The 144,179-nt window shown below is 49.5% G+C and overlaps 1 protein-coding gene across 1 annotated transcript; it reads left to right on the forward strand.

Moving 5' to 3' along the window:
- The first annotated feature begins 9,466 nt into the window (after positions 1-9,466).
- LOC144139989 (uncharacterized) lies at positions 9,467-103,912 on the forward strand. Its single transcript, XM_077672205.1, has 6 exons — positions 9,467-9,625; positions 57,867-57,889; positions 61,216-61,325; positions 83,122-83,219; positions 90,393-90,587; positions 103,722-103,912. Exons 1-6 carry the CDS (start codon positions 9,613-9,615, stop codon positions 103,910-103,912), a joined length of 630 nt encoding a protein of 209 aa, XP_077528331.1. The 5' UTR covers positions 9,467-9,612.
- Positions 103,913-144,179: the final 40,267 nt, after the last annotated feature.

Raw genomic sequence — 144,179 nt, forward strand, 5'->3', positions numbered from 1 at the left:
GCGGCGCCGTTCGGAAACAAACCATTCTGCGTAAGCATTCATGAGGATGAAGGGAGCATATGCGCCAAAGCCGGCGCAACTGTCACATAAGGCCGCAAACGAGTCATCGTGATGAAGGAAATGCTACAAAAGCGTTCCCCTTCAGTGCTTAAGTGAACATCGCAGTATCTCTGAAGGAAGCGAAAAAATCAGCGTGCCTGCGAGTAAAAAAGGGCGCGCATGCGCGGTGCGCCGGTCTCAACAGACGCCAGGCCTCCAGAGTGCGCGTCGGTGGCTTTTGCCACGCGCTCGCATGGTCCGGTATATTAAGTCCCCGCCTGTAGAACACGCATGAAGTTGCTTTACAAGTGGTGCTGCTCTAATTGAAGGTTACCGAATATTATCCGTAAACAGAAGACTTTTAGCATAAAGACAGACTTTGAAGTCAAATGTCGTGAACGGGCAAGCGTGGTAAAAAGTACTCATTGCAGTCATCGTACGTGAAGATGCGGGAATTGATTGTATACGGTTTAACGCGCCGACGCTACGCAGGCGATGAATCGCGCCGTAGTAGAGGGCTCCGGATTAATTTTGACCACCTGGGGATCTTTAACGTACGGCGAAATCTCGCACGCACGGGCTATTTTGCTTTTCGCCTCCTTCAGAAAAGCGGCCGCCGCGGCCGGGAATTAAACACGAAGATGCGGGAACCGCATCGCGTCGTAAGGCGTCGAAGACAAAAGTTCATGCGAAGGCGGGCAAATTACAGAACTTTTGTGCTGTTATTAAACCAAGGCGGTGTATACCAGTGTACCACATACCCCAGTAGGCACTAGCAAGTAACAGCCCGTGCTTACTGCTCAAGGCGAATAAAGCGTCACATACCGACGCATTATACGACATAGCCTTTGCGGGGTATCAGGCAAGCTTTATCAGCAGGATGCCTCTAATGCGCTTCAACGAATTTATTTAGATCTGTTAGAAAATGAAAACAGTGTGTAAAAATGACAAAAAGGAATAGAGAAATAAAGCAGGGGTAACTGTATTTGTCCACGTAATTGCGCTTTACACTACATTCGCATTTTACTGTGTTTTCATAACAGGCGTAAACGGAAGAGCGCAGCAACTGTGCTCTCATCGCTCAGAAGGCGAATGTTAGGGCAATACCGTCCGCAAATCACGCATAACAAGTCATAAAAAGCCGCATCCTTTTACTCCGGTTGGTCGTAAAACCATTTCCACGCATTCAAAAACGGGCTGTTTTACGTTTCAACAACCACTCGTGGAACTTTCCACCACCCCCCTGAAGTGCCACTCAGTACGCAAATTTGCGGCTCCTCGATGCTGCTGCTGGCGGTCTCATTGGCTGTAAAAAAATCCCCAAATATGCAGCCATAAATGTCGACAAAGAACTCGGCGCAACGGTGTTCATGCGTTTTATAGCACTCAGTTCGTTACATACAAAGAACAATTAACGCGCCTTGTGACGCTCAGAACTTTGACTTTTTGCTGAAAAAGATAAGTGCGTTAGAGAGATTGCCGAAGCCTCCTTATTTCCTATGAAAAACAATACTGAAGTCTGCGCTATTCGCTCCTCGGCATCGTTGCTTGATTGCGAAGTGGCACTTACGGACAATTTTGGAGACTGCATCTTTAACGTGGGTACTTGGTGATACATATACGTAACGTCTTGCTAAGGGTGCAGGCACTCTTGTGTATGTACTGCCTTCGAAATAAAATATATTAGTAATCGCTGGTAAAGTTCTCTTCTCTCCCTTACGTCGTTTCGCGCTGTTGAAGCAATGCGAATATGGCCCAAACCTCGACTTCTACAGACGCCTTGTAGGTAGCGCCTTTTCGTGAATATGGTGCTGGGGGAACATCACGCAGGAGTAAAGGCAGGTTTTCAGAGCTGGCCGGTGACCTCCTCCACTCCTCCTGCTCATTATCATCACCATTGTCGTCGTCCTCGTCATCCCCACCAGCCTATCTACGCCCCCTGCTAGGCAAAGGCCTCTCCCACAGATCTCCAATTATCCCGGTCCTGTGCTAACTGCGACCAGTTGATCCCCGCAAACTTCTTGATCTCATCTGCCCATCTAACTTTCTGCTGCCCCCTTCCCCGCTTGCCTTCTCCACAGATCCACTCTGTTGTCCTAAATGACCAACTGTTATGTTGCCTTCGCATTACATTCCGTGCCCACGCCCATTTAGGGTGCGTTCCAATTTACCGTTTAGACAGCTTCGTTGCCGTCTTCGCGGACAGTACGCCATGTTAAGCCCCGTTCCAATTCGAACGAAGCAGTCAAAGAAGACTGCTTCGAGGAGACAGCATCGAAGTCAGCAACGATGCAGGCTACCTTCCTGTCTAAACTAATAGGTGACGCCAGCGCCACCTTTTTGCGTATTAATGTTAAAACAAAAGCACTTGTTACTTTATTTAAATATTTAGTAAAAGTTACTAGTGATGAAGATGGCTTTGTTTAATTTTTTAATTACGTAACATTTGTAATAACAACGGTAATAATAGTGACGAAACTTGCGGCTTGCGCAACTCAACATGTCTGCTATGACGCTGTCGTCTGCGCTGGTGTTGCGCTTGCGACCAGAGTTACTCAATATAGACAGTTGCGAAACTCCGCTTCAGAATCCGGGCGGCGCAAGCCCCCCCACTCCGTGGAAGCTGAGGGGCAAGTCGACGCGCGCGGCACCTAGGAGATAAAAACGGAACTTCGCTAAACTATTATTATTCAAAATTCTTCTGTAAAATAAAGGTTGCTTTTTAAATTAAAACACAATAGTTACGTAAAATTTACTTGTGTTTTTGCGGCTTTTCTTTTTGTGACTTACGGCAGCAGCCGCAAGCACTTGAGTACTGCTTCAACGTTCTGCCGACAGACGACAGGCTAGTCAACTTGCCCCGTGCTTGCCCCGGCGCAGGGGGGCAACCGAAGACCGGCTTTCGATACATGGGGCCTATGGGGAGTTTCGCAACTGTCTATATCCAGTAACTCTGCTTGCGACCGCGGCGCCGTTCCAATTTTATTCCTTTAGACGTCTAGTTAGACTGCTTCGTAGGCTGTCTACGAAGCTGTCCGCGAATCGGAACGCAGCCTTAGTCTTTATTTCTACTAATATGCCCGATTATGTTCTGCCGGTGGCTTCGCAGAAGTCTGTTTCTAGACCCGCGGACAGAGGGCGCGGCGCTCTCGCACGCCCGGGTTCCTCTTTCTCCGGCTAGGGGAGGATTCAGGAGGGCGCCGCCAACCACTCACGTTTAGCTAGCAGTTTCTCTTCGCTAATCCTGGCATTCGCGCAGCGACGACGCTGCGTTGGCGAGCGAGCGCCCGTTGACTTTCCATCAGACGCAAGACCGGCACAGCTGCGCCGTTTCAGCAGATTTTACAGTGGGTGGAACTGCGTTTAACTTTTGTGTTCTCTCTGTATCTGAGGCGCCGCAGCGTATTGTTAGGCAGCCGGTATGTTTCTCGAACAGTGTGTCAGGAGCCAAGCTGGCGGTGCGGTGCTACGTGGTGAACCGAATCGCATTCCCATTCAGGGGCCTTCCAATACACGGACTTCCGAAGAGCTGTGCCGGGCAAATTCATAAGGTTCTAATTATTTAAGACAATAGCCCTCCTTGGGCTACTTGAACGGGAAACTTTTGCGCTGTCTGTATGTCTGTTTATCTGTCTGTAACTTGATTCAGCCACTCAGAGCTGCACAATGAGTTTGCACATCCACGTCTGGTGGTATGTTCATACTTGTCCACATTGTTGAACAAGAGAAAAACATTACGCAAATATGAGGCAGAAAATCAGTAGGGAAGTGCTATTTGCAGGGTTTCTTTGACAAATTCATGGATGCTTGAATTGGCAAAGAAAATAGTGCATCCACTGCAGAAATAAACATTCGCTCCGTCGCCTGCTGTCGCCCGCACCACTGCAGCTTCTGGGGGCATTTTAAGAAATCAAAAGTGAAACAGTTACGAAAGGTTCCACTAGATAGGCTCCACGTTCAGCTTCCAACGCGCGTGGAGGAGGAGCAACGTGGTTCTCTAAACGTGTAAGTAGCGCGCCTCGATGCGACGCGAGTGTCATTTGTACGGCTGCGCTGGCATCGAGGCACCCGGCCTGGAGCAGTGGAGCGCGGTAAATTTAAATTTATTTGAGCAAACCTATCGGGCAGTGGTTCTTAAATGAGGGTCCGCGAGAGCATTTGGATGGTCCGCGAAGCCTCCCTACTCCCCCATCCTTTCCTGCACGTTACGACAACTTGCTGGCAAAGGAAAAAGGTGGCGTCGCCGCATGAAATGTGCGTTTAGTATCTTCGCGGAGCCCATAATTTAACATCGGCTTTTTGCACAACACGCCAGCTAGGAGAAGAAACAACAGACACAGAGAAGGGAACATAGGAGTAAGGCTTTGAGATGTGAGTGCATTGTTCAACATTACGACCTGCATCGTCATAGTAGTCAAGCACAACAGGTAGGCTTTGAGTAAGGAAGGGGGGGTAGAGGGGGCGTAAGTTGCAAGTGCACATTGTGTGGCAGTATGACACCGATTGACATATATGTGATGCTGGGGTCGGAAGCCAAAAAGGGGTCCTCGGCTGAGAAATGGCTGAAAACCGCGACTCTAGCGTGTTTACCTTGGTAGGAGGGCGGCGGGAGAGGAACAGATTAGAGGGGAGCGGGAAAGCGAAGGGAGGCATCTACGTGGCAAATGTTGACGAAAGACTATCGTCGTTCAATTTTTGTACTTTCGAGTTATTTAGGTTCGATATAACGAGCTTTGAATATACCGTACTTACCCGATTCTAACGCGCCCCGATTCTAACGCGCACCTGCTTTTCCTGGCAAAAAAACCAAAAAAACTTGCACCTCCGATTGTAACGCGCACGGATCTTTGTGACCCAGACAAACGAATGCGAGTGAAATGGGCGGTTTATTTCCCGAAGTAATCTCACTCATCTCACTCCTCGTCGCTTTCCGCTGACCACAACATCTCGTCCTCGGTGCCGTCAGGAGCATTCGCGATGCCACACTTCTGAACGAACGAACTTCTGAACGATCGTGGCCCACGCCTCGCACGCCCATCCCGCGAGCTTTTCCAGAGGCGCACTCTTCAGCCGACCGCTCCGTTTGAACGCGTGAGAGCCGCTGCTGCTATTGCTGTTATCAAGTGCGCAAGTGGAACGATTTGACGATTTGTGTGAACGCCGATAGAAAAGCGTAGGCGCCCATGCTTCCTGCGTTCGAAAAATTGTTGCTAAGGGCTTTGGCGCCATCTTGAGATGGCGATGGGTGGGACGAAATTTCCGCTGTTCCGGCAGTTTCGGTTTCGTATCCGATTCTAACGCGCATGCGATTTTTCGGCCTATTTTTCCGGAAAAAAGGTGCGCGTTAGAATCGGGTAATTACGGTATTACAAAATGTCCGCAAATAGGGTGTCTTTAGTTACCGAATAAACGCCCCTGGTGTAAGAGGAAGGTGGTACTTTGAGAGTTTACTCGCAAGTTGTCCTGTTGTCTTCCTTGTGCGTACGAGGGATTTGTGTTACCACGCCTATCAAGGCTGGGTTGATGAGTGGAGCTTTATTTTTTAAGTGCGAATGCACTTTATAGCGACCCCAAACCTTCCACCGCCGGCGGCGGCGTCCGCAGTCCTCCTCTCCCTAGCAACGGCGTGGAGCGGAGAGGAGCGTCGGTAGCAACGGCGCGGTGACGTCACTTCACCACGTGACCGCGCTCGCTCCGCCTCCTCGCCGTGGCTGCGCGGGTGCGCGCCGCTCCCCGCACCGCTCCTCGCGCCGTGACGTCATGGTATGACGTCACAGTGCGCCTCCTCTCCCCAGCAGCTGCCGCGCGCCTCTCTCTCCACCGTGACGTCACACTCTCTCCTCTCCCCCTCGCTCGGCTGCAGCTGCCGTGCGCCGCTGTCCCTCTCCCCTTGCGCTCGCCTCCTCTCTCAGCCACCTGGCTCGGCGCGCTCGGCGCGGCGTACCCCCCTATATATGCAGCGATAAACTGCCAGACCTCCGTGGGTCGGCTCGCGCGCGCTCACGGGCGAATGCCAACGGATTTTAACTTTACTCCCCCTCATAGCATCACCCCGTGCATTCGACTTAACCATGTTCACCCTCGGGGAAATGCTTGGGAGTTTTATTTTGGCGCGCTTAGGAAGTAAAGTGGCTGCATTAATTGTGACAGTTCTTGAATATTTTGCAGGCCTTTTACGATATTGCACTGGTTGTTGCTGATAACTGCAATCCTGAAAATTGCGTAACATGTAGTTTCAGAGCTCAGTGTAAACCAGCCCCTACGGGGCGAATGCAGATTTCGGAGGAACCTGAAGTGCTCTAGCTTTCTCTTAGACATTCGCGCCGTTATTATATTCAGCTGGCTTTTGCCAAAAGAATAATTAGCTTTAAAAATAAGGCGAGCAAACTGCGGGAAGAAGCATCTGAAACTGCAAGCGAGAAATTTTGCCGCACCCCGTAACGGAGTACGGAATCCTGCGCGAGTTGGTGTTGCAATGCAGAAAAATCCCTAACGCATGCTGACGAGGACAAGGAAAAAGAACAGACACCACGGAGCGCTAGTTTTTATTGGAAAGACATACCAATATATATTTTCTTCTCGTCCCCTCACCGCCATTGCCCACATGTTGCAGAAGCGCGAAGAAAAGCCGACTCCTTATCTGCTAAACTTAACGACGGCACGCTCACACACTTCGAATCCTCTCTCACAATTTCTGCCTCCATAAGCTCTCGTAGCGACTGCTTTCTGTTTCGCTCGGCAGTGGCACGCAGTGGCACGCAGCCGCAGCCGCAGCCGCGGCAGTGGACAGACAAATGACCATCCCGGTGGTTGCTAACGGTTCATCTGTGCTCTTCCAAGCGGTCATTAGGACATCGGCTGGTATGCCCGATATATAACGTTCCGCATGACAGCGGAACTTCATATACCACTCCTACCGCGCATTCTACAAAGGACGTCTGATGCTGTTTTTCACATACTATAGGCTTTTTGCGGTAGGTTTTAGTGATTTTGATGTGCTGGTTCGTTTTGTCAGGGGCAGACAGAACTAGTTTTACATTTTTTCGACTGGAAATCTGTTTTAGACGGTGGGACGTATTATGCAAGTATGGAATCACTGCTACTTTTTTGTTATCAGCTTTCTCTTACTGGCACATTTCAGCCTTCGGCTACAGAAACAAGGACACCCGCAGGGTACCCAGCTGCAAGAAGGCGTTCTAAAGCTAGATTGTATAGTATGATGTCACGATTTTTGAAGGGAATTTCTAAAACACATACCAGAGATGCCTCTCTTGGTTAGTTTTGAATGAGCCGAACGGTAGGGTAACGAAGGCTTGTTCGCCCGCGGGTGGTACGCCCCAACACACATGATGTCCAGAAAGGGTCAGTGTGAGGTCAAGGAATTTCAGCACAATGCTCTCCGGAACTTCATATGTTAATTCCAGCGGTTTAAAACGGTTTCGAAACAGGGCTAATAGCTTATCCACAGCCAATAGCTTATCCAAAAGTCCCTCCGTAGATGGCTATTTATTGACAGCAGACAGCAATCCTTTATCGTTTGTAACTTCACTGTTAACTCAACAACACCAAATTGGAAGCCGTTTTCGGTAATCATACTCCCCCAAAGGCGCCCTATAACGATGCTCGGTCGGCCCGCGATCGACTGCTCCAATGCTAAGAAGTCACGGAGCATCACTGTCTCACCCGCCACCGCTATCCCCCTTAACCAACACTCAGGAGCGCCCCTCCAGACCAACTTCCGTGTAAGTCGTTCCCTCCCCCACAAGATCTGTTCCTCTCAGTTCACTTTCCCCCAAAGTCGCTTCTGTGACTTCCTTGGCACTCACTCACACCATATGGCCTGTCCTCCCAACCCATCCGCCCAATCTGCACCACCGAGCCGCGGGAGGACGCGCTGGGCAGCTCGCAACCGGCGTTGCGGATACGTAAGGTTGACCGAGCCGCCAGCAGCGCCGCCAGCCTTCGGCCGTCGGCTACCTCGTGTTCCTGAGCCAACGTGCTCGGAAAATAAAGTTATTTCTTTCTGGTCCTGCTTCACGGGTCAAAAGGCAATCTACAAAACCAAGCTTACACCTATCTTTTCAAAGTCGGTTCACCTCTAAGCAAAAATGCATTATTAGAAGACATTTTCTTTTGTGAGAAATATATGTAGTCTTCTATTATATATGGAGGTCGTAGGACCGCTTTTATGCTGAATGAATTTTCTTCACCCTGGGTTGATTGATTGATTGGTTGTAGGGTTTAACACGCCGACGCAACGCAGGGGATGAGGCGCACCGTAGTAGAGGGCTCGGGTTAATTTTGACCACCTGGGGATCTTTATATGCCCCGAAATCTCGCACACACGGCCGAGTTTCGCTTTTCTCCTCCATCCCAAAAGCGGCCGCCGCGGCCGGGAATCGAACCCGCGATCTCGCACTGAGCAGCGCAACGCCATAGCCACTGAGCCACCGCGGCGGGTTCCACACACTCGGTTTCGCTTTTTTCGTGGAGGAAAAACCTACTCCGAAAGGAGCGTGACGCGATACCACACCCGAAATGTTTAATATAGCGGGAGCGACGACCGGTCGGCATGTCAGCGCCTTATCACGGTGTTCACCGACAAAACAGGCGAGAGTACGCGCATGCGCATAAAACTACCTGTTGTGGGAGGGCCATCTGCTCCGCTGTTCTCCTCAGGGCAACGCGCCCCCTACTTTTCTTACCTTGCAAGGTCGCTTCGCTGCCTCCAAAGGTACCTAAGCACCGCGGGAACAAGTTTTTATTTTATCGGATTTATTATTCATCACATTATATCGCGTTGCGGCCTAAGGTCGTTTCGGCCATGAAAGCGGTCACGTTATACTTTTATTTACCTTTTCTGTGACATTCCTCACGCTGGGCGGGGAAAGTGAGCCCAACGAAAAATGAAACGCGCATATGATATGCGTACGCGGATCAAATAACCATGGTTTCTCGTGAACAAAGTTTTTCAGATACAGTGGCGGGGGTGTACCACTCTCAAAGAAACAGCGTAGCAGACGACACTCATACATCCGATAGCCCTATGCGCGTGCGCGTACTCTCGCCTTTTACGCGGCTGAGCACCGTGATAACGCGCTGACATGCCGATCGCTCATCGCTCCCACTATATTATTAAAAATTTGGGAGGCTGCACATTCCATTCCCAGCGTAGGAGCTCAGTATGGCAGGCTAATGCAGCGCATTTTACCTGTAGACCAATCAGGGGGGGTGGGGGGGAGAGAGTGGGGCTCTACGCGAACGTGGAAACGTCCGCGAACAGAAACCGAGTGGTGGGAGAGGGCGTAGCCGTGGTGCGGGAGATGGTGGAGGAAGTGGTCTGTTTGCTCCGCGCTGATTACACTAGTGGGGGGGGAGAGATCCCACGCCGATCACATGGACGCTGCCAGGAGATAAGACGGGCCGGTCAGGTGTAGCACGAACAGACAAGCAGCGAAATCAACCACCATTGTCAACTCTCCCAATGCGCGACTGCAAGAATGGGCAGCGGCACAACGCGTCGGAGACATATCGGATCCATTCGGAAGTTTGTTCCGTGAATGTGTGATACCCATGGAGTTTCTTGGTAAGTATACTAGAGAGGTAACTGCACCTGGTGAGCAATGTCGTCATGGGGATTTATGGGAAGACCCCCGCTTTTGGCTCGGGCTTGGCATGTTTTTTTAACCGTTTTTTGGTATTTGCTTTCTCCACTATGCAATAACACGTCTACGAGCTACGAGGAAGCCGAAATCCTTCCAGTCTCGCGGTAGCCGTGTTCGGTGAAAGAGCAGGCGGAGCGTGATCGCACCTGGCGTTGGCCATGCCGCAGTCGAAGGACGTATTACTGAGCGGGAAATATGCCGACGCGAAGTTTCCAGCTGACGAAAAAAACAAAAAAAACGTACTTCGACGAAGACAAGATACGACAGATACGGGCGCCTTTATCCGTCCTATCTAGTCATCGTCCACAACCGTTTAGCGCCACTTTTTCTGTTTTCTTCAAGTACAAGCCAACTCGCTCAGCAGCAAGTTTTGCTAAACGGTAGCAGACGGTCTATGCACTGGTTAACCACGAAAGCGACGATTTCAGAGGAACTTTAGAAAAAACTCTTCCAAACTCTTCAAACTCGTCCAAGCTCATCAAGGAACTTTCTATTTGAAATAACCGTAAAATTGACAAAATGAGAGTCTCTAATTAGTTCCCCCCCGAAATATTGACAGTGTTCGTAACTAGCAACTTGGCCGCAGAATAGCAGGCACAACCGGTTCGGCAAAAATCCGCTTACTTCCTTTTTCCTTAGTATTTAAAGAGCCTGTTTTATTTTCCAGTTACATAATTGCACAGCATTGTTCGTGGTTTTGTGGATATTTTTTTTCGCGGTCACTAAAAGGTTTCAATCCAAGCCAATGATGAAACTAAGGCTAGCGCAGACGAAAAAGACAGCCTTGATGTGAGCCGCATACACGCTAGCGACAGATTCCTTTCTAGTGCATATTGTAAGGAAACTCTATGGTGATACCCAGTTAAGCCGACTGCTTCACTGGGTAATGCACCACCATTAGAATGGTTCGCCTCTTGAATGCTGAAAATATTTCAAGCCTATGGTTTGGAAAAAATTCTGCAGAAATTCAGAGAATTATCCACTAATTCGTAGAATTCTTGGGCCGCTTGTCATGAGTGTGAGTGTTTGAAGCCAAAGTTTTTCGTTTTTCTAAATCCCATCGGACGAATTATCTTCGTTTACTCTATTATAACAATTCGAAGTAGAACATTCGCGAAATCTGCATAATTGTGGAAATGCAGGACGTTCTACGGATTTTCCAGTTACATAATTGCACAGCATTGTTCGTGGTTTTGTGGATATTTTTTTTCGCGGTCACTAAAAGGTTTCAATCCAAGCCAATGATGAAACTAAGGCTAGCGCAGACGAAAAAGACAGCCTTGATGTGAGCCGCATACACGCTAGCGACAGATTCCTTTCTAGTGCATATTGTAAGGAAACTCTATGGTGATACCCAGTTAAGCCGACTGCTTCACTGGGTAATGCACCACCATTAGAATGGTTCGCCTCTTGAATGCTTTGAATTCTTTCTTAATATTCAATTTTTTCGAAATTTCGCTCCACCAATTATCTCCATCAGAGTCCGTCAATGCTTTGTCTCCATCTACACTTGTATAACTACTGCATTTGGAACTTTCGGGAAATCTGCATTTTTTTGCACGGGCTTTGCACGGTTGGCCATTTTCCGTAATGTTTCCATTTTTCTTGTTTTTCTAGTGTTTCAAAATTTTGTTCCACCAATTATCTAATTTACGCTAACACAAAGATTATACGTGGAACTTCGGCAAAATCTGCATTATTGTTGAAATGCAGGTCGTTAAACGTTTCGACATTTCCCGTAATTTTTAATCGTTTTGTTATTTTTAATTTTTCAAAAATTTGTTCGACCAATTATCTCCATTTAAGGTATTATAACTATTACAGGTGGAATTTTCGCGATATCTACATTATTGTGAAAATGCCATACGGCATGCATTTTTACTATTTTCGTAATATTTTACATTTTTTTTATTTTTTACTTTTTCAAGATTTCGTTCAACCAATTGTCTTCATTTACGTTATTATAGCCATTACATTTGGAACTTTCCCAAAATCTGCATTTCTGTGGAAATGCAGGGCGTTACACGGTTCGGCAGTTCTCGTAATTTTATATTTTTATATTTTTTATGTTTTTAAAAATTTTGTTCGACCAATTACCTCCATTTACGCTATTATATAACGATTACAGGTGGAACTTTTCTGATACCGCCATTATTGCGGAAATGTAATGCGTTATAAGTTTTGACGTTTTCAGAAATTATTTTATATTTTTCCTATTTTTTAGATTTTCAAGATTTCTTTCTACTAATTATGTGCATTTACGCTATTTTACCGATTAGATTCGGAACTTTCCCGAAATCTTCATTATTGTCGAAATGCAGGGCGTTACACGGTTCGCCAGTTTTCGTAATTATATATCTTTATTTTTTGCTTTTTCAAAATTTGGTCGACCAGTTATCTCCATTTACGCTATTATAAAGATTCCAGGTGGAACTTTTCGCGAAATGTACCTTATAGTTGAAATGCGTTTCGCCATTTTCCATGTTTTCTGTATCTGCGTTATTTGTTAGCTTTGCAAAACTTCGTTCGACCAGTTATCTCTATTTCCGCCATTATAGCGATTACAGGTGGAACTTGCGCGATATCTGCATTTTTCTGAAAATGCAGGACGGTCCTGGCTGTTGGAGTACTCGGCAAAGAACGCCACAAATTAAAAGGCGAAACATTTCTTTTCCAGAAATTCACCAATATCTCTTACGCTGTCGGTAACCGAGAATTTTCGATTATATGAGTAGGCCGTACCAGAGTCCTCAATGTTCTGCCCATACGAATGCTTTCAATGTGTTTTAGAGGGTTTTCATAATCAACCTGTAACAGGGTGAATTTTCATTGGGGCGAAATTGCTTCGTAATGTACTCACTGCGTCTCCTGCCGGTTCATATGTTTTAAGCGAAGCTTGTACTCGGTGACTCGCGCCGCCGGTTTTGGCGTACAGTAAAAAGCCTTGCGGCAAATCCAACTTTATCCACGTGCTTTCATGATAATGATGATGATGATGGTGATGATGGGGAGGATAACACACGTACCTGCTCGGGGGGATTGGCAAGGCATGAAGGGATTTCATATATTTCATTTCATTTATTTGCTCCTTAAAGGCCCGAAGGCATTACATAAGGGGGGGGGGCTTGCGCCAAGGTATAAGAATACATACACCGAAAATAACAGCAACAAAAACAAGACTACAATAAAAGCAACATCAGTTAGGAAAAGCGAAACTATAACTTCACTTGTTATGCGCGTGCTCTACAATGATAATAATGCCCTTGAAGTGCTTGGCACGTACCCACTCAGGGTATTGGCCAGATATGGTGATGATGATAATGGTTGGACTCTTTTGCCGCAAGTTCAGTTCAGTAAAACTTTATTGAGGTAGGGGAAGGGATTAAAGGGAGAAACTTGGGTGGAGTCCTCTTTCCAGGGACCAGGAAGCTTGTGCCCCGGCCCAGGCCCTGTAGATCAGCTGGCGCTGGTCTTCCAAGGCCTCGCTGGCCAGAGTCGCCTCCCACGTTTCTAGTGAATGAGGTGTATGGTTCTCTGTTTGCCATATAACTGGGCAATTCCATATGGTGTGGAAAAGGGTGGCTTTTTTATTGCATTTACAAGACCTCACTAAATCTGTCTGGGAACATAAGCGCCAGCCTTAATTTGTGTGGGAATGTGTTGGTTTGTATTCTTCTCAGTGTTTGTGCATCGTGGGCGTTTAGGGCCATGTGAGTAGCGGGTAGCGTTCTCCTTTCAAGTCTTATTCTTTTAAGACGTTCTCCGTAGGATTCGTATGGTGGAAGGGCGTAGGAGTGGTCCTCGTCGCTGCGGTTCGTAAGACTTCTCGCAAGCGAGTCAGCGCTCTCGTTTCCTTCCAAGCCTTCGTGCGCAGGGCACCATGTAATGTTGTGCACATGGTTCAGCTCCCCTGGGATCATATGTTTAGAGCCAATGGGCATTACTCCGGCAGTGATGTTTTTGATGGCTCTTGTCGAGTCGGTGATGATGTTTAAGCTCCTGTCATTTGCTTCTCCCCATCTGATAGCCATCAGAACAGCACTGGTTTCAGCTTCATCAGTGTCTTGTTTTCTAAGGGTGGCGTAGTCTATGGGGGAGCCTTTGAAGTCGACAACTGCTACAATGAAAGACCCGTGTGGTCCCTTACTTGCGTCAGTGTAGACAGTGTTTACATGATTTCCGAACTTTCTTCTTAGAAAATTAGTCGTTGCTATTCTCCTTTCCTTGTTGAAGGTTCTGTCCATGTGTTTGGGTATAGGTAGGGTTTTTATTCCCTTCTTTGGTCTGGTGATAGTTGTATCATTCTATTCAAGAATTCTTTTTCTGCCGGATAGCCAATGTTGGATAGGATTGCTCGGCCTGTGCGAGTTTTGAGTAGTCGTTCTTTTTTGTTAGCGAGCACTGCATCCCTTATTTCTTCGAATGTGTTGCACACTACGAGATCGCACAGCTTTTGATTAGCTGTGTAGATGGGGAGGCCGAGTGCTGTTTTATAGGCTGTTCTAATCGTCGCATTGATCTTATTGAGGTGGTTACCCTTTAGAATGTGGAAGGGTAGGCTGTAAGCTACTTTGCTAATTATTAGGGTGTAGTGGCGGCAGCTTCACCCGCTAACAGCGCCACTATCATCATCACCCCAGCATCCCACAATCATCATCAGCAGCGGTGCTTGCCCGGCTGCGTCAGCAGTGCCATGCGCCACGAGACAGAAGATGGAACACGACCGAGCACCTGGGCGGTCGCTTGCCATCGCCGCTCCCACTCCAGTTCCGGCCGGGCCTTGCGCACCCCAATAAAATGTAGGAGAGCCACAGCGCACCTCACCGAGTCCACGGCTCCGCTTTCCTACAAGTGGTGACCCGGACGTGATCCCCGGCCAGCGGCGCACCGACATGGCGACGTGGGGGGACCCGCCGATACCAGCGGTCGAGCCACGGCACCTCAGAGGATGGTTCTTCAAGTTCGAGGCAACCCTCTTGCTCAACCACGTCACTGTACTGCCTCTGAAGAACTCCATCCTCTGGGAAACGCTTCCGTTAGAGCTCAGCTGTGTCCTCGTCCTCCCACCGCCCAGCGCCACCCCATACGATGAACTTCGCGCTGCCGTGCTCGCGCACTACGGCCTCACGGACGACCTGTTTCGGCCCGCACCAGAGGAGGTACACGCACGCTCTCCGCACACACCGCAGCAGCCCATTGTACCTTCTGCGCCATCGCCTTCGTCTGCGGCCACTAGTATCGGTCACCTAGACGCCACCTCCAGCGCGGCAGCCGCACCTACACCGACGCCACCGACGACACTTGTAGCAGACGACGTCACGGAAAAGTCACAGCCCGCCTCGGCCCCTTCTACCGCCTCATGCGAGGGCTCTGGGGAGCTATTTTTCGGTGTTACCACGAAATGCGTTCCAACCTCATCGCCCGCTACGCCACCATCAGTCGTCATATGCCCCGCTAAGTTGACAGACTGCCCTGCTACACTGCAGTCGCAGCATGACTCACGCGAGACGTACGTCGTGGCATCCAAAGACAACCCAGACGAACTGACGCCTCTCATAGTGCCGCCGTCAATACCTAAACCGAAATCTCAAGGGAGTGAAGCCGCTAACCATGCCGACAACGTTCCGGCTTCCCAACCTTTAGAACAACACACCCAAATCCTTGCTGAAGAGCCCGTTGACAAGCCATCTACGACTACAGCGCCGCTGCATGCGTTGCAAGAGCTTTCTCGCATTCACGACCAGCAAGCAGTCACAAAGTCCGACGCTCCGGCAGCACGCGCCCAGGTGCGTAACGGCTCGATGTCGCCACCAGTTCAGCGTGCTTCCGCCAAGCGGCACCGACATCGCCCTAAGCACCTGTCGCCAAAACAAGCTGCATCACGAGCACTCCTGAGGCACACTCCAACGAGCCATCAGCGCGGTCCTGCCCGGCACCTTTCATACACACGCTGTCAACGGCGACTGCTGTTTTGGGCCCATCATCGCCATTCCGGGTCTCCGGCGCCTCGAACTCACGCCACGAGGTTGCACCCGAACCAGTGCTCAAAACGTCGCCGTCAAGGCTATAAACCTGCTCATACTAGCAGCCGAACGCAAGCGGACATTCGTCACAAAGGGCTGCGCGTAGAGCGCCGGTTCTGCAAACATCGCCTTGTCGTCCGCGCAGCGGCCGCAGCTCGCGTTACTTTTACTTCGGGACTGTTTCACCCTCCGCCAACTCGTCCTACTCTCCACTCTCAGCCAGGGCCACCGGTGGTCCACGCAATCACCGGACGCTCTTTTGGGACCGACAACTACAGCCTAAGGACCTGGAACGCGGTCAAACCTGCATAACTGCCTGGGTTGTTTATCCATGTACATAGTCTTTTGTAGATAACTGTAAACCTGCAATTTTCATACCGCGCTTTGCGCTAGGGGGAGCCCTGTAGTGGCGGCAGCTTCACCCGCTAACAGCGCCCCTAGCATCATCACCCGTGCATCCCACAATCATCATCAGCAGCGGTGCTTGCCCAGCTGCGTCAGCAGTGCCACGCGCCACGAGACAGAAGATGGAACACGACCTAGCGCCTGGGCGGTTGCTTGCCATCGCCGCTCCCACTCCAGTTCCGGCCGGGCCTTGCGCACCCCAATAAAATGTAGGAGGGCCACATCCCCTCACCGAGTCCACGGCTCCGCTTCCTACAAGGGCTTGGGTCATCCTCAGCGTGTCCTCTTCTCTCATTCCGTTTCGGGTTCTGGTTATTCTTCTTATAATCTTGGCTAATTGTTGAGTGATTTTGGCGAATCTTAACGTTTCGTCGGCTCCTTTGTTACGTTGGCTTACCATGCCCAAGATTCTTATTTGGCTTTTCTCAGGGATTGGTTTCGAGTCGATGTAGAGTAACGTTTGCTTTTCATGGCCCAAGGAGAATACTCTGACTAGCTCTGATTTTTCAGGGGCGCATTGCAACCAGTTGTTGGCCGCAAGTTCCGTGATTTCATTGATTGCGTTTTTGCAGCGTTTGGATTTTTTTATTTCTGTTGCTTTTTTTGTCCATAGGGTGATATCGTCCGCGTAAATTGCAGCCCCGGGTTGGTCGTATTCTGTGATTCTTTTTGCTATCTCTATCATAGTGATGTTAAAGAGAAGCGGTGAGATGATAGATCCCTGTGGTGTGCCTTTGTTGGGCATGTCAAAGAGATCTGACTTCGTGTCTCCAATGCAAATGGTAGCCGTTCTGTCGGACAGGAATTCTTTCACGTAGCGGAATGTTCTATCCCCGCATTCTAGCCTCTCTAGAGCTGTCAATATGGCGTCGTGTGTTACATTATCGAAAGCTCCTTTGAGGTCTAGTGCCAGGATAAATTGTTCCCCTTCTTCCTTCTTTTTGAAGATATCGCGCTGGAGTTGGATAAAAGCGTCCTGTGTAGCAAGGCCTTTCCGGAAGCCAATCATGCAGTGGGGGAATGAGTTTTTCATTTTAAGATGTTTGGAAAGCCTGTTGGTTATGATTTTTTCCAAGAGTTTTCCCAGACATGAGGTTAGTGAGATTGGCCTCAAGTTGCCAATGTCAGGGGGTTTGCCTGGCTTCGGTATGGTTCATATTTCGGAGTGTTTCCAGGATGGTGGTATTGTAAGGGTATCCAGATTTTTTCATTGAAGTATTTGGTGAGCTGTTCTATTTGTCGGTCACCTAAGTTTCTTATTATAGAGTTGATTATTCCGTCCTTGTCTGCTGCTCCTTTTCTTTTTGTTCCCATTATGGCTGCGACGACTTCTTCTTTAGTAATGGGGCGATCTAGAGTCTCCTTCACCGGACCTTCGTATCTTTTGTTTGTTGCCTCAATCGGACTATTAAATCGAATTTTTTTCTTCACGGCATGGATGAGTTGCTCGTTTGTACCCTTGAACAGGTGGGCAACGCTTTTCAGGTTGTGTTTACTCTCCCGTTTTGTGCCCTCTGGGTTGAGCAGACTTTTGATGATGTTCCATGTTTTGGATGTGCTAAGAGTGTTCTTCAGGGTGTCACAGAAATCGTTCCAGTTTTGTCTCGAGAGTCTCTCTGCGTATTCTCTAGCTGCCTTTATATTCTTGGTCCGTCTTTTCATTACCTTGTTGCCTTTCTGCGTTTTCCATCTTTTAACTAGTTTGGCTCTTTTATCCCATATATTTGCTAGGTATCTGTCAATGCAGGCGAAGGTTTGATCTTCCGAGACGGCTTTGGTTGCTTTGTTGTGTTCATCTAAGACTTTAAGGCCAGCTGGGGCAAACAGCGCCTAACAAAAGTTATGGTGATGATGACAATGGTTGGACCTTTTTGCTGCACGGCCAGCTGGGGAAACAGCGCCTAACAAAAGTTTTTTTTTTCAGAAAATAATGGCTACTAAAGCCAGAATAAAAATAAAATTAAGGCAATGATGATGGCTGTTCTATAGGGCCAGTTTTGATTACGCATGATAGGAAATGAGGTTAAAAAGTTAGCATGAGATAGATATTTAAAAACGCGTTGTACTGAAACCGGAAACTTTAACCACCGCTAAAGTATTCACTTTGTTCCTGTTGGAGGTTGCGAATTTATGCGCTTTCCAGGCGCAGCTCTCGCTCGCTGTTCGCAGCTGGTGCGGGCGCCCTCGCACAAGTGTCACACTATATACCACGTTACAATGGCCGCCCATCTCCGCGATCGCTCGAATCCCCCCACATCACCGGTGGGGTCGCTCGCTGTCGTCGGGCAGTTCACCTTATACGGCGGACGGGTAGGCTACAATAACGTGTACCGAACATTTGCTTAGGGTAAACTTCAGCAAACTGAAAGAGCATCGTTTTGGTCTAGCGGTTGTTTTGCGTTTTCATTTCGGTCATTGCGTTTTGATTTTGGCCGTCACCGCGCGGTCGTTCTTGTGGCTTCCCTTTCCGCTGACGTCAAGCTTTGCGCGCCCCTGTTTACGGAGTGGAAGTCTTTGTTATTGTTTTTTTGACAGTGCAGCTTTCTAGGCCGTGCATTGTGCGTCCGTCGCACCGGAAGTGTGTGAAAAAGTGGCGAGCAGGCAACTAGCGGTTTTTGGGGGCGCACGCATCGAGAAAAAAACATTAGGATTGAAAAGCCGCGGGTACCGAACCCGGGCTTTTACGCCGTGGAACCGGCGACCCAAGCACTGGGCCACTGCAGAGGCCTGAGGAGCACGGGGTTAGCGGCGGCGGGCAACAGCAACATATGCAGCCTACCGGAAAGAATCGGACCATGGACATTGCGTCTAGAGAGAGAGAGAGAAAACATTTTTATTGAGCTTTATGTGGCTTAGGGGGCGCTTGTGGCCGCTGGCTTGTGCCGGGCGGCGACATCGGCAACTCTGGTGACCAAGGAGGTTTGTACCTCTAGATCTGAACTCCCTAGCGCCTCCTCCCACTGCTCATCACAGGAAATTAGGGGAAAGGGATCTTTCGGGCACCCCCAGAAGATGTGGGGAAGGGTAGTGAGAGCGCCACATGCAAGACACTCTTGGGAAGGGTATAATGAAGGGTGTATTCGGTGGAGTGTAGCGGGATTAGGGACCGTGTTCGTCTGAAGGAGACGACACGTGTGTTCTTCCGAATTAGTAACGTTGACGTGAGCCGGGGGGGGTACCTACGGTGGTCGAGGCAGTGATGAGCGGTTATGTCTTTTACGTAAGGAGTCTATCTCTGGCGGATCTGGCCCCGTGATAGAGTTCGAGGCTTGCCCCGGCTCGGATTGTGAGCCCTCGAGCCGTATTGTGGGCAGCCCCATTACCAGCGAGGCCAGCGTGCGCCGGAGTCCAGACAATTTCTACCAGGGAGTTGGGTGGGTGGCGTCGGAGAATTTTGGAGGCCTGTGGCGAAACATGGCCGTTGGCAAAATTTTGAATGGCAGCTTTGGAATCGGAAATTATTATCGCAGGGGTCGGCCTTTGGGAGAGGGCTAAAGCTATTGCCGCCTCTTCTGCCGTGGATGGGAAGTATTTAAGGTTACGGAGTCGAGAGGGGGATTATCAAGGTCGTTAATGACTGCAATGGCGAATGCGGCGCGGTGCCTGTATTCTGCAGCATCCACATATACCACGTCGGCTCGAGCGGGAAATCGTTTTTGGAGAGTACGTGCTCTCTATTCCCTGCGGCTCGCGTGGTACATGGGATGCATGTTGCGTTGTAGTGGTTTAATGGTAAGCTTTGCATGGGTTTCAGAAGGAAGGGGAATTTCAGCCTCAGGGCAGTCAATATGACCCATACCTAGCCGCTTGAGAATATGGGTTCCAGTGGGAGGTTTAGGCATACAGACGACCTGATTTGAACGGTGGGCTTTGATAAGCTCCTCTGCAGTATTGTGCACACCAAGGCCTTCGAATCTGGCAGTGGGCGTGTTAAAAGGGAGGTGAAGTGAAGTATGAAGTGAAGTGAAGTTTATTTTCCTTTTCATAGAAAAGAGGGGACCCAGGCAAAAGGCGGTTAAGCCTGACGAGGCCTCGGTACCCTAAGCCTGTCAGTAGTACAGATGCAAACGCAAAAACACTTAATACATAGAATGGGCAGCAATCAAAATACAAAAGTAATATATAAGCAGTAACACTTACTAGAATACAAAACATGTGCACAATCATGGGCAAATACAAATTCATACTTGTACGAGTTCAATTTCGTACATACGGATGAAATAAAGTAAATCATTCGACTTAAGTACTTGTGTGAAAAAGATAGAACAATAGATATATACACTTACATCCATGTACACACATACATACACATACGCATATATATCAAAGATGGTAAGCTGCATTTTTACATTAGAATTTCACCTTCAATCAGATGCTGTTTGGTCTTTTTTTTGAACATGTTTCCAGATAGAAAAAAATGATCAGGAAAGGGGAATTTGTTTAGCGCATTGGGTACCTGACAACTCAGTTTTTGTTCACCGTAATTTGTTCGCGTTCGCGGAACTCTTAGTTTTACTGCGCGAAGATTGTAACCTATGTTGCTATCAGGAACAGAGTACAAGCGATTCTGGTGAATGTATTGAAGAAGCCGCAGATAATACACTTGGTCGGCTTTTAATATGGAGTGTTTTACAAATAATGGTTGCGTGCGTAAGTTTCGTGGTGCACCATAATATCCCTCAATAGCCCGCAAGGCTCTTTTTTGCAGGGCAAGTAATTTTTGGTAATTGGAAGACGTGGTCTTACCCCAAACAAGATTACAATAAGAAAGTCTTGAAAAAAACAGGGCATTATACATAGACACTTTTAACCAAACAGGCAGTAGATTAGAAATCCTATAAAATAGGCCAGCAATTTTAGTTAGTTCAGAAGTAAGTTTGGAAATATGAACAGATCACGAAAGATTTTCATTAAACCACACACCAAGAAATTTTTGGGAAGAAACTTGATTGATTATTATACTGTCGTATTGAATATGTATACAATTAGTTTCCACGGTGTTGATGGGCTTGAAAATAATAGATTTCGTTTTGCTTATATTTAAACTAAGCTTATTCCTCTGTAACCAATCACGAAGGTTGATTAAATAAGCATTGACCATATTTTGAAGCGCCGGTAATGAACAGGAAGAGAAGAAAAGATTAGTGTCATCAGCGTACATCACCAGATCGGGAGAGTTATGTATGCCGGCTAGGTCATTGATATATGTAATGAATAATAACGGCCTTAGTAGTGATCCCTGTGGGACACCATGCTTAACCACCTGAGATCAGAGGATATGTTATTTGTTCGAACATATTGGGACCTATTGCTCAAATAACTCCGCAATAGGTTCAACGCAATACCTCTAACCCCATAGTTAAAAAGTTTCTTAAGAAGGGTCTCATGGTGTACGCAATCAAATGCCTTGCGAAAATCTAAAAATAGGCCAAGGGTACATTTTTTGTTTTCAATATTATCTATTATTTTGTCTTTAACAACTAACAGTGCTTGCTCTGTGGTCTTATTTTTCGTGAACCCATATTGTGAATCAACAATCACATTATATTTGTGCAGAAAATCGGCTATCCTAGAATTGATAATACCTTCAAAAATTTTTGACAACACAGGCAGAACAGAAATTGGTTGGTAATTCGACAGTTCATTTATATTGCCTCCTTTATGTACTGGAACGACTCGGGCCAATTTGAGATCTTCAGGAAAAACACCAGTTGACAGCATTAGATTTGCAATGTGTGACAAGACATCGCATATAACGGCGCAAACGTGCTTTAACGGGATCGCCTTTATATCATCGTACCCTGCAGATACGTCATTTTTTAAAGAAAGGATCAATGTAGCTACTTCTTAAGGAGTTGTGGGCGCGAGTACTATAGAATTGAGTAAGGGAGTGGTGAGGCTCAGTGAGCTATTTACAGGAGTTTGCGTGACAGAATTTGGAGAAGCGACATTAATAAAGTAGTCATTCAGGGCATTTGATAGCTCGACCAGTTAATTTACCATTTTCTGTGATTATTTCAGCAAGTTGCATAGATTTGGTTTTATTGGTCAAGTTGTTGACCTCTCGCCAAACTTTACAACTATCATTTTGAATGCGGGAGAAATTTCTTACATAGTAGTCCGATTTCGCGTTTTTTATATCTTTGTTGAGTTTATTTCGATATTTTTTATACTCAACAAGTAGAGTGAGATTTCTGCTGCTGAGAAAATTGTGATACGTGCTATTTTTCTTCCTGATCCTTGAGTAAAGTGATTGGTTCATCCAAGGCTTCTTAAACTTATTAGGAATAATTTTTCTTTCTATTTGTGGGAAGGCGGTGTTATATTGGGTTATGAACATATCTATGAAAGCAGAATATGCTGCATTGACTTCCGTGATCTTGTATACGGGCTCCCAATTAGTATCTTTGATTCGTTTGTGAAAGTCGTTGAGCGCAATATCATTGAAATCTCTGATCATGTGGGTAACAGTGTTTGTTATGGCATTGATTTTGAGGGGTATGAAGCAAAATATCGGCAAATGGTCACTAATATCGGAAGATATTACGCCAGATTCAGTGTGCGGAAGCTGTACATTGGAGATACAAACGTCTAATAATGTGGCTGTGTTGCAAGTTATTCTAGTCGGTAAACTGATATAATTAATACATGCATACGAGGAAAGGAGACTCTGCAATTCCCTTGCATGAGCGGCGTCCGATAATAAGTCAATGTTTAGGTCACCCATTAAAATGAAGGGTAGCTAAGTGGAGTCGAGGAAAAGGAAGGGGCTTTCCAAAAAATCGAAGAATTGTGATTTGTTACCCTGAGGGGGTCTGTACATAACAACACCGATTATATTCTTGAGAGATATAGCTAAACATTCAACATTGGAATTTGTGATTGTAACATCGCCAATCACAGAATGTGAGTGACATTTTTACATATACAGCAAGCCCACCCCCTCTTCCATGGGGCCTGGATAAACCATTGTAAACATAGTTATCGAAGGAGCACACATCGCTGTCAGTGCCAAACCATGTTTCTGAGAAAAGCATAACGTCGAACTCAACCGACAGTGACCCAAGTAATAAATCAACCTCGTCTCGCTTGTTTTTCATGCTACGAATGTTAACATGGAAGGCTGAAAACAATTTTTTGTTTTCAGCCTTCCAGATTTGAAGGGCAGATTTGTATGCCCTTCGGATGAGCCGATTAACCTTATCTAATTCAGTGGCAGTCGGGTTCAGGTGGGGCAGGGAGTACGTGATCCTGCTGATAATAATAGCTGGATCAGCCGGATCCTCTCCTCTTCCTTGAGACCCGTGCGGCGGTTGGAGATTCGTCTGATGAGTCCTATAGTTTGAATAACATGTTGTTCTAATTTTCTGAGGAATTATGTGTTAGACCGATTCTTTTGGATAAGCATCCCCAAGATTTCAAGGGTAGAGACCTTTGGAATGGGGTTGTTTTCTGTATGAACTCTAATGTCGGGTGGTACCTTTGATCTCCTCTTTGGCGGTAGCAGTAGGAGTTCCGACTTACTAGGGGAGCAAGTGAGTCCCGAGTTGGCGGCTTCGTTTACTATTATCTGAACGCCCTCCTGTAGGGTCTCCTCTATATAGGAGTCGCTCCCGCCATTGACCCACAGTGTGCTGTCGTCGGCGTAGAGGCTGATTTTAAGACTAGGAATTTTCTCAAGGCGGCGGGGGATGTTAAGTATGGCCAAATTAAACAACAATGGGGATAGTACCGCTCCTTGAGGTGTGCCTTTGGAGGGGTGATCGACCGTGTCGGAGGTAATGCCACCGATCTGGAGGACGGCACTTCAGTTAGACAAGAAATTACATATGTAGTTGTACGTACAAAGCCCCGGATTTGTGGATTCCAGTCCAGCCATTATGGCATGGTGGGACACGTTATGGAAGGCCTTGGTCAAATCTAAGGCAAGAATAGCCGCCGTGTCCGAATTGTTTTTGGGGACTATGACTTCGCGGGAGATTTGGAGGAGGATGTCCTGCGTGGACAGGCCTGAACGGAAACCGATCATGGAGTGGGGGAGGGGGTAGAAATTTTGAATGTGGTAAACCAAGCGTGCATGAATGATATGCTCAAATAGCTTTCTCTGGCCCGAGGTGCATTGCGTCTATACGAATGAGCTATGATCGAATTCCAGACACACAACATTTCCTTTGGGCTCGTAGCGCACGCGTTTGCTTTTGACTTGAGGGCGGGTGCTTGCGTGTGATAACGTGGTCTACTTTGTGAGAGATGTGAAAATACGATCCGGGCATGCCAGTCGTGCAGCGGCAAGTTGGGAAATCGATGTGAAGTGGAACAGCCTTGCTCTCGGCCGCCAGCCCTGCTGTTTCGGCAGCCTTGCACCACAAGCGAGCTGCGCCAATTTTTTACAAATGTGTCCCTCACAAAACACCGAGTAATCAAGTTGATGCAATAAACACGCAAAAAGGCGAAAGGGATTTCTCAAAAGACATTTCCAGAAAGTAAACAGAACGTAAGAGCAGAAATTAACGCCTAGCTCGACAAAGATACTTCCTTATGAGACTTTTTTTTTAATTCCGACAGTGCATTCAAGTTCTATTTTTAAATTTACATCGTTAAAAACGGATGTTTCGGTTTATTGAGCACCAACACCCACTGGGGAGGCTGTCGAAGTGGGGAAACATTTCGTGTCTTCGCGGTACAATTTCGTTTCTTTGGGTTCGGGTAAAGCTCACGAAACTGAAAGGGGTTCGGTTTGGTCGAGCGATTGTTGTGCGTTTGATTTCGGTCATAAGGTTTTGACTTTGGCAGAAGTGCAGTCGTTTGACGGTCATTGCGGTGTCCTCTTTGTCGTTTCCGTTTTCGCTGAGGTCAAGCTTTGCGGGTAGCCCTGTTTGCGAAGTAGAAGTCTTCGTTAATTGTTTTTTTAACAGCGTGGTGGTCTAAAAACCGAGCAATGCCCGTCCGTCAGACCCCTGATATATTGACACATACCGGCTGTGCCGGTCAGTACCGCTGATGAGTTCCACATACGAGTTCTACTCTTGCGGCCATCCTTCCAAAAAAAAAAACCCAATTAATATTCATCCGATCAGGAGCGCTGCATTTAGCTGCACTAAAAACAGCGGGAAGCATTGAAATAATTGCGGCTTTTAAGAAGGTCAGCAAACGATTGGCGGTGTGCATAGTTTCCTGAAAGGATATGATTGCCGCCATTTCACGGTGTAAAAGTGGTCGCACGGCGAAACTATACGTACGCACTACATTGCAGTATTGTTCATAATCTAAAACTAAGCATACTTCAGTCAATCAGGCTAGTAAAAATTGAAAGAACTACATTTGACGTATTTTAGATTGCAAGCATGGGACCATCCGGCTTACGGCTGTTTTAGCTGTAGGGTTGTACCAGAAACGGCGAGATTATATGCTTTGTGTTAAAGCTGCGACTGATAGTTATCCACATTCTCTGCTGAGGTGAACTTCCCTTAGTTTTGTAGACGTTAGCAGTCCACCGTTATGCAAATGGTCGCGTAGTACTTGTGATACCTTTTTCTCTTTGAACCATGCAAGCAGACAATGCCGGTTTTGAAAAAATCCGGGCTATCTCCCTAACCTGAAATCTGGGGAGGGGCGAAGCCTGCAGTGTATAAGTGTATCCTTGGCTCCTTGGCGTTTTTGACAATGGAGATAAAACCGTTGGGCGGTAGCGGTATACAGCTTTGTCTTGGTAGCACGACGCTCTCTATCGCGAGAAGTCAACGAGTGTCGCGGTGTTTTTTTAGTAAGCGTCACGTTCAAGCGCGAGGCGTAAACGAATTTGCCGGTGTTTTATTACCTGACTACATGGGACAACGATTAGGAGGACGACGATTACGACCAGAAGGCGGCAACAGCTCTAGCTCCTAAGGGGCTTCGTCCCTAAATGTCACAGTGACAAATAGAGTTCTCGATACACATGCCTCTGGGTTGCCCCCAAAACCGGCGCGGTGCACAGTGCCGCATGACGGTGCGCATCGGCGCGGAGAGTTAAAGGAGCCATGAAGAGAAAACACAAGTTTGGTTCATTGAAAAGATTGTCTCGTTAGAATCATACTGACACCACTTTTAACGTAAACTTCGCTCAAATAAGCTACATAATTAGGAAAAACGGAAATGGTCATGCGACCCACCAGCTCATTTCCCGCAACAGAACCTATGATGTCAAATGAGCTAAGCTCTGCGATTGGCGGAGGCTGGCAGAAGGAGACGCAAATTAGGTAGAGCTTACAAACTAGACGAACGAGCGATTTGCGCCTAAATTTAGGGCACATTCTTTACAAAGCAATAAGAATGATGGGACAAACATTGGAAGTTACGAGAGCACATGTAAACATAGAAGTACTGATGCGTTCTGCTGTTCGTACGGCGCACAGCATGCTTGGTTTAGCTGCACAGCACTACGGGGCTTGGGGTTGTCTCAGACGACACTGGCCGATTGACGCAAGCAACGGTGTTTTACGTGACCCCATTTGTCGAGCGAGCACTGTTTCAGGGAACGAATATTTTCTCCCAGAACAAAAACAAGCCAGGTTTAAATGCGGGCAAAAACAAACCAAACGCTTGCCACGGTATGGTGGCGCCATCTAGGTTACGGAACGTAAAGAAACGCGGGAACAAACCAACACCGCTGTACAGGGTGGAGACAACCTTTGAACGGCCCCGTGCCGCCGCAATTGGGCCAACGGGCTCAACGCGTTATTCTTTTCGTTTCCCACGAGACCTAGCAACGCAAAACAGACAATATGATTCAAACTTCTTCAGTAAACCGCGTTGCGGCGATAATGTTAGCGCGGTTTTGACACAATGACTTGCTTCGGCGGCGAGCGAGCAACCGAAAATGGCGGCGCCAGCGTATACGTGTCTCTACCCTGTACGGCGGATGCGTGAATGAAGGTAATCTAGGCTGCAGAGCGGTCGGTTCCTGTGATGTCATTTGGGACCACGAAAACGCACGATTGAGCGGGAAAATCAAAATTTTAACCTAAATTGTTTAATTTCTCAGTGAATAAAGCACCGTTTGTATCCGGACAAGCGTTGGGGGCACTATAAAACACGAAATCTTACGAATAAAACCAACTTGCATTTTCTCTTCATGGCTCCTTTAATGCAGGACAAACTGAGGGGTTAAACCCAAGCGCCACCTCTTAAGCTGAGAAAGCAACTCACAAAAACGTTCACAAATAGCAATACAGCAGCCTAACGTGACACGCCGCAACTAGAAATTATTGAAGTCGAATGATTATATATACACGCAACGTATATCCGTCACACATACATGCGCGACAACGTACTTCCCCGCTTCCACTAAACAGCTACACAAAAGCTGCCTCTCATCTTCGTTAGAGTCATATTATGCGAGTGCCTGTTTTGTTCCGCCCTTCCGCTCCAGCAAAGCATGTAGGTCTTCATGGTCCAGGCACTCCAGTGACTGTTCGTGATAAATCGAATGAAATGAATGCAAATCTCAAACTGGCTGGCATTGCACGCAGCCTTCTTTGCAGCACACGGAGTTCGCGTCGTCATTTACATTCTCAGGCCGTTGCTACTGCCCCGCCACGTTATGTACCTTCCTCTTCGCCGCTCATGCCTCTGGCGCGTTTATGTGCCTCTCCGCAGATTATCATTCCTCGGTCTTCCTCGCCCGTACTTCACTACCACGGACTGCATCGTACCTTTCGCGCCCACGTATTTTCTCCTCCTCTCCCCTCCAATCTGTTCGTGTATTTGCCGCCTTTGACCACTACCCTTCCGCCCCAATCCCAGTCACACTTCTCCCTTACTTACCGAACCGCCTACGTGGGTCTGCGTGCCCCATTCGGCAGGCTAAAACCTTTTCTCTCTCCCCCCATCACATTCTCTACCGCATCCTTCCTGCCCCCCTGTTCTTCCTTCTTGTACATTTCTTACTTTTGTTGGGAATGCGCAACACCATTTCTCCCCCCACCCCTCGCTCCCGTCACTTCTTGAGGGATCTGCTTGTCTCCCCCGCCGGCAGTGAGTATCCAGGCTACCCAGGAAGCTCTCTGTGAACATGTTCACTGCATCCGCATGACTGCAGTTAGGACAAGGTTCCAAGTCATGTGGACATAAAGTTCCTTCTCCCGCTACTAGACCTATTTTCTAAGACCGGTACACCGCATATCTCCCGAGCCATTCGGACACCGTGCCAAGACAGTCGGTGTTGGCCAAGCACGCTTTTCGTTCTGTTATCAGCGTCTTGGTGTCGCTGTCGCTTTTTAAATGCGGAGCATTTCTTAGGCTCGCGATGTCACTCGTCGATGTTGTCGGCGCCGTCCACACGCTCACTGCGCATGCGCGTCGCGTCGAGGCGCAGGTGCGCGTCTCTCCCCCGTACCCTCCTCGCTCTCAATAACAGGTGCGGCGGTGCGGGAGGAGCGCGTCTACCCCGTGCGCTCCGCCGCTCTCAACTACAGCTGAGGCGGTGCGGGGGGAGCGCGTCTGTGCGCGCATGCGTCGTAGCTACCCGTGCGCTGCGTCGCGCTCAACAGTAACGGCGGCAGGGCGCGTACACGTGATAACGGCGTGGTGGGTGCGTGGAAAGTTCGCGCGCCTGTGTACGGAAGTGTGCGCATGCGCGTCTCTCCCCCGTACTCCTCTACCTCGAACGCGGGTGGTGTGTATATAGGCGGCAGAGCGCGCGTTTGGAATTCAGTCACGGGCGTCTTTGCTTGGCTTTCGCTTGACTTGACGCTTTGCTTGACGGCACCAAGCAATAAAGACAGACTTTAACTTTACACTCGTTGCCTTCGCTTCTCCTTCATTCAATAAATAGGAATAATAAAGACGAAATAACAAATAAGCATTCCCAAACCATACCCAATCACGCAACATTCACGCGATACCCCCACCACTCTGCGACGCATTTACTCGAGTTCCCCCCGTGGGAAGATGCGGGCGGGTTTTTTTGCAGTCCACCAGTGTCGGCGCCTCCAACTAATAGTTTCCATTGAATCCCCTTTCGCCCCCTTCTTAGCTTTACACTCACTACGCACTCCATTTTTTTTTACCCGCGCAAGCGTGAGCGGACGTGACGAGACGGCGCGCGACGTCAGCGTCGAGTGAAGACGGGGGTGAGCCAGGCTTCGTCTTGACCTCTGTTGCAAGTGGGTCGGCGGCCGCGGGGCGAACGCAGCCCCACCGCACTTGGTAGAGCTTTCGGCTTGGCTAACGCCCTTCAGCCAGCGCTCTGTCTTGTTTTAAACCTAAGCTTAACTAATATCGGCTGGCGGTTCCGCCGTCGCGATAGGTTCGGCCGCAGCTGCGCATCACGTGAGTCGCCGAGCCGAGCTCCGCAGAGGACCGCCGCTGCCGCTGCTGGCGCATGCGCTCTCCGCAGCCGGTTCAGGCCTGACCACGTGACTTTCCACATGCGTGCGATCTTGGCTATGTGTGTCAGCGAGGCCCGGCCGTCTTCCTCGGGCATTGCGCGGTAGCTGGAGGCTTTGTGCCGTCGGCGGTAGGCCGCGTCTGACTACCCTGCGGATATCGCCCGGCGAGCCGTTCGGCTGGGAAAACACCGGAAGCGGGAAAACAGCAGACAGAGGCTGGCTTTTGACGACTGGCGCAGTTATTATAGCTAAATCAAAGGTTAACCAAGTGAAACCAAGACTTTCATCGGGCGCAGCGAAGCTTTGCGTATCCACGGTTGGCTAAGCTACGCTGCAGCCATTTTGATTGTTCTGTCGCCCTTTGCCCGCCCAGCGATGGAGAAAATGTTGAAAAAAATTGCGCCCACCTCCCCGCGAGGGGAACCCTCTCTAGATGCGACGCATCGTGGGGTTCACTTGGTGTTTCCGTTGAATTGATTCTGAAATGGCGTGAAACGTGTCGGGAACGCGTATGACTATTATGTTTTATGATTATTATTAGGTTTTATTGGCCAATCCTGGTCAATCCCTCTAAATAGTATGCTTGGGGCTTCCCTGTCGCAACGACCTTTACTCCATCATTGTTGCTGCAAGTGGAAGCTTCTTTTCCTTTATTGCAAGTGTTAATCATTGCCCCATCATGCGATGTATCAGTAGCTTCTTGACGTAGATTGAATGAGCCAAGGATATAAGGCGCGTTCGTAGCAATTGATTCAGTCTCGGTTTTGTGGCGCAGTGGGAAGAGCACCATGTATCTCGCGTTCCGCCCATAGGGTACTGGGATCGAAACCGGGCGCCGCTAACTATTATTTTTTTATAGTGTAGGGGGAGGGGTGTGGACGGACAACGCCGTATGGAGGGACAAGGCGAGTGAATGAGATGCAGTCGCATCTAAAATGCCCAATCTCCTGCTGTCTGTAGTGCCATTGGGGGCAGGCGCGCATCTGCAGGTTTTTCAATGGGCAGGCGGCCCTATCCCGCTGCTTTCGAGTGAATTGGCGTTCCCTGAGACCTCCGCTCATGAACGTGTTCCTTTATCTCGTGCATGTGTTGTGTGGTAGGATAGAGCTATTTTGACACCCACATTTGTCTCATAAGACCGAAATTTCCCGATGTGCCTATTTGAGCATCTGCTGCACTGGCGATCCCGGCTTGGATGCTAGGCTGTCTTTTTGCCCCCGCGGAAAGGCGCCGCACTTAGAGCCATAAAATATTGGTGAGATAACGTGCGCACGTTCAGGACTACCTCTTCTTCACGGCAAGACTCCTAACCAGTCTGCTAGGTTCGGCAGGATTTGTGAATTCTGAGATGCTCTCGCAAGCCACCCAACAAAGCGTCCTGTAGACCGCTGCCTCATCCTAGATACCTGCTCCGAAATCTTCTGTGGGTGAGGCGTGAGAAACTTGCGTAGACGGGAATGAATACATGAACGCCGCTAGGCTACTCCCTCTCATTTCAGTATGTCCTGAGACAATGCAAAACAGACTCATGTTCGACATGGGGCGTCGCACCAAGGAAATGTGACCGGGCGAGATAAAGTTCAAGTGTGCACTGCATAAAAGGTATATATTCTAATGCAACGCTGTGCTCCTTCAAATATATTGGAAATATTGAAGCGACATTACTATTACCCAGCTACAGGCTCCTGGAGGTTTAGACCAAGGCTGCGACCAACGCTTCAAAGCGTCCCTCATCGTTGAGGCTGCGCGTGCACATATTTATAACTTGATTTTTTGCAGGCCTTTGTTCTTCACCGTCAATACGGAGCAAAGGTGAAACCAGAGCAGTTCCAGAAATCTACCCAGTAATACTTCGGTTCTCCTCTTGACGCTTAACATCACATTATCCGTGACAATGGAATCCTTCATGTCCTCGGCCTGCCGTCACCTCAAGGCCCATTTTCAGAGGCTGACTGCTTTTCTCCCGTCGCGAGATCGCTGCTTGCGTACGCGAGTAAACAGCCCAAGTCAATTTCGTTTTGGACAAGGAAGACATACGTCACTTGCTCTCTTGTGGTTGTTCGCCTCGGCGTCTTTGTCGAAACACGCAATCGAAACAATAGAAAGCTTAGAAAGAATAGAAGGCTCCTAGAATGCTGCGCTTCTGCAGAAAATCAGAGAAGAATCTAACGCGTAGTATTCTTATGCCGCCTGTCTTGAGTATGAGCTTCCTCAATGTTTATTTTTTCCAAATCCTGTCCGACCAGTTATCTATAATTACGCTGTTAGAACGATTGTGGGTGAAACTTTTCCAAGATCCGCATTATTGTTGAAATGCAGGCGTCACACGATTCGCGATTTTCTGTAATTATTTTTTCCCCAATTTCCCAAATTTCGTTTGAACAATGATGCCCATTAACGCAATTATTACGACTACAGGAGGAACGTTTCCGAAATATGCATTATTGTGGAAATGGCATGCAATATACGTTTTGACATTCTCCGTATTGTTTAAAATATTTTTTTTTTATTTTTCAGTTTAAAAGTTTTGTTTGGCAAATTTTATTTATTTTATTTACTTATTTATTTATTTGTGGAATACTGCAGGCCAAAAAGGCCCACGCAGGAGGGGCGCAAACACAGTGCATGAGTGACACAGCTTGACTAAAATACATCTGCATAAGAGGATAGCGAGTACAAGAGAAACATCACAACAAAGAAAGCAAGCAATAATCGGAGGGGGGGTAGGGTGTCAGCATTTATAGAATTAAATATTTGGTTCATCAAGATCTAAGGTTTGGAGGGAATCAGAAGGCAAGTTGTTGCATTTTGTGACAGTTCTCGGAAAAAAGGAAAACTTAAATAAATCTGTCCGCGCGAAATACGGAGTTAAGGATAGGACATGAGAATGACGCGTTTGCCTGGTCGAAATTGGGGTAACGTAATGTGATGGGTCTAGCCCAAGTTTGCTGTTAATTACAAGAATTTTAGACGTAGAAGCTGGCGTCGCGATTGTAGTGCCGGGAATTCATTATCTCGTATTAGTTTAGTAAATGATGTACCACGACCATACTTCGACAAAATAAAACGGACTGCTCGACTTTTGAATCTTTTCGAGGGAATATATGTTAGACTTAGTATCTTCATTTAAGTCGTTACAATGATTACATTGGGAACTTTCAGGATATCTGCGTTATTGTGGAAATGCAGGGAAACTGTTCGCCATTTTTCGCAATGATTTTATTTTTTCTGATTTTTTAGTCATTAAAAATTTTGTTAGACGAATTATGTCCATTTACGCTATTCTAACGCCTACAGGTGGAACTTTCGAGAAATCAGCATTATTGTGGAAACATCATTTCTCCTTATTTTCTAAATATTGTTTTGTATTTTTCAGTTATTTAAAATTTTATGATACCAATTGTCCATTTACGCTTTTATATGACTACAGCTGTAACTTTCGCGAAATCTGCATTATTGTGCAAATGGCATTATCCGTGTTTTTTAGTTTTCTTATTGTTTAGATTTTCAAAATTTTGTTCGACCAATTATCTCAATTTACGTTATTACAACTGTTATATTTAAAACGTTTGGCAAATCTGCATTGTGGAAATGCCATGCGGTAGAAGTTGCGGCAGTTTCCGTATTTTTCTGTATTTTCGTTATTTTCTAGTATTTCAGAATTTTGTGCGACTAGTTATCTCCATTCACGCCATTATAACAATTACAGCTGTAACTCCCTCGATATCTGCATTTTTGTGGGAATGGAGGGCGTTGCACGGTCGTGGCTGGGGGGGGGGGGGTACTCGGCAAAGAGTACTACGCATAACGCTGTCTTTCGTCACCCCCGTGAGGGATTCAGCAATACTTGCAACGTTTTCGACGTGGCGGTGGTTGCGCGTGGAAGGCAAGAAGACTATCCGTACGCCAGCTCATTGTTAGGCAAGGAGCTGCGCCTCAGGACTGCGGCTGGCGACTGATCGGCGTCGGCAACGACTCCTGTGTCGTGGCTTGGCGCAACTGACGCATGCGGGGGAGGCTCTCACGATAAGCTCGGGCTCACCAAGAGGGTTCAACTTAAATTGAGGACGACAGAGCGAGCAACGGAACGGAAAATATGTGTAGCGTTACGGAACAAGAAGAGAGCGGAGTGGGTCAGGGAAAAAACGCGTGTTGAAGGGACACTGAAGTGATTTGTAAACATTGCGGAATTGCTAGCGCCAATTGTAGTCCGGAGTCCATAGCCCATGTTTCGACCACTCTGAGCGCGTTTGCCCGAATTTATTTAGTAGAAAAATCAATTCGAAAATGCTGTCCTCCTCTCTGCACCATCGCCCATTTTCGGTGGCGTTTTCGTGTGACGTCAGGTGGAGATGAGCTGGCAGTTGGCTGCGCTACTGCACGGCTCCGACCGAGCCAGTCGGCCCAGCCTGTAATCCGCCGGCCCAGCTTTTAATCCGCCGTCCACCGACGGGTCGTCGCAATTCGCTCGGCCAGTTGAAACTAAGCCACAACACGTTTGTGAATGAAAGAATGTGCCTTTCTTTACTTTGTTAGTCCTTACACTGCATCAAGCTCCGAGTCCGCGTCGCTACACAAGAGCGATGCACAAGTGCGATGCTTCGCTGACTTTACGCTAGTAGGAAAATCTAAGGCCACTTGAAGGCGCGAGAAGAGTCAGCGAAGTCAATATAGGTACTAAGGAAATAAAAGCAACTGAAAATGTTACCGTACAGCGTAAAACTAGGGTGCAGGAAGTACTTTATTGCTCTGGGGGAACAAGCACAACGGTCAGCAACACGACCACACATCTGCGAACACTTTCCCGTTTAAGAAATGCAATTGCTTGAACTGAGATATTGTGTACATTTGGGGGATGCTTACTGCACGGGCGCTATGCAACAAATAGTCACATAAAGTACGTGAAATGCTAGAACTAAATAAGTGTAAACTGGTGATACATTGTATAACTTATATATCCAACCTCGGCAGCGCTGGCTAAGCTCGCGCAGTGCGAGAGTACTTCATCGAAAGCTTTGCTTATTTAAGAGACGTTTATCGAGTCATGCCGGAAGAACCTCAGTGGTTACCCATTCTGGAGGTTCTAGCGCAATTTCAGATGTTTTAAGCAGAACGATTGGTCGCTGGAGCTGCTAATTTGTGCACTGAGCAGTGCGTGTTGTGTTGTCGCCAAGCAAGCATCAAAAAAAAGAAAGAGCTTGTGGCCGAGTGGTCTTAGGCGCTAGGATTATTGTTTTGCAAGTCGAAAGTTCGAATCCTGGAGGGTGCATGCTTTTTTTTGTAAGTTGATTTTTTCGTTTGCGGCCGATGTTTTCTAAACTGAATTCACCATTTTTGGGCCATAACGTTCACTGCTCCACGAGCGAGTTCGCAGAGTGCGCCCAGACTGACAATGTCACGCTAGCGAGTTCTCGTTGGCGTGAGCCTGTTGCCACAAGCCCCGACTGCTTGCGTGCAGTGAGCACTGGCCTGAATCAGCACACCCTTGGCCTGGTGCGAACACGCTGTTTACGATACAGGCATGAGTGAGGCAAGCTGAGAATATGCGGGAAAAGCGCATGACATTTGAGCGTCTGCGGTGATGCGGGGGGCGTTCATGCACTGCGTAGGCCTCGGCTAGTGATTGCTACGATTCCAAGCCGTCCTGGGAGGTTTATCTTAGGCATTTGATAGCCGACTACATGGCAGAAGCGCGGTACGGCGAGTACTGAGATATCGAGAATGCCCATCCAATTATGCCGTCCGATGTCTCAAGTATGTTTTACAGAACCGAAACCGAAACTTGTTTGAATACTAACCTTAGACATCGTCTAATCACGGTGCCACCTCCTCTCGACGTTACAGCTTTTAGTTGGTATGGCCGCCACAGACCGCGCATGGTAGTTTTTCTTCTTTCCTCGTTTATAAAACAATTAACGACTTATAAACCGGATAAACGATAAACTGTGTTAATTTGAGCCAGTCTACGCAGTGCAAGCAAAACCGGGAGCTTGACAAATTCACTTCAGTGTCCCTTTAAGGACATATAGAAATTAAGAAGAATTGGGTGTGGGCGGGGCATGTGATGGGAAGGCACGATAACCGCTCTTCATTAAGGGTAAAGGAGTGGGTTCCTTGAGAAGGCAAGCATGTCTGGGGGCGGCAGAAAGTTAGAGGGGCAACCGAGATCATGAAGTTTGCAAAGGGGGGGGGGCAGGGTCGCAGTCGGCACAGGACCGGGAAAATTGGACAGGACTTTACCACGAAGAGGGCGTAGACAGGCCGATGATGATGATACGACGACGATAAGCTCGACGTTGGAATTCTTTGATGCCGTACTGCAGTAAGCTCCATGCTAAAGTACAGCGTCGCATCGGAAGACAAGGCTTGCCGCGTAAGACCACGTCGCCCTGTGTTCCTGAAGAATGTTGCTGTTGGAGCTATCCTAACGAGTGTTCTTTTAACTGTGTTTAAGTAGACTGAGAGAAAGCACTTCGCGTAAATTTGGGTAGGGACGAGAGAGTCGTCGATTTATAAAACATTTAACCACCTTCGCAATTCAGATGCGAATCCCGCGGGGAAAATTCTTCAACTTGGTTTTTAAGCCTGCCCATCTCGTCAGTAGATCGGACACAAATGCGGCCTTGCGCGCGCTGTCTCTCAACTATGAGAGCACCTGCACGTCAGAGCCTGTGTCATCACTAGGCGCAGCCAATCTCCCATGCTCGTCTCCCCACCCGAACGTCTGCCCCGCGCCGCGCACTACCCACGCCTGCTCCTAAACTCCATGCCTCCTCGCCCGTTTTAAGTGCGAATGCACTTCTTAAGCGAGCCCGAATCGTCCGCCGCCGTAGTCCGCATAGCAACAGCTGCGGGTGCGCGCGCTCCTCGTCTTCCCTAGCAACGGGGGGAGATGGGCGCGCGCTGCCTGGCCAGGAGAGGGGGATTGGCCAGGAATCGGGCGTGAGAAGGGCTAATGCACCCGCTTAAAGGAGTACTGACACGAAATTTCAAAGCTGAGATCCGCTCTAGCAATCAAGTACAACGACAACACAAATAGGTGTCTGTGAATAAATGCATCTTTCTTTCTTTGTAGTTGTGTGTGTGTGTGTGTGTGTGTGTGTGTGTGTGTGTGTGTGTGTGTGTGTGTGTGTGTGTGTGAGATCTCTCTTTCGCGAACATTACCGAGCCGCGCAAGTTCAACTCGTGCATTCGCACTTTCACATTCTTCCCCTCGGGGAAATGCTTGGAATTTTTTCTCACTTCTTGCCCTAGCACATTTCAGCCACACTCCACCGACTGGACGGAAAGCTGGGCGTGTTGGTCCATTGACATGGTGAAAAAAACAGCGCGGTGCGATGAAATACGCAGGGAAAGAAGCGAGACAGGACGAGCGCTGTCCTGTATGGTTTCTTTGCGTACTTTGTCGTAGCGCGCTGTTCTCATCCACCCTACTGAATTCCAAACTTGAAACTGTACAAGTCCGAAGCCCAAGTCCATTTCAAGGCAACCAAAGTTCACAGCCAACGCGCGAGCTTCCAAACCCGCCCCCTCCACCTCTCCCCTACCAAAAAAAGAAATGCCTGAGCGCACCGAATGCTGGCTTGTTTGTGAGACAGCTCGTAAGCAGATTTTTTTTTCCAGTGATCAACGTAAACCTTATCTCCGTAGTGGGCTTCAGCTCCGGCTAGCGCAGGTGTTGCCTGAACTGGTGGTGCCGTCTAGTAACATGCCAAGTATCCTTTACGGACACTTTTAAGGACTACGTTACGTCCACAGTTTTTAACGGCGAGATTTTCTATGGGATAGACTACTCTAAGGAGGAAGAATCTAAATATTAAAATATCCGTCTCGTTATTTTTGCAATACCTTTGTAGACATCTTATAGTTGATTGGTCCAGGCCCACATGTCTCCAAGCGAGTGAAGCGTATGGAAGCGCCCCCTGAAACGAAATCTTTTAGTTGTTACACGCAGGAACACTGTCTGTTAGTACAATGGTGCCTAAAAGGGAGCTGTCTCTGTTGTGGGATTAGAATGCTCTATTTGTAACGGCCTGAGAACACCGAGCAAACATTTCCTCATTGCTGGGCGGCGAGCCTTGTTTTGGACGTCCTCTGGAGGAGGACCCATAAATAGCTGCCCGTCGGTAGAAAATGAGGAAAATGTACTCTTTCATGTGTTCATGTCGATTGGCCGCCATATTATTGGGTAGTTCGCGCATGGCCTGGCTCCACAATGATGCGGATGCGACGCCGACGCGACAGTGCTCAGAGAAGAACGTTTCTAGGTTTGTTGGAGTGCATAGAGCAAAAGACCTTGTTGCTCACTGGCTCCAAGGGCCTAACGCTGACCACACTTAAAGAATTTTAACGACCATGCCGGCCCCATAACGGGCTGGTGGTCTATTAACCTGTTTCATCCCTATACATATTTTAGTTATTGGCATACTGGCATGTTTAACGTCTAAATATTCTTTGGTTGTGTAGTGTCGAGTACAATGTCAGAAAAAGGTACTCAAAACAAAAAGTGACAGCGCAATCGATTAGACCCCGGTTTCACAACGCAAAGAACCTACTAAAGTCCTTTCCCAGAACAGGAGAGGTCTTCGCCAACGCAGTTTACGCCAACTCGCCCGCCCCCCCCCCCCTCCCCCTCCCGGTGTGATTTCCAAGTGGACGAACCCAACGCGGCCCTCCTCACGCAGGTGCCCCCCCTGTGGCAGCAGCGAGACACCCAACTTGTTCCACCTTATTCGTTCATGTGCAGCCTTCTCAGACGGCCGGCGACGTTGCTCGCAAGCGCCACGGTTCCGACGTCGGCGTTGGAACTTAACGAGTATCTTAGAGACAATTTCAAAATGTTAGAAGAAATCGCAGAACTTGCCCTAGAAAATGGTCTCTATAAAATAGTTTAATTGCTGACCGACTACCTTTTCAAGATAACCAGTCACAAATGAACACCAGTGCGCTTGACGCACTGCGTTTGACGATGCGTTCGACGCAATGCCACCAGGATTCATTTCTACTCTCCATTGCCAGAATAGGCAAGGAGAAATCATTTGCTAATAAGGTCTACGTGAACTCTGCCTATATGCCGGATATCATCCTTAAATAGACTCATCGACATAGTGACTCTCCCTCAAAATGTCCATTTTGTCAATCACACACTGACCCTAACCTTTTTTCATTCAATATGGATATGCCCTCACTTCGTTCGGAATCGAGAACAACTCCTCGCCTCCCATACCCTCCCAAATGATGCGCAAGAACACTAGGAGTTCGGAGTGACACCACCCTACTTGAAGGAATTGTGCGGTTTCACAACACAGTGGTCTGTATAAGGTTGCCTGATGCTTGAACGACGATCCCTTCTTCAGTGTGCCCATTGGAAGAACTTTTGTCCAGTTTATGCACATTCGCAGTAGTGCCCTTCAGTGTGTTTTTTTCTTACAAACTCAATCGTCTACGTGAACGCCGGTCCCTTCTTCAGTGCATCCTCTGGAAAATCTGCAACTGTTGCCCTGTTTGTGCAGATTCACTGCACTGCCTTTCATGTGTTTTTTTTTTACTCAAGAGCACTGCACAAGAACTGAATACTATCACCTTTCAATAATATGTGAGCCCTCTCGCCACCCCCACCCCTTATTCCCTTTTTGCAGCCAGGGGTTCTTGCCTCTTTCTCATTAAAGCCTATCAATGAATCAATCATCTTGCCACATCAGCCGCAATGTGCCATCAAGAACTATGCCGGAAACCCGGTCCCCTCAAGGGAAGGTCAAGTGTGTGTGTTGCTCTTACGGGACCTCGAGAGACATTGATTGTGAAACTAGAACACTACTTAGATGGGAAGCAATTAGTGACAACTTTCCAAATCCTCTTTTCCATTCTCTACCCACAGGGTTTTTAGCCTCCTGTCTGCAATAAGGTTACTCATTCGTTCATTCTTTAGGCGCGGACTACCCACACGTGCTCGTCGGCTCCTTGCCTTCTCGTTATTCTTACTCGCTCTTCACGGCCTGGCATTTCCCTCCTTTCCACGTTTTATCGCGGATTCTGAGTGACGCCAGGCGAGGATGGAACCCCGGCTTAAACACTCCACTTTTAAAATGGCAGGGGTGTCGTTTTTGCGGTTTTGTTCACCTCTCAGTAAGCAACAAGGCAGCTTAGCGTGGCATCCTATTTCTCCAGGAGGACGGCTGCATGATGTCAAAGCTGAAGGGTGTTTTCAAATTATTCCGGATATCTCCACTTTCATAAGAAGACTTTTGATATTGTATTTCGGGAAAATGTGATTTTTGATGTGATCTCTGGGGTCTTCCCAGTGGTCGGTAGGCAAGCGTGGTCTACCCATACGGTTGTGACCGGATGAGGTCGACAACAAATTCAAACGGACTGCAACATCATTATGTGAGGAGACGTTCAAGTCAGGTCGCAGGCTGTAACCTGGTGGTGGAGTCCCTGGGGTCAGTGGGGTTTGCGTAATGAGTCAGGGCGTCAACCCGTCAACGAGTTCGAGGTGGAGTTTAGCTATGGCTTGAAGAAAGGTTGACGTTAGGTAAAAAATTACTGACCAATATCCTCTGTGAGAGTGGTTGACCAGCGAAGTTGTACTGCAGTCACGACGGTACGACAGTACTTAATTAAATCACAATTTAGATTACTGCCCGCAGCGTGGTCACCGTCTCGACGCCGTCTATTACGCTCGGCGTCGCGGGCCCACTCTCCCACCTCACCACCGTATCATGGCGACATTAGCTAGTTTTAGTGTAGCCTTTTTTTTTTCTTCATTGCCAATCCCGGACAGCAACACCAGGTACCAGGTACAATGACAACAAATAACAGTAATGCCACCATGCCCGCCAGGGCCGGTGTTGTCGTTTAAAATTCTCTAAGCGTAGTTAGGGGTACAATTTTTGACAACCACTCTGGTGGAGAGTTCTTCGCTCTCTGAACTTCAAGAAACTGTGACACACTTTCCCTAAAATACTGTATCGTTGGTCGCACATCTACATCACAACGCAGCCAAGCCATGCGAGAACATTAAATGCTGTGCAGACACAACAACAGGACACTGTCAAATGGCACACCATCCTCTCTATCAACGCCCAAAAAACGTATGCCGTGTGGGGTAAGTGGAAAATCTTTCTGGAGGACATCCCAAAGGAACACGGCGTCCCACCAGTGAAGAAAAACATGCTCCACAGTTTCAGGTTGTTTGTAAATAGGACAGTCGGTTCCCCATGGCACTGAGAGCCCCCTTTCTTTCATCCAAGTTGCGACTGAAAGTGTACCCGTGTGCAATTTAAAAAAGAACGTTTTTGCCCCAGGTGACACTTCCATTCGCTTCACTCGTTTTAACACACCTTGTCCTGGACCGTTGCTGTACAGAGCTGTATACAGTGGCACCGGGAAGACTACGTCACATACATCTTTATATAATTGTTTCCTTGTTACATTGACCAGATATTCCATTGAAAAAAGCGTTGATAAAAATCGGAATGACAAAATAATTTCTTTAAAATATCCATGGACACCACCTGGCATGCAATTTGATGAAACCACAAATTTTGGCACAGCACGTGTCGGGCGCTTCGACGCACCAACTGGCGCGGGCCGTGGGACGAGCAGTGCACAAATGAAACGCACGTGTCGCGCGCCGCCTTGAAACACCGCGCATTCCGAGGAAGGTCGCGCCTGCTCACAGCGGATGCCCTAATGGCCACCACATGGGGTTGGACCCCCCCGAAGGACTCGCTTTTCCCTCTTCCCTGGCCCCCATCGGCAGGGCGGAGGGAGGTTGAAGAGAGAGACGCGGTCCGGGCGCAGGATAGCTCGGCCCGTCGTCTTCGGACTCCGCGCGAGTACTGTTTTTTAGTTGCCCGCCGGGCTGTAAATAAATGTACAGTTTTGTCTCGGAGGCTGAGTTTGTCGGTTGAAGATACCCGGGGTCAGATCCTCAGCGCTACTGCGGCTTGGAGGAGAAGCCCCGGGGAAAAGAACAATCACATATATACTGCACGCATTAAATGAACTTGCATTACAGTACGTAGAAAAGGGTCCTGTACATCGCGTAGAAACAAAAATCGGTTTACGAGTTCTCGTACAAACAGATGAGTCAGTCCTAATTTGTTGCTTTTGCGTGCACTGAACGCTGAATTTTGTAGTCACGCTTCGGGAGGACCACGAGGAGAATTTAAGTCGAACTTGTCATCAGTTTTTTGGTAGCGACGCACTAACGATTACGGCGCCATCTCTTTATAGGATTGCAAAGCGACTCTCCCATCGGCCGAAATACAAGTGGACTGCGGAGCGCCCAGACGTTTTACGAGTATACAACGCAGTGCAAAAAAAAAAAAAACAAAAAAGCTTTTGCGTCAGTATTCAAAGCAAAACGTCCATATCGTGATTTAAATCTGCTCTTACTGAGCACGCCCCATAAATGAAGCGCTGAAGCCCCGTGGCACTTTTGTGCAAACGCACACAACGCCCTGAAACAAAAGTCATGGTATGGCACACACATTTTATTCAACTTTAGGACAACCAAGTGGAGTGGAATAAACTTTATTGAGCTTGCAAAACTCGCGTACGCGTGTGCGTACATTAGCCTACCGGGCCTTGGTCACCGTGGAAGGGATATCTTCGCGCGGTTTCTTCATGCAGGGTGTCGGAAGGCTGCCTCGTTGTCGCTTCTGGGGCTTGCTGGGCGGCCCAGAGTCATCATTGGTCGTAGGATGCCAGTGCCGCTGCCAGTCGCGGCGGAAGGCTTCCTGACCTTGCTTCTTCGGGGAGTTCGTTGCAATTCCACAGAATGTGCTTCAGTGTAGCTGTCTGCCTTCGGCAGACCCGGCACTTGTTGTCTGGGCAGGCATCGGGGTATATTTTGTGTAGAAGTAGTGGCTTTAGGAGGGTTCCGGTCTGAGGTTGTCAGAGCTTTCCGGCCTGGACTCTGTCCAGCTTGTCGCTGGGTGGAGGGAGAGTTCTGAGAGACAGGTTGTTGATTGATTGAGTGTAGGGTGTAACGCGCCGTCGCAACGCAGGCGATGAGGCGAGCCGTAGTTGAGGGCTCCGGATTAATTTTGATTACCTGGGGATCTTTAACGTGCGCCGAAATCTCGTACACAGGGGCGTTTTTGATTTTCGCTTACATGAGAAAAGCGGCCGCAGCGGCCGGGAATCTAACCTGCGACCTCGCGCTCGAAGCGCAACGCCTTAGCCAAAGAGCCACCGCGGCGGGTGGGAGACAGGTTTCACGTTTTGGTGATGTCGTGGTAGTTGATGACTCATTCGTTATTGATGAGCCAGACTTGTGTGGCCTCTTAATTGCCAGCGTGCAGGGATAGAGCGCGCGCTGCGACGTCGGTCAACTCGTTTCTGCTTTCTTTTGTCTCTGAGAACGAAGTGATGTGTGTGTGGTAATGAAGAAATGACTCGCGCCAGGATGCGGGCCCCTGTGGGTGAGATTCCGCCTTTGACATAGTTCCGTACTGCTTCGCACGAGTCGCTGAGGCCTGTGGGGCAGCCTTTGTTGGCAAGGCAACGGCTATGGCCACCTCCTCGGCTTCCTTGAAGTTGACACAATTTATGCTACCAGCGAATCCTGTAGTGCCTGCGGCATCAACTATCGCCATGGGGTTGCGGCTGCCACCCGCATATTCTGCAGCGTCGACGAAGCGCGCGCTGGGCCCTCGCTGTGTTTCTGCGTGAGTGCCTTGGCGCCCACATTTGTCGTGTCCTGTGTGAACGTTCCTATAGGTATTTGGTCAATGGGTAGGGCTTGGCGAACTTCGTTGGTTAGCGTGGTCTTGTTTCGTGGCTGTCGGTGGTATCTGATTTGCAGTTTTTCTAGCTGAGACACTTTTTGTGCTTTCTGATATGTCTTCGAGCTTGCTGTGGATCCCTAGTTGTACCAGCAGATCGGTGTTCGTGGTGTCCGGTAGTCCGGGGGCGATCTTGTGAGCCTTGCGTATCAGCATATTGGTCTTTTTACTTTCACTTTGTTACCAGCGGTGATATGCAGCCACATAGGTTACGTGACGAATCACGAACGCTTAAGTTAGGCGGACGAAATTGTTGTCTTTCATGCCGCCCCGTCGGCGATGGCGGCCTTGCACATGAGACGGCTGGTCATGTGCCCATTGCTCCCATGAGATTCTATGACCATTCCAAAGACTCTGATCTTAGCTATCGTGGGTAAGATGGTACCATCTGTGGTGCGTATAGTGATCTTATCTCGTTCTCTTTGCGGCTTACTTTTGTGTCTTCTTGCCGGTTGGTACACTTTGGTGAACATTTGAGGCCAGCGTCTTGGAGCTAATCTTCGATCTCGTTGAGCGCTGTCTGGACTACAGTCTCCATGCCTCCGTCGCTGCGTTTGCATACCCATAGGATAATGGGATCGGTGTGCTCCGTATGTTTGACTTGTGACATCATCGTCAGTAACAGACACAGAAACGTTGCACGCCAGAAGATCTTCGTTGGTGTCTCCACACTCAGCCTCCTCGCGAGCAAATATCAAGTTTTTGAAGACGAAGCTTCTTCTCACACTCATAACCTTGGCGCGCCGAAATGTTGCACTGCGCTCCCGCTAATTGACGGTAACGACCGAAGCGGTCCTCTACGCACCCGTCAGAGATTTGCCGAGCAAGACGTACTTGAAGTGAAGCTATTCTACCAGAGAATAGCACGTCAATCGCAAAGCACTGTGTGTGTCTTTCATCAGCGAGCCACTACTGGTGTAATGCTCGTCCAAGCGTCAAGCCAGTCGACAATGGAAACCAGCAACCTCAACTGTGCATCGTGAACAGACCTTACAGGGTCTTGCAAGCTGTCTCTTAGCCTCTCGCCTTTGCAAGGTGTCTTAACATTGCCTATTGGCCACCACGTGAGGATAATGTCAATGAAAAGAGCGGTAGCCTCAGCTTGAGCAATCTTGAACGTGGATCAGTGCGTCCTTAGTGCGTTTGACACAAATGGATTTACAACATCTAAAATTAGCTTTACATTCTGCCGCTGCAAAGAGGTTGGATTCACGGCTTTTGGATTCCGTCGGTAGCCGGCGTTTACAAGAGACTTTTTTTCTCTGAAGAATAAAGCTGCCGCACAGATGCAAAAGAAGCAGCTTTCGTACGAGGAAGCCCTTCGGGTATTTTCCCACTCAACTCGATTTCAGGGAAATAAAGACGTTCCAGGATTTTTCTCGTTAATCCAATTGTTTCTGACTCACTTCAACAGATGCACAGGATCAACAGCATAGAAAAGAGGGTGAGTGTACTGCTGGATGAGGATAAATAGTGCTCAATTGAGGGCTTGCAGGAAAGGACCTAATCTTGCGCTTAAGTTGTCAGTTATTACAGCGACAACTTTAAGTCCTATTTTGTCAACACTTACAATTATTTGTTTTGCACGCTCGAGCAAAACGTCTGCTCTGAGTTTGCTCAAAAGTAGTATGTGGATGACGCCCTTGTTTGAAGAAAGCAGCTGCTGTGGTGGCTGGTTCCGTGGAATGGGCTGGTGATCCCATAATTGTTCCTGCTTTGTACACTCAAACACCGTTGGAACGAAGTTGAAGGGAGCCGTAATTACATCGTTATATCCATTACTTCGTTGTATCAATTCCAACAGTTTACGGGAATGTGGGATCAGCTGGGTGCACGACTGTCGGCATGCAAACAACGAAACCGCCTGGCGGCCCACTGCGCCACTACGCGACCTTGCATGCAAGGGAAACACAAATATTTTGCCTGCTCAATGAGCAAACCGCCTTTTTATTGCTCGCTAGACATAGCTGGTAAATGTCGGGATCAGTCAATGGCATTTCATTGACCGCTAGACATAGCTTGTTTCGGATATCGCGAGCCAAGGACTTCCTTTTCAGTGGTGGCCACCGCTTTCATGCCCTTGGTGCCATCCCCATGGGCGCAGAAGAAACGACGTGGTAGGTTAATCGCGTCGTGTGCGTGCGACGACGTTGGCACGTCGAACGTGGGTGCACGGGAGTCCATGGCGTCTTCATCGGCGCTGAGACAATAGAATCGTCGGTCGGCTCCTCCGTCGTTTACCGAGTCGGCATCGGCGTTGGGGGAAGCCACCTCGCGCCGCTTCTCACTGCCGTCACGTGGCCTGCACGCGCGCTCACTCCGCACAGCTGGCAGAGCAAGGAAGCAGGCTCGCTCGGTCGCGCCCAAGGAGGTTCCTTGGTCGCGCCTGGCGTAGCTGCGCGTGGCCGTGAGGTCCATGCGGGAATTTTAAAGTGGCCGCGCCGAACGAGTGTCGAACTCCACAGAATACTTCATGCACGGCGGTCGAGGTTTTAAATGCAGAGCATTTCAGTAACTCACGATGTCACCCGCGTTGGCGTCCGTGGTCCGCGTCCGCATCGCTCCCCCTACACTATATAAAGAAATAATACTTGCCGGCGCCATGTTTCGATCCTACGACTCTGCGGGCGGAACGCAAAGTGCACGGTACTCTACCAACTGAGCCACAAAGCCGACACAGAACGGAACGTTACGAACGTGCTTTATATCCTTGACTCATTCAACCGTCGGCCAGAGGTGCGCCCTCTCCCCCGCGTCTTCCTCGCCTTCTCTCCGCTCGCAACGCCCTCTCTCACCGCGTTCGGTTCGGGCGCACAACAGGTGGGGACGTGCGCAACACCCTCTCTCGCCGCGTTAGGTTCGCGCGCAAGAACAGGTGGGGCGCTCGCATCGCGCTCTCTCACCGCGGTCGGTTCGCGCTTAAACCACATATGTCGTTTGAGCGCGCTGCGGTCGCTAACATCTGTGGCGTGATCGTGACGTCAGCATCACGCGTTCGCGTGGGGGCGATTTCGGCGCTATAACACTCTCTCGCGAGGGGCATTGAATTGGATTCGATTGGATTGGCTTGGATTGGATTGGATTAAAGTGGATTGTGTTGCGTCGTAGCCGCGCCACGTTAAGTCATAGCCGCTCCACGTTGCGTCATAGCCGCGGCAGGGGGTTCACGGCACGCTTCACCATCGACTTCATCGACAATGTCTACGCTGGAAGACAACAATTACAACAACAACAACCAATACGTAATCCATACGACTTGCAGGCGCCCCCCCCCCCCGCAGAAATGCTCTGCATTTGATCGTGCCCCTCGCGAGGGGGATGTTTTTTTTATTTTTTTTTGTTGGGGGGCAGGAGCGGGAGCGACTAAAATCGTTGGTTATATCTTTGACAGGTTCATATTTCGTCGCAACGACGTTTCAAATGCACTGTTCCTTATATCCTTTGGCAGGTTCATTTTACTTCGTCGCAACGACGTTTAAAATGCACTGTTCTGTTGGGAAGTTGAAGGGGAATTTTGTTAACTTGGTTATATCCATTACTTCATTATATCCGTTTATATTATAACGAGGTTCAGGTGTAGTCGAAGTATGGTTTTACCTGCGTCTCGTCAATCACACAGGTCACTGTCTTCTCGTGACCTTTTATTGACTTCACTCGCTCTAACACGTAGGAAAAGCAATGCATTTCAATTTGTTTCACAGGGGGGTCAGCTTTTAATTTGAGCAAACACGACGGAGTGTGGAAGGATGGGGAAAATCATCCTCGATGCAGTTTGTCACGTGAACGGATGGTGGGGTCGTCTTTACCAGCTCGGAGCAATGGACACAGGAAAGCCGTTGACGTGTTTGACATAACACACATTTAATGTACACTTAAAAAATCCTAACGCAAAGCACTCAATACTTAAACTGCACACAAACGATAAAGGCTCAAACCTCTACAATCTCAACATACAACTCACATACAAAGCCCTAACTTAACAGTTCAATATACAATTCAAATCAAAACTAAAAAAGTCTCTACAATAACGTCTTACACTAACTACACCCTAAATACACTCCATAAGCAAGTTCTAGTTAATTTCTCTCGTACCACAACTTCCTAGTTTTGTCCTTTACAACTGCGTCCCTACAGGACTGGCCTACCCCGCTGTCGTCGTGTCGCACCCGTTGCGTGGCCGCGACTTGGTGGTAGCCGTCCTCGTCTCGCTTCTTCGGTGCCGGCGTTCGATGCGCGCGGTCACTCCTTCGACGGCGTGGGCTCCGCGCGTCCTCACTTCTTTCCTTTGTGGCTACCCCCTGGTGGCCGCTCTCACTGGAGGTCCTTGATGCCGGCGTTCGACGCGCGCGGTCATCCCTTCAGCGGCGTGCTTCCTCGGTGGCTATCCCCTGGTAGCCGCTGCCGCTGGAGGTTCCAGGTAGGCTCGGCCGAACGTAGCCTTACGGGGCCGTCGAGACGAACCTCGACGGAGCGTGGACACTGGCCGCTGGTGCACCTAGGATGACGGTGCCGATGCGAAGTCGGCCCGCTCCCGCCCAGGCTCGGATGGCGTGGTCGATGGCCTGGCCGCGTCACCCTGGCTCGTTCCGTGGAGCTCACGTGCTCCGGCCGGCTCCTGGGTGTCGGCCTCCCGTTGTCTTGCCTCCCCGTTCTTTGTGCGCCCCGCTTTTATACCCTCTGGACTCTCTCGTGGCGCACTCCCATTGGCTTCTTGCTTCTTCCCTGTCTTTATATGGTCATTTCGACACTTGTCCCATGCGTGGCCTTCCCTGATTGGCCGACCAGTGCACTGCCACGTTTGCCCATGATTCCTCGGTGTGTCGGCGCTGGCGCTTGCTGATTGGCGCGCACTTCAAATGGCCGTTCCTTTGCTCTTTTAAGTGCGAAGCACTTCTTCGTCGGGCCTACTCCTGCTTCCACCGCCGTCCTCCGTCCGCAGCCTAGCTCGGCGCGCCAGCCAGGCCACTACACTATATAAAAAAAAAACAGCACCCGGGGCCAGGTTTCGATCCGAGGACTTTGCGGCCGCAGCGCGACGCTCTACCGACTAAGCCACGGACGCGACGGTGGTATGAGTGTTAGTAACGCGCCTTATATCTTTAACGCATTCAAACTACGTCGTCAGCGGCGTGCGTTGGCGACTCAGCGGCGTTATAGCGGCTTGATAACTGCGTGGTGTACACGTGATACTACAAACCCGCTAGTTCTGCATTCTCTCACGTGACTGCGCCTCCTCTCCCTTCACTCCGGTCGGCGCTTCGCAGCTGCGGTGCGCTGCGGTGCGGTGCGGTGCGCTCCTCCTCTTCCCTGGCCCCCCGCTCCCCGCCGCCGCGGTCCCTTCTTTCGAGGGAGAGGGGGCCACGTTCCCTGGTGAAACAAGAACCACGGCCGCTGTACCTTGCGTGCGCTCTCATCCAGCGGCCGTGCAAGAACCATATGTGGCGCGCGCGCGGACCCCGCCGGTGGTCCCAGTTGACAGCCCCCGGCGGCGGCGGCGCGCGCTTTGCTTCGTCCATTCTCCCGCCACCAAGATTTCCGCCGAGGGACAAACGAGGGGTGTTAAGCCGAACGTGATCACGAGGGGGTGTTAATGTAACTAACGGGCAAAATGCCACCAAACTTCAACAAACTCCCCCTCATAGCATCACCCCGTGCTTCGCACTTCCTCATACTCCCCTTCGGGGAAATGCGGGGGAATTTTTTCCTCGTTTTTAAGGGGTTTTTGATGCGTCCACCTCTCAGGGGGTGCCCTGACACATGACACAGTTGTTGTGAAGTTTGAACTGCCCGCAAATACCAGCAGTTCTGCACTATACACGGGCTGTTTCGCGCGGGGAAGCTCTATCTGCTGAACAGGAAACTTCAGCAAATCTGTGCGTTCTTTCGGCGTGTCACTGTCCAGTGGTCCAGAAGAAAAGTGACAAACCTCACGGTCCGAGCTGCACAACGCCGTCGCCCAGTGCTCTCCGTCTGTGAAAGGGGGGAATGGGTTTTGGGCGCACTGCCACATGCAGTGGTCTTGCGTACCGACGGACCCGCAGTCGCGGCACTAAGGGGGGGGGTACAAAGAAGGGTAGACGGAAAGATGGATAACGAACATCCAAGCCAAGGGCGTAGATTGCGGGATTCCACCCACGGTGCATGAAAGCCGCCGAAGGAAACATCCCCCCATCCCCACGAGGTTGAGTCCTCTCTACTAGACCAGTGCGCCGGTCAGAAATCGCCGTCGGCGGCGCGGCGGTATTCCCACCCCCGGCGCGGCGCGTCACGGCGCGGAGTCACCAGATCGACGGCGGCGTGGCGCAGAAGAGCGGGAACGGGAAGGGGGGGGAGGGGGAGGGATAGATTTGAGAGTGAGGGGATGAGACATGTGCCCGCAAAAAAAAAAATCAGGGCGAGAATACAAATCCCGGGAAATAACGACTGAAACACGGAATAAAATGATGAAAAAGGAAGCACCGTGTGACGCCCTACATTTACTTTTTTTGCACTGCAATGCTTAATCGGCGTATACATTAGCACACCTAATGGCAGTAATAACGTCAACGGAGACCATTGATCGAACCGAACTACAAAACTCTAAAACGAAAATATACAGGAAAAATTCCCCCGCATTTCCCCGAAGGGGAGTATGAGGAAGTGCGAAGCACGGGGTGATGCTATGAGGGGGAGTTTGTTGAAGTTTGGCGGCATTTTGCCCGTTAGTTACATTAACACCCCCTCGTGATCACGTTCGGCTTAACACGCCTCGTTTTTCCCTCTGCGGAAATCTTGGTGGCGGGAGAATGGACGAAGCAAAGCGCGCGCCGCCGCCGCCGGGGGCTGTCAACTGGGACCACCGGCGGGGTCCGCGCGCGCGCCACATATGGTTCTTGCACGGCCGCTGGATGAGAGCGTACGCAAGGTCCAGCGGCCGTGGTTCTTGTTTCACCAGGGAACGTGGCCCCCTCTCCCTCGAAAGAAGGGACCGCGGCGGCGGGGAGCGGGGGGCCAGGGAAGAGGAGGAGCGCACCGCACCGCACCGCAGCGCACCGCAGCTGCGAAGCACCGACCGGACTGAAGGGAGAGGAGGCGCAGTCACGTGAGAGAATGCAGAACTAGCGGGTTTGTAGTATCACGTGTACACCACGCAGTTATCAAGCCGCTATAACGCCGCTGAGTCGCCAACGCACGCCGCTGACGACGTAGTTTGAATGCGTTAAAGATATAAGGCGCGTTTCTAACCCTCATACCACCGTCGCGTCAGTGGCTTAGTCGATAGAGCGTCGCGCTGCGGCCGCAATGTCCTCGGATCGAAACCTGGCGCCGGGTGCTGTTTTTTTTTTATATAGTGTAGTGGCCTGGCTGGCGCGCCGAGCTAGGCTGCGGACGGAGGACGGCGGTGGAAGCAGGAGTAGGCCAGAGTAAGAAGTGCTTCGCACTTAAAAATTATGAAAGTTAACTTACGTAATAAAAAAATTCACACGCATTTCCCCGAAGGGGAGCATGGGGAAGTGCGAATGCGCGGGTGATGCGAAGGAACTCTTCTTGGCCAATCGCCCTAAGTGGGTATGTGGTGGGGTCGCTTTCGCACTTAAAAACCCTAAGTGGGTATGTGGTGCGGGCGGACGGACGGCGGTGGACGCGTGATTCAGGGTCGCTTAAGATAATACTGATTGTGGAATTAAAAGCTATTTAATTCCACACTAGCCTGGTCAAAGTTTCAATGACTTGTGGGCTTGGCGCCTCGCGATCCCGATGTATGCTATAGGATTCAACCAGGGCTTCAATCCAATCTCGGTGAGGTATATTTGTGTACAGAGAAGTTACATCTATAGTTACAAGGAAGACGCCATCAGGGATTTTTATGTTGTTAATTTCCCGTAGGAAGTGGTTAGTATCACGAAGATATGCCGAATGGGTAGCGAAGGAACTCTTCTTGGCCAATCGCCCTAAGTGGGTATGTGGTGGGGTCGCTTTCGCACTTAAAAACTCTTCTTGGCCAATCGCCCTAAGTGGGTATGTGGTGCAGATGGACGGACGGCGGTGGACGCGTGATTCAGGGTCGCTTAAGAAGTGCATTCGCACTTAAAATATAAATCTTATGTCCGTGACCATGGTGACTAAGAAAAACATCAACTTCAGGAAAGCTATAACAGACTTCCAGCCGACGCCATCGTTCGCCTTTCTCCCGCTACTAACGAGCGCTCGAAGATATTTTATAAATTGCTAGCAGTTCAGCCACCATCCCGTGAAACATGAATCCTGCACTTGAAGGGCTGATATTCTGGGCTTTCTGGGCGACATTTTATGCTCGTCCCTCCAAAAACGAAGGCGAAAATAAGAAAATAAAAAAAATGTAGGAATCGCGAATAACAATCTTGAAAACGGACGAAGTGCGGAACGCCCTGCGTTTGTACAGAAATGCTTAATTTATTTGTTATAATCATGTAAATGAAGATAATTGGTCTAAATTTTAAGAAAAAAAATACGGCAAAAAACATAATTAGAAAAAAGAGCTTCTCTTTCAAAGAAACCAAGCGTTTCGTTTCAACAGGAAATTTGTGAACTGGTACTTTTGTAAATTCAAAAGGGACCAGTTCACAAATTTCCTGCTGTAAGGAAACGCTTGGTTCCTTTGAAATAGCTCTTTTTTAGAAAACAGTGTTTACCCGGGATAAAAAATCTCCTGTAAGCTACTCTGCTAGAGGAGGGGAAAAAGCAAGAATGCCCCAAGAGGGAAGAGGGCAGAATCGGGATATAAGCTATGAGAGGGATTAACAGAATTAGTCAAGAAAAGTGTCAGACTGAAAAGATGTAAAGCATGTATTTAACCCGGTGTCGCTGCGGTGTGAGAACGGAAATGTTAGGGCTAGGTGCTGCTGAGAACAACGACAGGGTATAAAATGGTTGTTACTGGCACATAACGTACGTGTGCAATGTTGCGTAACAAGATTGATCTAGTGTCCATGTAGGCAGCGCAGTGGCGAAAATAATACTCAATTGTCTCTTCCGGAGCAGTGTTGTTGCACCTGGTATCAGGTGATAGTCCAACGATCTCTATTGATGCACGCAGCGTTAAGTCGGAGCTGATGAAATAATGTTTGAAGTGACGAGGGAGCTGGGGAGGAAGTCTTGATGACAGCTGAGGGTTAAGCGCGTAGAGACATCTATGGTGGTGAGTGGGAGGTGACCAGATCCAGTTTCTCTCTGCAAGGGCTTAGCGTTTGGCCTAGGCTGAAGCGTCGTGTTTGGTAAAAAAATTACACCATCTTCTCACGTAGGAACCCTTCAGGGGATGCAAAGCCCTGTAGTAGCGTGTTTATTGGTTATTAGCGTACGACACGTGTAGTAGCGTATTAAATGTCGTCTTTATTTATCGAGTAGTGGGGAACGTTTTTCGGCTTTCGTTCTCGAAGCCAGGAATCCGCTGTTCGACGCTGGCGTTTCGAAGCATTGTCACGTTGCCGAATGCCATCTTGATCAGCTACTCCCCGCTGGCGTTTCAAAGCGGCTTCTCGTTCTCGAAGCGAGGAATCCGCTGCTCGACGCGGCCGTTTACGTTCGGCGTCGCGAGCTCTCCTCTGTGGAGCCTTGTCTTCGGAGGTGCTCGCGTTTCTGACAGTGTGCTGGCTGGCGCTAGTTGATTGATTGTGGGGTTTAACGCGCCGACGCAACGCAGGCGATGAGGCGCGCCGTAGTGGAGGGCCCCGGTTTAATTTTGACCACCTGGGGATCTTTAACGTGCGCCGAAATCTCGTACACATGGGCGTTTTTGCTTTTCGTCTCCATTAGAAAAGCGGCCGCCGCGGCCGGGAATCGAACCCGCCACCTCGTGCTCAGCAGCGCAACGCCTTAGCCACTGAGCCACCGCGGCGGGTCGGCTGGCGCTAGTTGAAGGTGTGCCAGCCAATTCACTGACGGAATCGCTGGCGCCCATTTGCAGTCATCGGAGGGTGCAGTACCGAAGAAGCAACTGAGCCGAGCGCGGACCGGTTTATTTGCAGAGCAGAGGGAGTGGAGAGGAGGAGCAGCGCGCGCTAGCGCACAGGTGGTGTGGAGAGGAGGAGGGGAGAGAGAGCGGCGTTATTACAGCTGTTGTAGAGAGGAGGAGAGGTGCGGACTCCGGACGACAGAGGGTCGACTAAAAGACGCTTCGCATTTAAAATGTTTCGTATATTTCGACAGGTATCGCCAGCAGAGGCAGCGTCACGAGCTTTATGGTTTACTCTTCGCCCACAGTGGCCGGGCGCCCACTGAAACACAATATGCCCGGCGCCAGCTGCGAGATCTTGAAGGTAGAGGGTGATGCCACGAACCATGCATTGGGTTTGTTTATGTATGTTTTGCTTTTACTGCCCGGCTGCGCCGGTTTGTGTTATCTGTGTGCCAAGGGAAGCACCTGTTCTATTCTTTATTTTGTTTCGCACGTGTTATCTCTTTCTCTTTTGATAGGGAGAGCGTTTCCAACGAACGCCAAGAGCCTAGAAGAACATTCTTTGTTCTAAAATGTTCTGGATGTAAAAACACGGGTCCAGAAACACTTGCGGCGAAAGATAAAAGCATGCACAGCAGACGCAGCGGTATTCGATTCGTCGACGCTCGCGTACGCACGTCACTTTGTTGAGTGCTGCTTCGCCGCCTGTCTATTCTTTGAGTTGTTAGGGGAGAAGAAGTTCGCTCCAATAAACTTGTTTTCCTTGAAGACAACTGCTTCGTCATTGGCTTTGTGACAATATCTTGTAGGCAAGTTTATACGTTCAATTACAGCGAACTAGAATATTGTAATAGTGGCAAAGGCAAGGGCATTTTAATGGGAGGCAGTGCGGCCAAAAAACCGGAAATCCGCAAAGGGCGCTGACGTCTATTACTAGAGGGTAAATAGTGTAGTGGATACAGTCACCGCCTGCCACTCGTTGTCCCTGGGTTCGAATCCCAGCATGTGCACATTTTTTCTTTTTTCGAAAGATGCAATAAAAGCAAATGCTGTGTGCTAAACACCGACTGATTTAATGCTTGTGTTGAATAATGACAACAAAAAATCTGCAGAACTTCACAGAATTGCCTAGTAATGCCTGGCGTTCTTGTGCCACCTGTGTTGAGTGGGAGTTCTGTGCAGCCAAATATGAGTTCAAATCCCGACGACTGCCCGTTTTTTAGGGGCGAAGCTCCTAAAGCCATGGGTCTGTCCATCCCTTGTGTCTCGTGGTACGTGACCGCCGCATGCTTTCGGAGATGTCGCAAAGTGGGCCGCGTTGCACGCGCAAGAACCGGCTGCAACCGGCAGCGCAAAGTCGGCACCGGGAGCGCGAGCTTGTCTGTGTTCGCCAACGGAGGCGCGAGCGCACGTGCACTGCGAGGGGGAGATCACGCAAGAGATCACGCCATGAACGCAGGCAGTCGTTCTCGGAGATCGAACGAGACGCAAGGACCTTTGCTCGTTTCCTCTCGCCTTGTTCGGGCACAAGTTCGCCCTAAATAAAAGTTCTTTACCGTTGTGTCCCATCCAACGTGACAAATTGTGGTGGAGGTGCGAGTCCTCGATGGCGCGAGGTTTTTCACCAGGTCTGGGCCTGGGAGCATTGACTCCGAAAATAAAAGTTGATTTGTTCAATGTACGCACACAGTCTTACGTCTTTCTTAATGATGTAATGGGCGAACCTTCACGGGAGAGTTACGGTTACCGATGATCTCCCCCTCTCGAGCTTCGCCCCACTTATCATCATTCATTCCGTGGATATGGCGTGACTTTTTTTTCTTTTTTAGAACCACATGAACACGAAAAAAGCAAATGCTGTGTGTTGACCACCGACTGATTTAACACTTGTGTTGACTAATGACAGCAAAAAAATCTGCGGAAATTTACAGAATTGTCTACTAATGTCTAGTGTTCTTGTGCCACTTGTGCTAAGTGTGAGTTCTTCGCAGACAAATATGAGTATGAGTAGCGAAAGTCGTTGGTTTATTTTTTTTTAAGTTTTGTTTGTTTCTGTTTTCGAATGATGCAAATTTTAGAGTTATAGTGATGAAGCACCTTTAGTTGGTTGATAATACTTTTTTTCCGAATATGCACGGCGTACTGCAGAGTTGGACCGTTTACGCTGTTTTTTTTTCGCATTTCTGACGTTCTTTTGCAGGCTTCTTAGTTTATTCTTCGGTTGTGGAAGGAAATGTACAAGATGCAAATTTTTGATTTTGTGAGATAATGCTTGTGTAAACTTTGTCTTTTATTTTTGTCTTTTATTTTCTTTTAAATGCTGTCCGGCAAATAATCCCCATTTACGCTGTTGTACAATTAAAGCTGTTTTTTTCGCCAAATATGCATTTCTGCGGAAATGCAGGGCGTTACACGGTCCTGGCTGCGGAGGTTCTCGGTAAAGATTGCTACACATTGCATTTTGGGCATGGAGAGTCGCATAGTCTTGCTCTCGGCCAAGTAGTTGAGTGGATCATGATATGACGGTTGTACGTGTTCCCCAATTGCCAATGCCGCTCTTCCCCTACCAAAGGCGCCTACTTGTAAGAGATCTGGGATATTTGAATGAACTGTTCCCAAGCAGCTTTCGCTTCTCAAAGTTGCGCTCGGAAGAAAATTCATCAACATTTCATACGACAACCTCTCATTCGGGATAGCCTACATTTTCTTTGGCATTCAAAACCCGCCTTCCTTATCGGGTTGAAAAGAATTGGAGGGAATGGAACACTGGGCCGCACAGCCTTCTTCGCGGCAATAGTGGCTCAGGGCACACGCGAGTTCAGGCTTATATGTTGAGCTCTTGTGACATGCCATAGCTGGCGCGAGCATTTTTTTCTTCAAGGACAAATACACACACAGCGTGATGGGCTCTACCTTATGGAAACATAGTTAAGCAAGGGTCGCCCTGTTTCCTGAAATTATTGGTTTTCTCGAATATGGAAGAAAGATTGGCACGCCCGTCTTTATGACGACCGAGACTTATTTTTTTAAAGCGATGCAACAAAAGAGAGCTTCGACTCCTACTTCACCACAGTTGGATCCGTCATCATACAAAACGTTCGTGTCAGCGGCGCAAAGATGTCTGCGCGAAGGGGCGCCAATGAACGAATCCAATGAAGAAAAACAAAAGGTGAAGTGATTACATGACTTGAAAAGCACATCGACCGCATAGCGAAGTTTTTTTTCTAAGTTTTAAATTGATTTCATTTTTAGTTTCGCGTTTCAATCCTGTTTAATATTCATTCTTATGTGCTGAATCATCTTTAACAGCCCCGAGTTCTCAAAGTTTGCTTCGCGATCTCCTTCCACCTTCTGGTTACAAATGCATTCGATCAGTCTCCTACACGTTACACCGCTGCTTGTTTCCTTAAGCCACTGCCGGGTTAAAGCACGTGTTTCAGGAAGCTTCGCGCTTCAACGCATTTGTAGCCTCTGGAGTCGCTGTAAGCACGCACGCGAACAAAAAATAGGTACACAGCCATGAACGTGTCGCTTTTTTTGATGCCTCGCGCTTTAAAAACATGCACATAAAGTTGGCTTTGCCGCATGGGGTCTTGCTGTGAGGGCATCGAGAGGGAGAGAGAAAATAGGGAGGGGGGGGGAAGGGAGGTTCATAGGGCCGCCACAACGTCCAGTGCACGCGACAAAGGGCACCAAAAATGTATGAAGTCGTAACGTAATACAGCTATGCTATGAAAAAGTACATACTATCCTGACCTTAAGTGGGGTTTAGGCATCTTGATCGTGTGCTCCATGCATATGGAAAAAAAAACATAGTTGTCCCACACTGAGATTCGAACCCAGGACTGCTGATTGAAAGGCGGACACTCCGTCCACTACACTATGTCCCGTCTAATATTCCTCAGCAGCGCCCCTAGCGGATTTCCGTATCTTCAATGGTTCTTTTGCTTCCCCTAATGTTTGCAAGCACAGCAAGCGTGGCCTTGCAGACGCCACCTGTTGAACATTAAATGTCCTATACCACGCAAATACTAGAACGACTGGTGTTCAGAAGTCAACGAAGTTGATCCTTAAATCTTCAGACTGCTAACGGGTCCTCCGCAGTGACCAGTAACGTCGGGCTTGCGACGTCACTGTACACTGGGAGGACCCGTCACCGACCTGGCCGAAATGTCAATGAAAACAGATTGTAGCAAGAGCAGTAAAATTTTCGACGACGGGCTAAGTGCGCATGGTGCCAGAAAAACGGAAATAGGTGAACACGCCCCAAGCCTTCACCTTTGTGTGCTTCCCCAATGCTCAGTTTGTTACGAAATGTTTTGTATGGGGGAACTAGTGTACAACGTTTCCCATGGTCACCCCAAAGATGCAAAGCGTTCAAAAATTATTACAGCCAATAAACATAACTTAAACGGCAGGGAGACACACTTAAAATTGTTTCGGCAAAAGGCTGCTATTGCTAAACGTTTGACGTTGTAAAAGCGCCCTCAAAGGCAGGAAACGTAAGAAAATGGTGAGCATGAGTTGCGTGGTTCTGGTCGTAATCATCTGTGCCATATTGTTTCAATATGTCCAAGGTGATCGTCTAATCAAAAATATTACGAAAACCTCTTTCATATGATTTTTAAACCGTAGTTGTTTCTGCCTTTCAGACACCACCACCGGGACATCGTCGGTAAGCATGAGCATTTTGAAACCATTGTATTCCTCAATTCGTTGCAGCAGAGTTCTACTGCCCTTACTGGATTCGAAAACAAACACAAAATTAACACAAGACTGGTTCGACAAACGACGCATCCAAACTGATGTTGCAGTTTTTCACAATGTTCTGATACAGCAAGATCGGGGTAAATGCCCTCACTCCGCCAGTGTTTTTGCCGAAGTTTGATTAGGAACTTGAAATTTTTCTAGCAAAAAGCCTTTTTTACAGTTTTCAAATTATGACAAGTGACAATTCAGCTTGTTTTGCGCCACAAACAAAAGTACTGTGGCCACCTTCGCTGCCTGTAATGTAGCTGAAACAGCATTACCGCAAGAAATAAATTAGGATTAAGAATCGGCCCGAATTCTCCAAGGCAGATGAAGAACGAGGTTTGAAATTGTCAGTTGAATTGAAACGTGCAATTTTAGTCTGCGGCTTCCCGCGTTCTTACCAACGTGCTTTGGTTGCCAGAGGTGTAGAGCATCGGCAAAAAAAAAATAGCGACCCTAACATATTCGTTTTAGATAGTTGACACGCGCAGCAAACATGAAAGTGCAATACTTGTTGCTTTAAAAATGGGTGCTCTGAAAGGAGGAGATAGCTGAGCAATAGCATTGTAGACCCCTCGCTGTTCCACCAGTTTCGCGTTTTTCCCATGATTTTCTTTCTTCAGTACCGCGATCTTGGGCAAAATGTTTTACTGAGGACGCACTTCAGCGCGCCGAGGCATCAATGAAGGGTAGGGGCGCTGATGGCTGTTGGCAGTGGCCTGTATCGCGGGCACTCTGTTACACCGACCAGGTTGCCAGATTGTGAATAGGCAGGCTGCTATTGCGTTGTGCCCCTTCACAAGCATAGGGAGTAGTCGTTTATGAAGCAGAGGCCTCCCATCAACGCCGGCCAGCACAACGATGATCAAACGCAGAATAGCCGTGTCAGAATTTTGTCAACCATCGAAGAGCCCAAAAAGCGGACATACCAGAGCTGTTGCCCAAAAAGTGCTAATTCGGAGTCAAGTTGCAAACGAACCATTTGACAGCACTTATAACGGAGCAAAAAAGGCAGTCTTCTTTGAGCCACGTGCACCTGCTTGAAAGGCGTGTCAGGTTCGTTAATAATACCAAAAAGAAAAGAGCGTTTTCAGCGAGACGTAGCGTTTGCATTTTAATCCTGATAGAGCCACACAACGGAAGGTGATAATGAAATCATGAGAAGAACAACCAACCACCAGCAAAAATGAAAAGGGTTCAAATAAAGGAAAAAAAATAGCAGTGGCTTAGCTCGGCTATGCCAGGATATACGTAGCCTGAGCTAAGGTCCAGCTGGTTATTCTTAGGTTTCCTGGTTGTCTAGGGTTAGCTGATTATCATGCTTACTGCTGCTAGAACCATTTCCAATTCATTCCAATCCAGTCCAGTCTATTCCATTCCTGTCTAGTGACTGCTGCTCGCGCATGCGCAGCACGGCTCTCGGAAAGCCAGGCGAAACGGCTATCAAGCGGCTCCGGCGCAGCGTCAGACTTGGCTATTCGCAACGGAGGCGCACTGCTGGGTACGCACCGGTGCCAGTGCGTCTGCCGCGGCCATGACGTCACTCCTCTGGAAGGCGCAGACCGGCGAATGTGCCGTACCGATTCTCTACACACCTCTACTCCAATTGGATTCGGTTTTCCAATACAACCCAATGCAATCCAATTTATTCCAATCCAATCCAAATCCAATCCAAAACCAACCCAATGCTCCTCGCGCTGGTGCAGCACGGCCCTTCAAGGTCCACGTGAATCTGCTCAACCTCGGGCAGTGCTGCTTACGCTACAAGAGAAGCACAGTGACGTGTCCGTCGCTCCTCAGGTCTTCGGAGCGTACTCGTGGCGCGGCGTCTTCGCACGGCCAGGATGCGTCTTGTGAGACCACGTGGTTGTGCGGCTAGGTCGGAGCTCCCGTCGCCGAATAGATACTGCAGCGCTCTTGGAGAATCGCTGTTTTCTACTGATGCCCGGCGAGCCGACTTGCTCGCGGAGGAGATACCGTAAGGCTTTCTGTTGTGAAGGCCCCCTTGGACGTTGCCTGGGTGTGGGCGCCCGACCGCCTGTGTTCTTGTCTCACTTCGCACAGCCTCTCTCCTTCCTCCCCGCTATCACCTATGCCCTCGGGCCGCGTTGTGGCTGCTCTGTATTGGCCGGTGCATGGCGTGCGCTGGTGCTGTGGCCTCCAGCGCTAGCGCCGAAGCTGGTGTGAAGGGCGCTGCTCAGCATGTTGCTCGCTTCGACTGCCCGGTGTCTCTATTGCCGTCTCCATTTTCTGGGCGCCTTTGTTTTCGTAGCGAACTGTTCGCTTGATAGGTACTAATTGTTTTGAAGTTGTGTTTTGATAGCCTATTCTTTGAAATACTGTGCCTTCTTTTCAAAGATGAACATTGGTGCCCGTAACGTTAGGAACCACAAAGGATGAAACTGCTTCTAATGAGGTTCTCTTTTTGCGACACTATATATCCATTCCGAGTTTAGGTAAGAACAATGAAAAAATAACAGGTGATTGCCGCACAAACCAGGCAAGGAATTACATATGGTGCGGATTTACACATAAATTAGCGCACAGGCCGAAATTGTTTTTAAAGATGAATGATAAGCGAAGCTGTACGAAGTACACATAGAGTACCCACAGAGAAGAGGACGCAGTCGTTCTTATTTTTTATAATCATTGTTGCGGTGCTAGTGAACATGGGATCGGGGTTACTTAACGAAACTTCAAAGAGCTGCCTTTCCGTAGCATACAATTATAAGACTTGTTGATTCAGTTTTGCAGAAACCAATGGTTTGAAAGAACGTGAGACCATCTTTACAACTTCACTGTGTTAGCAATTTCAAACTTAAATAAATCTGCCCGTAAAGGTAAAGCTGCTTTAGCGGCAACTTGTCACACACTTTGTGGCGAGGTGCTTTCGAGAAAGAGGGCTTAAATTCACTTTCTATAACCGTAGTTCTGCCGTGTATTCTCGTGCACTGGCAACAGACGAGACTGCTGCAATATTTACGTCGCTATTAACTATGTATCACACGTAAATAAAAATTCAGAGCATTGATTTAACCCTCTCAGCGACGGCTTCGTAGGTATGTTTTATAAGCCAAGAGTTGCAGCCATTTTGTGCTGAGGGTTGGGGATACGGTTGGGTTTTTCGGGCGTCGTATTTTCTCCCATATATAACGAGGGACGCCCGGAGCACTCTCCACAGAAAGCTTCGCTTAAAAAGAAGCTTTCTCCCAGACTACGTCCCCTTGAGCGCTGATAAACTTTACGCAGTCCACGTGGCCCTCCACATCGTACACGGACACGACTACGAACACCCAAGGTGTTGCGGCGTTGGTCGGGCCGCCGTTGCCACAAGTGGTAGAGCCAGAAGGACGCCAAGGGTAAGCGAGACGTAAATGCCCCACGCCGCCAGTGTTTTTCCAAAGCTTGCACTGCGTAGACTGGCTCAAATTAACACACTTTTCATCGTTTATCCGGTTGATAAGTTGGTAATTATTTTATAAAGCCCGAAAGAAGAAAAACTACCATGTGCGGTCGGCGGAGGCAGCAACAACTACAGGCTGTGACGTCTGGACGTGGGGCACCGTGATTGGACTATGTCCAGGATTCGCATTTAAACAAGTTTCGGTTTCGCTTCTGTAAAGCAACGAGCTTAACATCCGACGTTATCGTTAGATGGGCATTCTCGATATCTGAATAATCGCCATACCGCGCTTCTGTCATCTTGTCGGCTGTCAAATAAGCCTCCCAGGACGGCCTCGAATCGTAGCAATCATTTGGCGAGGCCAACCCAGTGGATGAACGCTTTCCGCGTCACGTACCTCACACGCTCAAATGCCATGCGATTTTCCCCCACAATTGTAGCTTGTCTCTCATGCCTGTATTGTAAAAATCGTGTACCTGTCAGGCCAAGAGTATGCTGATTGTGGCCTGTGCCCACTGCCCGCAAGCAGTCGGTGCTTATGGCAACAGCACGCCAACAAGAACTCACTAGCGCGTCAGTGTCAGTCTGCGCGAGTTCTGCGAACTCGCTCGTGGAGCTGTGAACGTTACGGCACAAAAATCAAAAATGGTGAACTGAGTATAGAAAGCATCGGCAGAAAACGAAAAAATCACAAATGTACCCTCGTGGATTCGAACTTGCCACTAGCAAAAGAACATCCCTAGCGCCCCAGAACACTTGGCCACGCGCAGCGCTGCCGTCGTTGGAAATATAAAGTATACAGTGTCTAACCAGTTTATACTTTTTAGTTTTAGCATTTCAAGCAGCTTAGGAGACTAATTGTTGTACTAAAACGCTCGTGCAGCAAGCATTCCCCAAATGTACACAATATCTCACTTCTAGCGATTGCATTTCTTAGACGGAAAAGCCTTCGCAGATGTGTGGTCGTGCTGCTGACCGCTGTGCGTATTCACCCAGCGCAAAAAAAGTGCCTCCTGCTCCCTTGTTTTACGGTGTACAGGAACAGTTTCAGTTGATTTTATTTCCTTAGTACCTATATTGACTTAGCTGACTCTTCTCCCGCCTTCGAGTGGCCTTACATTTCCCTACGAGGGTACCAGTCAGCGAAGCGTCGCATGTGCGCTTTTGCAGCGATTGTGTAGAGCGACCTGGACTTGGAGCTTGATACAGTGTGCAAACTAACAAAGTAAAGAAAGACACATTCTTTTATTCACAGACACGTTCTGGCTTAGCTTCAACTGAGTGAACGAATTGCAACGACTCGTCGGCGCCGGTGGACCTTGGGCTGACTGCCTCTGTCGTAAGGTCGCCGAACCGTGGAGTAGCGCAGTCAAGCCAAGTCATTTCATCCTGACGTCACACGAAAACGCCACAGAAAATGGGCGAGAATGCAGAGAGGAGGACAGCATTTTGGAATTGATTTTTCTGTAAATATATTCCTGTAAACGCACTCAGAGTGGCCGAAACATCTATGAACTCCGGGCCACAAGTTGCGCTAGTAATCCCGCAGTGTTTACAAATCACTTCGGTGTCCTTTTAACGCACCGACGCAACGCAGGCGATTAGGCGCGCCGCAGTGGAGGGCTCGGGATTAATTTTGGACCACCTGGGGATCTTTAGCGTGCGGCGAAGTTTCATACACACAGGCGTTTTTTTCTTTCCGTCCCCATTAGAAAAGCGGCCGCCGCTGCCCAGAATCAAACCAGCGACCTCATGCTCAGCGCCGCAACGCCTTAGACCCCGAGCCAGCGCGGCGGGTAACCCAAAGCGTCAAATACATAAACCTTAATTTCCGTTGTTTACCCTGCCTAATTCACGTTTTAACGCGATTTAAAGTTTCCCAGTTGCATTTTAATGATTTCAGGTTCATGTTCACGTTGCTCGCAACATCGTTCCGTCTTGAAAAATGTATGTAACTAGAATTTAGCGCAACAGACAAAAAATAAAAGTTGGGAAATACGGATAAAAAGCTTTGTTTTAGGAGGCTTATCTTCGAAATTGGAACTGTAACAGGACACTGTTGGATTCACTGTAATGGCTTTCGAACAATGATGAGTAAGGCTCAGCAAAAGGCCACCAACTACGCTGTAGGCTGAAACTACACTCCACCAATGCTATCAGGCAACAATGTCTCACTCTGCCTGAAGAGTGAACCTTCGCAACCGATTTGTCGATACCAGGCCGCAACCAACGCAGCCGCTGTGTAGGCGTTGCCGTGCTTAGAGGTAAGGTTGAGTGATGATCGGCGTGCGGTTAGAGTAATAGAGCAAGACGCTACGAGCGCGCACATATTGGTTTTTTCCACGCGCGAAAGCACTATGTCTAGATAAGCGCTTCCTAAACCGCATTGTGTGCATCATTTGGCAGGACGTTCGCGCAGAAAGAACTGTAAAAGCCTTCAGAGCCCCTGTTCAGAAATTTAGCACTGTGTTAGTATTGCCGTGGCGTTGGTTGAAGGGTGACACTGGACCCATTATAAGACACGTATACACGCCAGATATGGCTTACATGTGCACCGCGTTCAACTCCTCCTGTCGTACTGTATTCCTCACTAAGTGGCCACGTTTGCATGCGAACTGGAAGGCACCTTTCGTTCAATATTTCAAGTATGTCTGCCTTCATTTGCAAAGCGGTTTAGTGAAATTCGGGCAATAAATTCGTCTAGCAGAAATGAGAGCACGCTAGCATAAAAGACATTGCCCCCAATTCAGCAAAATAATCGATAGTGGATCGAACCAGCGTCGTGACATGGGTGAATTGCAAGCAAGGGATACCCAACAACCTGTGTTTAGAAAGGAAAAAACCTCAACAAAAAAGAATGTGCCCCCCGGGAAGCACTCTGCCACGCCGACTAAGCTATTAACGTACGCTGAACTCTTCCAATAGCAATGGATTCGCTTTTTTGCTGCTCCTATAAGACGACGTGAATTTTGCAGAGGCACAGGAATGTGGAAATTATGTGGGCCTTGAAAATGACGTCGAAGTCACCCAGTTCAGCCGGCACAGAAAATGTGCCCCGAGACCGGCCCGCCTATGGCCGCTTTCTGGCATGTCCGGCCAGCATCCAGGTACTGGCAGCCACTGATCATACGATGAACGGCCAACATTCGGCAACCAGCGCTTTGGTATTTCTCCGGCCGCCCGTGTTCAGACGCACAACGGCAGCTGCCCGGCTGCCAGATATTCAGTTGCCTTTCGGCTTGCGATGTTGAGAAAGAAAGCGGCCGGAGTACGGCTTTAGGGCATCCGTTTTGCCTTCGGGAAGCGCTGTTCAGCCGAAGCACGGCAAGCGACCGGCCACAGGATATCCGTATTCTTGTGGCAGTTGGTGTTCGAAAGGAGACCGGCCGTAGCGGGGCTGCCGCGCATCCGCTATTTCAACGGTGAACAGCGCGTCCGGCGGCAGAATATTCGTTTTCTTCGGGCAGCCGGTGTTATAAAGGAGACCGGCCAACTTACGGCCTCAGAATGCAAGTTTTTTCTTTGGTTAGCGGTCCTCGGCCGAATTACGGGAAGCAAACGGCCGCAGAATTTTTGGCAAATCGTGTTCAAGAGGAGACCGGCCTTCGTAAGGTATAAGTTATACGTCTTTATACGAACAACGGCGCGCGTCTGGGCGCCGAGAATTCATGCACAGACGTGCTTGGAAGAAAACCCGCTGATATAGGACCGGTTTTTCCCTGGGTGAAGAAAGAGCCGTTAGGAAGTCGAGTGGCGCAGACAAGTTTTTCATCCGCTCGGTACTTCTACGTATTAAATGACCGAACTACGTTTGTCAAACAGCAATGAGTGTTCTAGGTGAACGGGCAAGGTGCAAGGACTCACTGGACATTACCAGGGAAACGTTTAGGCCATCGAAATGCCATTTATTGCCACAAGAAGACTGTGCCACAGAGACGGGTGAGCTGAGCCTCGCCAGTCATAGTCGCTACAACGCCTCGCCCGTCAGCTTCGTCGACGCATCAGCTCGAGGCTACTCGCCCCCTCAAGAAATGGAGGCCATTAGCGACATCGACCCAGCAGCGATGTCCGACCCGAGATGGCGGTGGTTCACCAAAATAAGTGGCCTTAAAGGAGCCATGAAAAGAAAATGCAAGTTGGTTTTATTCGAAATATTTCGTGTTTTATAGTGCCCCCAGCGCTTGCCCGGATACAAACGATGCTTTATTCACTGAGAAATTAAACAATTTAAGCTAAAATTTTGATTTTCCCGCTAAATCGTTTGTTTTCGGGGTCTGCAATGACATCACAGGAACGGACCGCTCTGCAGCCTAGAATACCTTCATTCACGCATTCGCCGTACAGGGTAGAGACACGTATACACTGGCGCCGCCATTTTGGGTCGCTCGCTCGCCGCCGAAGCAAGTCATTGTGTCAAAACCGCGCTAACATTATCGCCGCAACGCGGTTTACTGAAGAAGTTTGAATCATATTGTCTGTTTCGCGTTGCTAGGTGCCACCGTTGAAAGGTTGAAACAACCTTTCAACGGTGGCACGGGACCGTTGAAAGGTTGTTTCCACCCTGTACAGCGGTGTGGTTTGTTCCCGCGTTTCTTTACGTTTCCCGAACCTAGATGGCGCCAACATACCGTGGCAAGCGTTTGGTTTGTTTTTGCCCGTATTTAAAGCTGGCTTGTTTTTGTTCTGGGAGAAAATATTCGTTCCCTGAAACAGTGCTCGCTCGACAAATGTGGTCACTTAAAACACCGTTGCTTGCGTCAATCGGCCAGTGTCGTCTGAGACAACCCCAAGCCCCGTATAGTGCTGTGCAGCTAAACCAAGCATGCTGTGCGCAGTACGAAAAGCAGTAGGCACCAGTACTTCTATGTTTACATGTGCTCTCGTAACTTCCACTGTTTGTCCCATCATTCTTATTCCTTTGTAAAGAATGTGCCCTAAATTTACGCACAAATCGCTCGTTCGGCTAGTTTGTGCGCTCCACCTAATTTGCGTGTGCTTCTGCCGGCCTCCGCCAATCGCAGTGCTGACTCGAATGACGTCATAGGTTCTGTTGCGGGCAATGAGCTGGTGGGTCGCATGGCCATTTCCTTTTTTCTTAATTATGTAGCTTATTTGACCGAGGTTTATGTTAAAAGTGGTGCCAGTATGATTATAACGAGGCAATCCTTTGAATGAACCAAACTTGTGTTTTCTCTTCACGGCTCCTTTAAAGGGTGTCGAGCAAGCGGCCACCACGCAGGAGCTCAACCGGCGCCATGTCAAGGACTCCCCACCAAAGAAAGGCAAGGGCGCGCAAAAGCGCAAGTTTCCGGCTATTCTTGTTGCAATAATACTGCGAAAAACAATGTGCACAATATTGTTTGTGATAAACGTAGAAGACGCTAAGCTCGTGCATTTGTAGGCTCAACTTCGTGCCCTGCACTGTTACTTCATTGGATTAAATGACTGCATATTTAGAAACAAGTGTTATTTTGAATTTGCCATAAAAACATACCCTTGTGAATGACGAAGCATGGATGTTAATTTAGTTTCTGTGTTTGAAATTGAGATGAGCTACACTTGGGATATGACTCATTTGGTTAAACATAATCGCCAGCATCCTAGAAAACAATGATTTCGTCGGGTTTTTCTTGCTCAACGCAGCTTGTTGAGTTCACGCACGATTTGGCTCTAGCAATAGATAAGCTTAAAGTAGCTCACTATCTTCATGTGCGGCCAAAAAGCATTTGACGTTGTTTCATATCACCTTCGTGTTAGTACATTGCGGGCAATAAACTGAATGAATCGGTTATTGCCTGGACAGCCGAGTATATCTTTTTAAGACAGCAGCTGGTCGCTCTCAATGGTTGTTTGTCCGGATATGTTCCGGCGACCTCAGGAATTCCCTAAGGCTCAGTTGCGAGCCATCTTTTGTTTGTGTGGCCTCAAATCTTTAAGAATGTTCGCGACTGAGTGTGTAATTTACAGGACTATAGCGAATGAACGTGATTCAAAACACTTGCAGCATGATTAAAATAATAACATCCTGGTGTGCTGATTCAGAAAAGTCGTGGAATCTTAAAAAATGTGTTGACGTCAACTTTATAAGACAACCTTCATTCCAATTGAATGCGTATACAGTAAATTGCACTGCTTTAAGAACAGCCGGGGAATATAAATAACGAGGAGTTTATTTAACGAGTTGTTAGAGAAATAGGCACGTTCACAACATAAAAGTGTCGGCTGCACGTGTGTTTGGCTTTCCGAGATAAAATTTCAGCGAACCTCCACCTAAATTAAAAGAACAGCCGTATTTCACTCGTGTGCGCTCAATGTTGCAGTACACATGTGTTTTCACGGGTCCCTACAGCAAGGAGTTGGTTGATACGCTCGACAACATACAGAATAGGGCAGTGCGATTCGTATTAGGTATTGGCACTGCCAACTTAGGATGAGGGAAAGTAAAAGTAAACTTAAATGGTGAGGCGGGAAAGATCATAGCCGAAACCTGAGGTTGAAAATTTTTCGTAATATCTATCATTCGAAAACTGGAATAAAAGGGATGTCCAAGAGCCATTCTACATATCCCAAAGTGGGATCGCTAGCTTGAAGCAAATTATTAACTTTCCTTTAAGGTGACGCCTTGCGCGATTCATTTTATTTCAGATCAGGATGAGAGTGTAATTATCTTCCACGTGTGATTTTATCCACTGTATATAATGGCGATTTTCACTGCGCTTTGTAGAATTATTTGGTCATTTGGTCTCATATTTGATGCTTAGTGTTATGTAGCTCCCTGCTGTAATGCATGCAAGGGCAAGCAGGTATCAAATAAATAAATAAATATATAACTGAACAAATCAATAAATAAACAAACAAATAATAACTAAATAAATAAATAAATAAATAAATAAATAAATAAATAAATAAATAAACTTGCGGAGCCGCAAGTTCGACTCCGACGGGTTGAGAACCCTACGCATTCAAACTTGATCAATGGAATATTTATTGCTTTATTCGTTGCAGTATGCAACGAATGAATACTACAGTTGCTAAGTTATTTGTTTGAAAGAAAATATGAAACTCTTGTCTTACGCCTTTCCTTGCGTGAACACAGAGGGATACAACTGCAGCCATTTGAAGAAGGGCGTCGTTCGCAACACGTCGACAATTTTGTTAACGTATAACGACTTTAGAGGAAAATTAAGTTCTTTTGGACTATTAAGGAGTGTGCACGTAACTCATGAAAACAACACAAAAATATATTGAAACTGAAAGTACTTCTTTAATCTCTTCTAGGATCAGCCCTGTGAAAGGTCATCAGAAAAGTTGATCGAGTAGAAAATTTCTTTCCAAGAAAAATGGGCAAATACTGGACATACTTTTTGTGTGAAGTAAATTATATTGAATGCTGCTGAGTGTTTTGTGGAGTACCGAACCACTTCGTAAAGGCATTCGCACCGGTTTTATATACAAAAAAACTGGTCAAGCAGCTCTTGTACAAATAGTTGATTTAGTCAGAGCATAAAAGTATTATCTTAAAAAAAATTGCCTAAAAGCGGCACTTTCATCTTTGTGGAATTCAACCCAGTAAAGTATGCGCCTTCCGCCCCCCCCCCCATACTTCCTTGTTTATTGCAGGTAAGCCGCCCCGCAGAAGATATCAGGACCTGCACAATACATCTATCCCAGCTCTGCAAAGAAATGAATATTTGCTGTATTCGACAGTAAAGGAGGCACAGCAATTAAAGGAACGACCATTTGTGAGCACTGTTGAATAAATTACTATTGGTTTAAACTGACGCTGATAATTAAGCCAGGCTGCGCTGAAGGCTGGACGGCTGGTGGTTGCGCGCCGCCTCACTGTGATGTGGATGCAGTGGACCCAAAATGGTGGGTTTGTACTTCTGCACAGCGCGACTGAGTCATCCGCTTGCGCTGCATGCAGTGGTCGTCCACCGGCCTCAGTACAGTTAACGTACTGTCGCTGAACTATAATGCCTGTAGCACGGCCGGAGTTCCGGCAGCTTTAGTCCAGCTGGAGTCCGATGACCGCATCTCGGGTGTCCTGCGGTGGCCATACTTTGGCCGCACACGGGTGGCTTTGGAATGGCCGGAGCCCTACGGCTGGAATCCGGCCGTATGAACGTAAGCCGCTCGACTGGCCGACGGGCACTGGCCGTTGCACAGTGATGGGAGTACAGCCGTATACAACCAAAAAGGCACGGGCCGAACATGGTTGCCGGAGAAAGGCCGGGCAGAAAATCACCGGCCAAAGTACACCGGCTTAAGTAAGGCCGAACACATCCTGTTCTGCCTGGGAGGTTTATTTAGACATCACCAAGTATTTTCCGGACATCGTTCGGAATTTTAATATTGATGGTTGGTACTTAGACAAATAATAATGCGGGCCTGCCAGACCCGTTCAGCACATAGTTCAGAAAATGCAGATTTTATGTTTTCAAGACAGGACATAGATGCGAAAGCGTGCACCGTATACAGTCACATCTCAATCGAACGCAATTTCGGTCTTACAATGTTCCCCATCTAAGGAACAACTTTGGGTTTCCCCGCAGGTGCCTACACGGCTCGATGCTTTGAAGAAGTAGAACTAACAGTATAGATTAAGCGCTATTCCCGATTTACCGAAGTATCTCGAGTTCCGCAAGCCCTGAAGACGAGCAAGAAAAAGATATCGCACCCCGTTCCAGGGAAGAGCTTGGTCGCCTTAACGAGGTGACAGCAGTTCTGAGCTTCCGCGATTACATTAGCGCCGTCGCAGTCACCGGCACAAGGAATATTTCGAGTGATGAAGAAAGCGTACAGTTAGTTTATGGCGCACAACTCAGGCAGCACAGGACTATTCGGCCAAACTCAAGCCGGTGTACTTTGGCCGGTGATTTTCTGTACGGCCTTTTTCCGGCAGCCGTTTTCGGCCCGTGTCCAAATGTTGGCCTTTTGGCCGTATACGGCCGTACTCCTATTGCTTTCCAACGGCCAGTATCCATCGGCCAGTTGACCGGCTTACGTTCATACGGCCAGATTCCAGCCGTAGGGCACCGGCCATTCCAAAGCCACCCGTAAGCGGCCGAAGTACGGCCACCGGAGGACAGCCGAGATGCGGTCGTCGGACTCCAGCCGGAGTACAGCTGCCGGAAGTTCGGCCATGCTATGCTCGTTGGAGTTCAGTCACAGTACGGTAATTGTACTGAGGCTGGTGGACGACCACTGCATGCAGCGCAAGCAGATGACTCAGTCGCGCTTGGCATCAGCACAGACCTACCATTTTGGGTCCACTGCATCCACATCAAAGTGAGCCCGCGAGCCAACACCAGCCGTCCAGCCTTTCGCGCAGTCTTGCTTAATTATCAGCGTCACTTGACAGCAAAATTCATTTATTAAACAGTGCTCACAAATCGCCGTTTCATTAATTGGTGTGCCTCTTTTACTGTCGCATACAGAAAATATTCAGTTCTTTGCAGAGATGGAATAGATGTATTGTCCATGTCCTGATATCTTCTTTGGGGCGGCTTACCTGTAAGAAACGGGGAAGGAGGAGGGGGGTAGGCGCAAGGCGCATAACTTTAGTGGGTTGAATTTGACGAAGATGAACGTGCCTGCCGCTTTTAGCCCATTTCTCATAAGACAATCTTCCTGAACGCTGTGATGCTCTGACTAAATCAACTGGTTTTACAACAGTTGCTTGACCAGTTTTATTGAATACAAAACCGGCGCGAATGCCTTCACAAAAAAGGTTTTTTGGTACACCACGAAACACCCAGAATTTCCTTCCCAGAAAACGTATGTCCAGTTTTTGCTCATTTTTCTCGCACAGAAATTTTCTACTCGATAAACTTTTCTGATGATCTTTCATAGGGCTGATCCTCGGAGAGTTAGAACAAAGACTTTCATTTTCAATCTATTTTTCATGTTGTTTTCATGAGGTACGTGCACACCGCTTAATAGTTCAAAAGAACTTAATTTTCCTCTTATGTCGTACTACCTTAAAAAACTTCCAGACGCGTTGCGAATGACGCCCTGCTTCAGGCGGCTGCAGTTGTATCCCTCTGTGTTCATGCAAGTAAAGGCGTAAGACCTTGAGTTTCATAATTTGTTTCAAATATTCATGCAGCAAACCTTGCATACTGCAACGAATAAAACAATAAATATTTCATTATTAGAGTTTGAATGTGTAAGGTTCTCAACCCGTCGGAGGCGAACTTGCGGCTTCGCAAGTTTATTTATTTATTTATTTATTTCATACCTGCTTCGCCTTTGCATGCATTACAGCAGGGAGATGCATGATAAATAACACTAAGCATCAAATTTGAGACCAAATAACAAAAAAATTCTACAAAGCACGGTGAAAATCGTCATTATAAACCGTGGATACAATCATACGTCTAAGACAATTACACTCTGGTATTGCGCAAGGCGTCACCTTTAAAGGAGTCATGAAGAGAAAATACAAGTTCGTTTAATTTGAAAGCACTAGGACTCAGTATCTCACTCAGCTCCATTAGAGCCACAAAAGGTGTTTTTTAACGAAAAAAAGCAAGATGTATTTAAAAACTTTCAAATTTTGCGCCACAGTGACGTGTTATGAGCAAAAATGACGTTATACGGGCCAACAATAAAATATAATTTTTAGTGCGTTAACTGCACGTTAGCATTCAAGTCATGCGGTCAAATAAAACTAGAGGCCCCATTACGGGCGTCCAGTCATGTGTCGTCGTGACAGGTCAGTTAGGCGGCCGCCAATCGCACAAACAAGGTTCCGTGACGTCATAGAAAAGTTGCGGGAAATTGCCTAGGGGGTCGCCATGGCTACACACGTTTTCTTTAATATCTCCATTATTTGTTCGAAGATTGCGACGATATTGGTATCATTGTTATGAGGAGTAAGCAGTCTTTATAATAAACCCAACTTGTATTTTGTCTCCACGGCTCCTTTAAAGGAACGTTAATAATTTGCTTTAAAGGGACCCTGCAACACTTGCCATCAACTACTAGTAATGTATTTTGGAACAAAGTCTATTGTCCCAGAAATCTCCTCCTGCAAGAATTATGAAAATCCGTTCACAATTAACGAAACTACGCGCGATGAGAAATCGCGCATAATCGTTCCCTCTCAACTCGACCGCGGACAACGCGTCGAAAGCTGCGCGCTCTTTCCCGGAGAGGGGGGCGGCTCGCGGCGTTCTCTTCGGCGGCCTTCGATATATCACATGCCGGGTAGTTTTCTCCTTTTCTCCGCAACGCGGAGGGGCCTATTTCCGGTCTGGTGCCACGAAAAAGCAGGCATGGGTGCCTGCTCGCAGGTGCGCGCTTAGGCAGGTAGGGCGTTTTTGAGGCAATAAACGTTTGTAGTCGAGTGGTCCCGTTGAAAGGGAAGTATTGAGCTCATCACTCAAACTCCGCGCGCACTCAAAGCACACAAAAAAACGGCAAAACTGCGCCTACAGGTTCAGGCATAGAAGAGGTTCGTACACAGCGATGACGACGACGGAATTGGGAGAATCTAGCCGCGATGTTGACCAGTGACAGCCGATCGGGCAGCCATGGCCTATGTGACGTCCCTTAGGCCATGCCAGGGATTGCATAATGAGGACAACTGAAGAGAGAGCGGTTGGTTTTTCCGCGTCTTTCACATCGCTTTGCGCGCTCACCGCTTCACGTGCACGTGTAATATTTGGCTCAGGTATTCCTGGCAGTGTAATCTAATCGCCGCGCAGGTTTACTTGCACTGCTATAAGAGTGTTGCAGCGTCAATTTAAGCTAGTGGTCCCACATTGAGATATGTAGAATGGCGCTTGGATAAACTTCTCATCTTTTATTCGAGTTTTTGAATGATAGATATTACGAAAAACGTTTAACCTGAGGTTTCGTCTGTGATCTTTCACGTCTTAACATTAAATGTTACTTTTATTTTTCCTCATGCTAAGTTGACAGTGCCAATTATCTAAAACGAATCGCACTGCCCTATTCTGTATGTTTTCGAGCGTATCAACCAGTTCTTTGGTGTAGGAATTCCAGCAAACACATGCGTACCACAACATCGAGCGCATATGATCAACATACGGTAGTTCTTTTAAGCTAGATGCAAGTCCGTTGAATTTGTCTCAGAAAGCCAGAATTACGTGCAACGGTAACTTTCATGTTGTAAACGTGCCTATTTACCTCTAACCACCCGTTAAATAAACTTCTAGTTATTTATATTCCCCGGCTGTTCCTAAAGCACCGTATTTTACGGTATACGTATTTATTTGAAATAAGCGTTTTCGTGTAAAGGTGACGTTACAACACTTTTTAACATTCAACGACTTTTCTGAGTCAGCATACCAGGATAATATTAAATTAGAATCATGCGGCAGGTATTCGGAATCACGTTCATTCGTTATCGTCCTGTAAACTACACAGTCATTCCCGAACATTTCGAACCAAGACTTGGAGCCAATAGTAATAACGTTTATATATAAAAGAAAAAAAAGTGGGCCCAAAACTGAGCTTTGGAGAATTCTTGAGGTCACGGGAACATATCCGGACGAACAACCAAATGAGAGCGACCGACTGTTGTCTTAGAGAGAGATACTAGGCCATCCATGCAATAACCGATTCATTCACGTTATTGCCCGCAATGTACTAACAAGAAGGTTATATAAAATGCCGTCACATGCTTTTTTTGCATTTCAAGAAATCACAGTCAACTACTTTAAGCGTATCTATTGCTAGAGCCAAACCGTGCGTGAACTCAAGCTGCGTTGAACAAGAAAAGCTTGACGAAATGCGCATTGCCATGATGGAGGCGATTATGTTTAATCAAATAAGTCATATCACAAGCGTAGGTAATCGCACCTTCAAATACCGCAACTAAATTAACATCCAGGCTTCATCACTGATAAGGCCCTGTTGTTATCGCAAATTTAAAATAACAATTGTTTTTTTAGGCAGTCATAAAATCCCATGAAGTAACAGCGCAGAGCACGAAGTTGAGCCTACCAATGCACGAGCTTAGCCTCTTCTACGTTAATCCCCAAGAAAATCGTGCAACCTAGTTTTTCGCAGTATTATTGTAAGAAGAATAGCCGCGAAGTTGCGCTTTTGCTTGCCCTTGCCTTTCTTTGGTTGCGAGTCCTTGACATGGCGCCGGTTGAGCTCGTGCGTGGCGGCCGCTTGCTTGACGCCCTTTAAGGCTAGTTATTTTGGTGAACCACTGCCATGTAGGGTCGGACATCGCTGCTGGGTCGATGTCGCCAATGGCCTCCATTTCTTGAGGGGGCGAGTAGCCTCGAGCTGATGCGTCGACGAAGCTGACGGGCGAGGCGTTGTAGCGACTATGACTGGCGAGGCTCAGCTCACCCGTCTCTGTGGCACAGTCTTCTTGTGGCAATAAATGGCATTCCGATGGCCTAAACTGTTGCCTGGTAAGGTCCAGTGAGTCCTTGCAGCTTGCCCGTTCACATAGAACACTCAATACGGCTGTACAAACGGAGTGCGTTCATTTAAAACGCAAAAACACGGAGCGGATTCAAAACACGCCGGCGTCGTTCGACTCCCTAGCGGCTTTTTTTTCACACAGGAAAAAACTGGTCCTTCACAGGGCGTTCTCCTTCCAAAGACGTCTGTGCATGAGTTGTGCGCGCCCAGACGCGTGCCGTTGTTCGGCTGTACATCGCATTCCGAAAGAATGACGTTCAACCTGAGACCTTACGTAGGCTGGTCATCTCTTGAACAGCGACTGCAAAATATTCTGCGGCCGTTCGCTTGCCGTAATTCGGCCGAAGACAGCTAACCGAACGAAAACGTACATTCTGGGGCCGTACGTCGGCCTGTCTCCTTTATAACACCAGTTGCCGGAAGAATATTGTGCTGCCCGACGCGTGGCTCACCGTTGAAAGAGCAAATGCGCGGCAGCCGCGCTCCGGCCGGTCTCCTTTCGAACACCAACTGCACAAGGATATGGATATTCTGTGGCCGGTCGCGTGCCGTGCTTCGCCTGAACACCGCTTCCCGAAGGAAAAACGGATGCCCTAAGGCCGTACTTCGGCCGTTCGCTTTATCAACATCGGTAGCCGAAAGTGAAGTGAATATCTGGCAGCCGGGTAGTGGCCGTTGTGCGTCACAACACGGCCGGCCGGAGAAATACCGAAGCGCTGGTTGCCGAATGTTGGCAGTTCAACGCACGATCAGTAGCTGCCAGAACCTGGATGCTGGCCGGAGATGCCAGACAGCGCCATAGACGGGCCCGTCTTGGGACACACTTTCTGTGCCGCCTGGGAAGGGGTGTCAGAGGATGCTGACGGCGAAGAAACTGCTCAAGCTCCTCTGCCCGCTCCTGGTCAGGTGATGGACGCTATTCAATTGCTGGGGTCTTCCCTTCTCGACGGCTCAGTCAGGTTTCCGCGCGCATACACGCACGCCCTGTCCTCCTATCGAAACCGACGACAGGAGGAACGGCGAGAACCTTATAATCCCGCTTAATGCGCCCCAAGGTGTCGCAGTGAAAACACATGGGCCCTGTCGTATACAAAGACGGAAACGTTTTTCCCATTCCCCAACATGTATGGTATCTCAAGGGATGAAAAGCTGAGCGTCTTTGCCTGTTTGAGAATGCACTCCTTTGACTCATTGTTTAAGGAGACTGTTGTTTTGAAATATCTGTACACAAAAGAATTCTGTCACACATACACTCCTGCTCGTGACTTGCGCCCACGTGATCGTTTTGTTATTCCACGTGTTCGCACTTATTTCGGGGAACATGCTCGTTCCTTCTATGTCCCGCGCACTATGAACGAGTTGCCTGATGTCTTTTTTTCTGACATTACCCGCAAACAAATCAAGTCGCAGCTCTACAAATGCTCAACTAATTTTTTTTTGTATGTTAATACTATACCTAGATGCTCCCCAGCTGCCGGGCGCTGCCCTACAAGCCATGTTGTGGCTTAGGCAGGCCTGTATTGTACATTGTATATGAATAATAAAGTTTATTATTATTATTATTATTATTATTATTATTATTATGCCCCACTAACACCGAAGCTCAAGCGGCAGGTGGTCGACAGTGACTGCAGGAGTTAACGTGAGTCACCGAAAGAGCAGCTGAATCCTTAGCGGGAGGCAGCAAGCGCTGGGAAAACATCTTCGTCGAGCCTATTGTAGGGTCCGTCTAGCTTCAGCCGAACTTTGCGCTCGGGCGGCTCCATTACACTGCAGCGGTGCACTGTAATGAAGCTGCGCAAGGGCCTCAGCCTTTCCGTCACTCTGGAACAAAATTTTGTTTACACCTCGCTTAACAGCCACGTTGCGTACGTGAGTCATTTGGTACGCTCGCAATGTTACAAGACCGGGAAGGGAAGCCACGCCCGTCAATGTGTCGAGAAAATTTTTGGCACGATACGGGCGTTCAGTCGCACATCCACAAGCAGAAAGTCAGCATTTAACACACAGCTGACCGGTTGAAAACTGGAGCAAAAGCAATTGATCAAGTGACCGGAAGTAGGGTCGCCGCCACGCTATACATGCGCACGTTGGTTCCAGTGACGCAAAACATGTAATATAGTGCCTGCCGCCTGGCACGGGGACGTGACGGCACGAGAGTAAAGCAGGAGCACTGAAGCCGAGAACATCTCATTCTCTGAGGGAGGGGTGGTGTGTTGCCAGTACGCTGGTCATATTAACTCTCGCCAAAGGACGACGAAACGACAGCGACGAAGGAAGCGTGAACACGACATTGTAGCAAAAAGGCCTTTACAAGTTATTCACGCCAGAAGACGAAGAGAGTAGCGCAAATAGGCGAATATAGTGCAGCAAAAAAATTTGGCTGGCGGTTAGATATTCCCTATTGCGATATTTGGGCCTAAGGACTCACTCGTGGGTTCTCTCGATGGCAGCGATGATGAGCCTCTGCGTCGGCGGCGCGAAGTGCGTGCCAGGAAGGGACCGCGCTACCCGCGTCTTAGGCAGGGAACGCACACCATCTCGCGCACGCCCCCTCACGTTTTCGCCTGCGTCGCGCACACTCTTGAGGCGCCACGGCGAAACGCCCTCCCCTCCCAATTTCACGACACTCCCCTCCTTTGCTTTCTTCCTTATTAGGTGTTGCCATCGTTCAGTCGGTTAGGACGACGACGCGGCTTAGTCCACAGACGGCCGCCAAAGGGCTGCGCCCTAAACGCCATTAATAACAAACACCAGCCCCACGACTGCAAAGCACCAAGCTGGTTTTCATTGCCCCTTTGAAAGATTCGTTGAAGTGATGCTATAGTGTGCGCTCTGATGACATCTGTAACGAAAAAAGGCCTTGCAGGAAAGCCAACTTCTCTGACGATGATGATGAATGATCGTGGCTGAAGTGAACGAAAAAAATGCTTTCGTGGCCGGAATGAAACGCGGGTGCATCGCGTTATGTTGCCAGCGTCTGTCCGATTGCCTCATTTCGACATGGTCTGAAGTGAGCCGTAAATTAAAGCAGTAGACAAAGAATCCGTCACGGGAAAGCTTCGCGTTCAACCGTCAACCTCGCTAGACTGAAGGTTGCATAATTTTTTCTGTTTGTTTGTTTCGTGGAGAAAATCTGTAACATGCATGAGGGCAGCCAGTTATACCTTCTCGACTTCGTATTTTTTGTATTCACTTTTTTTTATCGTTCCCGCTATGCCCTTCAAAAAATCTTTTCTCACGAATTGAAAGGGATTACGTGTTTAGATGCTGAATTATGCGTTATGTGAATAGACAGCGTGCCGCCCAGTAGTTGCTCCTGATAACGGTTTGATTGTATCGATAGACGTTTCGTTTCTTCTTCGCGTGAGGGTGATGGGGCTACGTAGATATTTGAATCGGCTATGTTCTGTTTGCGTTTGCTTTATTGCTCATAACTTTTATATATCTCTAAGGAATCGATGTGGGCAAATTATGTGCAAAGGTGCACACTATGCGTTTTCCGCACATAAATATCTTCCCATGGTTGTTTCTTCTGTTTCGTCAGTTAGTGCATCCTACAGAAGAAGTTTTGTGCTTTTTTACCGAATTCATGTTGATTCGTGTGAAGCCAATGTTTTGGATGCCTATTTCATCACGCCAGTTGCTTTAAAGAAAAGCTTTATACCTCTACCCCACAAGGGTTCTTTCGCGACCGTTGTTGTCAACAGAAAACTCCCGCCAAAAAATGAAAGAATTTACTAGCACCGTCACGAATCGAACCTGGAACCAATAGCGTAACAAAGCGAGAGCCCGTTGTTTTACCAAATTGCTACGAGTCCATGCGGAGTCGCGAAGACAGGTGGTGGGCTCAGTAAGCACATCTACGAGTTTACCACCTGCATTCTCGCTGAATGCCACGTGATAGCGTCACGCGACCTCACGCACCGCTCTGCGCTCCGTCCGCAGCACGTCTAGTGGCCTTGTGCGCGCCTTGCGTGTGTTCTACAAGTTACAAAAATTATTGAAGCTCACACCAACGCATGGCATATCACTTCTAGTACGCCTCAAGTGTTCAGTAAATGTGCGATGTTCACGTAAAAAATCACAGCTCCTTGTCGTCCGCCCTCACGCCAAACGACACATCAACGAACACACACAAATACTCCTTGATGGCCAGGCCATCACTTCAAGCCCCACCGTCAAGATCCTGCTCCTTCATCTCCATGCCAACACCGAGAGTGACGTATCATTGCAGCGCCTCATGCGCAACATCAATCAAATAGTACACATGATCAGTCGAGCTGCCACCAAGAAGCGAGGCCTGAAGACATCTGATACTTTTCAATTTATTCAAGCTTTTGTCCTCTAGAGAATTACTTACGTCAACCCCCTGTCTTCTTCTCGGCAATGAGTACATAAAGATGCTTTATATAATGATTAAAAAGGTGGTTGAGAAGGCCATTGGTCTTCTCCTGAGTGCGTTCACAGAGAGGCTTCTTAGCACGGGGCTACACAACACGGTGGAACAGCTGATAGAGGGCGATCTTTCTAACCAGAAGCTCAGAATGAGCAGAGCTGCGGTGGGTTGCCGCATCCTTCACCTGATTGGCTGGGCAGCACAGAATGTCCCTCCGGTTGATGTACTCCCGCACCCTTGGTGACATGAACCAGAGATGCCCCCTTTGCTTGGAATAATGAACCCCTCACACGACGAGAGTAGCCCACAAGCACGGGCTCAAACGTTCAACTCCACCCTCTGTGGGAATCATGCAGTTATCTACACTGACGCCTCTCAACATCGAGAGCAGTAGTACGCCATCATTGTGGCTACCTCGAGAACCAACCTCCTTGCGTGTGCCTCACTCAAGACCCAAGACATGATGGCAGCAGAAAAGGCAGCCATCGCCTTGGCTCTCACTCAACCAGGGTTTCGGATGGTAGTAACCGATTCCTAACAAGTCTCCCGGAATTACCAGTCGGGTTGAGTGTCCTGACCTGCAGTGCGTGTGCGAAAAAAACTCTCCAAACGGCTCCATTCAGATAATCTGGACACCCGCTCACGCTTTTATGGAGGGCAACGAATACGCCCACCAACAAGCCTGCGCTTCCCGCCCCCTTCCCCCCGTGCTATGGAGCTGCACTAGGACAGTCCCCCGCTTGTCTCCTTCAGGGACACAAAATGCAGCATTATCGCCTTCAGAGATAGACCTTCCCTTCGCCTTACCCTGACCTTTCCAGAGAAAAACAAACTACCCTACCGCACATACAATCCAGCTCCTTCCCACACCCGACGCGTCTTCACTTTTTAGGAAAGCGGAGGCGTGGACTCGGTGAGGTGATTTGGCTCTCCTACATTTATGGGGGTGCGCAAGGCCCGTCCGGAACTGGAGTGGAAGCGGTGACGGCAAGCGACCGCACAGGCGCTCGGTCGTGTTCCATCTCGTCTTATCGCGCGGCGCGCGGCTGCTGACGTGCTAGTTCACTGATGATGATAGTGGTGAAAGGATGCGGATGATTGCGATCGCGATGATGCCGCTACAGGGCTCCCGCCCTAGCGCGTAGCGCGTTAAGATGACAGATGTATAACAAGCGTGGCGGGAAACAAACTATGTACAGGTATGCACAATTTGTCCGTTGTCAGGAAGAGTCCGTGGGCAGGCAGTGGTCAAGTGGCAGGGGTTGACTAACGGCACGGTCCTGGTCGTCGGCGAGGTAGCGTGCGGGATGTGGGGACATCTCTGGCGGACGAGGCTGGGAGTGGAGGATGGGAAGAGTTGACGTAGGGTGTAGCAGCCCCGAAGAAAATGTGACGCCAGCCGCGGCCGCTGCGTAGACAAGGCGTTGTTTGCAGAATGGGCGCTTTACGCGCAGCCTTTTGTGGCGCAAGTCCACTGGTGTTTTACTGCCAGGACCAGCACGCCTATAGGCTTGATGGCGACGTTTTGAGGACTGGTTCGGGTGCAGCCTCGTTGCGCGGGTTCGAAGCGCCCAAGTCACGGAACGCCGATGATGGGCCCAAAACAGTAGTGGCCGTTTACAGCACGTGTACAAAAGAAGCGGGTCAAGATTGCGATGAGGTCTCGTAAGAGTGCGTCTAAGAAGTGCCAGCGATAAAACTCGTTTCCGCAACGGGCGCTTAAGGCGTCGATGGTGACGTCGGCGTTGAGTTTCACGAACGCACTCCTGGTCATCGTGAACGTCGCGGTTTACGAGGTGCTCTCGGGGCGTTTGATGCGGAGCAGAAGTCGTCCGCGAAGGGGGGCATGATGTACGTGACACCGGAGTCAGGCCCTAATTGCAGTGGAGCCGGGCATAGCGTCAACGTCGTGGTGGACTTCACGTGAAACGCTTGCGTAGCTGGCGACGAGGATCGGCAAGACTGCACGGTCACGGAGCAAAGGCAATCACCAGAGCTCTCGCCTGGGGTAGTAAAAGTGGTCGAGGCGGGCTGTGACTGGTGGGTTTCCGTGACCTCGTCCGCTGGAAGTGCCGTAGGTGTAGGTTCGGCTGTTTCAGCATTGTTTCGCTCACCAGTGCCTTCGCGTGGCGTTGCAGAAGCGGGCGAGGCGGGAGGTGGTCAGTGAGCGCGTGCGATGCCGTCGGGTTCAACTCCTGGGTGGGGCAGGTGGGGCTGCCGTGCTGCAGATGGAGACCAAGGTGTCGGCGTCGGTGGGAGCGAACGTCGCTGTGCTGGGTTGCACAGAGGGTACCGTGTGTGGCGGCGTAGTGTGCGCGAGCCGTGCGGGTAACTCGTGTGCTCCATGCGGCGGCAAAGCGTGCGCAGACCGTGCCGGTACCTCATCTGCTGCAGGCCGAAAGCAGTCGTCCCCGAAGCCGTAGTGCGCGAGCACGGCAGGGCGAAGGTCATCGTAGGGGGTGGCGCTGTGCGGTGGGAGGACGAGGACGCAGCGGAGCTCGAGCGGAAGCGTCTCCCAAAGGATGGAGTTCTTCAGAGGCTGTACAGTGACGTGGTTGAGCAAGAGGGTAGCCTCGAACTTGAAGAACCATCCTCTGAGGTGCCGTGGCTCGAACGCTGGTATCGGCGGGTCCCCCCACGTCACCATGTCGGTGTGCCGCTGGCCGGGGATCACGTCCGGGTCACCACTTGTAGGAAAGCGGAGGCGTGTACTCGGTGAGCTGATGTGGCTCTCCTACATATAGGGGGGTGCGCAAGGCCCGGCCGGAACTGGAGTGGAAGCGGCGATGGCAAGCGACCGCCCAGGCTCTCTGTCGTGTTCCATCTCGTCTGATCGCGCGGCGCGCGGCTGCTGACGTGCCAGTTCACTGATGATGATAGTGGTTAAAGGATGCGGATGATTGCGATACACCCGAATCGCTACGATGCTGAATGTAAGTATTGCACAGAAGTAGGAACCCTCCACCACATAATCGGGGTGTGCGACTTTAGCCCTGAGCAGCCTCCTATTTCCGTAAACTACCCAAAAAGAAAAATAAGAGATGCTGCTGTCCCACCCCTGTCTGCCTGCCCAGCTTCAGTTGGTGGACAGAGCACCATCGGCGCGGCTGAAGTGAAGAAAGAACCACTCCCATGGGCCGCACTATGGGCCGTTCAGAAATCTCAATAGAAGTACTTCCTCCTGCTCCTTCTCCTCCGCCTACTCTCCTCCACCTCCTCGCTCTTCTTCTCCTTCTTCTCGTCCTCCTCTACCATCTCGGCTGCCGATCTCGTCGCCTCCATCCGCGGCAGCAGAGATGGAGAAGTGAGATAGTCTAACACCGGGTTTGAGCTTCCTTTAATTTTACATAAAAAGTTACCACTCAGGTGCTACACCATTACAACACAACCAACTACCGTTCATGCATCATAATTGATTTAGCCTTACCAAGAATATCTTTTTGAAGTAATAAAGGGTGTGGTTAAGTTCATTTCACTTCTCGTTGGTTTCACTATTTGTAGAGCGACGTGACTGAATTTAAATGACGTCGCAGGAGTAATCGTTGTGGTTACTGTTACAGTTTTTCTGTACAACCACATCCACTGGGTGGATTGGCGCAATTTTTCTACAACCCGTGGATGCGAGCTGCGTGGTAGTGCATAATCAATGCCTCTAAACCCGAAAAAATACATGTGAAGGATGTCCTTGTTCTTCACGCCCTTCGTCTAATTTGTTTTCGCTCCTAATTGTTTTGTTTTGATTAGAATTTTTTAAAGTATTTATTTTTATTTCGGATATATTGCCTTCGACTTGCAGACTACATTGTAGTGCTTTGCCAGCTGTGCATTGCCGTAAGGGCCTTGCAGGGTTAGTGCTCTGGGGCACCCCGAAAAGGACGTCTACAGCGCATAATGAGTCGACTACGTACAAAGCCAACTGCGTGAAATCTCTTTGCAGTGACGGCAGCCTAAAAACGGTGTGGTGCTGTGCCCTGACTGTGCTGGCGGGTGGACTCATCGCCCTGGCCATCGCTTTTTACATGTACTTTGTATATTGTAAGTGTTTGGTACTGTATAACTTGAACGCGAGCATGCATATTTCCTCGACTTGCGTGCATGGTCTGACCGAATTTAGTTGCTTTTTATTTCGCCTGCTCCGAACGTCGATGTGATTGGGCAGCGGTTTCCAAGATAAAATTAAAAGTTAGCTTTTTTTTTGACGAGCATTCAGGTTACCTTTCTGATTCAGCTACAAAAATAGGCCATTTGAAATTGGCACACGTTTTACGCCTGCTTTGTAAAGACGCTTGTTGATAACATTAAGGGGTCCGCTTTCTCAGGTGAACATAACTAATTCAGTATTCGATTGGGCGTTTACGAGCGCTCTGGAGTTCGAGCGCTCCAATTACCTTCGGTTGGTGCTTTCGGAGCGTCAGCCTCCGAGCGCTCCCGACCGCTCTGACTTCGAAGCGATAGCGTGGCGCGATCTGGCCGGGAGCACGGGTCACGTGACACGAAACGCCGCGGGTTACCCGGTGGCATCCCGCGCTGGCTGCACGGTGGCGCTACTGGCGCGCTGCTCCGGGATCGCTGATGCATCCGGTTGGAACAGTGCCTCTCGCTCTCCGACTGACAGCCGCCTCGGCATCTGGCAACTCCCGGCCAGAGGACGGGAGCGGCCAACCGAATACGCCATGAAAACTTCATCCCTCCGCGTTGCGACAACCACCTGCCATGATGTAGTGTGTTCTGACGACACACTTTCCGCAGCAGAAGACCAACGTTTTCTGCGAGCTTTGAACGCGCGCTTTTCAGGACTGACTCGTTTAGGAACAACCTGCAGAAATTTTAATACTCCTATGGTCCCCTTGGTTTGCTATTTTGGCTGCATGAGGCTTTGACACCATTGTCTGCATAAACAGCATCTGTTAATGCCAAAGCAAAGTGCTCCCGTCTGAAAGCTGTTGCAACAAACGTTTTTTTCCACGAGCATAAAACTTACGTCTCCTTCCAACTAAGAAATTTCTCATGGCTTCACGATGCCCCAGCCCTTTCCCTGGGTCCAAAAATGCCTACCATTTCTGAACCGAAACGATGTGCCGTAAGATGTATTAGTCCAAACTATCTTACCGAACATCTACTAAAAGCTGTTTCATATAAAAACATTGCCACCTCTTCCATTGCCTGTTTATAAATACTGATCGGCAACAATAAGGCAACACAGACAGTGTTTTTATTACTCGACTGAGAAAAATGCGTGGGCCAGTAAAGCGTTGTCCCTAATGCTGGGAAGCGAACATACCTGTCACAGCAAAACAAAATCTAGGCACGGGCGTAGCAGAATCATGGGTCGCAGATATTGAGTACAATTGTATATCATGGCGACAATATCCCAAGAAAAGACGAAGAAGAGAAAATAGAAAACACTATCATTTGAAGAGTTCCAACATTTAAAGTTCGGGTGGAATGTTCATTTTTGTGGCTCTCAGCAATGCGAGGTGACCTTCACCGAGCTGCGCTGCAGGGTTCCACGGCTTGATTTCTATCTGTTCAGATCAGAACTTTCACCTACAGAACTATGTGTGCGGTGTCAGGTCCCCGAAACAATCGAACAATTTTTTCTCGACTGTCGCCGTTTCTCAACAGCTAGACAACTGTTTTTGAAGGAGCCGATTGAGCGGTTGGTGTTGACTTTATCGATAACACTTATACTATCTATTGGCGCATCAAAGCTGGGGTTTGCAAGAAGGGATATATATAATTGCATTCAAAATTTTCTTTCTGCCTCAGGTCGTTTGAATTGCTAAACGGTGGTGATTAATGGGTAATTCGGGTTTCATTCTTAACTAAGTTTCCTTTTACACCCTCTTTCCGGAAATAAGTATTTTGACGTCGTCACGTTTTTAACCCGTTTAGCCCTGGCCAATCCCCCCTTGTGGGTACGTGCCAAAATATTTGAGGACATCATCATCATCATCAACAAACCCGGCGCTCTTGTCCCCACGAACACACACCAACTCACCCAGTTTTCTGCGCTTCTATAACACTTCCTAATGACCTTATTCTGGCGTCTACAAATTTTACAAGATAGCTGAGGATTCACCAAAGGGTGTCTTTACATTGTGCGTGAAAAGGTGTGGGTGAACGCGCAAACGTGTACAAGCTATTTTCCATTTCCGTATCGTCACAACAAAATGACCAGTAAAAACATAAGGAATAGTTTCATTGCGCGGGGTTAGTGTGCGGCGAACACTAAAGTACTTTCCCAGGCTTAGATATTAGAAACGCGGAGAAATTAACGGAATCTCTAGTATACGAGAAAGAAAGCCTCAATATAAAAAGGCATCATTAAATGATATTTGAAATTTACGTATGGCTGACACACAGGAATCAGAACCTGGCATTGTTTTACACGAAAACCTTATCTGGCGAAGGGAGTCTAGAGGCGTTGTTCGAGGAATTAGATGGCATTAAATGGGATGTAAGAGGACATAGCGAGGTAAGGAGGGCTGGTGAAGCCTTTACAGTGCTGGAAAAGTGGCACGTCCTGTGTTGCCGTGGTCTATTGGACAGAAGAGAATTGGGCGCGGGATTTCTGGTCGATAAAAGGATGGCTGGCTACATAAACGAATACTATAGCACTAACAAAAGGGTAGCCGGTCTAGTAACTACGCTTATGAGGTACATAATCAAGGTGTTGCAGGGCTACGCACCTACATCCAGGCACGATGACCAGCCGGTTAAACGCTTGTATAAAGATGTGGAAACGGCAATGGCTAAAGTAGACACAGTATACCATAGTAGAAGAGAAGCAGGCTGGAGACGAGACAGTTGTGAACTATGGTGTAGGTTGAAAAATTACGAGAGGGTACTTAATAGTAGAGTTCGATGAAGGTCACAGTCTACGCATCAAGAATACCTTCTGCAAACGGGTGAGCCGGAAGTGGACGCAAAGCAGCACGAATGGGGAGCATAAAAATAAAATAGACTTCATACTATGCGATAACCCCGGCGTCATGCAGGATGTCGAAGTGCTTTGAAGGGTGAGGTGTAGTGACCACCGCATGGTAAGATCTCGAATTGGGCACGATTTGAGGAGCCACTGTAACAAGCTAGTACAAAAGAAGCCGTTCATCAAGCTAACCGTAAGGCGGAAAGTTCAATAATTCAGAATCGCGGTGCAGAACCAATATTCAGCTCTAACCGAGGAAGAAGACTTTACGGCACAGGGAGCCAGTGACTGTCCCACTCGCATTATCACGGAGCCTGCAGTAGAGGTCGGTGGTACGATCGCCAGACAGGATACTGGCGAGCTTTCCCAGAAGGCGAAATATTTCATTAGAAAACGGCAAAGCATCCACCCCACCTGTTGGAATAGAACTAGCGGACCATTCGAAGTTTATAAATAAGGGTAACACAGCTGACATACAGACGTATGATATGGCGAGAATTGAGCCTGCTGTAAAGAATGGGGCTAGCGTGAAAGAAGTGAAGAGACGTGTAGGTATGGGAAAAATCAGATGTATGGAGTAAAAGACATCAAGACAATGTCATCAAAAATAGGGATGAAATAGTTATAGTAGTCGAGGAGTTCTATAGGGGTCTTTACAGTAATCATGACATCCAGGATAATACCTTACGAGGAAGTAGTACACAGGACGTACACATTCCACCAGCAACGTCATGAGAAGTAAAGGCGGCTGTGAAAGAAATGCATGGTGGCAAAGTACCTGGTGAGGATCAGATATCAGCAGACCTCCTTAAGGATGGCGGGAAGATTGTACTAGGAAAACTGGCAAACCTGTATACACAATCCCTAATGACCGCTAGTGCACCGGAATGGTAGAACGCGAACATCATCATAATCCACAAGAAATAGACGTGACAAAATTACAGTCCGATCAGCTTACTTTCAGTCATCCACAAGGTACTACCAAAGTAATCTCCAACAGAATTTCTGCCACCTTAGATTTCAGTCAACCTAATTACAGGCAGGGTTTCGTAAAGGATATTCAACAATGAACCATATTGAAGCGACCAACGAGGCGATAGATGCATGCGCTAAGTATACAAAACCCCTATATACAGCCTTCATAGAATATGAGAAAGCATTTGACTATGTCGAAACCTCAGCAGCCATTCTGGAAATGGCGGATTCAGGGTGCAGACCAGTATTACGTGAGAATACTTGAGGACATCTACTATGGATCCGCAGCTACAATCGTACGTAAGGAGAGCAGCAAAATACCAGGGCGTCACACAAGGAGACACAATCTCTCCAATGCTAATCACCGGATGTTGGCTAGGTGTATTCACGACATTGGATTGGGAAGAGGTTGGCGTAAGGTTATGGGAGAATAGCTCAGTAACCTAAAAATTGCTGATGGCGTGGCCTTGCTATGTAACTTGGGGGATGAATTGCAAAGCATGATTACGCACTGGACAAGCAGAGTAGAACCCCCGTCCTGAAAATTACTATGCAAAAAACAAAGTAACGTCGGGAGAGCACAAAAAGGCTTGAGATAGGTGGCGAAGCAGTGGAAGTGGTAAGCGAATGTACTTAGTCCGAATTGTGACCCCGGATTTCAACCATGAGGCAGAGGTAATTCGAAGGATGAGAATGGGGTGGAGAAGTCACGTAGCCAGGATTTGTTTTCGGTAGGGGGGGGGGAGGGAGGCAGACCTAATTGTTCGAAACACTCTTTCCATGGCAAAAAAAAACAATTTCCCAGAAATAAAGAAGGCGCGTATTTATTAGAAGAGAACGACAACAAAGGGGAATGCAGCGCAAGAGGCGAGTTATTCCGAGATGGAAAGCGTTTTTGACACTGCAGTGAAGCTAGTGCGTGTGCACTTTCCACCCAATCTCCACCAAGAAGGACCGTACAGAGCCAGTGAGGAAAAAAGGAGTGACGGGGGGATGCAAAGGAATCGGGCGCCTAATCAGGGAGATGTGCGGCATATAAAAAAAATTGTCGGACGCTTTCGCTACCCAACTTGTCACTCTCTGTCTCAACAACAGGCCGGCGGGAAGAACGTGAGCCATTTTATGACAGCAATTTCTAAAGAAAAAACAGACATATTTGGGAAATCAGTTTTATTGAACACAAAAAGGCAAAACACCGATGCTTTCGTAATCACAGTTCAAGTCCGGAAAAGATAAGCGGGGCACCATGAATCATGTTTGCTCTGAGTGAAACAGCATCTTCCATATGGAAAATACTTCGTCCAAGCCTGCTCAAAAGAAGCTTGCGTGCTCCCTGTCTCATGTGGACATTAAGTTTTTGCAGAGGCCATTGTGAAGGCCATGAACATTTTCTGCACAACAAGATGCGTTTAGACAGGCTGTACCATTCCGCCGAGAATAGAGAATAACCCTACAAAAAGTGAGGAAATCATCTGGACGAAGGTGAAAATGGGGGTTTACAGCTTCATTAGCTAGACGCAAACGGCTGATCAAACGGCATCCCGAGATGTGTAGCCCTCGGTGTATGCACTCTCACGGTATGGCATACTAAGTCCACGTGATGTGAACCTGTCCCTGCTTTGACAGGACAGATGCTACTCTACCGGGAAAGAGATGCACAAAGTCAAATAATTGATCTGGCCCTTTCAGCCACCGCGTCACAAGGGATCCCGGCGGATTGTCAGAAGGTAGATTGGGGGTCCAGACAAAAGCTGCTACCCCCGTCATCTACCTGACGGATGCAAATAGTCACTTCTTTCTTTCTTCACCTTTCCGCACAGTCTACACACTGCGTGCAGCCATTTCACGCCCTTTTTCATTCCTGCTCTACTGTAGTTCGGTCCACCGCTTTCGATTTCTCTTGCGGAAATGTCAGTGCTAACATAGGTACGCGCGCTGATTTTTCGTAAGGAAATCCTGCTGTGTACGCGCCCAAAAGCACATCAGACGTGTTCTACCCGAAATAAATTCAGTTATTGAATATATTGAGTAATTAAAGACGATAGCACTCATAAGCACTACAAGTAGATGGCTTCCATTCAATACCACTGTAGCAAAAAGTAGGCTGTTGGAAGAATAAAAAAGGGCCGAAAAATCTTACGAGCCGCCATCAGTAGCCGGGATTCTCCACAAAGAACATGCCGAATGATTAACACCGCCATAAGAAAAACTAAGGCGGCTGCAAAGCTGAACAGTCGTAAGGCTTCACTAAGGCTTCACTACCTGTCGAGCGATTAACATCGCCTTCAAAACTTAAGGCTGCTGCCACGGTGAACAGTAGTATTGTAAAAATACACGATTGAAACATGTCCTATCGCATCAGCAGGTTGTTGCACATGGCCGCCCGAAGTTAAAAATAAGTTAAAAATAGTAAACAGTAGCAAGTAAAGTGGTAGATTCTTCGACTTGACCCTCGCAGTTCTTGCTGTCTGCGGTTGGCACGTTCGTGTCACCAAAACTTGATTAGGTCCGCAGTGTGCTAAATACCGCCATCTTGAAAATCACAAATATTTCACGCCAATGTCCGTGTCCCTGAGGATAAATGTTGATTTTTTTATGGCTTGCTGTGATGTGGTATTATTCTCGTATTTGACTAACCAAAGGCGTGGAAGGAGGCTCTGACACTTCATGTAGCCAGCTACATCCGCATGCTGAACTGTAGAGCCATCACATCGTCTAGAGGTTGTAAAGAGGCCGCAGGCAGTGGACATGCGTCACACAAATAAAAGTTAACAGTATATCGCTTCTACAGCTAATGCCACCTTGCATAAGACGTTTGCATATTCGGATAACGGTTCTCGCTTTCGAGGAAAGAATCTGTTTTAGCTTATAGGTTTTGTGCGGTAAGTTGTTCATGTAAATCAGAAATAATCGACCATTGCACCAGGTATTCTGTTCAATAATGCCATCACCAGTTTTCACACGTCAGCAGCAGTTCGCCCGAATCGACTCATTACGGATTATACATTATATTTTGACAAGAAGGACAGACTGTTCAGGAATGGCATAGCATAAGTGCCTTCAGAAGGCGGGGGCGCTGCCATGAGCACGTTTTCATGTGAAGTAATTGCGACGTGTTGTGCTTTCCTGATTGAGCAGTCCCACGACCTTTTACAGTAGCCCAATGAAGCCCCGTTCATGTCGTTGGAGCCGAACTGGAAGGTGTTTGAACCATTACCTAATTGACTTCTGTCCATTTGCCTAAACTTCGTGCAAAGAAACGTGCAAGTACAAAAGGACAACGTATTGCTTTTTTCCTGCAGTCTACCGAGATGGCGATGAAAGCTTCGGCACATGGATGACAGGCGCTACCATCACGACTATGACCACCGACTTCACCACCGACTTTACCATCGACGACATTACCGAAGACTTCACCAACGACATTACCAGCGACTCTACCGATACTATAACAGACGAATCTACCGCGGCCCCGACATTTTCCACCCGAACGAAGGGTACGAGACAGAAAACGCTTTTTTGTAGTGTGATATTCTTGTAGACAAAGTCCAGGTCTGGAATCTTAGTGTTTGTTAATTCGCATTGGTGAACAGATTGTACTTATTTGGGGTTCTCAGTATTGTCACGATCTTTCCGCACTCAACGTTTTTCGTTTACCAAGTGAGCAGTGCATATTAAAAACGCCTGCGAGCAATAACAACTTGACGCAAGCTCTGAAGGTTGCATTGGGTCCCTTGTCGACATCGAGAGTACCGGGGCATACATTAAAGCCCCTAGATTTCAGGATGACGACAGGTAGTTTGCCACATTTAGTGCCCCTTCCATAATTCACTCTCTCGGGCATCATCACTCCGGCAGGCAGTCTGCGGTATATCACTTGTGCAGCACGCGAATTTCTGAAGGCCTAGCCTCGTGACGTTGAACTTGACTCTGACAGCCAACCACACACGAATAAGCGATCTCCATTGAAAGGGAATAGTGTCGGCTAAAAAGTAAAGCGCAGATCTTAAGCCTTGTGCAAATGGCTCTGCGTCAAAAGCCAATCGCCACGAGTTAGGCAAGCTGGAACGGTGATGAAGCCCAATCACCAGGGAGCGCATCCAAACCCTCCGCAAAAGCGGCGCCCTCTGCGTCGCAGTAGAAAGTTACCCCTCAACGTCACTAGGCTGCATGGAGGACAGAATGTGCCGAGAGGCCCCAAGTAAATCGTCCAGCTGGTGGAAGATGATAGCAGAGCCCGTGGGTTCCTGACCACTGTCTGACGGGACGAGGTCACTGCAACTCCAAAGCAGTGACTCCATCTGAAAAAAGAAAAGAAAAACCTTTGGTCAGCATCATAGTTATCATAATCATCATCACGATATTTCTAGATGCATTACGAAATTTTGTACAACGGTGACGTTGTTTTAAGCGATACCTAAGGGTCCACAAGGACTCCACAGAGCAGAGTGTTGCTTCGTTCCTGCGGCTGACTTCAGATTCGTTTCGCCGCATCTTCGGGCTTTCGCGCAGTTTGTGTGCACCACCAACTGCTATGTGAGCGAATTTCACGCTAGGCACGCGGCCGACTTCGGTCAGATTAGGCCACGTGTCGTGGCTTCTTCGGCGTAGCATGCCCTGGGGCCCTAGCAGATGTTATTTCAGAGGAAGTAGCGGCGGAAGAGGCGAGCCGTGGCGGAGGTTGTTGGCAAAACGTCGAGCATGTCTTAGACATGCTGGCGCAGCTGGGGAGACTAATTAAAATTGGCGCCAGTGCCTCTCCTGACGATTGTGTTCTGGAGGCTATAGGAGCCTGCCACGACGCCATCCTTTTCTCGCACGTCGCTACGTCCCGCCGCACGAAAAGAATAAAGAACCTCGCCTAAGCCCAGTTCTAGTGAAGTGGCTGCAGAGGCCGCTTTTGTAGCAACAACTACCGTTCTTAGTATCACACACCAGGCAGCACACAGACGGCGCAATCTGTGGGAACGGCGTGTTAACTGCCTAACTATTGCGGAGAGTGCAGAATGTAGCCAAAGTTCAACAGTGAACGCGCACATTTTCTGGTAGCATGCACTCTTTTTGTTTCCACCTATTCCGTCACTGGATCCCTTAACGAATGACCATTTAGACGTTCTCCCTACTTAACCGTACGAGAAACTCGCGTTATGTTTTTTGGGATTGATAGTCATCCTGATAACTCACGTCGTTTTCAGGTTTTGCGCCTGGTGTGATAGAGCTTCCAAATGCTCACTCATTCAGCAATGATTTCCTGACAGCGGCGTTTCATTTGCCTGCAAATCCCATTTCGTTAAATTGCTTCAAGCGCAAAGAGCACTGCTATAGCACATTTTGCTATTCCAATTATTTTCCCTTTGACGACTCAGCAATATGTCACAGCGCACCTAAATAGCGTTTCCAGCAAGCACTTGGACTGACCTCCAACAAGGGACGCTAGCGCCGCACTTGCCATGACTGGCCTTTAGCACGGGGCGGTTTTGGTTTCTGTCATAGGCTGCCATGGTGCTCCGCGAAGTGTGGAGTCCGAAATTGTGAAAGCCACGGGGAAAACCTGTGCCGCAGTCGGATGTATCAGGTGCGATTGGGACGTCCGGGAGTGGGACGAATCGCATTGGAATTCTCACTGGCCGCAACTTCACTAAGACTGTCCTTGTGGGAGGCCTTTCGCAACGCACCATTTTCCATAGGGTGAGCGGGACACGGAGAACCGGCTGCGCTGCATTGTCATTCTCCAATGAATGAATTTTGTCCCATGAACATCGACCAGGCTTACTTTTTCAGAGCGTAACGGAAGGATGCCGGCAAACGTAGTGTAGTACGCACCAATCTGCCTTGTCACGCTTGCTCTGAAGCATGCCTCCTGTGGTGCTTACGCGTGGGGTGCGTGTTTTGGCAGCGAAACAAGTTAGCCTGAATGTTTAAGCCGATCAGCGTGGTGTCGCCCAGATTATCTTGTAGCTTTTGCTAGCGCGTATCAGCTTTTGCACGCAGCGGAATATCTAGCCCCGCGTCACTTAAAGTGCACGAAACGCCTTTCATCGCACCGCCAGCGTTTCAGGAGTGCGGCAGTTCGGAGTTGCCGCTAACGTATCCTCCTTAAATACTCGTGACGAGCGCGGAAACATGGCTTCAGTAAGCATTACACGTGCCTTGTCGTGCTGCACACATTATGCGCATTGGCGCAACCAGAGCAAAGCCGTACCGGCAGTTGCGTTGCGGCGGAGGCTGGAGCTTCGACGTTATTTCCGCACATGCTCACGTTATAAGTGGGTCAACCAGTGCCTCAAAACCACTCCCTTACATCAGGGGTCGGCTCCCTTGCGAAGGGGTGTGTACAGTTGCACGAAGATGGCACGGCAAGAGACGGACGGCGAATCGGAGTGGGGGCTTTTCTAAAGCGAAACTTTAGTGACCTCACTGACGCCATTGTACGCCAGTGCGCCCTGCACGAAAACCGCGGTTCTCTATGACGATGAATGATCGTGGGTAGGTGAAAGAGAAAAAACGCTGCCCATGGACACAATCGAACCTGGGGCCGTCACGTTATAAAGCTGGGGTCTATCCGACTGTTTCATTTTGACATGGTCGAAGTGAACGCCAGGCAGCAGGAGCCGATTTGCTGCATACACCCCAAAACCAAACGTTAGGCCTACGGAAGGTACACCTGTGGTGTGGGCATACTAGAACAATGGTGCGTACCTTCACAGTAGCACATACTCGCAGAGTGCGATTGGCCAACCAAAGAATCCAGCACGAGAAAGCTTCGCGTTCAACTGTCGTCGCCGTTAGCGGGAGGGGTGCAATCGGTTGGAGCTGTGAGTTCGTCGAATTAACTGCCTACGCTGCTCATCTAGAAGTCGATATACTTGTAGTGATTTGGGTATAGTCGCAGCGAGCGGCGAAAAATTGCGACAGAATAAAAAAATGTCCGCGCTGCTTGTCCAGCGTAATATTAGAAAAAAAGCTAGTATTGCCGCAGCTCTCAATACTGCCCATATTACGCCCACATCAGCGCATAGATGCCGTTCATAAAATCGTTCTCTGCAGGACGTGACAGAAAGGTGCGTTGGGTAAAATAATCCACGAAATGCTAAACAAAAGAAGGCGACAATATTTTCGTAGTCGTAAAGAAAATGCTCTGTCATTTCTCCCCCCCCCCCCGGAATGGGTAACATTCAAGACACGAAAAGTATTACCTGATAAATACCAATCACAGGAAACGCACTTGAAGTTTAAAACTAGATCCCTTGTCTTCAGCCATCCGGGGCGTTTTGCGTTACGCCGGTGGGAAAATCGTAGCAACGTATGGCGGAAATCTTGGATCTGTTAATTCTCTACCACCAGCAAAATGTGCACTGCGTATTCTTACCCTCTAGGCCAGCTACCGTGTTCTTCCTCTGGCGACATGTTAAAAAAAAATTTACACCTATCTTCCACGGGCGGAATTGCAGCGATACTGTTACAAGTGGAGGATGCGGTAGAGAAAAATGTATTTAAAATATTCACCCTATTTACACGAGGAAAAGCTGCGCGGCCGCCAACATTCACAATGCCACACAAAAAGTCCTCGTCGTCTTCCTCTACCAACTCTCGTCGCTGAACATCCTCGTTTTGGTTGTGCAGCATTCCCTCATATCTACATCATTCGTAGTCTACTAGTTTGCCCTGTGGCAATTTGTAACTGAGAATTTTTTTCACCCAACGCACACTGCATATTCCTCGTGTTTGCTGTCATGAAGAGATGAACATGCTAAAAATCGAAGGAACTTCGTTTCTAAAGGAAAATTGGAGTAAGTATTTTCACAGTACACTACGCAAGACTTCTTGCGCACTCCACAATGTCACTGTAAACACCAGCGTTGTCTGCATGGCTATGCCCTGCGTAATTCGCAAACAACTACGGGACGGCACAGCAGTCAAGTTGCGCGATCCCTTTTGGGGGCAAGGAATTCTCGCATGTGCTCTTCCCGAGTAAGGACTCGCAAACAGCAGCGTCCTTACAACCCTTCCCGCGAAGAAGGGTTGTAAGGACGCTAATGACAGATGCGATGGACACGTGGGGCAAAACTGCAAGCTGGTGTTAAAGTGGTAAGTAACGTAAAGCCACGCTTGGGCCTTGTACTCATATTAAAAGCTGTTTTCTGCATGAAGTAAAATGATCAGGGCCTGTCATGTTACCCTTACGACGTCTTTAAGGGGGAGAGCCTGTTAGCTACGTGAAAAACATCGCGACTTGGCGGGACGCAGAGTAGAAGACACACACGCGGCGCTGTCAGCGTCGTCTTTGTCTTCTACTCTGGGTCGCGTTAACTCGCGCTGCTTTCCACATTTTTAACATCCACCAACCAAACCACTTGCTTCCCGTTGAAAGAGAAACCTGAGTGCGATGCATTAAGGTTCAGACATGCGCTGATTCCTCATCTAGGAGAAAGGAGCCATAAATCACCATTGAAGGGCAACTACATTCGTATCATACTGCGGTCACTGATAATAATGCACACGGCATCCGTCTTCCTTTCTTCTTCTGTCTGTGATCTGTTCTCTTGGGCTTGGTTGTTTCGCTACGTCCGACACAAGTGTAACAACCCACGAAGCGTGCACTTTATGGACACGCCGGTGGCAAGCGCATTGGAGCAATTCTACATGTTTGACCCTACTTGCGGCACTAATTTCCCCTTCATTCATACTCCGCCGTGATGGCATGACCTTGAAAACGTGGAGCACGCCCGAGGCCGTTCTCGCAGGGTGCTCCAAGTTGTCAGCAGGCGGGTTTGAAATCCATCGAAGAGCAGTACTTCTCGTAGCAGAGGCGCTGGAGCAGGTCCTGGAAGGGCAAAACACGTCTTTGCGGTAATTCTGTTCGGCAGCAAACTCAAAACCTCGGTGTGGAGTCTTTCGGTACACAAGCACAAACGGGCTGACCAGTGCGTTTTTCAAGGAGGTCTGTATCGATTCGTCGGCGAACAAGTCCTCCACTTGTGCCGGAATATTTCCGGACTCGTGTGAAAATGCATGGCCTTTAGCGGGAATCCGTGTCTATCTTTGGTGATGCTGCGGTGTCTGGCAGGGAGAGGCTCGAGTTACTAAGAAGTCTACAAAAAAATGACTGCAGCTTGCTGAGCTAACCCTGAAAAAGATAATATTCTTTTTGTCCGAAGGCTGCCTTTGTCTACGGCTGTGATCCCGCTTCCAGCTTTTTCCGTTCCGAACGGGTCGCTCTTCCTCCGTCTTCTCTCGCGTGGCATTCGGGACCCTCTCCAGTGAAGCAGCTCGCCGGGCGACCTCCTCCCGGTGGTGAGACACCACTTGCCCACGACGGCTCAGAACCTCCGTCACCATGCAACACTCGTTCTGGCCTCGCTCTCCCACTTCGCCAATCTGGGACACTACAGCGAAGAGAGTATCCGCGAAGCCGGCAGCGGCGGATAGCGAGTCACGTGATGAATCGCTGATGGTATCCCGCAACGGTGGTTTAATAAAAGTCAAATCCCCCGCGACGGAGAAACGGCTTGACGAGGTTAGTGAAATTTTGCTTTCAAAAATTCACTGTAGCGCCTGAGAAAAGCCTTTAACCCTTCCTGTTTTCCTTCCAGTAGTACAAGGTTCACATCGAGGAGTTCAACAGTCTTGCAGGAACGTCGTATACGCATGCTATCGGTGACAGCCATTACGTCACGTCCTTCTTCAATTTTGGGGGAATGCTAGAGACGCGCGTGTGTTTACATCAGGGTGTCCGACCGGATTTCTTTCCGGGTTCAGTTTGGCTTAAGTTAAAGCCTTTCGGGTACAGTTCCGGGTTCCGGGTACAGTTTCGGGTACAGAACCATTTCGCCCGGTTCGAACCGGTTCAAAGTGGTTCAAACGGGTTATAAAGGGTCCGGAGAAAAAAAAAACAAGTTTTGTGTGCTGCGTTTTTTTTGCACTGTCAAGTCGCTAGAAAAACAAATTCTTAATGTCTGTTTGCGCAAATGTTTTGTGTTGCAAACATGAATCTTTTCCATGTGAGGTCAACGATTACAACCCCAGATGAACTGAAATAAATTGCTCACAGGGACACTTAAGGCTGGCAATGTCTGTTAATTGTCACTGTGTGTGTTAACCATTACTCTTTGTTCTGCCAGTTTCTTTTCTAATAATTTACTTTCGCTCATTTTTATAATTGAATTTCATTTTATTCTGGCGCATAAATCCGCAGTATAATACCCGCAGTTGTTTCGCTGAAGAAACAAAAAAATGGCTACCGATTGGAATGCTCCGTAATGCGAAATTTGAGTACAGCGCAAACAGCAGTCTTCTCGGCGACGGTGCATAGCTGCTGAGTCTCAGGAAGTGATCGTGTCATCAGCAAACGAGCGGTGGCGTGCGGTATTATCTCATACGGCGTTTCCGCGGAGAGAGCACGTCTCGCGCGGCCTCGGCATAACGCGCTCCCCCTCGCATTTTCTCCACACTTTTGTACTCCGCTTTACTGCTCGCTCTATGTTCGTTGGTGTCTTCGTTCTGCCGGTTACAACAAGGCAAACGCTGAGCGGCTACGCGAAACCACAGGAGCGGGCGCCTAAGAGCTTAGCTCTAAACAATGACCCGCCGCGGTGACGCCTTGTAACACACTCCCCACACCAGTGAGGGTTCGCACCTCGTCTCCAAATTACGCACCCTCGCAGCAGTCTTCTGGCAAGCAGACATGTAGCCTGCTGGCCAGGGGCCAGTGATGCGGTGCCGCGGATGGCCGCCCTTCCTCTTTTGCCTCCCCGTTGTAGCGTCCGCTCTCGAATCTTCTGGCAATGGAGAGCCTCACTGCAGGCTGCCCATCGCCCCATTCACCCGCAAAGCAGACGACCCTTTTGTCCACCATCGTTTTTGGTAGCATCGAGTGCTACCGTAGTGCGGCTTTGCGAACCCCCTCCCCACTGGCTGGCTCGTGACGGGCCGCACCTCGTCTCCAAATCACACGTCCACCCCGGAAGCTTCTGCTGCAAGCAGGCAGTCAGACAGGTAATTTATTGGCATGCGGGCAGCCTATATGGAAGGCAGGAAACCCCTGCAGGTGGCAATTATTTCGCACAGTCAGCCAAAAATTCGCATTTTAAGAAAACTGTTTGGTCTTCTGCGCTTTTCATGTACCTATAGTTCCAACGACGGTTCATTAGCAGATCATTAGCAGTGCGAGAAGTCGAAAACTGTCCGGCGTCCGCGCCAGTTTTCACCTGCAAAGCGTGGTAAGTGGTGTTTACAGCGATTTCATTTTCCCTACCTTCCCGTGCGAAGTGCGCTTTCATTCTCCCCCCTTCACGGGCTAACAGACCGCACAGAAGGAACGAACGGCTATAATGCCTCACTGAATGTAGAAAACAAGGACAATTGAAGCTTGCGAATGACACTTCAAGGGACAGGCGACAGCGACGGTGTTCTAGTAACGGTAGTAGCATAGTGAATTCAGAAGTAGTATTACGGTCTGCATTTCCACAAAAATGCAGATTTGTCGAAAGTACCACATGTAATCGTTATAATAGCGTAAACCAAAATAATTCATGGGACGAAATTTTGAAAAGGAAAAATTACAAAGAACAAATACTTTCACAAAAATGATCCGACAAAATAAAAATATCTGATTTTACATTTCTCCCTAGACCGAAGAATAAACAAAAAACTACCGCGAAAGAACGTTGGAAATACCTATAAAATAATGTAAATGGACCAACTCTGCAGTATGCCTTCCATCGTCGAAAAACCCTTATTAGCGAAGTAAACGCACTTCATCGCTGTACTGGTATATATGTTTGTACTATTGGTGAACAGATATAAAAGAGAACGCAAAAAGAAACAAATATTCTAATATTTTTTGCTGCTCATAGAAATCTTTGGCTGCAAAAATCTCACCGTCTATAAAAGCGGCGTAAGCGGCATTAGAAGCTCATTATGTGAATTTCTGCAGATTTTTTTTCGTTCAGTTTTGTTGCTTCCTAAAACTTACCCCATTTTACAGTGCAGTGAAACCTCGCCAATTCGGATGTTACGGTACGGAAGAGATTGTCCGACTTCTCGGGAGTACAGCCATTACACCTAAATGATGCATTCAAAATCAGCAAACGTTCTTTTTTAGTTAGTCACTGTCGTTTACTGACAATACAAAAGTGTTCGAAACAGAAGATAGAAAATACAATGTCATGGTCACCTGATTTGTGAACTGGATGATGGCTACAGAGATGGGCACTTTGCCTTTTACTTGATTCTGAACCAGTCCCATGTGTTTTGCAGCGAGTGCCTGCGAGGTGTACACAAACTCGTTCGTATCCCGTCCCGATATCGAAGTTCTCATCTCGAAGATGAGCCTTTGATTTCTTCTGCGAATCCTAATTAGCTGAACGCGGCCGCGGATGGATGCCCTGCTTTTTCTGAACCTGAGCTCGGCTGGGAGTTGAAATTTACTAACTTGTGGCCGAATCTCTCCAAATAATTGGGGTTTCGGCCTTGGAACAGCGCGGAAATCCGAAGGGACTAGACGACGCGTCTAAATTACCCGAAATTCCGAATTAACGGAGGGGGGGGGGGGTGAATTCAGATAAGATCGAACAAAGTTTGACTGTTAGACCTCTTCAATTTTCTGAAACATTTTTATATCGTGCCGTGGTTATTATTTTCAGATTGACAAATGCGGTGCCAAGTTTTTTTTTAAATTTTCACACTCTCGTAGAGCAGTAAACACGCGGCACAATTTCCCTGTACAAGAAGTCCTGGTGATGTAGAGGACTCCGCGGGGTTTGTGTCTCACTGCTGTTTGTATATAACTGCCTGTTCGGACCAGAATGAGTAGCGGATATGGATTTATTGTTTAATATGTACTTGACGCTCTTCAGAAGGGGGCACGGGTTTATAAAATTAAACACATTGAAACGCTTGCACAGTATCACACCCCATGTACATAGGAATTATGAAGAATAAGTCATGATATGTTGCCTCCGAATATACGTTTCTCAATGCAAAAGAAAACTACAGAAGATGGCAGTACCTAATGCAACCTGATGGTATATACGTACAACTTCACAATAAATTCAAGGTAATAAGAACCCGATGGCTTGTGGAACTACAGACTATACATTATATTTGGCGGTGCTGTCAGGCTAGCGGTAAAAATATCTTCAGACGCGAGGTATAGCCCCATAATGAAAAAGTGAACTAGTTTTGAAGCCACGGAACCGGTTCGGAACGGTTCCTTTGATTCGTTCCGGTTAGGGTTGAATTCCAAAATCGCGGAAAAAATACGGGCTCGGTTCGGTTCCGGTTCAGGGCAAAAATTCGTTTTCGGTTTCAGTTTTTGGGGTCTGTTCTGGTTCGACACCCTGATTTATATACTTATGCTCCTGAAAATAGAATACCAAATCTTGGGCGTTGCGTTGTATCAAGCACTCAAAGCCTCTTGGGAAGGCGTCACTGCGATGAAGCAAGAGGCAATCACTGTTAGATCTCCCCAGTAGCGTCGGTGTTAGAAACAGCCTCTTCGCCCTGGACGGAGATCATCAGGCATGCACGCCGGGGCTGGGTGACGTAGTCGTCGGTGACCATGAGGGCACTGCGAGGTCGTGGGTTTAGTTTCGGTGTCATAGTGCAATGGGCTGCAATAAGTTATTGACTTTGCCTGACCGATTACTAATACTCGCTGTCTGTCAGAAAGGTCATTTGTAGATAACGTAGCAAGGGCAGCTGGAGGGTATGACGCACGCAGTAGGCGGCGTCGTGCCATTTAAGGTAACGCGTGATACTCGTGTCACGTGACGTTACGAGATGGCCGCCTCTTGTGGTTGTATGTGTAAACCATCTAATTTTTAATATTGCTCTGCTTCGACTAGAATGATTCGCTCATTACTGGGCAGTAGGCGCACGTTTTTAGGCCATGTTTGTTTTTATGGCACATAAGCAACTAAGGCCATCATGCGACAAAAGATAGGTCGTGCGTTTGCTTATAGACAATGACTAAATAGTTTTTAAGACGCTGTAAACTAAAAACATAAGAAATGTAAACTAGAGCACGGTCTCCTTACAGGTAACTGGAATGGAAAGGAACCTGTTCCAGCTGAACTGCTTGAAGATTTTTCTCGCGATCCCGAGTTTTGCACATCCGAGTATGGTGTGGTTTACCCTCGGCTCGTATTTACATTCTTCACATCTCGGTCTATTATGTTTTGTGAATAGAATCTTGTGTAAGATACGCATGTACAATGGGGAGGCGACATAAAAGCACTTCAGTGAGGAGTTCTTGATGTCTGCATCGTTCCCGTTCTGCTAAAGTGGGCTTAACCAGGTGGAGGTTTTGTTAAATACATTATTCCACGAGGACAGCCGTTTTGCCGACATAAGTTCCGTTGAACGAACATGAAGAATCTTTACTATTTTATTGTCCTATTACTGGATTGTGCGCCACATGGGGCTGCTGTCTCATGTCTATCCGTTTCCACGTGGTTTGGAAACCAAGACTGCACTTTGTGTGATTGGGTTCAGGCGGCTACTGTATTGGATGTTAAGTCTCCTATTCGACGGGTTAAACAACGTTGGTTAACCCACTGGTAGGTACCCAATGTATTTGTAAACAGCTTGTTTACAACACAGAGTAGGCTTATCGCTGTGTTATTTTCATGCCCATTGAATGTAGCTTTCTAGTACCATGTTGGCGTCCCTCTTTCGCGTGATTCAGTGATGCCGTAGTGCGAGACGCTTTTACTTTTGCATACTAATCCGCTCCTTTCTAACCCCCTCAATATTCATTAGTGAGACCTCGCAAGCAGTATGTGTAGGATCAGGGCTGTACCCTGACTCACCTTTACAGCGTACACCGTAGTATAGATTTGTTCCACCGCTCGGTCTCTTTCATGCTGTGCGCACTCGTCCGTTTCTCACTGCATAGATTGGATCTTTGCAACAGCGAGCCTCATTTTATCTTCTTCTAAGCTCCTTCCACTGTTGAGCGTTTCGTTTGTCCCCTACATTGTAGTCGCTAATTTTAATAACGTGCACTAATAAATTTCACTGCTCCGCCAATTAAATTTTATCCCCCCATTCCATTACATATTGTGACCATGCGAATATTTTGGCCTGCAGTTCAGCCTTCCGTTTCTAGTCGATCTCGTTGACTGCAAAGCGAAGGCGCCTGTTTCTTAATTACCTCATCATCTTCGCGGGCCGCAAAAAAAAATCCGAATGATTTAGGATACCTTGCTGTTCATCTGCATTGCAGTACTACCTGCCCCGGCATAAGAAGGGGAAAAATTTGTTGAAATATAAAACGTCAACCGTAGAGCGTTGAGTATATTTATTCTTGCTTTCAGTGGGTAGTCAGAGCTAGATGTTGTTTGATTTTAGGCTGGATGCACGTAACCAATTTGAGAATAAATGTTCCAGTCAGCGTGAGACTCTCGGCTAAATGATTCATAGATAAACTCCCGGCTTTCAAATTATTGCTGTGCGCCACAGAAGTAGCGACGTCCGAAATGCAATAAACGCACCTTGGAAACAAATGTTGTAGAAGTGAATTCTTTCTCTTAAAAAGGGCCGGCTTCCCTTCTGGTGACAAATTGGCCCTTCAAGTAGCGACGTCCGAAATGCAATAAACGCACCTTGGAAACAATTGTTGTAAGTGAATTCTTTCTCTAAAAAAGGGCCGGCTTCACTCCTGGTGACATATTGGCCCTTGAAAGCACCCCACTTCTCTGCTGCTGTTACAAAACAATGTACGCGTGCCTAAATCCGAGGTAAAACTTTCTGTGAACCACAATATTGTGTTGAATAGGAGCTGCATATCCTCTACGTTGACAGATTGTGCACAAAAATTCGCGCACTCCTGCGTCGCCTTTGTACCCCGCCTAAAAGAAGTCCAGATACCAGCTACGTGGATGCAGGTTCATACTGGATACGGTGTGGTATATAGACAATTGATGTTGTAGTTGTACATACCGGGACAGTAATGGCTTTGTTGTGTTGTAATTGAGAACACCTCATTCATTTGACAACGCAGCAGCAACGCCCTTCTGCCTCTGTGCTGAAGAGCACTTCCGAGCCAAGAAAGTGCAATTTCTCACAGCATTTTCTGTTTAGGTGTGTCGCCTCCCATACAGTTTGAAAGCTTATCGTGTATTGCCGGGAGGGGCTGGCAGCATACGCAGCATTTTCTATCTCTGCGTCTTTCCAGAAGTGCGCCGGGTTCTAGATGTTTCTGCAGCTTTCGCAAATCGTGGCCGTTTGGCTGGCAGTGATTCCTTCTGTGGACGCCTAGATGAATGTGAGGTCATTTGTATTTTGTAGAGCCATCAACGAAAAATTACGGATTTGCTAGGTCTTTGTAAGCAAGACGCTGGTGCCTCTGCACAGGGACAATAGCCTATAAAGTCGACAGCATGGCCTCACTCGATGCGTGACTGCTGCGCAATTTATCCCGTCATAAATTAAATAAAGATCTGTGATAATGATTCATTGATGCTGCATGTGTAACATTAACCGATGCACTGTGTGAGATCATTGCAGTGTTCGTGTCTTTACAATAATGCATAGCCACCTTGCCTGCCATTTTTGTGGTGAAGTAGTTACCGGCGACAGCATGTTATATTGTGAACAAGACTGATCAGGCGTGTTTTTTCCCGCAGCACCCCAAACATCCAAAACGACCGAAACGACGCCCAAGCCAAAACTTACAGAGAAGCGTACACACAAGTCTACGCAGAAGCCTACAGAGAAGCCTACACAAAAGCCAACAGAGCAGCCTACACAAAAGCCTACAGAGAAGCCTACAGAGACGTCTGTACCTAAAACTACCTCAATTATGCGTAAGTTGTGACACATTTTTTCATATGCGTGTTGCGAAAGTGAAATGTTTCAGTATAACAACGAAAGACGCATAGTATCGTGGGACGTCACTAAACTCTTGGATATCCGAACGAAGCGTTGTGCACCGCGACTTTCCCACCGCGGCATTTCCTTTGCTCCCAAGTGAAGTGAAGACTATATCAAGGTGACCCCCCCCGCCCCCAAAAAAAACATCTGATTTTAACAAATCTCTATGATGTAACTAACTGAACTAATGACATTAACTTGGGGCAATGTGAAAGTTGTGTAGCCGTACTTTAGTTATTGTTCAATACGTAGCCTTGTTAGAGGAAGAAATGATTTCTCGAAAACAATATCATTGGTGCTCAGCATTGGGCTAAATCCTCTTATTCATATTAAAGACGCTTTATTTGCTGCCTTAGTCTGCATGTCGACCGAAAGGATTTCTACAGAACTCTGACACTTGGATAGTGAAACAGAAGCAATATATTTTAAAAATAATTATCGTAATCGCGTCTTTCGCGCGTTGAATTCTCATTTGCGTAATCCATTCTGATTTTACGTATTCACGCTCCATGCTCTTACAGCATTCGATCACAGGAACTAAAAAAAATTCATTGAAGAAGTTATAACAAAACGCCACATTTGGATTGTTGCAATAAAAGAAATACTGCCTGGCGTGACTGTTAGCGCTTCCGCTGGGTAGGTGCAAACGATATATCTTCCGCATAGAGTATCATACAAGAGAATCGTTTATTTTGAATCACAGAGATGATGATGCTGGAAGCATGCGGCAAACGCTGAGGAAAATCAGATGGACCGCGCCACAAGTTTCTGGGTTTGCAGGTGCACAGCGCATTGAAAGACATGTGCAACTGTTGTGAAATAGAAACAGTAATCTTCACTAGAGTGGGGCAGACAATATAGCGATGTCACCCGAAAAATGTCGCGAGCAAAGAGTCAACACTACCACAAAAAATGAAAAGGATTACAACAGGGACTTTACGCGTTCCGAATTGCATTGTAAAAGCTACCACAAGCATGTCAAATGATCCAGGTAGCAGCGAGTATTTATTTCCAAAGCATGCGCACAAAATTCGTTGCTAAGTTGTTTTGTTACCAGATTTTTAGTTTTGTAGCTCCTAAAAAGCGAAAAACGCGAGAAAGAAAAGCCACAAACACGCCAAACATGCAAGCGGTACTTTTAAACTGACGAATAGCACATGCTCCCTCAGAGGGCTAGATCTCCAATTCGTCGGGTGAATTTTCTAATAAAGAGAATAAAGTAACTCCGATAAGATAGCAGTTGTTTTTCATAATCATCGGAACACCTAAGGGAAGGCCCTAGAATGTGGAAATGTTTTATAGGAAGCTAGGCAAACACACCCACTGTCTACCTGAGAAACCGGGATGGGATGAATAACCCACCAGAATTTGGGTTTGGTGTCCGTAGCCTGGATTGGGCACTGGGTGGTCCAGCGTTGCAGAAAAAAGAAGTCAACTGTAGATTTTTAGTTTTCTAAAGACAAGACAATTTTATCCATAATGAGGAGGCCCCGCGTGGAAATCTAATAGTTACTTTTGAGTTTGTGGTAGCACTAGGCTATGAAAACGCCGAGCCACAGAACAACACATATATTCAAGACAGAATGCAAAAGCTGACGGGCCAGCTGTGACGCTGACTGGAGGGACGCTTTGACTCCGTAGGAGCATGTGATGCTATCGGCAGGATATTTGAACCTTCGGGGTGTCGCGAGATCTTCAAATGAGACGGACCACAAGCAAAATGCGCGAAAATGGTTCATCTGTCAGCAAACTCCAGGAAGGGCTATAGGAAAAGTCTGTTTCTTGCGGAAGGGCACACACTTGGCGAATGACGGCAGAGACAATCGAGAGCAGGCAGCGTAACTGAGGCGGAACATCAGCAGCCGGCGACAGCGACGGTGCTGCAGCCGCACCTGAGGTACAGAGACGTTGGAATAGGTCATTGCTCCATTCCCGCAGGCTGGACGTGCTGAGTGGCAGTGGCGTCTGCCTTGAACACTGGCAGTCCTGTCGACTGCCGCAGTGTTCTCGTCCATAGGACCGGGCGTCCGACGGGGAACGCAATTCCGACGACGGCACACTTCTCCATCTCTGCACGAGACCTCCGAGCCCTAATCGTCATCCTCTTCGAAGGCACGTTCGGCATTGGCTCTCTTCTCGTCTTCAGCGCTTTCCTCCAATGCCCTATGTGCCATCTTCTAAGCCTCCTGATCCCCATCTTCGCCCTTGCTTTCTTTCTTTGGTCGTCTCTTTATCCTTCCGCCGCTGCTGCCTCTTGTGTTCGGCGCCATGCCCACTGGTTTCATTGCAGAGCACTTACCGCTCGCCTCGAAGCCTTGGCGGAGCGGTCCTTAGTCCTCTGCGCCTACGCTGCTGCAGCGAGCGCCCCTTCTAGCGGCGGAGCCGGTCAAGGGTGCTATTGCCGAATGCCCGAGTTGTGCCTACTCGCGAGTTTTCAGCTTATTTGGCTATGAAAGTACTGATATTGGAGCATCCGATACACTTCAAGCGAGACCGGCAAAATCGCGCGCAGCATGCAGGCATGTTCGGGCCTTTTACGCTGATCACGTACTGCCTGTGATATCATCCACCGCGCTATCTGAAATCGAGCTGCACTACGCATTCCCTAGAATCAACTGGACAACCCCAGTACTACTTTGAAATCCCCAGCCTGGCCGTTGGCGAGGCCCGTCGCGGGGGAGTCGAGGTAACCTGTTGTGAAACGCGTCCACCTATTTACGGTAGTCCTTGTCGCGAAAGGTAGCTCAGGCGGACATGCATCCCATACATTTTGCTCCTCGGTTGTTAAAGAGAACTTGCACTTCAGGTTCATCATTGCAATGTTGCTCTGAGCTTGATAATTACTCGTCCGACTGTTGCGTATCTGTAAGGCTCGGTAAAGTCCGAGAAGAGTTCATGAAATACCATGCATTCTCAGTGCTGTCTAGGGGGAAGCCTAGGCGAGTAAACGTCTCCGACGGCTTCTCTTCGACCTGTCCAAACGCTGACTTCCTAAGGAAAAACATCTCCACCCACTTAAAGATGGGCTCCGTTATAACTAGAATGAACTGGATTCCACGTTAGAACCGTGTGAGGAGTCTTATTATCTCGCACGCTACGAATTGCCACGCGTAGCCGTTTTCTGTCGGAGTCGTAGAATCCATAGGTTTCTTAGCGCGTCTTCGCTACCTGACGAAAAGGGAAGGCACGAAAATCGGTTAGTACGTCTTTCCATATGAGTGGTCAGGTTGCGAGGCAGCGTAATTTTTCGTAAGTCTTACGGCTGCTGTAATTCCCTGCCAGCTCTGGAGTCGCGAAAATAACCCATGAACCATTTCCGCAACTTTCTTTGAACCGCTACACGGAAGGATTATGAAACCACCTCTTCGTAGTTCAGTTGGGGGATGTAGCGCAGTATTGAAGCTTTATGGCCTAGCGGATACAGGTCAAGCCCATAACGCTTACCAGTGCAAGCTACGCCACTCGATAGACTCTTGAGCGTCCGCGAGCGCACACATCTGATTTCTTCCTTACTCACTGCCTCACTTTCTTTCTCTATGCTAGGGCGAGAGATTTCCTTCGCAAGATGCCGCTTTATTTTTCTTCGCGTCTGCATGGCTGTTTGTGTCTTGCCTGCTAACCAACTCCGGGTGGTGCTCGCCGCGCATGCTCCCGTATTCAGGGGCGCGCGCGACAAAGCATAGGCGCCTTGTGCGTGCTTCTGCGGATTTACACGATTGTACACGCGTCACGATCAGCGTAAATGCCCACCTCACAAGCCTCGCTGCGGGGTGCCTAATCCTCTTCAACTAAGTCAGTGCCTGCTGATCTGTCAGAACGGTGAGACCCACGGCTGCAAGGTGGTACATGCTTGATGCTGCGAACATGATAGCCAGGCGCTTATTTGTTACGGAGTGATCCCGCTTCGTCCGTCTGAGCTTACGACTCGTGAAAGCACAACTCACTCTGCGCTCCTGCAACAAAACTGCCCCAACACTGTAGTCACTCGTGTCCATCTGCAGAGCAATGGCTTTCATAACGTCAAGGCGCAAACTAGCCATGGCCGCTATTGTGAAATCGAAATATGTATAGTATCCTCGTTTTGTATTTCCCAGATGCACTGCTTTCTTACACGACAGCTTGTAAAGAGGCCCGGCGAGTTTCGTAAATTGCGTTATGTAATGCACTTAGAAAGCAACCATGCGCAAAAGCTTTTCCGAGCTTTCCACGTCCAGTGATCCAGGGTAGCTAATGAAGTACTGCAACTTCTCACCGCTGAGACTGTGGTACTACTGTGCGCAACAAACCGCAACACCTTCCATGACGCCAGGTGCCTCCTCAGAAGGCCTGTTCAGGGATGGTATTCGAGCTTCTCCATAGTCTCTGCAAAGATCACCACATCATCCAAATAGACCATCGCATGCCTGCACCCCACATCCCTCAAGACGACGACCATCAACCGCATGAGCGACGTTGGAGCCTTAGACAAGATAAATTGAAGCACAGTAAATTTGAAAAGACCGTGGTCGCAAATGAATGCGGTCAGCTTGGCAGAACATGGTCAACTGCAGATTTACATTTGCTCGTACCCTCTGCCACCTCCGGCACAGTGAAGCTGCTACCGTTGCCCGGCTGGCCTGTCACCGACTGAATAGCCAAAAAAGCGTGCGGATTTCTCTTGGTCAGTGCCTTCAGTGTTATGTAGTCAACACAGCCCTGCACATAGCTCATTTTAATTTCACTGATAAGGCTACAGGGGATGCCCAGCGGCTTGGTGAGGGTCTCACCGCGCCAGTCCTAATGAGTTCGTTCAGTACTCCGTCTAAGAGCGTGCTCCTGAGCGCGGAATTGCCTGGGATTAAACCGACACGGCCGAGCATCAACCGTGTCTATCTCGTCCACCGCCACATCTCTCCGTAAGGCACTCCGAAAAAGAAGTAAAGTTCTCCGCTTCTGTTGGCGCTGAACATCGTATCACGAAAAGCTGCGACAATCACCTAGACCACGTAACTCTTGTTTCCTCCCGCTCCTCTGCGGCACGGCACTCTGCGGCGCAATAGAGATTGGTGGGCAGTTGTGAACCGTCCGCTCGAAGAACGAAAGGGGCTAGAAGCCTGCACTCCCTGCCCCTCTTCCCAAGGCCGAGCACGATGCCCTCCTTTAAGGGGAAGTCTCTGCACAGCATAAGCGGAGCACATATAAACCAGCCAGGTAAAGCAAACGCTGCTTGCCTCCAAAAGAAAGCGTAAGTCTCACTTCTCCCTCTGCTTTCGCTGACAGTTCTTTTAACCTGAAGAATGTCCGAGCGGTGAAAACCCGTATTGATTTCCTGCACAGTTTGGAAATTTGTCCTCGATTTGAGAAACCATCGTACTTGTATCGACCAGTGCAAAACGTTTGAGCCCATATAATTGCGCACACATTTCGCGAGGCCAAAGAGCAAAGGTCCTCCTGAACCCTACATGCGGAGGGAATTAGCCCGTCTGCAGCTGGGCGTGGGTGGTGAAAAAGAGGCTTCCCTGCACCAAGGACTTTCCCACCCTTCCGACTTTTCGCCGGCAAACACGAGCAACCAGTTTTAATCGCTGTTGGCGGTCTGTGCTTCCCTGCGCGTTACTCATCTCGTCCCAGATTTCAGGAGATAAATCGATACGCACATGACAAACACAGACGAACCGGATTGTCCTGCCGTTTTCGCTTGTCTTGCGGCGTCGATTCAGCCAGGGGGGCGCTAGGCTTCGAACTCCATTACCAGGCGCAGCCGGTTCAACCTTTACGCTTGGCGAGTAAATGCGCCTTAACTACGAGCGCTTTCGTTACGAGGGCCCTGAGGGTGCGAAAACTTGGGTACGCAAACACGGTCTCAAACGTGGGCAGCATTGTCTGCGTGCGCTCACTAATTTGTCCGCGTCGGCTGCTCCGAAATCGCTCGCGCGTACTTGAAGGGCTCTCCTCGTGAGGCTCTGTGCGAAGAGCAAGATCCTCCCCCAAACGAAGTTCATAATTGCGTGGCGGAAATTCCGGAAGGAGACGGCTCATAACGTATGGCATTGATGATAATTCCGGTTGGTAGCCTCTCGCACGCGCAGCGCAGTGGACGTGCGCAATGGACAGGACTCGCTTCACGACAGCATCATCCCATGCGCCCCGCGCCGTTTGGTAAGAATCGATCTTCCGCGGGAACTCGTAGACGGATTTAGGACCACGCGTGGCCGTCACCTTAGGTTCAACTTTAACGTTCACGTGCACCCGCTGGACTGGCGCTACCGGGGGAGCGGCGTTCTCCACCGACGCCAAAGTGATGGTGGTAACGGGTACTCTTGCAGCCCATTGGGAATAACGCGTGCTCGTATTCGGGCAAGATCTGCGAGCTGCAGCCTCCCTCGCTTCGGCGTCTGTCGCATCGTCTCTTCCGACACATGTGCACCATCCTACTGCCGTGCATTTCTGCTTGCGGTAGAAGTCACAAGAAGCAAATCGCCGCAGCCATCAGTGAAGGATACTTACTAGACAGCTCGGTCAAGTTGAAATGCCCACGCGCCCATAAAAAGCGCTTTGTGTTAACTTTTTACACAAAGAGATAAACACAAAACTCTATCTAGAAATCAAAAGGTAACAAGACAATCTTAGGCCTAACGAACGCTATAGTAGGAACGTCAAAATAAACGTTCAAATGACTACATACACGAAAGGCCACAAACACCAAATGGCTACATACGCCCGCATGGTAACAAGCTTAGTCGTTACATAGGCGGCAGAAAAACGCAAGACAATAACGTCAGGCCAGTGCAGTCATGGTATTTACTAAACGAATTATAACACACACAGCAAAAGTCATTTACAACGTGCGCTTTATAACGATCTAACCAACCCAAGTCGTTTGGCCAAGCCAAACGACTTGGCCAACAGTCCTGGCCAACCCTACTGCCAAACTGTGCTTCTTCCCTACACAAAAAAATTTCAGCCCGCTTTGCATTGCGGCTTCTGTTGGCGGCCCAGAACGAATGTATCCGCGTGTGGACTTGCAATGAATCCACAATCGGGCGCCACGAGAAGAATTGCTCTCTTTGACATCCATATAATGGGGCACACTGCAGTTCTCTAACAACACCTTTACTCATAATGAGCACAACACCATCCTGGGCGCGTGTCAGGGGCAGAAGGTGTATATCCTTCAGTTACAAGGAGAAGAAGACTGCGTTCGCTTGCAGCACTGGCACACCGTACGCACACGTACACTGCCAACCTGACTCAAGAAGACGACGTTCAGAAGGAGGCACACCTTAGCCCCTTCGGAGCCGCCACCCTCAGGAGTTTGGCCTCGAGCCACTTCTTTTCCAAAGTTGTTTTCTCTCGCCGCAATTCCCGTTCCTCGAGTCGGCACCTAAGGCGAACGCCCAAACTTTCCTGTGGACCTGTTCATTACGATTCATTGCACGCTAGTTTCTGAAGTTATCTTACTCCGTATGATGGCGTGACGTTCAGCGCAGACGGCATGGGGGCAAGCATATTCCCACAGATTTATGTCCCAGTTTCTCAGCTCATACATCTCAGCAAAAGAATCTGCACCCAGCCCAATGGCCTGAACGAACCAGACACGTGCCATCCGGTCCAAGCTCTGCTGCTCAGCCGCATCACATACGGCAATGCGTACGTCAATCTGAAACAAAAGAAACATGCCAAAATTCACGCTCTCATAAGAAAATCTTTCAACATCACCCACCACCTCCCCAGCTTCATGCGTACTGCCCGCCTTCTGCATTTAGGTATCCACAATTTGCTTCCTGAGTTACTAGAAGAGCAGCCGGTCCAGCAACTCACTCGACTCGTCCTCACCCCTACGGGACGCACGGTGGTGCATAAGCTAGGGTACCCAAGTATTCACCCTCTCGACGACCACAGCTTCTCCGTGAATCATTCCGCACTCACGTATTCGTGGCTGCCATCCCCATGAGTGTGCACCCTTCCTTCAATTAGGCCAGAGAGAAAGAATTATTTATTCATTCGAGAGTTTAGATCCAACCTGAAAAGGAGCTGACCACTTCAAAGTTTGGCGTAATTAAATGCTAGAATGGTTGTCTAAATGAACGACATGTTTAGAAGTACTATATTAAAGGAGCAGCGGCTAAAAGATCACTTGATAGCTCAGCAAATTACTTCCCATGGATATAACATAAGTATATATTGCAGTATATGTTTCCTTACAACGGCAAAATATAATAGAAACAACATACAATAGAAATGGCCATGATAGGTCACAGGTACTTACACCTAACATACCTAACACCATTGTTTTTCCAGACGCACGCAGAGGAATGCTCACTCGTTTAGTCGTGTTCAGGCATTTTGTTTAGTCGCAAAAACTTCCTTATGGGCAAAAAGGCTGTTGTTTGATTACACACATTGTTTCATGGACCCAACAGTTTTTGCAAATATACTGGTCTCCATGAAAAGCAGACTAAGCTTGACAATCATATAAATGCGGTGCTGTTGTTAATAGGCGTGAATTCACTGTCTCAAAAAATATCAGGAAAATGCCCAGCGCTCATGATCGCGTACCTCGCGGCGACCGCCGAGCGTTCGCGGCACGCGCAGCCGCTTTAGCAAAAACAACAAAAAAACTCAAGCTATAATACTTAACATGAAAATACACTCTATTTGTGAGAGATAACCTGGACCGCCACATTATCTCGAAGCTATTATGGATAACTAGCGACATGAATACGACTGTTCCAATGCCAACCGAGACGACCTGCAGATCCAGCCACCACTTCCTCGGGTCGATGGCAAATAACTGGTGAAGGGTCCTATGATGAGGATGACTTTGCATCTACCACTCCCCGCGAAGAGAACGACCTCGTCGATGCACATGAGGACAATTACTAGCACCGCAACTACGCAAATCAATGATACTACAACTTAAACATGTGTCCGGCAATGCTCACCCACAACAGCATCGCCAATAAAGATTCGCGCGTGAGTGCCAGTTTCCCTAATTTCTTTCCCCTCGGTTGCATATAGGGGGAACTCAAGATTCAAACAGATCATGACGCACGTCTCCAGTTTGGTGTCCACAAAAACAGCATGCGTCGTCAGCAAATTGACTACGTTAAGAGAATTTATTGGCAGCGGCTACGTCAACACGAAGGCTATCGATTATCGTGTCAACTCAAGGACCAATATAAGAGGCACACAGGTATGCAAGGGGCGGGTCCACTTGGTATAACAGCGACGAAGGTGGCCGGCCCGCCTCGCCCAAACCATGGCCGAATACCACAACAAACCGGGAACCCAATACACCCACGTCGCTCTTACACATCCCCGTCCAGCTGAAGCAATGGTTCTCGTCGACTCCAAGTCAGGTAATATTACTCCCTTAGGATTCTCGCCGCAAGCACCACGATGGTTGAAGCACGGCCGCTTGAATCGACCGGCCGTGGCTCGAGACAGCCATCATTTTGGCAGCAACCACCAACTGGCTTCCTCCAACTACGTGTACATCCTCACTGACTCACAACACGCTTGCCGCAACCACTTTACAGGCCGCATTTCGCCCTCAGGGATCAAGATTCTATCCTAAATCAAGGATCCCCCGATCATTCTGATTGCGCAGACACCGGGCCATCGTTACCTCGAGAGAAACAAGGGGCGCACGTTCCACTTCCCGCGCTATTTTATTGCGTCCGTTTTCGTCGACGGAACCTTTTTGAATACTAGCCTTTCTCAATATGTCGGCAAAGCAGAACTTATTCAAACTCATAATTTTTTTCCTTCAGGCTGTACTCAAACTGGTACTCAAAAACCTCGTCTGTTCTCAAAATCACTGGCACGGACTCTTCACATAATCCTTTGTAAAAGTACTCACTTGTACATAAACTCTTTGGTCCTCACGAGTACTTGTGCTCAGTTTGTACTCGTGAGTACTTAATTCTTCTGTACTTGTACTCATACTCAATCTTTGCTCACTTGTACTCATGCGTAATTTGTACTCACGAGTACTGGTGCTCATCTGTACTCACACTTACTCAGTACTAAGTCTGTACTCATGCGTACTCAACCTGTAGTCATGAGTGCTCAAACTGTACTCGACGGAGAATTGAAGCGCTAAGACACAGGGACAAGCGAGTGGAACACACAAGGCGCTACTTCCAACACTTTTATCACCAGACGAGAACACATATATATACACATGACCACTGGCCAACGTCCTAATACAATTTTACACGTCACACTCTATTCAAAAAGCACTCTTTCTTTGATAAGGTGACAGACGCAGTGCTAACACACTCGGGATCCGCTTTCGCTATGATGTTAGCTGCTAATATCTCTTTAGCACTGCGTCTGTCCCCTTATCCAAGAAATAGCGTGATTTTTTTAATAGTGTGACGTGTAAAATTGTATTAAGACGTGGGCCAGCAGTCATGTATATATATGTATGTTTTCGTCTGCTAATAAAACTGTTGGAAGTAGCGCGTTGTGTGTCCCACTCGCTTGTCCTTGTGTCTTAGCGCTTCAATTCTTCGTCATGTTATACCAACAGGCCCAAAGCAGCACCCTCGCAATCTGTACGCATTATACTCGAATCAATCTGTACTCATGAGAACTCAATTTGTACTCACGGGTACTCAATTTATCTGTACTGTTAGCTAAGTCGTGGCTCCAGTGAAAGACTAAATAGGAAACATTGTTGATGTTTCATTGACTAGGAATACTGAAGTTGCATATAGATCAGTACAGTGGAGCAGAGGAAGAAAACGCCTGACGCGCTGCACTATCGTAGGGCAACTTACTACGAGAAGGCCGCTACACATGATAGTGAGAAACGAAACGTAAACACTCGCGTTGTTTCTGGTGTCTCGTTGTGTTCTCAGGAATAAAGTAATGAAGTCTGGGGCACGTCGATCTCTCGGGGGGCTGGGGGCTTTTCGGCGAGCGGGTGGCCGTAAATTACGGTTTTTTGCGTGTCTTAGGACGGCAGCATTTGCCGTCCGTTTTTTTTTCTCGGCGCGATGATATTCTCCGAATCGTCGTTGCTAGCTGGCAAGCCCCAACTCAAGTTTTTGCCTGCCCCCAGACCTAATTAGGTGTCCGTGTAGATTGACGTCCATTCATATCGAGATCACTGTCCGCTAGTAACAATTCCTCGATGCTGGCATTTGTTTTTCGTTGTTCCGTATACTACAAATGTCGTTAAGAGAGCGCTAGTCTTGATGACGTTCGGTTAATTTCAAATTGGTTTGATTTTTTTTGCGTACTGGGGGATTCACTTTGTCAGACAGGAACTTCATAGCCTTTACGCCGTTGCGTTAGTCACGTCGCTTCCGTCGACGATTGTGTTCGCTTAGCTCGTTGCGCGCTTGATGCGTGTGAAAGCGTAGGCATCCGTTTTGTACAGTGGCGAGCTGTGGTGTGCAGGGATGGCATAGTTCTGCGTGTTCAGGACGTTGCTTCGATAGAGATGTGCGTCGCGTATGTTGCGTGAGCCGTTTGTCTCTAAGTTTAGTGTGCGGTGGCGTGTCATTGCCGTAGGGTGGTATAGCGGCATCATCGCGATCGTCATCAACAGCGCCACTATCATAATACGTATCCTTTCACCACGGTCATCATCAGTGAACTGGCACGTCAGCAGTGACACGCGACACACAGATCGAACACGACCGAGTGCCTGGGCGGTAGCATGTCTGCACCGCTCCCACTCCTGGCCGGGCCTGCGCTCTCTAAATAAATATAGAAGCCCACAAACCGAGTCTGCTCTCTTCAAGTGATGACCCGGACGTTCCTTACAAGTGGTGACCCGACGTTCCTTACATGTGGTGACCCGGGAGTTCCGCGCCATATACACGGCCAGCTGCACACCGGCATGGCGATGTGGGGGGACCCGCCGATACCGGTCTTTGCCGCACGCAACATCAGAGGATGGTTCTTCAAATTCCAGGCTACCCTCTGGCTCAACCACGTTAGTGTACAGCCTCTGAAGCACTCCATCTTCTGGGAGGCGCTTCCGCTAGAGCTCCGCCGCGTCCTCACCATACTATCGCCCAGCGCCACCCCCTATGATGACCTTCGTGCTGCCGTGCTCACACATTACGCTTTCAGCGACAACCGCGTTCGGCCGGCAGCAGTGGAGGTAACAGTGCAGCCCACGCACGCTTCACCACCGCCTGCAGCCCACGAGGTACCCGCAAGGCTTGCACACCCTACGCCGCCCCACACGGTACCCTCCGTGCCACCCAGCACGGCGACGTCCTCCACCTCCGAGGCCGACGACCTGCTCCCCATCTGCATACGGCAGCCCCACCTTCACCGACCGGACTTAAACCCGACGGCATCGCACGCACTCACCGACCACCTCCCGCCTCGCCCGCTTCTGCCACGCCACGCGAAAGCACTGGTGAGCCAAACAATACTGAAGCAGCCGAACCTACATTTACGACACATGCAGCGGACGATGTCACATCCCGCCTGGGCCATTTCTTCTACCCCAGGCGAGGGCTCTGGTGAGCGCTTTTGCTCCGTGACCGTGCAATCTTGCCGATCCTCATCGCCAGCTACGCCAGCGTTGCACGTGAAGTCCACCATGACGCTGACGCAATGCGGGGCTTCACTGCAATCAGGGCCTGACTCGGGTGCAAGGTACATCGTGTCCTCTTCGCGAAGACCAACAACACAGCCACGACTTCTGCTCCGCACCAAACGCCCCGAGAGCGGCCCGTCACCCATGCCGTGCAGGATGCATTGCGAAAGCCCGACCAACCGGCGGCAGCCATTAAGCATTGCAACTTACCGATCTTGCCGCCACCGGAGCCCGCTTCTGCGACTCGGCGCCGACGTCGCCACCGACGTCGCACGCCCACGCCAACAGAGCGAGTTTCATAGCTGGCACTCCTTCGGCGCACACCCGCGGGTCATGAGCGCCGCTGTGCCCAACGTCTTTCGCACGCACGCGGTGGACGGCGACTCGGGATTCATGCAGCTGCTCATTTGCGTTCTTGGACTTGGACGTCTCACTGCGGCCGAGTTCAGTTCAAGCGTCTTGCCACGGGCCTCACGTCGAACCCGCGCCGTGGGGCTGCACCTGAACCCGTGCTCGGCACTTCATCGTCGGAAATGCCAGCCTTTTCGCGCCTGCAGACGAACGTCATCGCTGTACCTGCGTAGCGGGTGGCTGTTCAACGAGCGCCCATTCTGCAAGCATCGCCTCGTCGTCTACGCAGTGACCGCTGCTGGCATGCAGTGGCCGCAGGAGGCGTCACTTTTTCTTCGGGGCTGCTACACCCTGCGCCAATTCGTCCCACCCTCCACTCCCAGCCTCGTCCACCAGAGATGTCCCCACATCACGGACGCTACCTCGCCGACGACCAGGACCATGCCGTTAGTCAACCCCTGCCACTTGACCACTGACTTCCCACGGACTCTTCCTGACAACAAACAAATTGTGCATACCTGTACATAGTTTTAGTTTCCCGCCACACTTGTTCTGCATCAGTCATCCTAACGCACTACGCGCTAGGGAAGAGCCCTATAGCGGCATCATCGCAATCGTCATCATCAGCCCCACTATCATCATCTGTATCCTTTCACCACGATCATCATCAGTGGACTGGCACGTCAGTAGTGACACGCGACACACAGATCGAACACGACCGAGAGCCTGGGCGGCCGCATGTCTGCACCGCTCCAATTCCTGGCCGGGCCTGCGCTCTCCTAATAAATGTAGAAGCCCACCAACCGAGTCTGCTCCCTACAGTGGCATGGCTGATCAGTCAAAATTATTGCGGCTCCATGCTCGATTTCCCCGTGGTTGCGTCGGACGTGAAGCCGCTATGGAGGCGAAGCGGGCGTCATTTGTCTCGTCTATCTGAACCGGCGTTCCTTGGCGATGTAACCGGGGCTTCATCGGCAGGGCATTCGATGTCTTCGTCTCGATCGGGTTCATTTATTGTCGTTTTTCCGTGTTGGTGTCGTGACTCACTCTCGTATTTCTCCCGTTGTTTCGAGATTACTGAGGTCGGTATCCCTTTCAGGGAAGCAGGATAGAAAGCTTCCCTTTCGTTTTAAGTCCGTTTGCTCGCGGTTGCGTTCTGTGTACCAAACGTTTGTCGGGGAAGTTTCGATCGGAGCAGTTGGTGCCGGCAATCTTGTCCGTTCCGGCTGGGACGTGCCGAATGCGCTTGCCGTATCGTTATTTGGTGAGGGACCTACCTGCACGAGAGTGATGTACGTTAGTTGGACTCGGGCTGCAACCGCGAGTACTGGGGAGCTCGTACGTTGCGCTAGGGTTGAACCACGTGCGCTGGGGCATTTGTTCATTGTGGCAAGGTTAATGTCTGCGGTTGCTAGATTCGCTGGCCAAGTCCAGATAGCAGCAGCGGCAGCGGAGGATGTCGCGAGTAGCGTTTGTTGCTTGTGTGCTGGCTTGGTCGCGTTTCGTGCACTATGATTTCGCATTGGTCAGCTCCACCAGTCCTGATTTGATGTCGTTTGTCACTTCTGGTACGTTTCGTGCGCTGTGCCCTTCATTTGCGTGGGAAACTCCCCTATCCTTGGAGCGCTGTCGTTCTCCACGTATGCGTTTTTTGCGCCGTGCATCTCGCTCGTCTTTGCCAGATCCACAAATCCGGGTGCGATGTCACTGGTTGCGTGGAATAGCCGGGGCAGTACCTGCGGAAAATGTCATACCTACTTGCTACATTGCGTTCCTCGCTCGAAACGTTCCGTTCGTGAAGGTCTGAACCTGAAGAGCGGGTGCCAGGCGCGTGTTGCCTTATGGCTCTTGCGCAATAAGTACGTTGCGCCTCTCATTGCTCGTCACTGGAAGGACTGTGCGTGGGTGACGTAGCTCGTAGATTCGCTCTGTGTCAGAAGAGCGGGGGTTTGTGATCTCGCCAGAAAAGAACTGATCTCTGCTTGCGTTCCAGTAATTGTAGCGATTACGTCGGAGAGGTCTAGTGAGCAGGCGGTGCACCGTTTTGCATGTGTGTCGTCTTGTTCGTGTACGTGTCGTTGAGCATGCTGCCTGTCTCCGGATCTCGTGCAGTTGAGGCACCATGGAAAACGCGCGGCCGACTATCGCCAGTTGCCTCAGAAGAGTTTTTCGTTCTTCACGCAGATTGCCGTTCTCAAACAATGGAGCTTGCAGGTTCGTCTGCCATGTGTCGTCGTTGGCAGCCTGAGGTATCATTGGCCCATTCGCTCGGCTGCGACGTTGTTCACTTCCCTCTAGAAAACACGAGACGATGGCGTAGTTAGGGCCAGCTCAGGGGAGCTCTAAACAGTGGTGAAAATTGTCTCCTCACAAAAAATATTTCTGTAACGTAATGATGGGAGACCAGCCGAGGCACGGACACGCAGAACTTGGAAGCAGCGCCGGCTACAACTGAGTGCCAATAAATAACCCGCCGTCATCGGTCGCCACCTGGGGTCGTAATCGATCTCTTCGTAGAGAAGTCCTCCTACACAAATTCAAATATATATTTCGTGTGCGGTGCGCCAAATAACTGAATATCAATTCAAAATGCAGTTATTAGCAAACACCTTGCTTTAAGGGACCGTGAGAGAGAGAGAGAAATGACCTTTATTGCGTTGTCCGGGGGGGGTGCGGGTCAGGCCACGCAAGGCTTCGCCGTCACCCCTGTCTATCTACCTATTCTAGGTATCGGGCTGACCTCGAGGCAATGGGCCTGGCCTGCGGCTCGGGCTACTAGGGGTGTCCCCGCCCCGCCCCCTGTCACCGTTCCCGAGGGAAGCAACCGGGGCGGAGCGCGGGTCCTCCTTTCGCCGTTGCCGCGCCAGAGCAGCCTCGAGCCGCTGGACGGCCCTGAGCTGGAGTTCGTGCTCCGTAGAGCCGATCATGTCGCGAACGTCCGGTGGGAGGCCGCGGCGTCCGTCACGTGCACAGTGCTCTTCGCAGCCCCACATGAGATGGGCAAGGTCCGCGGGCACTCGCGCACACACACTGCACTCACTTCGTTCGTAGAGGTCCGGGCACACGTGGCGCGCGAGCGCCGGCGTGAGAACCGTTTCTGTCTGCAGTTGCCGCAGGAGCACTGCCTCCCCTCTCGTAAGCCCCGGATGGGGGGGCGGGAAGGCTCGTCTCCCGTGCCTGTACCACCGGAGCGTGGCGCCGTAGGCGGTCAGGGGCTCCGCGTCGTCATCGTCGTCTTGCTGTTCTTCTCCGGGCTCGGAGGGGGATCGGGCGAGGGGGGGGGCGCGGCTCGGCACGTGGCGAGGTCTCGAGCCGCGGCGTCCGCCTCTTCGTTGCGGTTGTGGTGGCCGTTGCGCAGCACCCGGCCCGCGTGGGCGGGGAACCAGCGGATGCTCGTGCTGTTCGCGCGGGCTCCCTCTCAGATGCTGGAGAGGAGCCGCGTGGTGCTCTTGCACACCGTGCTCCGGGCGAAGTTCGCTATCGCCGACTTGGAGTCGCTGAGGATGGTCGTCGTGCCCGGCCGGACCAGGGCGAGGGCGATCGCCGCCTCTTCGGCCTGGCGGGCGGTCGTGGCCCGCACGCTCCCGGCGCTCAGCAGTTCTCCCGTGGCGGCCTTCACGACCACCGCCACAAAGGTGCTTGGCCGCGGCCAGCCCGCTCGCGGTGCTTGGCCGCGTCCACGAACACTGCGCCTTCGCGCTTGTTATACTCCTTGGAGAGCGCGCACGCTCGCGCCGACCTGCGCTCGACGTTCCGCTCCGGGTCGACGTTCCTCGGGAGCGGCGGCACGATGACGCGGCGGGCGATGTCGCCCCGCAGCGGAACGACCTCGTCCTCCGCCGCGGGTCCGAGGGGTGGGCTCAGGCCCACTCTCTGTAGTATCTTCCGGCCCGATCTGGTGGTGCTCAGGCGTTCGAGTTGTGACACGCGCTGCGCCTCGCTGATTTCCGCCAGGGTGTTGTGCACGCCTAACGACAGGAGGACCGCGTTGCTGGTGCCGTTGAGGAGGCCCAGGGCCGCCCGGTACGACTTGCGGATGGCTGCGTCGATCCGGGCCCGCTCTTGGGTCCTCCACTGGTGGAAGGCGCTCACGTACGCCACGTGGCTCACCACGAAAGCCTGCAGCAGACGGAGGAGGCTGGCTTCCCGCATCCCCCGCACGCGCGTGGAGACTCTCTTGACGAAGCGCGTGGCGATGCCCATCTTCGTTGTCATTCGCTCGATCGTGGTGCTGTTGGTGCGGCTGGCGTCCACGTGCATGCCGAGGACCCGGATGCTCGGAACCTTCGGGATGGCTGTGCCGTCCCCCGCTCGCACGACGATGTTGCGCTCCGCCTCGGCGGCGGCGCGCTTGCGGTACCGGCCCGGTGGGGGCAGGATCAGCAATTGGGACTTCTGCGGGGAGCACCGGAGACCCGTGCCGGTCAGGCTGGCCTCGTTGGTGTTTACCGCCTCTTGCAGCGTCGACTCGATGTGGCCGTCACTGCCGCCCGGAACCCACAGGGTAATTTCATCCGCGTAGATCGCGTACTTGACGTCGGGGAGCGCGTCCAGGCGCCGGGCGACCCCGATCATCACCAGATTGGTCAGGAGCAGCGAGATGACGGAGCCCTGCGGGGTGCCGGTGCTGCCGAGTTCTCGCTCGTCGAGCTGCGTTCGACCGATCTCCAGCCGGGCGGTGCGCCGGGACAGGAAGGCTCGGATGTAGTCGTAGGACCTCCGCCCCAGGCCGAGGCGAGAGACCTGGGCCAGGATCGCAGAGTGTTTCACCTTGTCGAAGGCGCTCTGCAGGTCCAGACCCAGGATAGCGCGGTTGTCCGCGGTGGGCACGGGTGGGAGTGCCAGCACCTCGTGTTAGAGGAGCAACATGGCGTCCTGCGTACCGAGCTTCGCGCGGAAGCCCAGCATCGAATCGGGATACAGCCCGTTGTCTTCCAGGTAACGTTGCCACCGGGCGTTGAGAACGTGCTCCAGCACCTTGCCCACACACGAGGTGAGGGATATGGGGCGCAGGCTCTCGACGCCCGGCGGCTTGTTGGGCTTGGGAAGCAGGATCGTTTTGGCAGTCTTCCACTGCTTGGGGAGGCTGCCCGATTGCCAGCATTTGTTAAAGAATTTCGTCAGGGCTGTTATGGCTGCGTCGCTCAGGTTACGCAGCGCTTTGTTGCTCACTCGGTCCGGACCCGCTGCCGATCGGCAGTTTAGGGCCTGGGTCGCCTGGCGAACCTCCCACTCCTCGATGGCCTTGTCGAGGGTGGCGTTGGGCGGCCCGGCGTACTCGGCGTGCGTCTCGCTCGGGGTGTCGGGAAGGTAGCGCTCGTTCAGGCGTTTGTGCACCTCCTCTTCCCCCAGCCTCTTGGTGGCGGTGTACATGATCTGGGCGAGCCGGTGGCGCTGGAACTCCTTACTCTTGCTTTCGTCCATCAGGTGGCGAAGGAGTTTCCACGTGCCTCCACGGTGGAGCTGCCCGTCGGCCTCGCTGCATAGCTCGAACCACTGCTGGGCGCACTTCTGGCGGCTGTCTTTTTCGATCTCGCGGCCGAGCGCCGCGATCCGCTTGCGGAGGGTGCGGTTGTGGCGCTGGCGCTTCCAGCGCTGCTGTAGTGATCTTCTCGCCTCCAGCATGTGCGCCAGGCGGGGGTCCATGCGTGTGGTGTCCTCCGACGTCTCGATCTCCGTCGTCGCGCTCTCGGTAGCCGCTACAAGGCCTTCGGTCCACTTCTCAATGTCGTCGATCTCGCCCAGATCCGCGGCGCGAAACTGGTGCCAGTCCGTGAGGCGGTGCTTGATGTGCCCGGCTCCTCCACCGCCGCCGCCGCCGGAGCGGAGCGGCACTGTGACCTCGATGATATTGTGGTCGCTCCCCAGGTTGTGGCCCGTGTTCCTCCAACGCGCGGTCCTGCGGCCGGGCAGGAGCACGAACGAGAGGTCCGGGTTGGTGTCCCGGACCGTCGAAGTGCCGATGCGCGTCGGGTGGGACGGGTCCGTGAGGAGGACGTATCCGGCCTCGGCGGCGTCTTCCAGCAGGCTTCTGCCCTTGGCCGTCGTGACGGTGTAGCCGAGTTCCCGGTGTTGTGCGTTGAAGTCGCCGCACACGACGACAGTGGCGTCGGCGTGCTGGGAGACTGCGTTGCGTGCCTTGTGTAGTAGTGCGCGAAACTTCTGTTGGCGATGCTGCGGATTGCTATAGACGTTCACCACCAGGATGGTGTCGCGCGTCGTCTTCTTCTTCCTGTTGTGGGTGGAGGTGATCGACAGCTCGGTCGCGCAGTGCTCGATGGAGCTGCCCCAAGGACCGAGAAAGTGCTCGTGCTTGATGAAGGCGAGCCCCCTGCGGACGAACGTGCACACGCCCTGCGCCGCTCCCTTCCCGCAGGTACGGGCGCTGGGTGGGCTGGCGTGCGCGCGGTAGCCCGGCAGGGACATCGCGTTGCCGTCTTCTGCGTGCGTCTCTTGGACCATGATCACGTCGGGGAGGTCCGGCGCGGCCAGGGTCCGCAGGTGTTGCTGCAGAACTGCCTTTCGGCACCGGAAGCCGTTGGCGTTCCAGTGCCAAATCTTCAGGCTTGGGGCTGTGCGGTTGTGGCCTGGCATGATGGCGGGTGCTGGGCGTCTCCGTTGTAAAAGTGTTCTTTAACGACGTCGAGCATGAACGCCTTCATGTTTTCGGGGCTGATTTGTTGTGCCAGTTGATTAATTGCTTGATTGATTGCTCGATTCGTTTGGCTGGTGATACGTCTCTCAATGCCCTCCAGGTTCTTGCCCCAATGGTTCATCACGTTGGAGAGCTGGCGGCAGCGGTTGTTCAGACCCGCGTACCTGGGGATCTTCGTTTCGCTGGCCGTTTGCTTCGATGCCGACGAGACGATCGACTCGGCGTCGTCGTCATCGTCTTCCTCCGTGTCCAGCGTCTCTTCTTGCACGTTGTGGTTGCGGTGCTCCTTCTCTCGCCGCTTGGCGGGGGTCGGGGAGTCCTGGTCTTCCGCTGGCGGTTGTGGCTGCGGTGGCTGGCGCGGCTTAGGGCTGGTTTCCCTCGTCGCTTGCCGCTGCTGCGGCGCCTGGGCTTGCCCTTGCGGGGGCCGCGCTGGCTGGCTCGGCGCTGGGCCGATGGCGGAGGTGGTGGTCGCGGCTGCCGCCGCCTTCTTGCCTCCCGTTTGCGAGATCCGGAGCTGTTCGAGTTGCCTGGTGAGCCTGTCTATCGTGGTGGTGAGCTTCTCGATCGTGTCTTTCTGTTCTTGCGTAGTTGCGTAGTTGCTGCAGTTCGTCCGGGGCCGCGGAGCCGGAGCGTGCTGTGGCGAGCTGGAGCGGCTCACGCGCCGCGCTTTAGACTTTGACCTTTGGCGCGCCACCGCAATTGTGCCGCCCGTGGCGACGGCGGCCCACGCGTGGTCGCGTGATTTGCCTCTGCGCCTATCGCGGTTCGCCGCGCGGCCGGCAGACGGGCTCCGGTTTGTGCTTTTCTCCCGGCCGCGGTTATCGGCCTTGCGCGGGGCGAGTTCCGGGAAATCATCCCTTCTGGATATTCTGACCTTCAGCGCCGGTGGCGACGGCGGCGGCGGCGGCGCCAAGTGGGCTTCCTCGGCTTCGAGCTTGCGTTGCCACTGCCGCTTCTTCACTTGAAACGGCGTCTTGAATTTATTTTTGCAGTTCTTGGTGCCCGTGGCGTGCGGGCCGCCGCGCAGCTTGCAGTTGGGCTTGCAGTGCTGTTGGTGGTCTTGGACCTGGTTCTGCTTGCCGCAGGCGAAACAGACTCGGGCGGTGGGCGTGGGGCAGGCATCCTTGCGGTGGCCCACCTGGCAGCACGTCTTGCACACCTCCCTGTGCTGACGGTAGAGGTAGCACCTCACGATCATGCTGCCGTACTGGATGTAAGACGAGACCTTGCCGCTGTCGAAAAGAACGACGACCGCCTCCGACTGGCCGAGGCGGTGGGCGTCCAGCGCCGTAGGGTTGTAGTTGTGCACGACGCGGCTGTGGATTTCCGCGGCCGTCTCGTTGATCCCGATGTTTCGGATGATTCCCCGGGCCGTGTTCTCCGGCGCCGCCCGGTATGCGTAGGCTTCGAAGACTTGGTCTTTCATGGTGATGGCTCGGATCGTTTCGTAGCGCCTGGCCCGCTCTTCGCTCGGCGTGCTGAGCACCACGATGTTTTGCGCGACGTTGGGGCTCGCGGTGTCCTCCGTCGCTTCGCTTGCGCTGATTCCGGCCGCTCTGACGATGGCGTTCGTCAGTTCGGTCGGCCTCGCCTTCCCGACCATTAGGCCTCCACGTGGTCGGACGACGACTCTGTGCTCGTCTCGGGGGGCGAAGTTGGGCATCTTGGCCGTCTTCGCCATGGTCGCGTTAACTTTGCGGGCAAACTGCGCCCGCGTGGGTTGACGAGGGGTGCGAGATTTCGAAGCGGAGTCGGGGCTCGGCTTACCAGTGGGCGAAAGGGGCTGCTGCGGGAGGGACCCTTCCGTGCCTGCTTGCGACTTGCGTCCGCGCCGGGGTGCGACGTTAATCCACCCGGCGCGGCCTTCTTCGCCCGGAGCAGCGGCGGCGGTGGCGTGCAAATCCGCGCCGTCGTCGTCGGCTGTGCCGGGAACCGTGATCGTTGTTCTCCCCGAACTGCGGTCCAGACTGGGTTGCTGTCGGTGGAGGCCGTGGGTGGGGGTTATATCCATGGCCGTGATGTCATCGTTGTCGTCGACGGCGTTGCGTCGTCCTCCGGCCCCGTCGGGAGCGACGCCGGGGGCGTCGCAGGCGGCGGCGGCCGTCGACGTGGCCGTCGCCATGGCTCGGAATCGTCGTAGCCCTCGTTAGGCTTAGCTCGGGGGCCTCGCCTCACTCGGGAAAAGCGGACGTAAAACGCGCAGGGATGGGCGAAATTGCCCAAAACTGGTGCTTCTGGGCAGCGGGTGCTAAACCTAACACGTACGTACTGTTTGGTACGGTTGAGGGGGGATGGTCCTCAGAAATTCGGCATAAACGACGGAGCCGATGTGAAGTGCGTCCGCTCACCTCGGCGATTGCAGCGCCTTTTCAAGGGACCGTGAAATGATTTTTAAATAATGCACGACTACTAGTACTAATTGTGTAGTCCAGAGCACATAGGCCATGTTTCAACCACTGTGAGTGCGTTTACGCGAATTTATTTAGTAGAAAAATCACGTCCAAAATGCTGTCCTCCTCTTTGCATCCTCGCCCATTTGCTGTGGCGTTTTCGTGTCACGTCAGGAGGAAATGGCTTGGCTTGACTGCACTACTCCACGGCTCGCTGACCTTCCAACAGGGTCAGTCGACCCAGAGTTTAGTCCACCGGCGCCGACGGGTCGTCGCAATTCGTTCGCTCATCTGAAACTAAGCCACCACACGTTTGTAAATGGAAGATTATGCCTGTATTTAGTTTGCTAGTTTGTACACTTTATCAAGCTCTAAGTCCAGGTCACTACACACAAGCGCTGCACAAGCGCACGTGCGACGCTTCGCTGACTGGTTCGCCAGTAGAGAAACCTAAGGCCATTTGAAGGCGGGAGCAGAGTCTGTGAATTTAATATAGGTACTAAAGAAATAAAATCAACCGAAACGTTTACCGTACAGCATAAACCTAGGCAGCAGGAAGCACGTTTTTGAGTTGGGTGAATAAGCACAGCGGTCAGCAGCACGACCACACATCTGCGAACGCTTTTCTAGAATAGTTTAGGAGATGCAATTACTAGATGTGATGTATAGTGGAAATTTCGGGGATGCTTACGGCACGACTGCTATACCACAAATAGTCATTTCAGCTGCTTGAAATGCTAAGAATAGATAAAAGTGTAAACTGGTTGTACACTATCTACCTTATATTTCCCACGGTGGCAGAGCCTTCCCGTTGCCGACTGGTCTGGTGCGCTAGGTATACTATTATTCAAGTCACAAGTTCGAATCCCCGAGAGTAGATTCTTTTCGTTTTTGATGGTTGATTTTTTCGTTCTCGGCAGGTGTTTTCTATACTGAATTCACCATTTTTGGGCCGTAAGCTTCATTTCTCCACGAGCGAGTTCACAAAACGCGCGCAGACTGACACTGACGCGCTAGCGAGTTCTCGTTGGTGTGACGTTGCCATAAGCACCGATTGCCTACGGGCAATGGGCACAGGACAGAAACAGCAGACCCTTGTCCTGGTGCGACCAGTTTTTACGATGCAGGCATGAGTGAGGCAAGCTCCAAAGATGGGGGAAAAGCGCATGACATTTGAGCGTCTGCGGTGACGCGGAGGGCGTTCATCCACTGCGTGCGTCTCTGCTAGTGATTGCTACGATTCCAAGCCGTCCTGTGTGGCTTATCTTAGTCATTTTACAGCCGACAACATGAAAGAAGCACGGTATGGTGGTTATTGAGATATTGAGAATGCCCATCGAACGATAACCTCGGATGTCAAGCATGTTGTTTTACAGAACCGGAACCAAAACTTGCTTGAATGCTAATCTTGGGCATCGTCCAATCACGGTGCACCTCCTGCCGACGTCACAGCCTTCAGTTGGTGCGGCTGCTGCAGACCGCGCATGTTAGTTTTTCTTCTTTAGGAATAATTACCGACTTATCGAACGGATAAACGATGAGAAGAATGTTAGTTTGAGCCAGTTTACGCAGTACACAGAAAAACAAGAGGTTGACAAATTTACTTAAGTGTCTCTTTAAAGGGCCATGCAGACGAAGTACAAGTTTTATTCGGAAAATTTCGCGTTTTATAGTACCCCAAGCAGCTGTCCGGAAGGAAACGTTGCTTGAATCACGGAGAAATTAATCAATTTAAGTTAGAATGTCGATTCTCCCGCCGAATCGCGTTTTGGCAACGTTTCCACTGAAATCTCACCAGAACGGCCCCCGAGCGGATCGAGGAGCCTCGTTTAACGGTAGTCGACAAAGATGGCGCCACCATACCTCAAAAACCCGTTTTCGGCATTTGCTTTGTTTTTGACCGTATTTGCAACTGGCTCGGTTATGTTAAGGTAGAAAATAACCGTTTCGTAAAACATGGCGTTCGCTCGACAAATTCGGTCCCGTCAATATGGTCACACCAATCGGCCAATGTCATCTTCGACAACCCGAAATCGCCGCAGGTCTGTGCAGCTCAAACAAGCATAGTGTGCGCAGTACCAACGGCCGTACACACCGCTACTTCTATGTTGACGTGTACTTTGGGAACTTACACTGTTTACCCCACAATTCTTACTGCTCTAAAAAGAATGTGCCCTTAAGCGCAAATAGCTCGTTCGGCAAGCTTGTAGGCCCTGCATAATATACGTTTGCTTTGGGCGACCTTAACCAATCGCGGAGCTGTCGCACATGACATCATAGGTTCTGTTGCGAGCAATGAGCTTGTGGGTGGCATGGCCATTCCCTTTTTTCCTAATTATGTAGCTTATTTGAGCGAATTTAATGTTAAAAGTGGTGTCAGTATGATTCTAATTCGGCAAACTTTCGAGTGAACTAAACTTGCGTTTCGTCTGCATGGCCCCTTAAAAACATAAGACAGAAATCTCTCCTACGGATCAAACCAAACGCTTCCAGCACTTGAAGCCATATCTTTTACGTTAGCACTCGTATCACTTTTCGGTCGAACGCCACAAAAGCGCACTACAAGCATCATGCACGCACACCCCAGCAACGGTTACCACATAAAATATATCGTCTGTAAGAAAATACAACAGCGCCCTACCACAGCCTGTGCAAGCACATTTTGGAGTATTCACGCAGTTGCAATCGCCGAACTTTGACTTCCAGTAGAGCATCTGGACAGGGCGATGCACCAGGAATCGCAAACTGAGAAATATTCGGTCGCGTTCAGTTGGGTCTAATCAGAGGAGACTCGCACAACTTGGGGTATAACGAAGCATATAGATATTGCGCAATTGGTCGACAAAGGGCGGCCGTATCTTTCTTCGCGAAAACAAGAGATCACTTGCTCGTTACCCCTATTTCATTCTTCCCTTCTACGGTGCCGGAAGATGGGGTTCCGGAACGGCCGCTGCGGCCGCTGCTGCTTACCAGTCGTCTTTAAAGTATCACCCCCTAGATGTGGCACCCTAATAATATTATGTAATCATATGCGACTGCGCAATTTATTATCAGTTTGCAACCCGTCACTGCGCTTGCTGCAAATGAAAGGTGCGGAAATTCAATACGTTTAGCAGCTCAGCTATGTTTTCATTTAAGGGAACGTTCAATATTTGAGTGGCTTCCTTATTGGGCCTGTGTTGCTTTGAAGCTTGTGTTGTTCCCTTACAAGTGAGAAAGGAGTGACACTGCAAGAATATCTCGCGCAGTGCGAAGTCAAGTGGCACGGCGCTACCGCGATACGTTCTCCCTCCCTGATGTTTTCCTCTGGTTGCCCTCTTCCTAGCGAGGCGCCTGGAAAGGCGTCCGGATGGCGTCGCTTACTCTTTCTCTCCCTCCAGCATTGGTTCCAGGGGTGATAGCACGGTGCTAGGAAAGGTTACAACCGGCAATTACCTGCCTTTCAGTGGTCGATGGCGTGGGTTAACCGAGTCCTGCAAAAAAAAAAAACGGATTTTTCGCCGCCTTCTGCTTGCGGTTACCCTAGCCTTTCTTTGTGCGTTAACGCTTGCATTCCCGGTGCCGGCGTTGCAGAGAGGCGGCTCAGCAAAAAGAAAAAAAGCGTCATTTTGGCACCTCGCTCTGTACTTTTTTTTATTACTTTCATGACGTGCGCTTACTGAACTAGCTCGAAAGCGCGGCCGCGCTTTAATCGTTGTGCACTATCGACGCCAGTAGCGTCACAACGCTCACGGTATACGCCACAACGCGCGCAATGCGCCTGTTTCATCTCTTCCGTTTCTTCTTCTTACAGTGCGAATAACGTCAGCAAGCAGACTGGAACGCGCCGCAGCTCCTCTAAAATATGTATTCTGCGCGACTGGTGTGCACCTGTAGCCAACTCGCGTGCCATCGCGTTCCGGTGTCACGCAGAAGTACAGAGAAGGGACCCAAGAAGCGAACTCGGCAAAATGTTTAGCGACGGCCGCTCCGAGCATGAGCGCAGCCCAGATGAAACGTTCCGCAAAAGGAAATAGCTACTTTTTAGCCCACACATTCGTGTAATTATTACGTAGGAATTTAATAAAGCTCAGACAATTCTGCACCACCACACATATCATCATCAGCCTGTCATCATCATCAGCCTATCTACGCCCACTGCAGGGAAAGGCCTGTCCCATAGGTCTCCAATTATACCGGTCCTGTGCTAACTGCGACCAAGTTATCCCCGCAGACTTCTTGATCTCATCTGCCCACCTAACTTTCTGCCGCCCCTGCCAAGCTTGCCTCCTCTAGTGATCTACTCTGTTGCCCTTAATGATCAACGGTTATCTTGCCTTCGCATTGCATGCGCTGCCTACACGCATTTGTTCTTAATTTCTACTATGTCCTTAAAACGCGTTTGTTCCCCGACCCACTCCACTCTTCATGTCGCTTAATGTTACATGCATCACGTTCCATTGATTGCTCGCTGACTTGTCCAGGATTCAAGTTGAACTCTTTAAGTGAGCCTCGGGCTGCTGGTTAACAAATAATTTTTTGCCTTTTACGCCAACAGAAGACAGCGGAAAGAGGGGGGTCTTTATTGATATATGACTCCCACCAACGTTTATAGATACTTTTTCAGTTCCGTATCTCCCCGCCGCGGCCACGGACAGAAGGCGGCCGGCCGCGACTCTCGCCACCGCGGCGCTGCGGTTGCGAGTTGCGCTAGGAGAGCGAGCGTCGTCTGCTAGCGGGGAGCGTTCCGCTCGGCATCTCCGGTCCTCGATGCTTCTGGCTGCGTACTGCAAAAGAATTGGCTGTTTTCGAAAGTTGCTCATCATTTTGTTGCGGCCGTTGGAGTTCGAGATCTATTTGAAACGGACGGTATTATGCCAGGAGTAGTGTACGTACGCCCAGAGATTTGAAGCGGTGGCTAAACTATCCAGAACGCAGCGTTTTTAGTGAACGTTCGCATAGCAGTGGCTGTCAAGTGTGCACACAAATTATCTTGCCATGCCAATTGCGCAAATTTATTGCATCCCGAATGATATTTCCCCACACCACTGTAGAAGCAGCTTCCCGTTTCCTAGACAACATAGGTGATATCGTCCCTCACAAAAGGCTCTTCAGGATTGTGTAGGCCCCCGCTTTTTTTCCGGCCTAGTAGAAAACAATTTGCCGACGCTGCCCCGGTTCTTCTTCGAGTGCTGCCGTTCTCCAGTCGGCTGGGAGCCGTATTGCCGCACTATTCGCAACTATCTGAGCAAAATCGGTGCATTGCTGGAGAACAGGCACCTTGGAGAGCTCTTGTCGCTCATTGGGAAAGTGCTCTCCTTTTGTAATCACCCAGCTCGTTCGCAGACGCTACCTTTATCTTTTTCGGAGACCGCAGTCGAGTCTGCTTCCTCAACAAGTTGGTGGGAAAGTTGGGAAAATGAACGGAAAATGCACCTATTTCAGTGCCCAGTAAGCACTGCCGATCTCGACGACTTTACGTTAATGATCGCAATATCCTCTTCGAGAAAATGAAGTCCGCATAGCTTGCGTGTTTTGCTTATCTGTTTGTCCGCACGGGGAATCGCTCTTTTCTGTTGGGTGTGAAGCTATGGATCCGATGACGGCGCTAAAAAGTGACACTTCTGAGTGTTGGTTCTGTATCTGCTCGTACAGCCAGGTGCGGAGCACGTTAGCATTGCTGTAAGCCATGCTCATCAAAGAAAACACAGCGTCTTGACGCAGTCACGATATCCTCGATGACATAGGCACTGTTCAATAGTGTCACAAACTGAACACTGAAAGAGCAAGGTTGCCGCACAGGGGTCAAAAACAGACGCAAACGAAAGGAAGAAACCCGTAGAGACATGCAACTACGCCGAAACTTTGAGCTCAGCCGACTGGAGCACGCGTATATGCATGCTCTTCTCCAAGAGTGAACTCGGAAGGACCACACAAATTGCAAAAAATGTCGTTGTCTTCTGTGTATTGTAGCTGTTTGCGTTCAAGAATGTACACAACTACCAGATGTGTGCACCCACCCACGCACGCACAGCAAACATGCGGAGCGCTTAACAAGGAGAAGTGGCTTCCGCCTTCATGCTCCAGTCGGAAGGAAAGCAGGACGTAAACCGCATGTGAGCGCTTGGATGTCAGCGCGGAAGAAAAGCTCTGGGCGCTTGAACCTAGAACAGGCACAGAGAAGAATAATCGGCACCACATGAGAACGGCGCCTTTGCGGAGAGCGCGTGCAACGCCGTGCAAACGCACCGCGCGCGCGAGAGAAAAAAAAAGAATATCAGAAAATATAACATAACCCGCAGAAAAAAAAAAAAACTACGTGGAGTAACAAGTAACGTAGGTTTGGTGGTCACGTGATTTTTTTGCTCTTGTTCTCCTTCGCCCTCATGCAAATGCCGGCCCTCCAGCAGCATTCCGCCCAAGCATCTCGGGTTGTGATCTGGCTGCGTACTCGAAAAGAAATAACTGTTATCGGAAGTTGTTCAACATTATGTTGCCGCGCTATTCCAGTTCGCAATTTATTTGAAACGGGTCGATTGTGCAGGAAGATGTACGTACGCCCTGTGATTTTTAGTGGGGGATAAAATGGCAAAAACGACGCATTTTAAATGAATTTTCGCGTACCAGTAGCTGTCAAGTGCGCACACGATTTCGCTTGACATGTCAATCGCCCAAGTTCGTTGCAGCACGAATGATATTTCCCGATAACCATGCGCAGCAACTGCATGCTTTCTTTATGAAAGACATCCGCGTATCCTTCGTAGTTTGAAAGAAATCAAATTGTTCCGTGGGTAAAGCTAACCCAAAATCCTGGATAAATTAGGAAGTTTTGTATTGAGATTTAAAATGTATGTCTTATAGTTATATTGAGGTAGCATTAAGAATTTTGTTTTTGTTCATTAGTCTCTTTTGCTTTAATAACAGTTTTTTTAGCACGAGGCTACATTTCGTCCTATTCCTCACAGTTGTACATTTTGTAAAGGGCATAAGCATGTGCCTCATGCAAGATGCATGTGCCCAGCCTCCTTACGAGTCGGCTGTAGCATCACGAGCATCACTGCTACAGCCGATTGCGAGTTAAGGAAGTCGGCAGTGCACCAAGCCCAGCACATGAAAGAAAACAGAGCATGTTGACGGAGTGACGAAATGCTTTCACCCGCGGCCGCACTGTTGAATAGCATCCCCAACCGAATACACCGAAAAGGCTAGTTTCTCGCACAAGGGCGAATACCATTGCAAGCGGAAAGAAGAAACTTGTAGGGCAGACACGCAACTACACCGCGGCCGCAACTTTGAGCCCAGCGGACCGGCCGCGCACAGCGTCGACGCTGCCGCCGCAGCCGCTGACACAGCGCAACCCGCGACCGGAGCCGCTTCTCAGGGCCTAGGGTAAAACCGCGTCCGCTTTGAAAGGCGCACTTCCGAAACTGAAAAAAAGTATCTATAAACGTTGACACCCATCATCTCCCACCTGACACGCAAGGCCACAACCCCAGCCCCTTCAGGGTCATGTGTGGTGCAGTCATGCCAAAGATAACAATACATGATAACGCAATGTTGCATTGTAATAAAAACTTAAAACTTTATAACGCAATGTTGCAACGTTGCTGGGAGGAAATAGGGGGACGACCATTGCAGAAAATTTATTGCCGTAACACACGCCAATCGAACGGCGTAATTCGTCCGCCCCATGGTTATTCGGAACTGCTGTTATTGAATAGTGCCGCCATTTCCCCATAATATAGGCAACGTTTCCTACCTTCTTGGCGACTTGACAACCTCTGAGCGTTGCTATTTGAGAACGCATCAAGCTGTTTGTCAGGAGGCAATCAATAGTTTTGCAGCCCCCCGTAAATGCACACTGTTGGCACATTTCGCTGAATTTCAATTGCTCATTCCTGAAATATTCCGAAAAAAAAATTAGTGTCTGCAGTGTGCCTCCGACAGGCGATCTAGGAGCAATTCAAAAATATTAACAGGGGGAGGCGACCGGAGTATAACGCGCCAGTCCCGCATTATTTGCCATCACATTGACCCTTATAGAGCATGAAAACAAACACGTGAAACAGTGACCGCTGTTTAGGTGACCTAACACTGTTCCGTTGACCTGACGCGATAGAAATTGCAAACCGCTGCTTCAATAACAAAAAGAAGTTCCATTATGGCAACAGGCAAGCAATTCATCCGCACAAAGATTGCTGCGAATCTGCTCATCCAAATGTCATCGAAAGATTGAAAGAATGCCTTCTGCAGCCCATGCCACGTAACGGTCACCACGAGGCGCACGTGATCGCGCATCGCGTGAAGAGCGCCCGACGTCATCGACACATACGCATGCGCTTGCGCCCCGTGAGAAGCGCGTAAAAATACGAAAAAAAACGAGCGCGGGGAAGCGTGCACCTCGTGAGCAGCGCCCGACGTCGGCCAGATCGACCTGCGGGAACACTCTGCCCAGCGTTCGTCGCGTCATCTCCCGCATTCTGTTCTCCTTGCCAGTTCACGTGCGGTCGCACCTGATGTAAAGAGCACTGACGCCGAGATTGCGCTGTAGCCGCTGAGTTCGCGAAGCCAGTTGCCGCTAGTGCAACCGCGTTCTAACGCGCTCCACTGTTGGAGACGTGTGAGAATGGGTGCCGATAGAGCGGTCTGGGCCTGCCTGTAATGGCGAACTTTCTGCAGCTAGTTCTGAAATGCATGTGGGCTGCAACCGCAGGACATAGGGAGACGGGACGCCTGCTATGCTGTTTCTCCAACGTGGCTCCACCAGTTCAAGCTGCGCCACTGTTTTGTGTTTGCGGTAGAAATATTGGTTAGAACGCTTTTTTTTGGTTTGCGACCGCAAAAATTACACCCACGCCTATTCTTCAGTACAGGAACAGTTCGAATATTTCTTTGCGTTTAAATATCCTTAATGTAATATTTTTGCCGAACAATGTTCACAAATGTGAAGTGTCGTACCTGATTTAGTAGCAAGGGAAAATTTTGGGGATATGATGCTCTCGTTGAAGAATTCTTTAAACATTTGGACGAGGGCCTGAAATGCGGGACAGAAAAGGCAAAAAAGGACTAGGAGATCGTCTGCTTGGGGACTACCGGCCTTTGTCACAATAATGACTCCCTTTGCGGACTAAATGTGAACGGACGAACGGTTAGTCCATCACCCGGTTGGTCCATTCCTATACTCCCCAAGGATGAACTGCTGGAAGGAAGTCGCAGAAAAAAAAGAAACTAGCACCAGTAGGGTTCGAAGTGCCAACTCCTGCTGCAGTACCCAATGAATTCAGTAGGCGACCACTAGACGCCCCGCCAGATGGAATTTTCACTGGAAAAGGTGTAAAGGTGTATTTAAGTGTACAGCGTGCGGTACTGTGCACAACGTGATGGATTTATCTCAATTGGTGTCCGATTTTCTATCCGTGCAAGCAAACGTACCGCTATTTACGATTTGCGCTTCCCGCTTTGCTAATAGAAGGGACTATTGCTCAGTTCAATTCTAAGCACAGCCTCTTAACCACAGTTTTTTTCTCGTAAAGAACAGTGAACTCGTCGCCTAGTTGAAACGGGTGGCTGCGTGACCGGACGACGCCTATCTTTCCGCACTAATTAGCGGAAACTAAGAATAATATTACTGTTCCCTACATGCTTTAAGTGTTCTAGATATCGGATGTGAAAGTGGTAGTGTATGTGAGTGTCGGGATTAAGAGATAGTCCAAATGTTCCTGTATACGCGAAAGCAAATTCGGTGTTGCTTAGCCATGAATTCAAGTTAGCGTTGCTAGACGATCGGGACGTGGAAATGCAGCCGCGTGTTACAGCAGATGCAGCATTCTCATAGCTATACTGAGCGTAAAAGATAACTTCAAGACGCTTAGCGAGCATTTTTACTTCTTAGTTGTTGTCATCAGCAATAATGCATTTTTCTTGTCTGCTAACCAATAAACGTATTCATTACGTTTGGGGATCAGTGGTAGCTATTGTCACTTATATTTGTCTTATTGCTGACGTGCTTGAAAGCTTTTATTTGCTGTTGTTAACCTCGCGCGATCCCTATGCAGCACACCGTATTAACATAACCCCACCGAGAAGCGTTTGTCCATCTCGCTTGTCCGCTCCTTGCTGTTACCCGCCGATCGATTAACCCTACGCGATTTTCACATAATTACCATCGATATTTTTTCTCATGGCACTATTTAAAGGACCCACTGGCTGCAGCCACTTGTTTTGGAAATCTAAAACTGTAATCAGACATATGCCCGAAATGGCGACGACGCCATATACAGAGGATTAACGACGCAGCAAAGGGCCTAAATGTGTGCGCTTCGACTTTCCGTTCATGTTTATATTATAGATCGGCGGGGATGAAAATTTAGTCCGCATTTGCGCAAACTGAACACACTCTGCCACAGTTACTACACTTGAAGATGAACGGTTGTCTGGCATGACTAAAGGCCGTATTTTAGTCCCTATTTTGCTCCCTTTTGCCTAAGAGCGTGCAGTTGTAGAGAGTGAACATTACGTGGATAAATATACTTGGAGGCGACACCTGCAGTTTCCATATACAGTGGGACGTGATATGAAGTTTGAATAATAAATTATCTTTATAACAGACAGACAGAGACAGGCCAAAATTGTCGCGCTTAAGCAGCCGAAGAAAGATTTGAAAGCCGCTGCAAACAGACGCTGCCGCGACTGTTCTGCATGTTAAGAACATTGCGTAGCCACTCCTCTGCCACTGGCGCTGGCCCTTAAAATAACAGAAAACACAAAGACGAAAACCGGCGAGCGTGAGAAGCCAAAGAGGAAGTTCCCGCCGCGAGAAAGGGACAAAATATCGCTGCAACCAGCCATGTTTATTTCCGTTAAGAGCCCGGGCTTAGCCTTGACGAGCGTTTCCTTTCTTATATTCGATCTTTTTCTTAAGCGCAGAACCGCCTCCCTACGCATTGGAGATAATATGTGAGAACCCCTCGAGCTTGGAGACACAGGAACTCCTCAAGGCTCGGTACTGTCTCCCTTTTTAATCTTGTCATGTCCAAATTAGCTAGACACACATCTCAATATTACGCTTTCTTGGCGCTCTTTGCCCTAGCTGGCCTTGCGCCATTAACCTTCAAACATCATCATCATTCTCGATATTAAGGCGGTTGAACACACGATCTACGCTGATGATTGTACCATGTGGAGTGCTGGGGGCAGTGACGGCGGATTGGGGGCTCGATTGCAAGAAGCTGTCGGGGCCACGGAGGTGTACCTCGCCTCTGCTGGTTTTAAATGCTCGTCAAAGTTGTTTTTTTCTATAGCACATTCATACCAGGACGGAAGCTCAGGGGTTTGGGAGCAGGACAAGAGGCTCAGCATCGCACTTTTAAACATGTATGGCAACCGCATGCCGGAGGTCAATTCGACCAGAATTCTGGGCTTGATTATCGAAGGAAACGGATCCAATAACTTAATGTTATAGAACATTACCGGGGAAGTGGCGAACGCGTTACGTATGTCTCGATGCATTCTCAACAGGAATAGAGGTATAAGCGAGGAGTGGGCCATCAGGCTTATCCATGCTTTCGTCCTATGCCACATTTCTTACGTCGCAGATATGCTCAATTGGAAGAAAACCGAAGAGAAATGCCTCGAAATCATGATTTGTCGGGTTTTTAAATTAGCTTTGGGGCTTTCTATCCATGCATCCGCAGATCCCCTATTTAAGCTAGGGGTTCACAATACGTAATCAGAAATCACAGAAGCCCGGCACACTGCGCAGATAGTTAGGTTGTCAGGCATTTGAGCAGGCAGTGACATTCTGGACACTCTGGGCGTTTTTACCGAACAGAATAAGAAGAGTGTCAGGCACCGTTACAGGGAAATCGGAGAATCGATCGTGGTCCGTATTTTCGCCAGAAACGTCCACCCTGTCTTTAATCAAGGGAGGAGACTGTCTCGAGCCAAGGCACTTCTAGCTGCGGCTCGCGAGAGCCCTACGGAGTAGGTTTTTTTAGATGCTGCTAAGATAAATGGAAGACAGTCTTTTTCGAAAGCCGTTATTGATGCTGGAGAACGGATGTGCAACGCACCTTCCGTGTTTACGAAGAATCCCGAGGTTTCTGAGCAAAGGGCCATTGCACTTGCTCTGCTTGATCCTCTGGACTGGACTGGAAAGGATCCTCAACATCAGGTAATTATAGCGACTCTACGGCTGCCACTCGAGCCTTTACCAGGGATGTGCTTGATGCCAAAGTGTCCAACTTATCGGAAGACAGATCCATTAGCACTCATTCTATAGTCTGGCTTCCAGCCCGCATTGCCGAGCTCGGGGTAAGACAATGAAACCTCAATGAATCCGGACACGAGGCGGCGCGAGGACTTATCAGCCACGCTCCCTGCAACCACCCCCGTCCGCACACAGGGCTTTAAGGATCAATTTACCTACAACGGGCTCACGAAACACTTGTACTTCAATCGACGTGAATTTGCGGCTCCAAACAAAGGACTCAACCGGGCGCAAGTCACTCTCCGCATGCTACAAACGGACTCATACGTCAATATTGTAGGAAGAGCCACATCGACCCGGACTATGACGGAACTGATACGTGTTGACAAGTGTTATGAGCATGTGAATGTCTCACAAGCTGTGTCGTTGTGCTATGGAATCCTCCTATATGGAGGATAAGCTCAAGTGGGATAGTGCTCTCAGGAGCAGCGAACTTCAAGATCAACTCTGGGCTGTCCAGAAGGCCCTCGTAGCGACGGAGAGCCTCGGGCTCCCTGTTCCGACGTGGGAGATGTCCGTTACAACTTGACACCTGTCAGGAGTCCTCCATCCTTCAGGACCCAGTTGGAAATAGTTTCGCCATACCCACCACCCGGACAAAACCCACACGTGTCTGACTTTGCGTGCGTGCGTGCGGGTCTGTGCGCGCACGTGTGTGTGTGCGTGTGTGTGCTGTGTGTGTGTGTGTGTGTGTTGTAGGTGTGTGTGTATGAGAGGGGAGCGCGTGGAGCGGCTATCGCTCGCAGTCGAGGGCAGCAGTGCACCCAGTGGCTGCAGGTGCTTAGCTGCCATTACAGCACTGTCCAACTGCTCTTTCGCGCTTTGTGTGCTCTACGACATAGTCCGCAGACGCGTTTTTCGGAAGCCTGACAGTTTGCAGTAACGTAACTGTAGTTCCCGTGTTCGTGCGTTGGTTGCACCCTAAAAAATCTGCACCTGTTACCTCGAGCAGCACTGTTGAAGCTGATAGTGGTCGACCGAAAAGAGCGGTTGTGCCATGCGCAAGCCATGTTTTACCAGACGTTCGACGACCGGAGCTTAAGCGAAACACCCGGCGTCTGGCGTTGGCATTCGGCATATTAGAACAGCCCCTTCATGAGGACTTTCACAGTGCTAGCTTAAACTCGGCAGTAGTGGCTAGCCAGGGGCGGTCGCCTCGCAAGTATACCGCGGATGAAGGTAGGGGAAGAAACCAGCGAAATTTACCGTCGTCGTCAGCTTAGTCATTACACGGTGGCATTAATGAGCAGCAGCGCATCGCGTAGGAGACAGATTAAAGCCATTCGAAAGGAAAGCGTTCGCCAGCGGTAAGATTCCAAAGATCTCGGACAATGCGAGGCGATACAAGGCGTTGCACGCGTTGAGCTGGCATTATGCTTTTCGATACACAACCCTCAAACATGCTTACATCTACTCGGATCTTTTATTTCCATTGGACTGGAAAATACGACCGCCGTGCCTGCACTGTGGCGCACTTGTAAATGGCACTGCACGAGACCAGGCATAGTCATAGCGAATCTGAGCAAAATATTTCAACATGGGAGACTAATAACACCATATGGGCGCACGTACATCAGCAAAATTGTCGCTTAAATGCGCACAACGGAATTGTGCGGACAATTTCGATGGCACAAACCATGCAGTCTATTTGACGCGAATAGCGTAAATTATTCGCGACTATTTATTTGAGCCGTTCCGCTCGGCGCTATATGCATCCACAGAAACTTCTGAAAACCTGGAAACAGCGACTTCAGTGAGGGTAAATGACGCACTGTTTTTAGCCTCCTGCGCCGCCTCTCCCCTACAACGTCAACGAAGCAGGCGCAACGAAGACCCACGCGTTACAAAACTGCGTGTTTGTAAATCAAAACAACGATGGCAATGAACACGTGTCGTAGGAGCAGAGCAGCTGCGGACGCGTTGCCAGCCCGGCAGTCACCCCCTCGTTTTTCCCTTATCACCGCGCAACCCCTTAGCGAGCGACCGCCGAAAAGATAAACCGGGAAAAGATAAAGGCGCAGTTTTTGTTGTTCGATTTTACTAACCTTGCGAGTTTAAGGGCACAAGGGCACCGCTTCATGTATGCGACTCGGACGCGCGCGTCCGAATACGAGTTCGTGAACAAAACCCGTTTGCACTACTGTACTCACGGTCTAGAAGATGGAAAAACTAGATCTCGGGATAAACGTCACATAATCGAGGCGTGGAGGCTGAGAAGCCAACGACAAGTCACCGAGTCATTTCTAACACGCTGATCAGAGCTGGAGCAGCTGGTTCAAATTCGCTTTGAGCGTGGATTGGGAGGTGCCGAACTACGTTCGTGGTTTGAGCGCTAGTGCGAAGATGCCTCAGCAATCCGAGTTGCTAAATGGAAGTCTTGGATTCCTCAGATGAGGAAAACGCTAGGCACACTGGAAAACCGGAAACATTGGAAAAAGAACACGCCGCACTCCTAAAGTCCGATCCGCAGCTTGCATCAACGCAGACCCCGCACGGGTCACCTTGAGCAATCTTCGTGACGGTACTGGCGATACTGCGGACGCCGAGACCCCATACTCACGCTGTAATCTACCGTGGCTAGGAGGTTTAAGGTGAAGGCTAGAAACCTCAAACGGTGGCCTTCGGAGCCCAGGTCAAGCTCCGGCGGATGGGCTCCCTGTCTGTTTACCAGGCAGGGAGCTCCGGGACCTCCTCAGCTATCAGGGTAAGGCTGCGAAAGAAAGTACCCCCGTCTCCATGCTTTTATACTATGCCGTATGGTATTTTCAACCCCCCCCCCCCAACCGTAATCGGTAACTGAAAATGGGCCGCACCGAAGTTTCATTCCCACCTCTTCCAGCAACTGTCTTTTCAACTACCGTGAATAAGTATGCTCGTTTTCTTGTGATAGAGTCAGCCGACTCAGCAAGACCTGTTGCTTCCCTGTCCGTATTCTTGGTTTGTGAATTTCTACAAAGCAGAATAGGTGGAAAATATCAAGCCAAAAAGCTCAGGACCGGAGAAATTGTAGTAGAACTCAATGCCGAACAAACAGCCCGCACTCTTCTTGCACAAACCCGCATCCATGATCTGGACATCAAGGTCACACCCCATCAGAGCCTCAACAGCTCCCAGGGTGTGATTTCTGAGACAGATCTCCTAACCGAGACAGATGCAGACCTTCTTGAACGTTTAAAGGATCAGGGTGTGACAGCCGTCCGCCGTATCACGATGCGCAGGGATGATAAGATAATCCCCACGAAATATATTATCCTGACCTTTAACTGTTCGTCGCTTCTTGAACATATCAACGCAGGATTCATTCGATGCTCCGTTCGTCCTTATATTCTGAACCCACGCTTCTGCTTCTGTTTGTGATAGAGTCAGCCGACTCAGCAAGACCTGTTGCTTCCCTGTCCGTATTCTTGGTTTATGAATTTCTACAAAGCAGAATAGGTGGAAAATATCAAGCCAAAAAGCTCAGGACCGGAGAAATTGTAGTAGAACTCAATGCCGAACAAACAGCCCGCACTCTTCTTGCACAAACCCGCATCCATGATCTGGACATCAAGGTCACACCCCATCAGAGCCTCAACAGCTCCCAGGGTGTGATTTCTGAGACAGATCTCCTAACCGAGACAGATGCAGACCTTCTTGAACGTTTAAAGGATCAGGGTGTGACAGCCGTCTGCCGTATCACGATGCGCAGGGATGATAAGATAATCCCCACGAAACATATTATCCTGACCTTTAACTGTTCGTCGCTTCTTGAACATATCAACGCAGGCTTCATTCGATGCTCCGTTCGTCCTTATATTCTGAACCCACGCTTCTGCTTCAAGTGCCAGCGGTTCGGGAACGGTACAACCTCTTCCCGTAGAAAAACAACCTGTGCGAAATGCGCCGCGCAGGATCACCCCACCGACAACTCTGGTTCTGAAATCCTCACATGTGCAAACTGCAAGGACCCACATGCGGCCTACTCCAGGAAATGCGAGAAGTTCCAAGTAGAAAAAAAAAATCAATTTCAAAGTGACAGAAAACATCACCTTCCCAGAGGCGCGGAAGAGGTTCGCCTCTTTCCCCCAGGGGAGGTACGCCGACGCAGCTCGCCGGGGGGCGGAGCGGCGTCTGGTCTCCACAGGGACCGAGTTCAGCGAGTCTGACCTGGTCCCTCCACCGCCCCCCGCTGGGTTGCCTCCGGCAGCCCAACCAGGCACTACGCCGCTTGCTGAGGCAGCAGCGGTTGTGGTGCAAACCAGCTTTGTAGGGACCGGTGCCGCTGCCGCCTCTGCCTCCCCGTCCTCCAGTGCGTTGGAGGGTGCCGAGGGGATGGACACCGCGCGCCCCGCACCGGCTCCCACCGCCATCGCACCGCCCGTGCCACTTCTGGTGCCCCCGACGCCCGCGGTGGTGGCGGCTTAAATGACGGGCTCCCGAAGGGGGGCCAAGTCCGGGGGTCCGGTTCGCGGGGCACCCCTAGGACATCTGATGATGATGTGGATGTCGCGCCGTTCTTGCCTGCAACGCAGAGCAAGGAGTGGCCTCCGACGTCTAAGCCTACAGAAAGGCCCAAAAAGCCCAATCCCAGAGTAACAGCCCCGAAAGACGGCACATGAACACACACACACACTCCAGTCATTCTTAAATGCAAATAATGGGAACAAATATCATCCAATGAAACTGCAGAGGCCTCCTTAAAAATCTTGACGATGTGGATGAGAGGCTGCATGCCAGTCAGCCAAGTATCAGGGGTCTCCAAGAAACTCACCTCAATTCCAAACAGACAAGTTTCTTAAACAGGTACATGGTATTGAGAAAGGACCGGGTTGGCTGCACCCACTCTTCCGACGGTGTGGCCATTGTCGCCCAGAAATCATTAGCATGCCACCCTCTCTCTTTAAACACTGTCCTTGAGGCTGTAGCGATCCGTACGGTATTATTCAATAGGTTGATAACAATTTGCTCCATTTACATCTCTCCTGTGTTTCCACTTCTGAGCTCCGATTTCGAGGCACTGGTTGACTAGCTGCCCGAACTATACATCCTAACAGGCGACCTTGAGGCGCACAACTCACTTTGGGGCTCCTCCAGAACGGATGCCCGAGGTCGCCTGATAGAGAAGTTTCTTGTATCCTCCGGAGCATGCCTTTTCAACAAAAAACAGCCTACATACCATAACGTAGGAAACAATACATACTACAATCTTGACTTGGCTATTGGCTCCACAGTTCTGTTTTTATGTCTTGAGTGGGGTGTGGGCACGGACCCATATGGTAGTGCCCGTTTCCCCACTTCATTAACATATATAGGTACAGGCCCAAGCAGTCCATCTTCCCATAAAAGATTTAATGAATCAAACGCTAACTGGAGCGCATTCACAGAAACATCTCAACTACACCACACATCCATAAAACAACTGCACGTGGAGAAAGCCGCCCAACCCATCACGGCGCACATCCTCGCCGCCACCGAAAAGTCCATTCCCCAGGCCTCCAGTGCGTCCGCAACCCAAGGAGGCCCTTATGGAATGAAGACTGCAGGCCGGCCTGAGAGGCCCAGAGCAAAGCGTGGGGTGTCCTTCGTCGGTACCCCATGTCGGATAATCTCATTTCGTTTAAACGGGCAAAAGCCTTTGGAAAGCGTGTGCATCGCGATGCGAAAAGGAAGCTGTTGGCGCGCTTTCCTCACTTCCATCAACTGATACACAGACACTCACAAGGTATGGACAAGAATACGTAAACCCAAAGGATGACATACACATAGCCTGCCCCTGGTCAGTACATCAGAGAACACACTCGAAGACCAGGCTAACATGCTCGCACAACACTTCCAACACGTGTCCAGCTCTGCACACTACACAAACACTTTCCTGAGACATAAAACCGCTTGTGAAAAGAAGTCCCTATATGACAACAGTAGGTCAAAATCTGGTTACAATTCTGAATTTACGCTCTATGAGCTGAGGGCTGGCCTCAGCACATGCAAATCCTCAGCTCCAGGCGCAGATAAGATTACATACACCATGATACAACA

Source organism: Haemaphysalis longicornis, unplaced genomic scaffold (genome assembly GCF_048455015.1).
Source record: "Haemaphysalis longicornis isolate Haplotype H1 unplaced genomic scaffold, Haemaphysalis longicornis Haplotype H1 scaffold_5, whole genome shotgun sequence".
Classification (NCBI taxonomy): Eukaryota; Metazoa; Arthropoda; class Arachnida; order Ixodida; family Ixodidae; genus Haemaphysalis; species Haemaphysalis longicornis.

Coding starts and splice junctions, on each gene's coding strand:
- LOC144139989 (XM_077672205.1), top strand. Junction 83,220..90,392: donor TTACATGTACTTTGTATATT/GTAAGTGTTTGG, acceptor TTTTTCCTGCAG/TCTACCGAGATGGCGATGAA. Junction 90,588..103,721: donor ATTTTCCACCCGAACGAAGG/GTACGAGACAGA, acceptor TTTTTCCCGCAG/CACCCCAAACATCCAAAACG.